This window comes from Leptidea sinapis, chromosome 1, assembly GCF_905404315.1.
Source record: "Leptidea sinapis chromosome 1, ilLepSina1.1, whole genome shotgun sequence".
Taxonomy (NCBI): Eukaryota; Metazoa; Arthropoda; class Insecta; order Lepidoptera; family Pieridae; genus Leptidea; species Leptidea sinapis.
The window spans coordinates 421933-566111 of record NC_066265.1 but is presented as its reverse complement, the minus strand read 5'-3'; the positions used below and the strand labels follow the sequence as shown (position 1 = coordinate 566111).

General features: G+C 35.8%; 4 protein-coding genes and 2 non-coding genes across 12 annotated transcripts; 2 read left to right on the top strand and 4 right to left on the bottom strand.

The window, feature by feature from the left end:
* Positions 1 to 26700: 26700 nt before the first annotated feature.
* Positions 26701 to 28541, bottom strand: LOC126979968 (ribose-phosphate pyrophosphokinase 1). The gene has a single exon (XM_050829578.1). The coding sequence runs from the start codon at positions 28289 to 28291 to the stop codon at positions 27263 to 27265; it is 1029 nt and encodes a 342-aa protein (XP_050685535.1). The 5' UTR covers positions 28292 to 28541; the 3' UTR covers positions 26701 to 27262.
* A 6547-nt stretch (positions 28542 to 35088) lies between these two features.
* On the top strand, positions 35089 to 65512 carry LOC126979759 (histone H4 transcription factor). The gene is made up of 7 exons (XM_050829283.1): positions 35089 to 35483; positions 44716 to 44860; positions 46568 to 46812; positions 48315 to 48518; positions 53594 to 53811; positions 60263 to 60505; positions 63568 to 65512. The coding sequence occupies exons 1-7, from the start codon at positions 35262 to 35264 to the stop codon at positions 63917 to 63919; spliced, it is 1629 nt and encodes a 542-aa protein (XP_050685240.1). The 5' UTR covers positions 35089 to 35261; the 3' UTR covers positions 63920 to 65512.
* LOC126979797 (spermine oxidase-like) lies at positions 65502 to 126253 on the bottom strand. Of its 7 annotated transcripts, none has more exons than XM_050829359.1 (8): positions 126110 to 126216; positions 89681 to 89766; positions 81978 to 82148; positions 77012 to 77224; positions 70509 to 70716; positions 69275 to 69468; positions 67275 to 67646; positions 65502 to 66271 (listed from the first exon to the last, which is right to left on the bottom strand). In XM_050829359.1, exons 3-8 carry the CDS (start codon positions 82139 to 82141, stop codon positions 66022 to 66024), a joined length of 1401 nt encoding a protein of 466 aa, XP_050685316.1. In that variant the 5' UTR covers positions 82142 to 82148; positions 89681 to 89766; positions 126110 to 126216; the 3' UTR covers positions 65502 to 66021. The 7 variants fall into 7 exon arrangements, with proteins under 7 accessions (XP_050685316.1, XP_050685335.1, XP_050685343.1 ...); XM_050829378.1 differs by lacking the exon at positions 126110 to 126216 and adding an exon at positions 117460 to 117474; XM_050829386.1 differs by lacking the exon at positions 126110 to 126216 and adding an exon at positions 110824 to 110838.
* On the top strand, positions 97362 to 141322 carry LOC126979965 (uncharacterized). The gene is made up of 4 exons (XM_050829563.1): positions 97362 to 98031; positions 136919 to 137004; positions 137341 to 137644; positions 139256 to 141322. Exons 1-4 carry the CDS (start codon positions 97481 to 97483, stop codon positions 139365 to 139367), a joined length of 1053 nt encoding a protein of 350 aa, XP_050685520.1. The 5' UTR covers positions 97362 to 97480; the 3' UTR covers positions 139368 to 141322.
* Positions 112998 to 113117, bottom strand: LOC126970966 (5S ribosomal RNA). The gene has a single exon (XR_007730750.1). It is a non-coding gene; the product is annotated as a 5S ribosomal RNA (ribosomal RNA).
* On the bottom strand, positions 113201 to 113319 carry LOC126970951 (5S ribosomal RNA). Its single transcript, XR_007730746.1, has one exon. It is a non-coding gene; the product is annotated as a 5S ribosomal RNA (ribosomal RNA).
* Positions 141323 to 144179: the final 2857 nt, after the last annotated feature.

Here is a 144179-nt window from a genome sequence, read left to right as displayed (position 1 = left end):
GTAGGGCGAGGGATATCAGGAGGAAGGTGATAATAAAGAGAAGAAGACAGTCGAGGGCAACTGAAAAAGATGTGATCAGGAGTTCCTTCATCAAGTCCACACTCACAAAGAGAGCTGTCTCTTATATGCAGCTTAACCAGATGGACGGGGTACACGCATGGCCTAGCTTTAATCTACAGATTGAACTTGTAACGCGTTTATGAGTATCTTTAAAATTACAGAACCAAGGACGAGTAGGAATTGAGGATTGAACATCAGCGTAGAATTTACCTTTAAAAGAACTAGTCTTTTGCCAATACATTTTCCAGGATGATAAAAGGCGTTGTCGTGCGACCTGAAGTAAATCATTGGGATAGACTCTGTAGTGGTCCATGCTTCCAGAATTTGTTGCATCTTTGGCACAAAGGTCGACCACCTCATTACCTTGATTTTTTACCATTGTGGTAAATGGCCAGGATTCCAACTTGAATTTTTTTAGAGTGACAGCGGAAGAGGGTGTCTTTAATTTTTAATATGTAGGGAAATTTATGTTTGGATTTAAACTGATTAGTTGCAATAGCCTTAGACAGCTAATAGAATCAGTCAGAATAACAGATTTATTTAGCTTATGGGACTCAATAAAAAACAAAGCTTCCAGGACTGCTATAGCTTCACCAGAGAATAGTACTGCCGTCAATAGCATAACAGTATGGTATCTATACTGCTAATATGTAATGTCACTTACTATTAATAAATTGGATATGAGCCTAGCAAATAAGCAGTAAGGAGATATACTGTTTTTATGCTTAGCAGTATTTGAATATTTATAAATTGATTAATTAGTCTTAAAAGCAGTATATCGCGATACTGTAATCTTGTTTAGTAGATGTTATAAGCATTTGCTTTAGGTTCCTTATTATACTGTAAGCATGTAGCTATACTGTATTCATGTTAAGACAACAGTTAATAGCGACAATGATCAGTGTTCTTTACCATGAAAGCAGTAAAGTAGCTATACTGTGCTTATGCTTAGGAAGAAAATACACATAAAGAGCTCTAATCTTATTATAAGAACAATAGGTATGTCATTCTTACTACAAATTTTAGTTGCTGCGAGAATATAATGCTACGTCTTAATTACAATTCCCACATAATGACGTACAACCCTGCTATATCTCACTACCGTCGTGAACATGCCCCACGTCGTTTGTATTTACCCAGTGATATAACTATTACAATGATGCATACTGATTTTAACAAATTATATCCAGACCTTGCTTGCTCTTACGAAGTTTACCGAAGAGTCGTAAAGAACCTTAACATTTCCTTCGCCGTGCTGGGAATGAAGAGAAGAACTTTGTGCTGTGTACAACGTACATTCTTGCGAATTTAACAAAGCTTCTAATACAACTTGTGCTACATGAACCAATCATGTCCAACATCGCCAACGCTATACAAACAGTAGGAAGGCATACAAATTAGACAAGAAAAATGTAAAAGAAGATAAAGATGACATAATTTACGCATATGTAGATTTCCAAAAGGTGGTAATGCTACCTCGCATGGACAGTTACAAAGTAGGAATTTTCTGCCTTATTGCATTTAATGAGACTTTTGCCCCTTTAGGTAAATTTACAAAACAAAATTCTCCTTTCGCTGTTTATGGCACGAAGCCATTTCAGGGCGAAATGTCCATGACATTGTTTCAACATTTAGAGTTTTTTTTCTACACAATCGGATCAAAAATGATTTTGTGATTTGGGCGGACAACTGTTCGTCACAGAATAAGAACTGGTAAAGTAAGAAGTAAATAGTGTCATTTACTTTTCTTGTCAATGTTGCCAACAGTTATTTAATTGAAACACGTTCTATTACTTCCAAGTATCTAGAACCAGGACATACTTTTAATTCAGCTGACAGCTTCCATCACCAAGTTGAGCAATCACTTACAAAAATGAAAAATGTTTGCGACTTTATGACTATATTGAAGCCGTTCGATCCTCTAACTCGGGAATTAATATCCCAAAGTTACTATATTTCCGTGATTTTACAAATTTTGTGACTATCATTCAGAGCAAAAAATGCGTGCCATGAAAGACCGGGAGTATATTAAGAATTTCACTGTTGTTAAAGTTATCCGTGGAGAGTATAACTTGTTTTATAAAAAATCTCACGCTGATGAGGAATTCAGAAGTTTAGTTCAGAACTTTTTACAATACAAAATTTTAAAAAGCAAACCGTTTCCTTGTGCTGAACAGAAAAGTTCACCAAGAGGTATCGCCTCTACACGAAAAGAGGAAATAGTCAAAGATCTCGTTCCCTTGATGTTACCCAGCCGACGGCAATTCTGGTTCGACTTGCCATTTGACGATGCATCCTTAGTCCTTTCCGAAGAATTTGAAGATTAGTTCTCATCGTTTTGTTTCCGTTGATCCTTAATTAATAATATGTTGAAATTCGTTGTTAAAGAAGACAGTAACTGTCTTACGTTTTAAGTTTTACTGTAATGTTAACTATTTTATGTTTTATACCAAAATAATTACTTATATAAGTTATAAAATTTTCTTTTCATAGCTAGTATTAGCGGATATCTTTGAGAAACGTAAGTGTTACTTAACTTTTACACTGTTACAGAAGAAACTTTTATGTCGTAGGCTAAATGGTTATAGCTTTTATTATTTGCAGATTTTATAAAAATGTGGATATAGATTATAGAAGAAAAAAATTACAGTTAGTTTACAACTATAATAAAAGTCATAGTCTACGTTATGTATCTCATTTTTCCTTATAAGAAAAATCTGTGATTTAAAGCACTTAATTAATATTGAGGAGACGGAGACAAATTAAGTTAACTTAATTCATATTCACGGTTGTGACAATGTGTAACGCTTAAGGCGAGGTTTTCCCAACACTTTAGGCAAAAACGCTCGAACGTATATCTATAAATATTATATTTATATACGCATCGACGACGGCATGGCTCACGCAAACCGAGCGATGCGGGTCAACGACCCTCAATCCGGAAGAACCGCGTAATATTTTTTTTAAAACTTATAGTTGCGCAAGAGTACGAAATATTGTGATATTTTTTATGCAATTTTTAATAAAATGTCATGTAAAATGTTTAGAGTCCAGTGAAATAATTAGAAAATGTTTATTATTATCAATTAATAATATTAAACATAATATATGTACCTATGTGTAGACTACAGTTTAGTTTAGTTTAGTAGACAATTTCAATATTATTTATTTACTAGAAAACCACCACAAAACCAGCTATATATCCAACTATTTGCTATATATATCCACAAGCTTGGTCATGATCTAGTAAATGAGACATTATGCCTCCATTTTCTTCTAAATTATCTATAATATAACCGTCACTTTCATTCTCATTTGCATCATCAGTCAGTGAAGATGGAGCAGTTGTATTAATATTATACATAGAAAAAAATAAATCAAAATACTGACGTTTTCTAGTGTTTCGTGTTCGTTAGCACACAGTTTCCTGATTTCAACGATTTTAGTTCCATGTGGCACAACAATTTCCGGAAGATGACTTTTAGTTGTTTGGCATTAGGGTTATCATTATAACCACCACGCATACGTATAGCTCCAAAAATAATATTGCGCGGCGGCCATCTTGGATTTGAAAAATGATCCCAAATTCGTTCTCTGCACCCTTGGATAGTATATCCATATTGTTGAAATCATAACTTGGCGCGGCGGCGAAACTAATAATTTTATAAATAATAGCTGGCAACAGAGCCTCTATCGTCTCGCTTTTTCGTTTTATCGAGTTTAAAATCACAAAGACTCTAAAGAAGTTTCACTTAAATTAAAATAATAAATCAATTATTTCCTTTATTTGATTTTACTTTTCTTATTTCCATCCCTCTTTTCTTTCGAGGATCTACTAGTTCGGGAAGAAGAGACTCCATGTAAAACCCTACAATTTGGAATTTCATTTTTTCTTCCCAAAATTTACGGTCCTGCATGATTTTAATAATATGCACAGGTTTTGTTTCACCTGACCAAATGCCAAATAGACAGTATTGCCGTCCAGTTACATGAAGTTGGCTTTTCTATAATGTTTTTGTAAGTGTAAACGTCGAGTCTATAAGGCTGTAAATCGAGCCTGGTTCGGCCTCGGTTTTCAGCCAGCTATTCGTAAAATTTCCCAAAACTACACCCATCTGTACTTGATAATCGCTTGTTTTTTTTTTATATTGTAAGTGTCTGTTTTTTTATTGTAACCTAAAATCTGAATCTTGTTATTTTTTATCGCGTTCTCTAGACCGTTTTATACGCCATTAAGGGGCATTTTATTTCAACAAGCGCATCTTTGCCCACGATCCCATCTGGTGAAGCTCCAATGAATGGATAATCCTTGTCAATGAACAGGCCACAAGACTCAATAGTAATTGATTCTTGCTCTTGCATTTGTTGTAGTGCTTGCTTTTCTTTCTCGATACCGTGAGCAATGGCAGTAATGTGTGATATTTTTTTTTATATAATATATTTTTAACTAATGAAGAAGTGTCGGTTGACTGTCTTCGTTTGCAGATAGGGCCGAAATTTGATGCTGTAACTGTTTTTTTCTTATATCTATCCATTCACTTGAATCTCTTTGCAGTACTGTAGATCTTTCAATCAGGTCTCTATTCTTAACTAGTGCTGTTAAATTATCAATAAAATGTTGTTTTGCTTTCTCTATTTGCTCTGGTGTCAAATCTGGAGCTGAACAGTTTGGTCCGTAATCATATTGCAACTTTGTTTTATCTTGAAATTTACGTATTTTTTTTTATGGGGTGCTCTTTATTGAGTTTCCTCTTTAGCGACCGTCTTTGTTGCATTTCTTTGAGTTTGCCTTTTGGGCTAACTCCTGTAAACGCTTTTTGTACACTTGAAATCGTTGATCCTTTATTAAAGGAAACCACAGCAGCAGAACATCTAGATTGATATCCATTTCTCTGAGAAAAAATTATTCGCTTTCCTCCGACGAATTTTGCGACATGGTTTGTATCAACATTCTCAATGAGACTGCGAGATTTTGCTGCTACAGTAGCAGCGACTGCATTTAACCTGAACAAAAATGTGGAATTCCGTATGATTATCATCTCATTTTTTTCATTTTGTCTTATAGAACAATAATAATCTTTACAAAAGCTGTGATCCCCGTAGGCATGATTTACTGCATTGTTAATATCACTGTGTAGCAGAGAAATGGAGGTGCTTTTAGGTTTATTTTCGAATTTACTGTGGTATTCTATGGATTTGACTATTGTTTTTCTCATAATCATAATTCTTGAATTTGTTAGAGTTTTCCTGCATGCTAGAGCATATTTGGTCTCTTTGATCAAACTTCGAAGTTTTTTACAACATTCAATTTTTTCTACAGTTATCTGATAGTTTTCATATGGATTTGCGGTTAGAATTTTAGAGTATGTAGAGGAATCGCCATCCGCAATCAAGCGTGAATATATCATTCCATACATCGATAAGGAAGATTGGAACCCCTCTACGATTATATCCGAGTCCATTGCACTTGAGGCACCACTATAATTTTTATAATAATTGTGATCATTTGGAACAATTTTTCGTTTATCAGCTCGTACGCAAATGAGGTAATATTTGTTCTTTACTCCTATTTAAAGCACTTCTCCGAATTTCTTGCCAATTATTGCTGCAGCACCAGATAAAGCTTTAAAATTTGTTCCATATGACCTTGCAGACCAACACCCGTCGACAAAAACGTCAATTATTGGCACCCCATTTATTGTTCTTCCCTCAGAAATCGCTGCATCTTTTTCACGCATTGCTGCAGCTTCCATCGATTCAACTGCAACATCTTCCCACTTCTCATACACCTGGTTCTGAATTTTGTCGAAAAGATTGGTATATTCAACGCAGAGAACACTTCCTGGAACTGAGAGTAACCGATGCCCGATGCTATAATTCCGCTAGCAGCTGCCATATTTGCATTTAAGCACTTTTCGTCGTTGTTCTCTTCGGATTTAATCACCACCAATTCATGGCATATATTACATTCAAATTTAAAAATTGATATCAGCCCTGATCTTTTCTCCCCTACCAATCTAAAATTTTCACTCTTACAATCGAAAAGACCATTATGGCGTGCTTTATTTTGTAGCTGAGCAAGAAAATAATTTATATCGACCAATCTTCTTCCAGTGACGGGAAGAAAATCATCTAAATCACTAACCGTCTCAATAGTCAATTCGGTTAGTTGGTTTTCAACACTGTAACGAAAAATGAAACTTATATGTAAAAACAAACATTAAAAAAAATGTTACTTGTATATTTAAATACTGCCTACTCATTTTCTGCATGGATGTTCAAATCATTGGTAGCTTCAAATTTGTCTGAATTAATGTCTACATCTCTTTCTTGTAATGCTCCTTCTGTATGTCTAAAAAAATTAACAATTTATATATAATAGTTATCTTCATTTATAAAAATACGTACCATATATATATATTATATACAGTGCTAACTCTTTTTAACGAATCATAAGCGACCGAGATTCTTTATAAAGAGCTTTAGTAATATGCAGGGGAGGAATAAATATTTTTGCAATGACAGGCTTTTTTCATTAGAACAAACGACGAGAAAAAGAGTTTAAAGTGTAAGTTGTAACTTGCAGGCTATTGGCTAGCACTCACCTAACGCCAGACACCAATGTCATTTCGACGTTCGATAATGTGGCAAAAATTTTATCACATGACTTTTCCTGGATGTCACTGGTTGTAGGGTGCACTTTGTATATTTCCCTGAAAATGACCTTACTTGATGACACTAAATTTAAATTATACCATCATCATATTAAAAGAAATGTGTACACTTACTAGACTAATGAGAATAAATTATCTGACTGTTTTTTTTTCATACAGTTGAATGTGTACAAAAAATAATCGACGACTATTATAATTTTTTTATGATAATAAGGGACGAGTCGAGACAAAGACATTCACCTGATGGCAAGTTATACGCCCTGCCCATTACAATGCAGTGCAATTCAGGATTATTGAAAAACAAAAAATTCTGAGCGACCGCGGCACCACAATTGCGCTCGTCATCTTGAGATTTTAAGCCAGAGAGTACTAGCATACTGATACTTACACATCATTATTTGATTTGGAAATGCGTATATTTGTCGAATATCCTGTGTTCTGTGTGTGTCCAGTATAACTAATAGGCGAGAAGGCAGAAAGCGAAGTTGATTTAACTGTTTGCTCTGTTAGTGATGTTGAGCTTTCATTTGATATTTTTTCTGTATTCTAAAATTTTAAACAAACATAACGTAACACTCGAATTCATTGCATTATTGGAATCATGAAATCAGGTACTTACGCAAAAATAAACAAATTATAAGATAAAATTAGATACGTATACGATACGATAGAAATAGGTACGAATACTACGAATTGAAAACCGTACTATAAAATAAGTATGCTAAAATACTCTATTTACATAAAAAAAAATGGCGTGCGTACAAAGTACAAATGTCAGAAGTGAAATTTCTTTTGTGTAACTTTAAATCCCGTTTATATCAATTAAGGATAGATTAGATTAGATTAGGATAAATCTGTTGTTTAACCAAATATTTTTTGTCAATATTAGAAATTATTAGATGTTCAACTGTTCAAATTTGCGCGGCGGCCATCTTGGATTTCAAAAATGATCCCAAATTCGTTCTCTCCACCCTCGAGAATCTCGGATTCGATATCCATATTGTTGAATTCATAAATTTGCGCAGCGGCCATCTTGGATTTCAAAAATGATCCCAAATTCGTTCTCTGCACCCTCGAGAACTTCGGATTCGATATCCATATTGTTGAAATCATAAATTTGCGCGGCGGCCATCTTGGATTTCAAAAATAATCCCAAATTCGTTCTCTGCACCCTCGAGAAACTCGGATTCGATATCCATATTGTTGAAATCATAAATTTGCGCGGCAGCCATCTTGGATTTCAAAAATGATCCCAAAATCGTTCTCTGCACCCTTGAGAACCTCGGATTCGATATCCATATTGTTGAAATCATAAGTTGGCGTGGCGGCCATCTTGGATTAAAAAAAAAAATTGCAAGACACAAGGCTATAAGGCCGACCGTTTATGTGTTTAGTGAAATGAGCGATTACAAAAATTCGCCCGCCACCCGCACCTGTCTCAGTCCCCTTTGTCGTCATACCCCCGCGCCCCTGTACCGCGCAGGCGAGGACTCAGATAAACGGTCGGCCTATAGTAGGGAAGATGTTCTACTTACTAGCGGCCGCGCGCTAAGCCTGCACGATACAAGGCTAGTAGGGGAGCCCGTGAATAAGAAATACTCTTCCTCAATCGGTGTCAATCGCTCTCTCCCTTGAACAAAAACCTCCTCCTCTTCTTGAACAAAAACGTCAAATTTTCGTGACGCTCTATTGCGTTTCATTCGTAAAAATTTTACCCTCATGCGCCTAAAGAAGTTTCACATCAAAAAAGCATTACAATATTATATAGGTAACTCGTAAATAAAAATATAAGCTTAGGTGGCCCAACAGTATATACATCCGCTGAGTCTCACCACAAAGCACCCGGATCGCGCCTCGCGTGTTTGTTTTCGAATTCATAATATTATGTACCTACGTTAATTCGAGGCTTTATAAGATCTGCAACGTTCTTGTGATTCCTCTGGTGTTACAAGAGAGTAAGGGCCGTGATGATCATAACATCACTTGACCCGCCAGTCGCCAAGATATATCACGACTGGTCACGACAAAATAATATAATGTCAATGTGATTTATTAGGTACTGTAGGAATATAAATTTTCGATATACTCTACGTAATTTTTTAGAAAAAGTTTGCAACTCTATAGTATTCATACAAAACTCCCGTGTAGCTTATTCAAAATAATAATAATATGTATATTTTATTATTATATAAGTATATTTTATTTTAGTACTTACCGATTTCCATTTATATTTAGCATAATATGCTGCCTCAGCTGACGTAAGCTTCTCTTTACTTTTTTTAAACTATGATTCCCCATTTGTACTTGTTTGGTCTGATCTACTGAAACTACGCGCGTGTATCGCGAGAGAAACGAACACAGTACCGTTCTTGACAGTGGTCACGGGCGTACTGCTGGTATGAGCGAGCATGCAATCAAAGCGTCGCGCTAGGTTTATTTTGAAAAAAAAAATTCTATAAAATAATTCACTAAATGTATTAAAAAACCAACAGAGAGAATTTAGAAATAGTAATAAACTATCGAATAAAATTAGTTTTGTGTTGATATCTATCATAGTTTTAACATGAATAAATCAATCATCATAATTCATTTCACATGAATCATCAAAATAAATTTAACATAAAAAAGACTATTTTTTAAAAAATAAATTTATCGAGAGTTTTTTTCGTAATCGTGTTTTCGAAACTGCAATAATTTAGTTAAAGAAATGAAGATAAACATGTCAAAAAGCTGGAACGTTAGTATTTGTAGAAGTATTTTAAGTAGATTTTTAAAAATGTTAATTTCTGGGACTTTAGCGCCTTAAAGACTAAGTTAATTAAGTAAAGTGAAACTTTATTTTTCATTTGTTAAATGAGCATAAGAGCTGCTTAATAATCGTAAAAACAAATGTGATAAAAACAAAAATATATGTTGATTTTCTTAACTAATTTCAACTTTCTGCAATTTGAAAACAAGATAGCTTTTAAAATACATACATTAAAAAAAAATTGTTTTATTGTAACAATTACAGCTTGATTAAATAAAACTTATAACCCATATAAATTTAAAAATTTGTATGGATACTTAGCTTATACCCAGTAAAATTCACTCTTACTGTATTTATGCTAAGTGACCTCTACCACAGATCTACAGCAGATACATAGCATAATATTATTTATATATTCTGCGTCTATATATTGCGGATTTGATTTACAAAAAAATTAGATAGGCGCTGAGATTATCTTTCATTTAAGGTATCAACAATCATGATCTGACCACAAATAAAAAAATTATTGATGATTTTCGCAAACAAACTTTAACCGCGTTTTTCTCGAAACCGCCTAAACCTGACTTACTGTGTTTATGCTATTGACGGCAGAGTAGTATCTAGTGGGTATTAGAAATAACATCAAAAAAAATTCTAAATGAATCAATTTTGAGAAAATAAATGCCTTTTATTAATTTTAATTAATGCTTGGGGGGATCTAGATCGAGAAAAAACAACCACAGTGCTTTTAGTGATAGATAAGGACAATCCATGCTTTACTTAGAACAATCTAATTATATATTTAATGAAAACGAAAGGATTTTGGACCTAGTCCTGACCACTCTTCAAAATTCTACCGAATCCTCTGTTGATCCCTTGCTGAACGTTGTTCCCCATCACCCGGCCTTGGAAATATTTTGCCATATACAGAAATTAAATCCAATGCCCCATATTCGTACTCGCAAAAGAAATTTCTTTAAGGCAGGCTATCAAACTATAAATGCTGTAGTCAAACAAGTTGAATGGAAGTCACTCTTAACACCACTGCCATGTGATGAGGCTGTAAGTGTGTTTTACACGGAAATAAACAATATCGTTGATACATACGTGCCCTTGATGAAGCCTAAATCACATAAATACCCCATTTGGTTCAGTAGAGGGTTAATACGCACTCTCAGACGAAAACAAAAGCTGTGGGGTCGTTGGAAAACCTATAAAAATCCTCGTGATTATCAAGAGTTTTCTCTGTTAAGAGCGCGAGTGAAAATGCTTCTTAAGATATGTCATAATCGGTATATTGAATGTGTTGAAGATTCCCTAAAAAGCAACATTAAACATTTTTGGAAATATACTTCCTCGCTAAAGCAATCTAACTCAGGGTATCCACATATCATGAAGTACGGAAATACTTTGTCTAGTGACCCAAACGCCATTGTTGAAATGTTTTCGCAGTACTTTCAATCAGTTTTCGAGCCTACAGCAAACGAGGTTCTCTCTGATTCCAGTGCTGTTGGTGAGAGTATCGTCAATGACTCGCATGTTCTAATTAGTCACGTATGCATCTCCCAGGCGGAAATAAGCAGAGAACTGCGTACACTCGACCGCAATAAAGGCCCTGGACCAGATAATATCAGTCCAATATTTCTTAAACACACACACGAGTCAATTTGTGTGCCACTAGAAATTATTTTTAACAAGTGCCTGTCAACAGGCTGTTTCCCCAGACTCTGGAAATCGGCCTACATTACACCCATTTTTAAATCTGGAGCAAGAAATGACATAGAAAACTATCGTCCCATTTCTATCCTCTCTACAATTCCCAAAGTACTAGAAAGGCTATTGCACCGTCATGTCCTCTCCAGCTTAAAAAATGTTATTATTGATCAACAACACGGTTTTGTTGCCGGCAGATCAACTCTCACCAATCTTCTCGTATTTACCAACTTCATTTTCACCGGCTTAGATTGTAAAACACAAATAGACACTATATACACAGGCTTCCAGAAGGCTTTCGACAAGGTTGACCATGTATTACTCTTACAGAAGCTTTCTTTCAATGGCATTAAAGGTAACCTCTTGAGGTGGTTTGCGGCCTATCTGCAGGACCGCATTCAGTCGGTAATTGTTAATGGATATCGTTCCTCTCCAGTTCGCGTGACATCCGGTGTACCGCAGGGCTCTATTCTTGGACCCTTGCTCTTCACTATTTTTATCAATGACATATCTCTTCTTTTTGCTTTTCACATTGTCATTATTTACTTTACGCTGATGATTTAAAGCTGTACAAAACAGTTACTTGTCCATCTGACGCTGTCCGTATTCAGGAGGATCTTAACAGACTTGATGCATACTGCACACGTAATAAACTATACTTGGCATACAAAAAGTGTAAACATATCGTGTTCACCAGAAATAAAAATATTATTACGACTCATTTTCAGCTCGGCAATCAACAGCTGACGTCAGTTTCTACCATCAAAGATCTGGGTATTCATTTAGACCGCACACTAACCCTCGGCACCCATATAGGCCATATTCTAAATAGCTCTCTTCGCATGCTAGGCTTTATTACACGTGTGTCCAAGCAATTTAAGGACAAGTGTACTTACACATATCTTTATAAGTCCCTCGTGTGACCCCAACTAGAATATGCAAGCCCAATATGGAATCCTTTTTACTCGATCCACGAAAAAAGAGTCGAGACTGTTCAAAAAAAGTTCTTACGCACATTAAATTATCGTGTAAAAGGAAATCGAGCCCACTATAATGATTTGTTGCGTGAATACAACTTTCTTCAGCTATGTCAGCGCCGCACTATAACAGACTGTGTAACTTTAAAGAAAATATGTACTGGTGAGCTGACATCTTCTGAGCTCCTCAGTCTCGTAGGCTTTCACGTCCCAGCCAGGTCTCTCCGCACATGCATTACTTTTCGTGCTCCCCTGCTGTGTTCAGACACAGTTTAGAATTAAAATTAAAATCGTTCTTATCGTTGCCCCAAGTTTAGTTTTAATTAATTTCATTTGTCTACATCTTTTAAATTAGTTACTTCTGTGAATGTTTGCGTTTGTGACTGTATACCTTTGATTTTTCTTTTTGTTATTATTGTATTTGTGAAACATGTGTTAGGACGCATCTACATTTATATTTTGTATCTCTTTCCTATATTGTTCAGTTCTTGTGTTGTGTTTGTTATGTTTCCTTGTAATAATAAATAAATAAATAATAAATAAATAATAATCATTGAGATAGCTAATAGCTGAATTAAAGCGAAAAGCAGCCTCCTCAATTTTATTAACAGACACATAGAGGGCCAAGTCATCGGCATATTGGAGTATTTCACAAAAGGAATTGACTGAGTGTTCTAAATCATATATGTAGATACTGTAGAGTACAATTTATTCCGGCATCTGGTTGAGCACAGATGAAGCAACGTTCTTTTAAACGGTATTGCGAAGAAATATGACCAAATCTGCAGCATTTGTTGCATTGGATGGTAGGTAGAATAAATGTCTGTACTGGTAATGAGGTGCAAAAACAATACACTCTATCTGGGAGCTTTTATCTGGGAGCCCTATGAATGTTAGTACCACCGTTGGAGTTGGAATCCAAATAGTATAATTGTTGTCAGTTGACTTTCTATTGAGCCCGCGTGCCCTAATAACACGTCCAAACCCCTCAGGAACCTCAATAGAAGAGACTAGATCCTCTAAAGTCCACTCCACTGGGATATCTCTTATAATATCCATGCGGGTCACATTATATGATGGTATAATGGCGTCATATTTAGCTGCTATGATACTGTTGTGTTCCAGAAATGCATTCGCGGCATCAGCTGTTTTAAATTCAACAGACATTCAGTTGCGACCTATGCGTTTAACACCATCCTTGACAACACCCCTAATCTCATTGTGGTGTAAAAAGTGTCGAATCTTAATTGGTCGAAGTATCGTGTTTGATGAAGGTTCACAGTCTTTACTCACGTACCAAAAAAGGAGCAACATCTTGATTCGAATAACGTTTTCTATTTCCTTCATATTCTGGCACGGTATATATTGACTGTATGGATCCTATTGTTTGTGAAATAGAATTTTTCTTTGTCAGTTGAGAAGAAGCAGGAACTACTTCACTTTGTCGTTTACTGGAAGAGTACGGGTCGAGTCCATAGCCAGGGGGGATGGGATATTATTGGAATTTTGATCAGAAACGTAACCTCCCCCGGGATCGGGGGGAGGGACTCCACCAATCATGCTTATACAAATGCAATACTTACAATAATTATTCAGATAACACACTTATAAATAAACACTCAAATTACTACTTACTACGGATGCAGGTGTTGAACTTGAATGCACAAAATGCACTTGGTATCTTCTGTCATTTATCTAAGGCTTTTGATTGTGTCCAGCATTCAACACTGGTCAGGAAGCTATGCCACTATGGTATAAGAGGATCTGCACTCGATCTTCTGATCTCATATTTAAATAATAGGATTCAGAGGGTCGAGGTGAATGGCAGGAGATCTCCTGGGACTCCTCTCGGTATGGGGGTACCACAAGGGTTTATTCTTGGACCCTTCCTCTTCCTAATTTATATAAATGATCTAACTAACCTTGTAGAAAAAAAACACAAGGTGGTATTGTTTGCGGATGACACTTCACTTATATTCAAAGTGAAACGAAGCCAAGTTTTGTATGACGAAGTAAACAATGCTCTATCTGACATCGTGTACTGGTTTAGCGCCTATAACTTATTGTTAAATAATCATAAAAGCGAATATATTAAATTCACCGCGCCAAATGTCAAAAATGTAGATGCGAATATTTTATTAAATGGAGAGGTGGTAAAACCAGTGGAATCTGCTATATTTCTTGGCATTACTCTTGATTCCAAATTGCAGTGGGGCCCCATATTGAAGGATTGGCGAATAGGCTTAGTTCTGCAGCATATGCGGTTGAGAAAATTAGACTTTATATATATAGACTTTATATATAGAAATTAACTGACATAGATACGGCGAGATTAGTATACTTTAGTTATTTTCATAGTATTATGTCCTATGGTATATTGTTATGGGGCAGTGCGGCCGATATTAATACTATCTTTGTGCTGCAGAAGAGGGCTATTCGCGCGATTTATAACCTAGGTCCTAAAGAATCATTAAGAGAAAAATTTAAAGAAATAAACATTTTGACTGTTGCTTCTCAATACATTTTCGATAATGTTTTGTATGTTCATAAGCACATTGAGGAATTTTCTAGAAACTGTGACATTTATAATGTTACCACGAGGAACAAACATAAACTTGTTATGCCTACTACTCGGTTGGGTCGAGTTAGTAAGTCTTTTGTTGGGCGATGTATATGCTTCTACAATATGATCCCAGAAAATGTACAAAACAAATGTGTTACGAAATTTAAAAGAATTGTTAAAAAACGTTTGTGGGAAAGGTTATTATAGCATAAACGATTTTCTTAATGACACCACGGACTGGGATTAAAGCGTACACCCTCAGGCTCTTTACTTATTAATGTTTATTGTACGATATTTACATTGTAATCCATATTTTATATTAAAAAAAAAGCCCGCTGAGTTTCTTGCGCCCATTCTTCTCAGGTCTGAGGCAGTCTCTTTTGAATGGGTGGTAGATTTTGACGTTCAATAAGTGATTTTAAATCCTATTTTGAATAAAAATATTTGAATTTGAATTTAATCAACAGAAATTAAAATGCAGCAAACATACACGATAACTAATAATAAGAAATTGCTTTAAACAAATTCACTTCCCGCTCAAATTTTTTGGATATCCGTCATAGATTGACAACCGACAGACTTCAAATCTTTATTATTTATTTATTTATTGTTAACAAGAACGGTCTATAACCAATTACACTTATTAACACAGAATATACTTAATACTGTTTACAAATAAAATTAAAAAAATAACATAAAATTCAATTAACAATAAAATTTAAACAACGTCAAAACAATAAGAAAAATTTAAATATACAGAGATGTTGATACAATACACGAATTCTGAAGATTTTGATTTTTGAAATTATTTTGACACCGACTTTTGACAACTGACAAACCACTGACATTGATAAAATGTCTTCTTCTATTGAGAGTTCCTCATTAAATTAGTTAAAATCATGATTGTCGTTGTGTTGGCTTTGGTTCAGGGGAAGAGTCGAACATTGTCCAAACTAGAAGTCAACGACAACACGCGCAACAACAATCTACCACCACTGCAGATTAACCTGATGAGCGTGTCAATCTCACAAATGAGCCACTCTTTCCTGCAATTCCTGTTCCCATGGAGGTTCAAGAAGCTGTTGCATCTACCTCTGCGACGCTATTTGCAGAACCAACAATTGCTGCTCCAAAAACAAGGGCACAAATACAACGTGAGTACAGACAGCGGATTGCTGCATCCAAAACTCCGGCACAGGCAGCAGCTGCAAGAGAAGCACGTAATGTAAGAGATCGAAACAACAGATTACGCCAAGCTGCTAACTTGGTTATTGCCAGTGGTTCTCTAGAAGCGACAACTTCATTCTCATCTCGTTCAGGGCAAAGGTTAAACACCGTCCATATTGATACTCGACGACAATTATTTACCGACCAACAACGTCAAACTTTAGCAACAGAACCAGCAGAAACTAGATTAGAAGTATCATCTAATCAACTAAACATCAGTGAACGATTGATTTCGCCTCGTCTACCATTTATGCAAGTGCGTCGTCTGCGCCATGATTTCTCTTATGGAATCATAGGACAAGTGATAAACGTACCAGTCAACGTTCAAGAAATGGTAAAATGTACAACTGTCTCGCACATGATATTATGCTTGGTTATTCAAGTGAACAAGAGAAGAGACAATACTAAGGTAAACTACACAAGATGACAGTGGCAGAAACCGATGGATTACCGTACCTGCTGCCATTGGCAGAAGGATATCCCTACATGATAACTTCTAACATAGATGTCGCTGATGGGTTAGTAAATGGATCTATTGGTGTCTTGCGACATATCGAACGTCAGCAGTCAAATGTAGATGAAAATTCTGGAGAAGCAGGACCATCGACCAGTACAACTTCGCCAGCAGCTAGAGAAGAAATTGTTACTTTATGGTTCGAGTTTCCAGAAGAAACAACAGGAACCACAGCCAAAGTTAAATGTCGACATCACGTGCAAAGCAAGCCAAATACTTTGTCTACAAACTGGGTACCAGTTTATAAGAAAATAGTAAACATTACACTAACAAAAACTATAAAATGCAAACGAAAACAGTTTCCTGGCGTTCCTGCTTGTGCCATCACTATTCACAAGTCTAAAGGTGGGACGTTTGCTGTCATTGTTTATAAATACTCATCCAAGCAACCGCAACAGTTGGTGTACGTGGCGCTGAGTCGGGTAACAAGTTTAGAAGGCTTGCATATTATCACCGAAAAAGATGCTCCATTTCGGTTTAAACACGGACGGGAGGGAAACGATTCACAGACAACAAGAGATATCCGTAACGAATACATTCGACTTCGTGGACACACACTTCGAACAATTACTGATAATGCTTTACTGCATTATCAGTAATTATTCGGTAATGACTCAAACAATGCAGGACAAACTTTAATAATGAACCTTAATTCACAGAGTTTGCGTGCTCACTTTGCAGATATTGAAAAAGACACAGTGATTCCAAGGTCTGAATATTTCATTCTGACTGAAACGTGGATGCGTGACAATTGTGATCCAATTTCAATTGAAAATTTTGAATGTGTAACCCGGCAGAATAATCGATCAGATTCTGAAACAAATGCAGCAGATGGAGTGGCAATTTATAGAAACTTATCATCGACATCCACAGCCAAAATTCTCAACGTTGAACTTTCGGATACAACCCGCCTTATTAGAAACACTGGTGACGTTTGCTTAGCAGAAGTTACATGCTTCACCGCTGATACCACGTGCAAAATGGTTCTTGGCGCAGTTTATATTCATCCTGGAGCAAGTATTTCTAACATCAGTGTTCTGCTACATCAAGCACTATTTCCGTATGTTTATAACAGCCAGTATGTACATCCCATCATGGAAGTTGATACCGATATACCAATTCTTCTTTGTGACGACTTCAACACAAATGTGAAAAATGACGAAACATTCATCAAATTCATGAAGGACATGTTTAATGTCGATTGTGCATCAGACGTTAATAACTCAACAACACTAGGAGGCACCACCATCGATTTGACTTTTTCAAGACACATTAAAGTCGAAACATTCCCTACTTTTCCTACCATCGTCCTATTCTCAACAGAATAACACAGATTGTAAGAAATTAAATATTACACATGTTTAAAAGTTGTAAAACAATTGCTCAACGCACATTTATACCTGTAAAAACTATTAAATTGTAAAAAAAATTGACATAATTGTATTAATGCGTACAAATAAATCTAACTTGATCAATTTCATTGTGATTTCCAATTACCTCCTTCTCTATATACATACAAATCTATTAAACAAATGAAATTAAAATTTTCTTTTGAAAAATGCTACCATTCCATCAGTATTTTCTTAAGACGTTGTCACGTTCATCTATCATCAGTAAACCGACTTTACAGACAACCAATTTTTTTGTTGAAAAGTGGCCGGTTTTTGTGTTTTACCTATTGTTTATTGGTGGTGGTGTAATTTAGTGTGTTGGGAATGGAGGTGGAACCCCCTCCGGTTCCATCAGACCCTGATGGGTCTAGAAATACGTCTCGACAGGCTGCCTCCTCTCGGAAGCGGCATGTCAAATCCGATGAGCCCGCTACAGAAAGCGGGAAAAAATCAGGTTTAAATCCCCCCCAAGCGTCCCTACAAACTATGTACACGCATCCTTCGTTCGCTGAAGGCCCTAAAGGTTACAGTAGGGATGACAAAGGTCCGTTTATAAACTATAGTTCACGTTTACAGGGAGGTCTCGGACCCATCTGCAGGCATCTATCCGTGCATTGAAGTTTGGACTGTTCCTACACCAAAATAAATTCACACACATTGTTAAGGACGGTGTTAAAAGTGTTGGCCGCAACAGAGTAAGTGTCGAATTTTCAAACGCTCAAGCAGCTAATGACTTTCTAAGTAACCAAATTCTGACTTTGACAAAATATAAAGCAGCAATTCCGACTTTTAACATTACTCGGATGGGCCTAGTCCGAGGTGTCCCTATAGACTGGTCTGTGGAGGACTTTGTTGAATCCTTGGAACTGCCGACTGGCTGTGGCGAGGTTTTGAAAGCCCGCCGCTTAAACCGCAAGAACATCATTAAAGGTATTACCGAGTGGGTGCCCACTCAATCGGTTGTTTTTACTTTTAGAGGCCAGATGCTTCCCTCAAACAATTTTTCATTTTATACGTCCCTCCCGGTAGAAATCTATAAATTCCCGACTATTCAGTGCCTGAATTGCTGTCGTTTTGGCCACGTTAAAGCACAGTGTAGGTCTAAGCCCAGGTGTTACAGATGTGCCCAGCTCCACACAGGCGAGTCCTGCGATGTTCCAAAAGAAAAAGCTTCCTGCTTATATTGCTCAGGCACTCATTTTGCGTCGGATAAGAACTGTCCAGAGTTTTTACGCCAAGAAAACATAAAGTTTGTTATGTCTCAGGATAATATATCGTATTTAGATGCATCGGCTCGTTTCCCCCCAGTCCGCAGGTCATATTCGGAGATAACAAGGGAGTTCTTCTCCTCTCCTACATTCTCCCCTCTGCCCGTTAACTCTTCCCAACCTACCAACTCATCTCAACCCAGCTCCAACCCTAAAAGATCCTATCGGGAGACAATTATTCGTTCTCCTCGCCTCCGTACCCCCTTAGCAAAGGGGTTACAATAAGCAGGCCCATGACGCTATTATCAATCTCCCACCCTCCTCTCTTCCCAATGGCTGTGCTCTTGGCAACAGCCAACCCGACTTCCTTCAATCCCAAGGAAAAATGTTAGAAGACCTCTCGTCATTACTCCTCAGCATCGTTGCTCCATGCAGCGAACTTCCATTACCGTCCACCGTTGCCCAAAATCTATCCCGTCCTTTTAAGATCTTGAACAATGGCCCCAACAGTTCTTCTGCAATGGAACTGTAAAAGTATCCGTGCTAAGAAACAAGATCTTATATCATTAATTAACCTTCATAGCCCTGTTATAATTGCCATCTCGGAGACATGGCTGAGACCTGGAGCCCGATTTTGAGTCCCTGGTATCTTCTGTTTGCGGGATGACAGAGATGGCGGCTATGCGGGTAGTGCAATTTTCATTCGGCAAAACATTTCTTTTTCTTCTATTCCTATCCCCCCTCACAGTAATCAGATTAATGCTGTTGCTGTGAGAGTTGTAAATATTCCCTTCCTCTCTTTGTATATTCCACATCCAAGCCCCTCCTTATTCCAGAAATTGAAACTATTCTAACTTCTCTCCGCAGTCCCACTGTGATTATGGGTGATTTTAACGCCCACCACACTTTGTGGGGGAGTTACAACTATGACGGGTTTGCTCCGTTGTTGGTTGACATCTTTGAGGATATGAATCTTTGTATCCTGAATGTTGGCTCCCCGACCCGTAGAGTTTACCCCAATCAGAACCAAAAATCGGCAGTAGATCTATCCCTTTCTTCAACTTCCCTTGCATCTCAGCTATCCTGGCAAACTCTTCCTACTACCTACGGTAGCGACCACTTTCCTATTATCCTTACTCTAAATAATAGGTCACTTCCTCTTCCCAATCCTAACCCCTTACTAAAATATAAATTGCGGAACGCAGATTGGTCTCGCTATGCTCAAACCGTGGATGATTTGTTGGACTCCCTTCCTGATCTTCAGTGTGATGGTAACCTCTCGACTTACTATGAACAGTTTGTCAAATCTCTTATTTCTTCGGCCGATTCCAATATTCCCCGTAAAAATCTTTCTGTCTCATATAATTTGCCTTCGCCTCCCTGGTGAGATGGGGAATGCAAAGACTTGTTCAATGAGAGAGCAGCAGAGAAAGAGTACGCAGCCCAAATGACACAAGAGAACTTCATAAAATATAAACGTATTGATGCTAAAACTAAAAGGGTGGTATCAAAAAAGAAAAAGCTTGGCTGGACTAAGTTCTGTGAATCACTTAACCCCAGATCGCCTTCTTCTATTGTTTGGCTAAACATAAGAAGATTCCGCAGAACCCTTAACTACTTCGATCCAAACTCCAACAATCCATCTGAGTGGCTTAGTACTTTTGCTGACAAACTTGCTCCACCGTATGTTCCCCATCCGGACGATTTCCCTATTTCTACGCCAGCACCCATAATGTGCGAAATGGATGCTCCCTTTTCTTTTTCAGAGCTTCAGATTGCTCTTGGAGGTCTAAAAGATTCATCCCCTTGAGAAGATGGTGTACCCTACTCTTTTTTGGTAAATTGAAATAACAAATCTAAATATTCCTTTCTAAATTTGATTAATGTTTTTTTTGAAAAAGGAATAATTCCAGATTCCTGGAAGTCTCAAATAGTGATCCCTCTTCTCAAGCCTGGGAAAAAAGCATCAGATCACAATGCAAACAGACTTATTGCACTATCGTCCACCTAAGCAAAAGTTACGGAGATCCTTCTTAAGAACCGATTTGAGTGGATCATGGAAGGCAGAGGACTGCTGGCCCCTTCGCAGTTCGGTTTCCGCAAGGGCCTCAGTACTGCAGACAGCCTCAGTATACTGACTACAGACATTCGAACTGCCTTTGGTAAGGGTGAATACCTTGTGGGTGTTTTTATCGATGTAGCCTCTGCATATGATAATGTACTTCTTCCGTTGCTCAGGCAAAAACTGCACCAGCTGAGTGTACCGCCGAGGATAACACATTTCATTTGTAACCTGCTTTCTGGCAGGTCAGCTATAGTAAAACACTAGTCCTCCAGTATCCCACCCAGATTAGTGTGGAAAGGTCTTCCTCAAGGCCACGTTCTCAGTCCTTTGCTATACAGCATATATACTCAGGATCTAGAATTGTCCGTTAATAATTTTTGTAACATCTTGCAGTATGCTGATGATATTGTCCTTTATCATAGCTCAGGCTCTGTAGAGGAAATATCCCAATGCTGCCAATGCCAAACTCTGATTTGTACTATTTAGGGCAATGGCTCTCCGACCACGGCCTATCTTTGTCAGTGACTAAATGCCAGGCAGTTGTGTTTACAAGGAAGAGATCTATCCCTACCTTTAGCTTTTACTATGAGGACCAACTCATCAACTTGGTAGATAAGGCAAAGTTCCTTGGAGTTATCCTTGATTACAGACTGAACGGATTGGCTCATACCGAATATGTAATTAATAAATGTGAAAAGGGCATCAATGTTCTACGCGCAGTAGCGGGAGTCTGGTGGGGTGCTCATGCCTACTCCCTCAAACTCTTATATAATGCTTTAGTTCGTAGCTATATTGATTACTGTTCATTTGTTTTAGAACCCTTAAAAAAAACAGTGTCTGAGAAGCTAAATAAAATTAAATATCGTTGCCTCAGAATTATTCTGGGTGCAATGAAGTCTTCCCCCACTAACGCTCTACAAGTCGAATGTGTTGATCCTCCTTTTCATCTCCGACGGCAATACCTATGTGACCGGTTTGTCAGCAAAATGTTACAGCTTTCCTTCCACCCATTGTGGCCCAAATTGTACCAGCTATCTCAAGTCCTTAGCACACGCAATCCCTCCTCTTATCTATTGGATAGGTTCCGTAAGTTTACCAATCTTCCTCATCCCTTGTTATCTTTATCAATGAGTCCTCTATTCTCCACATCATATAAAGCCCTGGTTTTCAATCCTTCCGTCGTTACTGATCTTGGTTTGGTCAAAGGAGCTCCCGATACTAATTCGAAATTTCAATGCTTAGTTTATCAGAATTGGTCAAATCACCTTCTTATCTACACTGATGCTTCAAAGTTGTCTCAGCAAAGTTGTGTTGGCGCAGCCTGCTGGGTCCCCAGCTTTAAAGTAATTTTACAATTCAAATGTCCTCCTGAGTCTTCATTTACAGGGGAGGCCGTTGCCTTATTAGAAGCAATCCTGTTTACCCGCTCCCATAACCTGAATCGAACTGTTATTTTTACTGACTCCCTTGGTTGTTTATCATCCATCAAGGAAAACCCATTCCGGAGTAAGTCAAGACATCCAATTATTCTTCAGATTAGGGAGGCTTTATTTTCCTGTCATCAAAATGGAATAGACATAACACTGGTCTGGATTCCAGGTCAATCTCGCATTGCAGGCAATGAAACAGCAGACTCTTGTGCTAAATCTGCTATACAAATGGGTTCTTATGAACATTTTAAAAATAGTTTCCAAGATCTGAGTGCACTTTCTAAAACTTATCTCGACAAGTCCTGGAATACATACTGGAATGAATCAAAATTGGTTAAAGGTAAATTCTATGCCTCGGTCCACCCAGATATACCAAGGCGTCCATGGTTTTTTTGGTTTGGCTTGGACGACGGTACTGTATATCATATAGTATTTTCCTGTCCTAAACTTCTTCATCCCCTTTGTGACGTTCTTCCACCGAAATTTCCCCGTCTAGTAAACGTTGAATGTTTGTTAACGTCTGTGTTTAGTCCATATTGTATTTTTTTATGTAAATATAATAATATTAAGCTGTAAATATGTAATGTAGAGTGTATTTTGTATAATAATGTGTTGTTCCAGGCTAGAAACTAACCATATAAAATATCGCTATACTCAAAAAACCTGCCACTTATAAATTATCCAAATTAAATTCATAAAAAATTTCCATTCAGAACGGGTCTCTCCAATTCCACTCGACATTGGCGAAATAATTCGCGCCCGACTGGGTGCAGCCACACGCCATATCTCAAAAATTGAATTAAAATCATGTTTTTTGTACGTTATGGCAACATTGCGTACCTACTATAGAGACGTATTAGATAAGAGAGATTTATCTAACGAATATGAATAAGGGATTTTATCGAACGTTCGATAGGCATTCACGCGTTTTAAATAATATAGCTTTATATATTCGAAAAGCGTTTTATTATGATTATGGCAGTTAGAAATTTAAAACTATAGACCGTACCTACATATCTTGGATGCAGCACCTTACAGACTAATTTATTAAATATATTACAGGCATTGTAAAATACTCTAATTGATTTAAAAGAGTGGTTTGAGTTTCTTGTAAGTTTTTTCACGTGCTTTACGTTTTTCCAACGTTATATGATAGGTACCTACATTCAGTAAGTTTATTTGACTTTGAAAAATAGTATAGGTTTATAATCCCAGAGCTGGACGATTTTCTGTTGGTTAGTGAAAAGCCCTGTCCATATCCTATTGATGCTCCTTTAATTGGAATATGCTTTAAATAAATTACAAAAATGTTTCGAGGACCTATTATTAGGCCGTCGTCTTTAAAGCTATTATCTTTCCATTCTATACGTCAACCGGTCAAGATCATGTCGGACAATTAACGGTCTCATATATCTAACAATAATAGCACTAAGTAGGTGCTATCAAACATGTACCTATTATGACGTAATTTGCTATCTTGATTCTAGTTGGTAAAGCGACAATAATATACCCTTTGTCCAAATTTCACCTACCAACCTAGCTAATAGCAGACATAATATTATTAGTATCTAATAGAGCTACTGCTGCACGCTACGGCACGCTGACAGACAATCAAATAGTGGAGTCTTCGTAACTAATAATAATTATGATATGTCTCTTTTCGATTAGGTATTCAAAAAAGCCCGTATGCCTTTCTTAAAGCCCAGCAACGCTCCTGTAATTCCTCTGGTGTTGCATGAGAAAGGCGGCGGTGATCACTTAAGGTGATCCGCATGCTCGTTTGTCCTTTTCCTCCATATACTTAGCTATACACATACCTACCTATAATAATGCTGTAGATAAGTAATTAGAAATATTAACATTACAATAATCAACACATGAATATAATATAAACTCAATTCTGTTATCTTTTGGCATTATATTAAATGAGATATTCATTATAAGATTTAGCTTATACAATAGTACCTTGACCTTGTAAATATTAAACCTACCTATTATGTAATAATTCAAGGTCGATCACCTATTCGTATATAATAATATTACCAATATAATTCCGGAAGAGAAATAGAATTATCGAACGCAGGTGTCACGAATTTAATTTAAATATTATTTATTGCCAAATATTATTGGTTTAATAATTTATATTATTAGATTTAGTGACCTGCCTCAGTTAATAATAGTGTATTGCACTATGTACCTTAAAATTCAGACTATTATTTCTCTTCATGTGTTCTAGCTGGCTTTTTGTTATAATACCTACACCTCAGACTGGCAATGCTTCTGTAATTCTTCAGGTGTTGCAGGGGAATGTGGGCGGCAGTGGTCACTTGGGCCCGATATCCACCATAAGGTAGAGGAGTGGTCATATTGTATTATAATAACCAAACAGATTTAGTTATTTCCACATCTCTCCGCTTAGCTTCGGTGGAAAGAGATCAAGTGGAGATGAGAGAAGATATCTGACATTTTAACTGACTTTAAAAAAGGAGTAGGTTCTCAATTCATTGGTATTTTTTTTATCTTTGTTACCTTAGAAATTCAACTGTGTGATCCGAATGTGACTTTTTTAGTTGAAAGCTGGTGCTTCCCATGTAATCCCATTGCAATTTGGTCAGACGATGGCATCCATGGGAAAACCATAAAAGTCTTAAATTTGCTATAAGTATCGCAAACAAACAACAATGATGGCATTGATGTGTATTAAAATGGAACCTAATTGTAGTCTATTAAAGTTTAATTTTGACTAGTGTGTAATAGCTTAGGACTTGATGCTCCACAATTCTGACAGAGAGGTGGAATTGATCTTCTATATATTTTCACAATTACTTGACTTGATATCTATTGAGCCATTAAACAATGATAACAAATAGAAATAAAGCCAATAATGAAAATAATAAGCAATAATATGTTACTATGTTATGATTAGTGGGAGTGTCCACAAACAGTTTACATCATTTGATTGACCTCGGGTCAATTCAGCTGATATAGCTATGATGAAACTGATTCGTTTATATTAACAACACAGATGAACTATCATTGATGTTATGTTTTATATGTATAAAGAATCACTACAAATATGTAGTTTATATGATGATAAATCAAAGTCCTTCCCTGCTTCTGTCTGTCTATTTGCAATAAACTCAAAAACTACTGCTCCGATTTCCATGCTGTCTTCACCAATAGATAGCATGGTTCTCAAAAGAAGGTTTTAGTATAATTTGTTAAGTTTTTGCATACATTTATGTATAGATCATAGATATTTGTTAGAGGTGTTGGAAAAAATTAAGCAGTCTGGGTCAGCTTTCAACTAAAGTCAAAAAATGTGTTAGAGATACAAAATAATGTATGGTGGAATTGTGTATCTTATATAGGTCTACAGAATAGTCCCCGGGGCATATGTCTTTCTCTTAAGGATAAGTATACGATATATATATAATAAGGATACTATACTCATCTTAATACATAAAAAAATAAAAAATTGTATTAATTATAAAGTGGTGATGTAAATGCTGTTTACACAAATGCAATATAAATCCTTAGCAGTTTACATAAATTAATGATGTATTCATTTACTCTTTATACCATATTATAATCTTTGATGTGATGCAACACCCCCCCCCCCCCCCCCCCCCTTCGCACCATCTCGGAAGGGTATCATTCAGAAATACATTCTTGTTTAAATTTTATCTAAATAAATAAGATTACCCATTTCTGAAGGCTTTAGACTACTTTATTCCCGTATAGGTACTTCAATCATATTTTATTCTATTTACAAAACAGCATCTCTCAAGTCCGCTAGTAAGGATATAATGGAATGAAGCCTATTTTATTATCTCAATGACAAATAAGTCCTTATGCAAGTAGTCTTTAGTACTGGAAAACTTTGAATTTAAGCAGAGAAGTATGTACTCTATCTAACATTATTAATCCTTGCACTTCAGAAAAAATTGGGTTTTAATGGTCTTTCCATCGCACTTGTTTAATAAGTGACCTAAATTGATACAACACAAGATAACAGAAATTATTAAGTTAGTGACATCCAGTGACAGAGTGCTAACTAACACAATATAGTGGTGGTCAGAATATGTCCCACAATGGCCAATGTTTTTACTTAAATGAAACAAAAGAACCTTATTAGTAATATGAAAACACTTTTATTTTCAATTTTGAGTTCATGGATCAAATATACAAATTTGATTGTTTGAAAAATCTCACAACTTACAATTTTAAGCATTTATCTAATAAACAATAAAAAAAAACATTATACTTATGTATTAACCATGGGATATACAAAAAGACCTATATTGGAATTCTTATAATACACTACATGGAACAAATTCATGTTAAAAATAACAAAATATACTAAATTGCTAGAAAAAGATACAGACTGAATTGTCTTTTTAAACCTTAATCAAAGGCCTAACTTCTTTTTTCATTACATATCAATTCATGTATCCAAAAATCAAATTAAAATACCTATTTTACTGAGAGTAATAAAAAACTCATAATCTGCATAAAAGCAATAATTGCTCTTCATTCATCCATCCCCATCTTACTCTTATTTTCTAATTGAGATTATGGCTACACCAAATCATTGGGCTGCATATGATTATAACCAATCTGCACATAATATTATCTAAGCAACAAAATTAAGATGTCATACTTAATCTAATTGCTTGGGAAATGCAAAATTAATAAGGAACATTAGAAAACAGATATGAAACAGATTCACCATTGTGTGTACGTCGCACGGCCTCAGCCAACATCATGGATACATCAATACATTGTATTTTTGGACATTCTTGCATGTGCCTTTCTTGTGGAATAGTATTTGTCACGACTACAGCTTCTAAGCAAGCATTGTTAATCCGTGATATTGCGGGTCCAGAGAAAATACCATGAGTAAGAATTGCATAAACTTTAACTGCTCCTGCTTCAATTAACTTTTCAGCAGCATGGCATATAGTACCACATGTGTCAGCCATATCATCAACCAATATAGCAGTTCGATCCTTAACATCACCAACCAACACCATTGAGGCTACTTCATTAGCCTTTTTTCTTTCCTTGTGAATCAAAGCAAAGTCAACATTTAATCTATCAGCTATTGAGGTGACTCTCTTTGCTCCGCCCGCATCAGGGGACACCACAATACTAGTCTTCCAGTCAACAATATTCTCCTTGATCCATTTAAGCACGGCAGGTTCAGCAAAAAGGTTATCTACAGGGATGTCAAAGAAACCTTGAATTTGAGATGCATGCAAATCCATTGTGATGATATGATCAGCTCCAGACACTGATAGAATATTGGCAACAAGCTTTGCGGTAATCGGAGCGCGGCTTTTATCTTTCTTGTCTTGTCTTGCATAAGGGAAACAAGGAATGACGGCCGTAACACGCGATGCCGAAGCAATCTTACAAGCATTTATCATAATCAGTAACTCCATTAGATTATCGTTAATTTCTCCACTTCCACTTTGAACAATATAAACATCTTCACCACGCACCGATTCTCCGATTTCTACACATGTTTCCATATTACTAAATTTTTTGGTTACAACTTTACCTAAATCAATTCCGAGTCTATCGACGATTTTTTGAGCTAAGTCCGGGTGGGAGCTTCCGCAGAAAATTTTGATATTAGGCATCCTTGTAATTAACGGTGAAGGGATGTTATCTAATTTATTTACTACTTCTTCCAGACAAACAGTTGATTTCATCAGCACCGGAGAAGTGGCCTCCGGTCCGTCGCTGTAAGTTAAAAGCGACGGGTCTCTACTTGCGAACTATATATTAAGCGTATCTAAATAATGATAAGAAAACATTAATAATTATAATTACGTCGCAGTTTCAAGCTGTGTCGTAAATATCACTCACACGCGCTCGTTTCCTCGTAGAACAAGTTAAATTTAATGAAATGAACGAAAAAAACAATAAACTCAACTTCAATTCGATTGCCTGATTCAAAAAATTAAAAAATTGAAACTTGAACTCAACTCATGAACTGAATCACAGATTACAGAAAACAAAATAAAATAAGGGATTGAAAAATGTTTTTTTGGCCGGGAGCCACAAAAAACACGGTATAGCAAAAGTTTTAAATTTTAATTTTATTGTATTTATTCATTTTTTCTTACTGTTTAAGTATTATAAAGTACAAACTAATTTTGTTAATCAGTGTGTAACTACTGATATTGAGGGAAATGAGGGGGTGATGTCGGGATCGTCTGAGATTATCAAAAGTATTCCAAAACAATATAATATTAACTAATAGGTTAAAAAATTATTGCACAATCTTCTAATACTTAATAATGTTATTTTTGGAATCGGTGTCGCGCGTGCGACACAAGCACATAACACTATTATAACTATGTATGTTGGTAGTTACCAACCTACCTTGGCTGACAAACAAGAATTAAAGTATGTGTTAGTGTATGCAGAATGTAATATTCTCAGAATAATTTAAATTAGAAATGAATAATTATAATTTTTTTTTATTTTTTATTTAACGCTTATCTACTATCAGTAATCGGTCATTGACTTCAGAGCTGGGGTAAGCTGGGATTGTATTTTGTGTATAGGTCCAGGATATGTACCCTATTCTAACGTTTTGGTGGATTGCTATAGAGTAAGAGAGTAGAGTAGCCTTTGAGCTAACACGTTCAGGTTGGATCGAGCTGGTATTTATAATCTGGTTACAGGTTACCTGGAGAAAAATTTTATGTTACGAGAGACACAATCAGGTTTTAGGAAATGCCGGAGTACAGTGACCGCATTGCTTGATGTCTCTGACAGTATACTAAGTTTGCAAGACAGTGGTCATTGTATTCTTCTTGTTCTTTTGGATTTTTATAATATAGATATAGATTTAATGCTATCAAAATTAAATTATTATGGATTTGATTTTGCCGCATTGAAATGGTTAAATAGCTACCTATGTGAGCGTCACCAATGTGTACAGCTGTCCCATAACAGCTCTTCCACCTTGACATCTGACACTTTACCGGTTGTAGAAGGAGTACCACAAGGTTCTATTTTGGGGTCCATATTATTTATTTAATACACAGCAGACATCAAAAGCCATATCAGGCATTGCAAATACCACTTTTATGCTGATGACACCCAAATATATATCTTGTAAGCCAAGTGAAATAGATAATGCGGTCAAGTTGCTTAATGATGACCTTAATAGTATTATATTGTGGGCCCAGAAAACAGTCTATGTCTTAATCCGGTGAAATAAAACATAAGGCACCAACAAACAGTTGAGCCGTTTGAAGTCTTCACGTGACGTTACCTTGATGGGTGAACCAATTGAACGTACATATGTAGCACGTAATCTTGGTCTTCTTCTCGACAGCAACCTGAGATTCCATGATCATAGCACTAGCCTAGTCAGTAACTCCTTTTACAGGCTGAAAGTATTATACAGGATGAGACCTTATCTATCGAAGGAGATGCGTATCCGTCTTGTTGAAATTGTAGTTCTCTCAAAGCTGAATTATACAGATGTTGTCTTTGGCCAACGTTTAGTTTCTGTAACTAAAAAACTGATTCGGAGAGTCCAGAATGCATGTGCCCGTTTTTGTTTCAATATACAACATAGAGACCATGTCACCCCTTTCTTGAATGAGCATTCAATGTTAAAAATGAAACATCGGCAACAACTTTATTTAGCTTGTCTCCTATTTGGTGTGTTCGAGAAGCCAAAATACCTTTATGACTATCAAGAACGGCTAGTCTAAGGTCCTGTGGGTCACTGAAGTATTCTGTTCAGATGGTTATTGAGAAGCATCGATCGGTGTCATTTAGAGGGAGCTTTCGTTACTCGGCATCCAAATGTTGGAAAACATCCCGCCGCCCATTAGAAATTTAAAAAGTCTATCCTTATTTAAAACGAAATTAAGACTATTTCTTTTACAGCAGCAAAGAGCACAAGAAACCTTGGCTCAAGATATGAGTGTAATATAGGTTAGATTCAGATTGATCTTGTCTCTTTAGTACTACCGTCTTCCCTCTTAAATAAATAGGTGAATCGATGGGCAACCGAACTAATTATCTATTTTCGGCTATTTCTAATCATAGTTAATTTTAATAATATATTTATCTAGTTGGTATTCTTTCTACGGTGCTGGTATTTTTTATTATCATTTTGTTTTTGATTGTATTACTAAAATAATGTCTAAGGTATTTTTAGTTCAAAAGTGTAAGCCTAATGCACAATATAATTTGAATAACTTAAATATTAGTTGACAATAATTGTTATTATGAGCAACATAATTATTAGTTGACAATAAATATTGTTTGTTCATGTGGCTCTAGAAGTCCTTAATTATTTTGACAGTTGACAGTGTATAGGTGACAGTTGGTTGACGCTTGAGGACGCTTGAGTACCACAGAGCGAGCAACCTTCGGATGCGACGTTGTGTCACAGAGATATTGGTTACACTGAGAAAGTCGCAAACCAATACATCTTCACAAAAAATTCTTCAAACAAATCATAGCGTATATATGTATTGGGACAGCTACAAGGTCACAGAATGGCTCAAGCGGAAGATCGGCGCTGGACGTACATGATATGTGTGTCAGCATATGCCGAGCTTGTACCTATTTGCGGCTGATGTTTGAGCTAGTTTTATTATATTATATTATGTTTAAGTTTTTATTTAAGTTTCATTTTAATTTCAATTTTGAGTTTTACTATATTTTATACTAATAAGTTTACTGTTGTTAATTATAAGTTTTATTATATATTTTTTTTTTATGGAATAGGAGGACAAACGAGCGTACGGGTCACCTGATGGGCTTTATAACCACCTTGTATGCAATCAACTTCTTGTCCACCAAATGCTAAATTATTGTCTCTCGATTTAGATAGTTTATTTACCAATGTATGGAACATTGGTAAACCTAAATAGGTTGTCTGGCCACGTGTGTCTGTCCGCTTGGTTCAAGACGAAGCTATCCCGCTCAAAGTCACATGTGGCGAGTGTAGGTTTACTTTAGGTTAAACTCCTATTACATTTGGCTTGGCACCGACAACAAAGCTATCAATATGTAGCACATACATATAATAGTATTTTATTAATATTAAAGGTAAAGGTTTGCATAAGAGGTGTATTAAATAAAATTTTTAGTTATTTGATACTTTTCTGTCGGTTTTTTAAAATGTAATTTATTTTTTACGTTTTAATGTCAGTTAATAATAATATATAATCAACCAGAATGAAAACTCCAAAAAAAGCCGTACACAGAAAACAATTATGTCGTCCAGGTAGACAAAAATTTTCATATAAATGTTCACAATGTGAAAACTAATGGGCTAAACTATATAAAAATTTTATGAGACCAAATGACATCTATTTCGCATCGAAAAAATTAGAATTACGTAAATCAGATCATAAATCTCAGAGTAAAAATACCGATCGATTTTTTTTTTTTTTTTATTTGGAAAACAAACAGCTATATATTATACATAGTTTTAGCCTTAATTTAGAAAAATAGAATAAGCCAGCAAAGTTTTCACAAACGTGTAGATTCATAATTGCTAGATTAATTACTCGATCGGGTACAACTAGGTTCGCATACAACACTAAAGTTATAGATAAAAGTAAGGGTTGCAGCTGCAATCAGGGAACGAGTTAGACACATTTCCTGATCTCAGATACAAACCTACCGTACTTATGAAAGAAAATATCAATTTGTTGGTATTTATTGTTATACCTATGACCTTTGGAGAAATTTATTTCTGCAGTAGTTACTATTAACTCGTGGAAGATGAAATGTGTACTGCTGCCGACAATTTCGCTTTAAAGGTTTTCGTGCTATATATTTGATTTTATTCAATAAATAAGGACTATCGATCAACCCATTGACTAATTTATATAAAAAAAATTGATCCTTATGTTCTCGTCTTAATTCTAAGGAAGTTAAACCATTAGCCGAGAAACCAAATCTTTTATAGATGCACTTATGAAACTTACGCTGGATTCCCTCAATCATATCTACGTGACAGGCATACTGTGGGTTCCAAGCGGTGGAAGCGTATTCCAACTGGGATCTCACCAGGGAGTTATAAAGTAAAATAAGAGATTTTGGGTTTTTAAAATCAGTTGTTTGGCGAAGGACAAATCCAAGCATCTTGTAGGCTTTGTTTTTAATTTTATTAATGTGTGATTTAAAATATAGTTGTTTGTCCAACATTATACCAAGGTCTCTCACCTCGTCAACTCTGCGGAGTTTATTACCCAATAAATAATAATTTTGCGTTGACACTGTCTTCTTTCTTGTAAATGATATGGTGCAACATTTGTCAACGTTCAAGTGTAAACCATTATTTGAGCAATAGTCAGTGAGACGATCTAAATCTTCCTGCAAACTGTTACAATCTAACTCCGTTTTAATAACTTTTAATAATTTAGTATCATCAGCATACATTAATAACTGAGATTTTTTTATACAGTTGACCACATCGTTGATGAATATATTAAAGAGTAATGGTCCGAGGTGGGAGCCTTGTGGTACGCCAGATTATGGGTACAAATGATGTAGTGTACCCCTTGACAGTTACAGCTTGGGTCCTATCACGGAGATACGATGTGAGGTCACCGTGCACTAGCGGAATTGAAAACCTCCTCCTTTTTGAAGTCGGTTAAAAAGGATTTCACTTGAGCGTGTTAGAGCAATTAGAAATAATAAAAAACAAAAATAATATGTTCACATTATTGAATTAAAAAACAAATTTGGTCCCTTCACCATTGTTACGTATCTCTTCCGGGGGTAATACGTCACAACAGCCAACCAATCACAGCGCGTCATTTCATGGGACGAGGGTATAAAACAGTGGTTTCACACTAATTTAACACTAAATAAAACTGAAATCATTTGGAAGCAACTTGTTTTCTACTAAGAGTTTGGATGCTCTTTCCAGAAGCCAATACAGATCTCAGAATCTGAAGTCATCCCGTTTTGCTTTTCTTTTTTAGTCTCAGATCCAAATGGAGACCTAGGTATTTGATACAACCCACATGTGGCAATGTTTCATGAGTATACAGACGGGCAGTTACTTTGGCGGAGAGTGAAAATAATTTGAGCAGATTTGGAGGTGCTGGCCTTGACTCTCCACTTACTTAGCCACTGGTCTATTTTGTTGAGCTGTATTGGTAGGGTGGCTGAAGCAACCTCAGGTTTAATGTGGCTTTTTAGGATAGCAGTATTGTCAGCGAGGCAGTTGTGACATTGTGAGTTTGAGCAAGGTCTAAGGTCAAGAAGAGGGTGTAAGGATATAACTATCGAGCCATAAAACCACATACCACAGAACCTCAAAATATGGGAACGTGTGATGAACCTGAGGCTACGCTAGATAATGAGCGTTACAAAAAACCAGTGACGGTTCGTCACAGGAAAGTCATAGCCTACGGATGCAATCTACACTTTTAGATTAACAAATAATAATGAAAGCGTGAGCGAACACCCTACTTGGGCTCAAAGTCGGGCAGGTATAGCCAGTATCTAACCAATACAGAGCTTATAACGTGACTATTTAATTATAATGTGTTGTGTGGTGTGGTGTTGACTAGAGGTGTTCGCAACGGCTATATATTAAAATCGCGTTATAACGATACGCTACTTTTAAAACGCCTATTATTTTTACGCTATAATATATTAGTTCGCTTCGTACAACGACGCGTTTTGATTATCCTTGCAAAATGAAGTTGTGTCGTGCGCTGTTAAAATAAATATTATTCTACACATTATTGCTTTGTAATCGTAATTGTAATTACTCAATTAGAAAAATTTAATTTTCTTTCATACCTACATTTTACACGTTTAGGATTGACTAAAATTATTATTTCTCTTAATATTTTACCTATAGATTTTATTTATGCAATATTGTCCAGTTTATGAACTTTTTTTTAAACTTAAATTCATTTCAGTAAACTATTATAAAATAACTTTTATTTACAAAAAATCAATTACAAATTCAAAATCACTCATAAACGCACGATAATATATCAAATACTACTAATACCTAATCAATAATCAAAATACGTCATACTAAGTCAAGCGAGCCGTAAGCGGCAACCAAATATAAATATATTCTTTCGTTATAACCGCACTGATATATTCGAACAAAAATAATCTAACGCGTTGCATAGCGGAACAAAATATATTCGATTGCCTACAATATTTCCTATTAAAACTGGACTTCGATCGAATTCAAATGAATTTAGTTCTAATGCAGTCCTTTTAGAGCAAAATTTGGCATGTGACAAAAATCACGTTTCAAATAAATATTAAATGACTTTCATTTGAATTTAGTTCTTATGCAGTTCTCTTAGAGAATAATTTTGCAGGCGGCAAAAATGGCATATCGAATAAATATTAAATAACGCTTGCCAGTTTTAATAAATAATAGATTATATGATTATAAATAAATAATACGTTATTTTATCAGCTATCTAATATAACGAACACCTCTAGTGTTGACCCTCTAAAAAAAATCGCACCTAACCCGCGCCAACCGTGAACTGTCAATCGAAATTCGAATACCGAATACCGATTTCGACCTAATAAATATTTGGTAATTGAATCATAAATATGTAATATCATTGACTTTCTGTGTATTAAAATATTATTATAATGTGAAATAAAAAAAAAGATTAACTAGAAAATAATTTGAATACAACCATGGCCCAACAGAAAAGCACAGTTAAAGAACGTATAAATCGGTGTCAGGATTGGTTACAAAAACAAAACAATCCAAAAAAATTATCGCTGCAGAACAAAAATGATATTCAATTCATTATCGAGACAAATGCACATAGAAAAAAGTTCTTCTTGTCTGTTCCTGAAGATGATGCATCTGTTCCCGTCGGTGTTGGTGAAGTGGAAATGGTCCCTAAACCAGTGGTAGGTGATAATATTCTTTTGAGATCAAAAATATCATCTGAGATGCATGTGTTAAAAATCATTTGTGTCATCAATTGTGTCGAATAATACAAATTACAATTTTGAAATAGTATGTGATACAATAAGTTAATAATAAAAACACAACTAAGTCAACAAAAACTTTGTACTAGACTTCAATTTACAGTGTTTACAGAATCCACAGTAGAAAGAATAGAATAGAATCGACATTGTTAATTTTTATGGACCCTTCTATGTCATCCTAACTTCAGTTTTTTAATTTTGCATTTGTATTTCCTTTTTATGATAATTACACTTAATACCATAGAAAGTATTCAGTAATCTATAAGTTCAGCAACACTATTCTACTAAAAAAGTGTATCTACTAAATTGATCAAATTTTGACCACATAATTTAAATTAGTAGTCTAGTCTTGTTGCAGTTATTTTTCAGAAATGCTTTTGTTAAGGAATAGATACTCCACTAATAAAACTTTACTACAACTACTACAAGATATTACACTAGCACACAGCACTTAAATCAACTAATGGTATCATTAATGTAGTCACCTAAACAAGCACCTCAGAGTGGTCAGAATAAAAAATGAAAGAACTTCCAGATTTTGCTTTGAGGCAGATGAAGTACCTCTAAATCTCCTCTGGGATTGGGCATAAGTGTAACACCATCATTGGCGACTACACCCTGCTCCCAAGTGTTGTTTGTAATACTAGCATCAAGAAGATAGTGTGGCAGGGCTTGATGACAAGCTATAGGTATGAGTGGTGAACACAATAGTTCAATTCTGGAAGGGGTCTTACTAGCACTCAGTAGGACTAGACAAATAGCCATCCTCTCCAAATAAATAATCATTAAAGTATCAGCTAGTATTTTGTAAAATGTACTTTTCAGATAAAAAGAGAAATAGAACTTCAATTAGAAAATTATTTGAATTTTTACATTTCAACAATAGCACCACAATTTGACAAATTTGTGAAAATTAAACAAGTCCATAATTTATTACATATTTAAATTATAAGAAAAGTCTTAGCCTGTTATTAAGAGGAAAAGACTATGTACTTGTATTCTAGCATTATATTCAATACTAATAATAAAAAAAATACAATTTTTACAAACACTATTCATACTATTCTTGAGGTTCACTTCTTTGCCGTCTGCTTACTATGGTAGAAAAGTTGGATAGCCTCAAGGTCTAAATGATGTTGGGGTCTATGCTAATGAATTTCTGCACATTTTTTTATTGATATGCACCACATCAGACTACCATACCATAGGTACTTATAATGTTAGTTTAAATAATATTTTGTTGTTGGCTAGAGAAAATTGTTTTCCAAGCAGTTCAAAAAGTATCCTTTTATAATAGTTCATATAAAACCGATGGTCAGACAAAAAAAATTATCTCTTTTTTTCCATGCTAATCTATTGTTGAATATAGCTGATTATAATTGTTAATGGGTTATAAGGTGATGCCAAGTATTGGTGGTGCATATCTTCCTAGACAATGTGCATCTTTGAAAAGCCAATCATGCCGGTAGTGTACATGCAGGCATGACACTGGACTATAGACGCGCATCGCGGGGGTTGTCTATCCTGGGTAATATTGTAGTCCACAACAAGTGTCGCATTTTGTTTTCCTCGGGACTGTAAGAGCAGAATATGTAGGGCGCAGACGTACAATCGGTGCCTGAAAACCGAAAAAACCAGTGTGCATCCCGCTAGGGCTGCCCCAGACCGTAACCCTACCATCACCCAGGCACCTTCTAAGTAGTCCGGAGTGATTGACCAGGCTTCGGATTCGGGAAACAACTTGTACAACAAGCCTTTCACAAGAGCATTTTTGTGAGCAGTATGTGATACTAATCCAGGATAGCAAAGAGTTCCAACCCAAAGGTAACATAAGAGGCGTAGAACTTGCTGCTCTCCTAAGGAGGAAGGTCCCTTCACACGCAACCGCTATAATATTCTTCTGGTATATACTACAGAAACAATGGTTCGTCTTCAAGCCCAAAATAAACCTCCCCCACTTATTCTCTCGGAATTGAAGACATCACTAAGTTAACTGAAACCATTGAATCTGTCCTGAACCCAGTTTAATGTTATAACATAGAATTAAGAGTTAATTGCAAAACAACTGAGCCTTACAAGAAACTAATGGCTTTGGTAAGAGAAAAGAGACTAATTGGCCACACATTCACGCAAAAAGAGAAATTGTATTGTAGTGCTGCAGAATTGTAATTCGTAACCTGCATCACATGAAGAGATAATTGAAGAAATTGCAACCATGGGAAATAAAGTTGTGAGGGAAATAATTAATGCTCGCATTGGCCATGAAAACAGACCCTCCTCCACATTCTTTGTTAATTTAGAACCGAGTCCTAATAACAAAAAGGTTAAAGCCATCAAGTACATCTTCCACACATCAGTTATCATCGAAGACCCAAAGAAATGAACCACAATCCCTCAATATACTAGGTGCCAGCAATATGGTGGACACACGAAGAACAGTTGTACCAGGCCTTTCCGATGTGTATAATGTGCACTTTCCCATAAGACAAGCGAATGCCCCAAGTAATACTGGAACACTCCTGCAAAATGTGCTCTTTGCTTTGTTAGCCATTCAGCAAACTTTAAGGGATTTCAAGTTTACAAAGACATCTATGACAGAAAATTAATAAGGAAAAAGAGCAAATGTGTATACCAGTTGAAGAGAAAGTAATAATACAAAAAACTCAGGCCATTCCGCCTACCTCCCACAACACTCAAAATACAAATAATGGAGTCTCATATGCAGAAGTCACAAAAGCTAATCAACAGCAATCAACCTGCACTAAGTCAGTTGAAGAACTACTAATCAAACAATTGAAGCCCTCCTACAACAAATAAGCTCTATGATGAGTATATTCTATTCTTCCTACTGTGGCTTCTGTGGAAGACACACCACAGATTTGCCAGTATCATGTTAAAGTAGACTACCAAGCTTTGAGTATGTGTCTCCTAACTTTAATGGTAATGATCAGTGTTAAGATTACATAAAGTTTTATCTAATATTAATAAAAGTCTTGTGGCATGGTGTTAAACTTTGAACTCCTCTGAAACGGCTTGACCGATTCTCATGAAATTTTGAATGCATATTGGGTAGGTCTGAGATTCGGACAACATCTATTTTTCATCCCACTAAATGTTAAGGGTGGTCCACACGTTTTTTTTTTTAATTTTTTTGACAGATTTTTTTTAAATTTGTTTGATTATGAGTCAGCATTACAAAATACATACAACTTCAAATTTTCACCCATCTACGATCAACAGTTACTTTTGTATCGCGATTTTAATATCGGCAATACAATGTTTGCTGGGTCAGCTAGTTTTCTTATAATATCTGAAACAAATAATATACATGCTATTAGACTATAAAGGACATACACAGATAGAATTACTTAAATTATAAATTAATATAAGTACTTAATGATAGAGTCTTATAGTCAAACTAGTTGATAGATTGTCACCTTGATAGACCTTGATAGGTTGGCAACCTGGAATATAAATCGTTTACCGCCTAATAAACGTGAACTCAAACTACTCATACAATTACACAAACTAGATATCGTCCCGATTTCTGAATCCAGATAAGATTTCCAGGCTTTGTCATTTACTTCACCAATCTCCCTAATAGAACTGCCCATGGCGGCACTGCAATTTTAATAAAGGAGTCTATAAAACACCATTAGCTATCTGCCTATGAAACGGACTACATAGTATCCATGGAGGATAAGAGGGGTAGATTCACAGTGTTGGCGGTGTATTGCCCACCAAAACATAAAGTAATAGAAGATTCCTTTTCAAAGTACTTCCTAACATTAGGTCATCACTTTATTGCTGGTGGGGACTGGAACACCAAGCATACCCACTGGGGCTCCAGGCTTATATGTACTAGAGGTAGGGAGCTAAAAAAGAGTCTTGATAGTAACTCATTGGCGTCAATGTCTACAGGCTAACCAACATATTGGCCAACCTGTCCTGTCTTGGCAGCACCTCAGATCATTCACCAGTACTACTTACTGTCTCTACACTAATCCTCAACAGACAAAAACACGAGTCACTTTACAATCATAATACCGATTGGCCCTCTTTTAGGGATTTTCTAGAAGAGAATATTAACCTTAGGATCCCACTTAAAACCCCAGAAGATGTCGAGCAAGTCACAAAATATCTAACATTTCTCATTCAGGAGGCTGCTTGGAGGAATACACCCGAATCTAGTGGTTTTTCCTGTGCGTTGATAGTGTCATCTATTTTGAAAACCCAAATCGAGGAAAAAAGATTTGAGACGCGTCTGGCATTCAAGTAGGCACACAGCTGATAAAAGAAACTTCAACAGAGCATGCCTTAGCTATCAAAGACTTCCATAATAACAAATTCGAGCAGTTTCTAGAGTCCTTGAGCGCGGAAAAGACTTCTAATTATTCTCCCTGGAAGGCTACTAAACACCTTAATAAGCCACAAAATCCCAAATCTCCTTTACGAACTGCGAATAACGGCTGGGCCAGATGTAGTGAAGCTAAAGCTGATACGTTCGCCAGGCAGTTGGACAAAGTATTAACTCCTAATGATGTGGCTCTAGACACTGACGAAGACCCCATTAATCAGATTCATAGCCAGGTCTTTCACCTAGATGTTTCAATAAAACCTATCTCCCCAAAAGAAGTAAGAAGAATAATCAGATCACTTCAAGACAAGTCAGCACCTAGATATGACCTAATAACTCTACGTATCCTTAAAGAGCTTCCAAAAAAGATAGTGTGCATTACAATATTAACTAATGCTATTCTTTGAACTTCGTATTTCCCTGAGCTTTGGAAGGTTTCCCAGATAATAATGATCTATAAGAACGGTAAACCACCAAATGAAGCTTCTTATTGCTCTATCAGCTTACTCTCGGTTCTCTCAAAGGTTTTTTGAAAAAATTTTGCTGAAGAAATTGTCTGTATCACTAACAGAACACGAGATCATCCCAGACCACCAATTCGGATTCCGCCAACACCATTCTACTGTCGCGTAGCAACGCTTCGACGTATATGGCGGGAGTTGTCAAACTTCATATCGTGGAGCAACGTACATGACGAGAGTTGTCAAAATTTAAATCAAATCAAAATCACTTTATTCATGTAGGTCACGGAAATGACACTTATGAATGTCAAAATATATTTTTCTTATTGAATCTACCGCTACTTTGTAAAGGGTTGAGCTAATGAGAAGAAGTAGCAAGAAACTCATTGCCACTCTTTTATATCAAGATTTACATTTCCGTCGATTCACAAATCATTTCAATTACGATATAATATGTAATATGATGCAACAAACATACCCTTTTTTTATGGAATAGGAGGACAAACGAGCGTACGGGTCAAACTCAAATTCAAGATACTGATAATTTCAACAGCTCCATCAGCAATACTCGTAGCTTAGCGAAAAAGTGTTAACTTTAGACACTGTAGACCCGGGTTTCTATACACCTACCACCAGTGTATGGATTTTTTTGGGTTTTGTGAAGTTAATGAAAATTTCTAGTAAGTTCTAGATCAAATCGAACAGAGTAAAGAAGATGGAAAATGTGTAAGCAGGATAAAAATAATTAAAATAAATTTCAAGTACAATTAAAATGTAAAGATGGAGTGGGAGAATCATTTTGAAAAAAAAAAACAAACCCGGGGGTATATAACCCGTACTAAGCGTGGCCTACGGCAGTTCTAGTTCTGACTCGAAAGTGTAAAGAAGAAGTAGTAAAAAGTGGAAAGTGATATAAGAAGAAGAAGTTAGAGACTTTTGTTCAGTGCGGTGTAACGCGTTAAAGGCACCGCCGCCGACAAAAGGAACAGCGGCAGACCGGCGAAGTGCATGTCCAAAAAAGTGGAGCCAAATAAGCAGAATATTCCAAGTAAATGAAGAGGATGCCCACTCTGAATTCTACGACTGAAATTCCAAATCCTCGCAAATCACCTTCTCCCTATGACAAAGCAACTGTCCTCCAGTTACCCTAGCCTGTGAACCTCTTGTACAAGTAGAATCAGTTAAATACTTGGATATTCACCTGGATCATCGACTAACTTGGAGAAAGCACATCACAGCTAAGCGAGACGAAATGAATTTCAAATTTTGAAGCTTGTACTGGCTTTTTAAGCAATTCCCCAGTATCTCTTGAGAACAAACTTATAGTATACAAAGTAGCCATCAAGCCTATCTGGACTTATGGAATCCAGCAGGTACAGTATGCCACTCCAATATTGAGATACTCCAAAGGTCTCAAAACGCATTCATGAAAAGTATCGTAAAAGCGCCATGGTTCATTACCAACCGAACCAACCAGGTCCACCAGTACACAAAGATTCCTCTAGTCAAGCAAGAATTTGTGGCAACTCGAGAAAAACATAGAACTCGTTTGGCAAGTCCACCTGAACAAGCTTGTTTAAGATACTTAGTATCTAACCGGCCAAAACGACTTAAACATGTTCTTTGAACTAGACAAATAAAGAAATCTAAATGAAAGTTTCCTTCTCACTGGAAAAAACCTATGGATGTCTCATTCCCTTATAACATCTGCTTATAGTATGATCTACTGATCGCAAATAGTTACATTATATATAATAAGAATAAAAAAATATTTAGTTGTGATTGACTAGAGAAGATTGTCTTCCAAGCAGTTCAAAGAGTATCCTTTTATCATAGTTCCTACTCATATATATTATTGTTGATACAGTAGCAGTTGGCCATGACTGTACTCAATAACTCTTGTTTCTACATATTAATTTACATTTTTTTTGAGTATTTGTAGTTTGGGTATTATTCCTTCATCACTTTACATATTATATTGTAACTGAAATTATTTGTGAGTGAATTATTGTCACACTGAGTTTCTTGCCACTTCTTCTTATTAAAGCTCAACCCTCATAGGCCGTGGATATAAAAAACAAAAGTCATCTCCTTGACCTGCATGAATAAAGTGATTGTGGTTTGATTACCCTAAAGGATTGAGCTTTTGATTACTATTAGTAAAAATATAATATTAATTAAAAGTTTAAGCAGAATTGTCAAATTGTAAATACTCACCAAATACCTCTAGAATTTGGTGAGTGTTGCATGATATGTAGATTAGGATTCTATTATTGTTGTTTGCTTGAGTTCTCGTAACAGGTTTCGTCATGCTCGCTTGAATGTCACTTGGCTTGTAGCGGCGACATGGCACGGGTCGTCCCCTTCCCTAAAATATGGGTGAGATAGGGGATGGCTGGCTCATTCGTGATGCTAGTGAACGGGCGCTGCTTGTGGTGGCAGGATGATCCTGTTGCCGGACTCGGTTTCAGATTCTTAAAATTTATTATATATATATTTCTTATTCAATCTACCGCTTCTTCGTAAGACTTGAGCTAATGAGAAGAAGTAGCAAGAAACTCATTGCCACTCTTTTATATCAAGATTTACAAATAATTTAAATAACAATATACAATGTAAAATGATGCAACAAACATACTCAAACGTCAAATAGTCAATGCCTTACACGAGTAAGTCAAAAAAGTAAATGTATATTATTACAAAAGTTTTTGAGTACAGTAGCTGCATCATCCCACACCGTAAATAAATAAAGGTATTCCGTGAGAATTTTATGAGCGATTATAATTACAATATATATATAAATATATATATATATATTGACACGGGAGTGGGTCAGGGATTGGAAATAATACTCCGCTTATAGGAACGAGTCTTTATTTGCGTTCACTTTTTCTGAACTTGCGCTTCTGCCGCTGTCCCTCTTGTGGGCGGCGGTACCTTCAACGCGTCACACCGCACCGAACACTAAGTCTCTTCTATTTTCTTCCTCTTGGAACACTTCCACTTTTCACTACTTCTTCTTTTCTTCTTCTTCTTTCGAGTCAGAACTAGAACTGCCGTAGGCCTTTTTTTTTTTTTTTTTTTTGCGCCTAAGCAAGGAAATGGGCTACCCTCCGGGATAACGACGGGAGGGAGGTGGTGAATGCTCATGCATACCAACGCAGCCTAAGTCTGCGTTGGTTATGTGGGACTCACGTGAAAACCTAGGTGCCTACCCACTAAACACCACCTGCAGTTGGCTTTGGGTAGGTGCCCTCTAAGCCTACATCGAAGGCGACCTTCTCATGGGGAGAGAGAGGCGCAAGCGGCACTCCGTATGGAGTTTCCGCTGGGATGCCGTAGGCCACGCTTAGTACGGCTTATATACCCCGGGATCCGTTCTAATTTCAAAATGATTCTCCCATTCCATCTTTAAATTTAAATTGTACTAGAAAATTCTTTTAACTGTTTTTATCCTGCTTACACATTTTCCATCCCTTTTTTTTTGTTCGATTTGATCCTGAACTTACTAGAAATTTCCTTTAACTTTACAAAACCCAAAAAAATCCATACACTAGTAGGTGTATCGAACCCGGGTCTACAGCGTCTAAAGTAAACACTTCCGCTGAGCTACGAGTATTGCTGACGGAGCTGTTAAAATTAACAATCTCTTGAAGTCTGACAACTCTCGACATATACTTCGAAGGGTTGCTACGCAACAATATATTACTATGTAATATATATATTATTATTATATAATATATTACAATATATATTTTTTACACAATATTTTTTGACATTCATAAGTGTCATTTCCGTGACCTACATGAATAAAGTGATTTTGATTTGATTTCATTTATAGATTTTGTAAACAGATGCATATAAAACCGATGGTCAGACAAAAAATTATCATTAATATCTCTTTTTTTTCCATGCTAATCTATTGTTGAATATAGCTTATTATAATTAAATTGTTATTTAGGTTTTAACTGTATTAAATTTGACAGTACTATTTTAATATGTATAAGGATTTTACAGGAGGAATTTGTTGAGTTTCAGTTGACATATTATTATGTAGGGGTATAATTTTGAATATTAATTAATACATACAAACAAATTGTTAAATGTTTGCCACTGCAGATTACTTAAAATAATAATCAACAATAATTGTTTGTTATGTGGAACACAAACAAGAAACATGCTTAGTATTACGAACAGAAAGGATTGAAATATCTTTTGGAAATTGTAAATTTTCATTATTTTCATATAAATAATTTTTAGATAGAGTTAAACAGCTGGTTAATGTGTAACAAGAGTAATATTTAATGTATGCAATAAAATTTGTGACTTTTAGCCTGTATTACGACTACGTCGTGATAGATTGAATATGGAGTGTGGATGGTCATCTTGCAATCGCTTCTTTTCCAACTATGAAGAGTTTCAGATACATGTAGCGAATCATGTGCCTGACTTACAAGTAGTAGAGAATGAAGATGGTGGTAAGTGATACTAATTAAGAGTAAATTTTGAAGCTTTCTTCGTTTCAAAAAAATACTTGCATATTGACTTATATATTATGTTAGTATAGTAACAACAGGACATACAAACCAGTACATAAAAAAAACTTGGTGTACTTAGTAAGGCGAGACAATACTTCACTATAAGCCACCGCCCGCAACTATATAATGCGCAAATTCGGCCTCACATCGAGTACTGTTCTCAACTCTGGGCGGGTGTCCAGTACCAGCTTCTTCCATTGGAACGCATACAACGAAGAGCGGCTCGAATCATCGACGATGAAGTTCACTCCGCTCGGCTTGATTCTATGGCGTTGCGTAGAAATGTGGATTCTCGCTGCATCTTCTATCGCATTTATCACGGGGAGTGCTCAGAGGAGATGTTCGGGTTGATTCCAGCGGCTGAATTCCCCAGCATCACGTTGACGTCTGGCATTCCACAATCGCGCGTTTTCAAGAAATTTCTTGCCTCGCACAGCCACTTTCTGGAATCAATTACCGGCTGCGGTTTTCCTGAACCGATACGACTTAGGAGCCTTCAAGAAAAGAGCATACTACCACCTTAAAGGCCGGCAACGCATCTCTTGACATATTATAATGCGGATGTCCATGGGCGGTTGCTTCATCTCTCCCGTGATCCTCTTGCCCATTTGCCCCCTCTTATATAAAAAAACAGTGTGGCTTTCATGGAATTATATTCCAAGTACAACCAAACTATGGAATGAACTTTCTTGCATGGTGGTTCCACGACAATACGACAGTGGTACCATCAGGAAAAACTCAAACACCTATCTAAAAAGCCGGCAACATTCCTGAGGTGATCAATAATCATCAAATTCAAATATTTTTATTCAAAATAGGGGATGAAATCACTTATTGAAAGTCAAAAAAAAAACTACCACCCATTGCAAAAGGTATGCCTCAGATCTGAGGTTAACGGGCGCAACAAACTCAGCAGGCTTCTTTTTTTATATACAAAAATATGGTTACAATGTAAAACCGTAAAATAAAATTTACTATTTAATAGCCTGTGGGCTATTCCTATTCCAGTGGGCGGTCGCTGTATTCCCAATCATTAAGAAAGTCATTTATGTTATAGTAACCTATACCACACAAACGTTTTTGACAATTCTTTTGAAGTTTGTAATACTTTTGTTTTGAACATTATCTTGGATCTTGTAAAAGCATATACAATGCCCCACAAAAGCCTTACATAACATTATCAAGAATATATTGAGAGGCAACATTCAAGTTGTTTATTTCGTTGTTGGTTATAGCAGTTGAATGTTGAACACAATCAAAGGCCTTAGATAAATCACAGAAGATACCAAGTGCATTCTGTTATTCCTCCCAGGCATCAAAAACATTCTTGATTAGTTCAACCCTTCGATCCGTTGTTGAACGTCCCCAGTAAAGCCAAATTGTTTCGTATAAAGTTACTTATGAGAGGTGAAGTAAGTAAGCATTTGGCTTAAAATTACTTTTTCAAAAATTTTACTAAGGGGCGGCAAAACAGACACAGGAAGATATAAGAATTCGGGTCAAAAGTGCATCTCGACTTAAATATTGGTGTAATTGTACATCTGGTCACCTTTAGGCTTTGTTCTTCTATTTCTTTTTAAATATCATTGCTAATCTAATTAAGACTACAGTGATAAATACTTAATATTGACAACTTCTTTCTTGCAGTGAACAACTATGCATGCTTATGGGATGCATGCGGCCATATGAGTCCAAATTCAAGAGAAATGGTGCGGCACGTAAACTATCATGCCTATCACGCTAAACTATTAGCTATTGGGTTTAATGGAAGAGCTACTCTGAAGTTGGAACGGTGCAAGAAGGATTCAAGCAAAAGGAACAAACTGCCTCCTTTGATTTCTGATCACCACTGTTTGTGGGTGGACTGTGAAGAGAAATTTTTTTCTATGCAGGTTTGTGATGATGTAACCTTCTGTTTTGATAGCCATTGATGGAAAAGTTTCTAAAACCTTCATAGTGTTTAAGTGTAGAAAAATAGTTTTAGTTTATAATCCCAGTGTTTTTTGAGTACAAGATGATGCAGTAACAGATATTGAGATTGATTGTTTTGGTAACTTGGCCACTCAGACAAAATGGACGAAAGTAGAGTGAATGTGCATACAATAAATGATCAGGTCAGGACTAAAGTATCTGTAAAGGAACCTGGAGCTGATACAAGCGTTCTGTAGAAAAACGTTGTCGCTTAAAGTGCATAACCTTTATAACTGCTCTTTGGGCTCTTTCCACTTTCAGTAATCTTGACTTAACAGCACCACCCCAAAATGCGATACAATAAACAGTAACAGACTGAACTAGAGCTGTATATATATGTCACGCAATAAATATTACTGGGGACCTTTATTTTTTGGTGAATTCTTGGGAGCTGTATACCTAAGATACTTAAATATCCAGAATTTGTTTCTAATCCTGGCGCTACCATATTGTGAACCGGCAAAAGCCGCTGGTCGACCATAACACCTAGGTATTTCGTGTCACCACTCTGATAATCTTGGGACAATTACAGTTAGTACTTGCAGTGTCTTCACAATTGTGTATTTTAATCTTAATATTATTCGTGGGCTTACTCTTTTTGTACGACGCATTTTGATTCTTACCAGGTGTCTCCGGCGAAGACAATCGCCGTATCATCGGCATACGAGAAAATTTTGGCGTTGTTAATTTGTAAATTACAGAGATCATTGATGTAAATTAAAAATAAAGTAGGACCTAACACGCTTCCTTGAGGTACGCCACATGATACGTTGACATCCCGACTTGACTTGTTGTGTGCCTCTAATCCCAATAGATTCCAGTTTTTGCACAAGGATGGGGAGAGATACAGTATCAAATGCCTTTTTCACATATTTTATATATTTGGTTGAAATATTGTCCCACCCTGCGCACTGTCGGATTTTAAATTGGTTATGGTATTGTTCACTTCATCACTATCAGTGTTAAGTAACATTACAGCCCAGAAATAGTGTTTACACACTAGTGCTTGATTTTTTTATGAAAATAAGGGACGACAAGAGCAGGACGTTCAGCTGATGGTAATTGATATGCCCTGCTAATTATAATGCAGTGCTGCTACACTATTTCTGGGCTGGAACATAAGATGTTAAATCTCATTTGCAGTAATTTCACTAGCTATGTCGCCCTTCAGACTGAAACACAATAATGATTACTACATAATCACATAATCCAACCGGCATCCTGTGCAAAGAGTAAGAGTGGTAAATGTCCTTAGTCGCCCCTTACGACACCCTTGGGCCCGGGACCTCCCTATTCTTTTTATGCCCCGGGGAAGCACAGGGTAAAAATGCTGGCAGAAATCGGCGCCGCTGTGATGCTGTGCAAACAAGCCTCCCACTGGTAAAATGTATAAAAAGACTTATCACAGTATTTTTAATGGCAGAAATTTCTAGACCATGTGAATACACATGTTGAGGACTCTGAAGACTTTCTATGTTCGTGGGCGGGATGTGGCAACAAGTGCAGCCGCAAGATCTTGCTGACCGCGCACGTGAGGTCCCATACCGGAGAACGAGTCATCGCTTGCTACCATTGCGGAAGACACTTCAACATGAACAGGAAACTGAGTGACCATCTCTTGAGACAGGTAGGTGTAGGTGACTACTGATACTAACCCATAGACACTAAGGCGAACACGTTTTTACTTACATTATTAAAACTTTCGTGAGACAACATTATGAACTTGTGTAGTGTAGTAAAGTGTAATGTAGTCTAAGATATATTATCTGTATATGTATCAACACGAACTCACTATACTCACTCTGATGGAGGACCTCCGAATGGTCAAAGTCAAAGTAAAAATATCTTTATTCATTGAAATCATATTTGATCATTTTGAATCGTCAATTTTTGGTTACTTATAATAATAAGAGCTACATAATGTTCTTAAAAATTATAATGTTTTGTTTTATTAAAACAGAGTTAGAGCAAGTTCATTCTTTTTCAGTTCTTTTTTATCATCTAAAGCAGGGATCCTCAAACTATTTTGGACAATTGTTTTCCAAAATGAACTGTTACCTCAGACCCCCATGGCCAATTTTAAGATTAACCCCCTTATTCATAATGGTCCGCTAACTTAAAAAAGCTGCTATAGAGTGTTATTTTTCATTCTGACTTAGGTCAATAGAAGAAGACAGAGTGAGAATTAGCAATGCTTAAGTTAGCCGACTATTATGAATAAGGGGGCCTATCTTTAGTTTTTTCCTATTGATACAAAATACCTAGGTACTAAGGTACCAATTGGAAAACTTTGCACTTGGTTAAGTGAGTAAAGTAGACTTTATTTTCTCATCAAAATTTAACAAAATAAAAAGACATACAATTCAGTAAATATCAAGTTTAATTTATAATGATTATTGCAAATTAAGTACTTAAAGAGTTTTAAGTAGGTAGGAAATTATATTAAAAAAGTATTAATTCGCAAAGAGAAAATAAAACATTCAGTGTGATGGATGAACCTGGTGACTATCTACCAATCTAGCTACATCCGGTTCAATATTGGTGAGGTGCAGCCTTAAATCTCCACATATGTTGATTTTCAAACGGTTTCTTTGTTTCGTCAAAATGTTTGTTACCACACTGAAGCTTTTTTCAACTAGGTATGATGATGGAAAAGCGATAAAGTATTTTTCAGCAATGTTCCACAATGTAGGATACTGTATCAATGTTGTGTTGCAACCAGAACTTTTGCTTAAGCTCTTCGTCTGTGCTGATGGTAATTAACTCTTCTTGCATTATCACATTGGCTTCTTCTATGGCTGTGGTATTGTACGGATTTATTATCCATTGAGGAATTTGTAAATTTAAAAGATCCTCAAACCTCCCGTAAAATCCCTGTGTAATGCGTCCAAGTGAGTGACATATAATAAAATGATGCATTTCTGGTAATTTTGAGAAATGCAGTAACTGCGAATATTCTTTTCTGCCTAAATTTTGTTTATAAAGGATTAGTTTACCCACGAAGGCCGATATTATAGTTTTATTTTGATAATATATTTTGTTTTAATCAAGTTAAGATCGTCACCCTGCAGCTGCAAATTAACTTTGTTGAACAACCCAAAGATATCAGTAAAGTAATAAATATCTGTTTTACAATTGTTCAGATCTTTTTAAAAATTCGTACTTTACACACTTTAATACATTTACAAATATAAACTTATTAACTTTAACATTATTTACAATTCTAATATGTACACCTATAAGAGAAATGCACAGCATTGACTAATAATAATAATTTAAAGTAAGTGTTTTATAACTAAGAACAAATGAAAGTAAATGTGAAAATTAATTTATGTTTCTAGGTTTATAGTTAATTTATAGTATGACTTAAAAGTATGTTAGTATTTTATTCTTAAGTGTTCCCTGAGAGTCATTGAATATATTTACATTTGGGTGTTTTCTAATAAGCATGTTATATTGTTCACCAGCTCTGATAACTGGGGAGATAGGTCCTAAATTTGATTTTATAAGAGGTCTGCTAAATATATTATGAATACTTTTACGCGGATACCCCGAAGGTAGGGTGAATGATATTTTATCGAGCTCCGTATTATTGACATAACTATCAAAACCATAATGAAGTCATAAGATAATAATAATAATAAAATATTTTATTTGCAGCTAAAAATGTGTAATTAACAAAAGTAAACTTATTAAAACAAAATATATTACAGCTTAAAATTTAAATGAAACTTAAACATAATAGAAATAAAAGAAGCTCAAACATCAGCTGCAAATAGGCACAAGCTCGGCATATGCTGACACACATCATGTATGTCCAGCGCCGATCTTCCGCTTGAGCCATTCTGTGACCTGAAGCTGTCCCAATACGTATGTACGCTATGATTTTTATAATCTTTAAATTTTTTGTGAATTATACGTTTTGATTTGCGACTTTCTCGGTGTAATCAGTATCGAACCGATGGTTGCTTGCTTTGTGGTACTCAAGCGTCAACCAACTGTCACCTATACACTGTCAACTGTCAAAATAATTACAGGACTTCTAGAGCCACATTATATCAACAAACATATAGTCAAGAAAGCTTCAAGCGCCCTGGGATTTGTACAACGCACATGTGCTTCGTTCAAAAACATCAAAACATTTAAAATTCTTTACTGCACATTCGTACGCAGTATACTCGAATATGCTTCCCAGGTGTGGAACCCACAATACGAGACATACATTAGACGAATTGAGAGGATACAATTAAAAATTATTAAGTATTTATGTTTTCGACTCAAAATTTCTTTTAAATCAGATAACTATTATAATCTTTTTCAAACGATTTCACATATTCCCTCTCTCCATGAGAAGAGAAATAGCAGATATATCTTTCCTCTTGAAAATTACTTCCAATTTAATTGACTGTCCCGAATTATTAACTTTGATAAATTTTAATACCCCTGTTAGTCTTTTGCGTTTCAATCCTCTTATACATACACCATTAGTTAAAACCAAATACAGGAAAAATTCCTACTTGTGGTGAGTGAGCAGTAACTTTAATAAACTCGATAAGCGAGTAGGCTTAGACCTATTCTGCACAAGCGTAGCATCGGCTAGATACATGTTGAGTAACGAATTCTTTCATTGAATTGTTAGAGCATAAGTATAAGTATGTAATTTATTATATAAGTATATCTATCACTATCGTTGACAATATTAACTGAAGTGTTCGAAACTATTCTAAACTAATATGTCGCTATCCGTGAGGACCTTTAATTGGCTTTTTTTCACTATTAGATTTTATTTAAAACTTTTGTACGCTGTTGGTCTTCCTATATGAAATAAATAAATAAATGATAGAGTCCAAAGAGTTGACGTGGAATGGAAAGCGTTCCCCAGGGTCAGCGGTTACTTTGGGTGTGCCACAAGGCTCATTGCTTGGACCATTTTTATTCTTAGTGTACAGTGATCTACCCCATTTTGTGAGGGGCGATCACGAGGTTGTGTTGTTTGCTGATGACACGTCACTTTTATTTAAACTTAATAGACAACAAAACGTTTTCGACGATGTAAACAATGCAATCTCGAAGTTAGTAAAATGGTTTAATATTTAATAATCTTCTACTTAATGAGAAGAAAACAAAGTGTATTAGATATTATACTACCAAATGTGAAAGCTAAGGTAAAAGCTAATATTATAATTAAAAACGAAGAGTTAGCTCTCGTGGACACCACACCACTATTTCTAGGTATAACCCTTGATAATGAGCTTCAATGGGGCCCTCACATTGAAACAATATCGAAGAAGTTCTGCAGCATAAGCAGTCAAAAAGATCCGCCTATATACAGATGTAGCCACAGCTAGGTTAGTCTATTTCAGCTACTTTCACAGCATTATGTCTTATGGTATACTCTTGTGGGGAAGTGCTGCAGATATTACCACCATCTTCGTGCTGCAGAAGTCGCTTTAAGTGAGCTGTAAAACCACGATGACGACCAACCATAGACGGTGCACCATCAGTCGCAACAGAAACAATGTTCTTCCATGGAATAGCTTTGTCAATAAAAAAATGTTCCACGGCCTGAAAAATCGATTCAGATGGTATCAGTCTGTAAATATGCAGCAAAAAGCAGTTCTTGGCACATATTTTCATCTTTGATATATCGAACATATCCTAACAACTGAGCTTCATTGCCGGGTAATGTAGACTCGTCCAACTGGAGAGAGAACTGTTGGTCTGTAAGAACTTGAATTCGTTGGGGTAGTTTATGTGGAATTATCACTTGTACCTTTTATGATACAGTCCTTTTGAATAGTTAGTTCGTTGTCTTTGTATCCTGATGCTCTAAGTGACGTCCCTGATTGGAGGGATTTAAGTATACTTTGTAGCTCTGGGTCTTCTTTCGTTTCTTTGGCAATTATATCCGGTGAAATATTCAAAGTGTTTATTTGATTTATTTTATTTTATTTTATTTTATTTTTATTTTACATTTTTTGGAAAACTTACAGCTAGGTTAAAAAATATAACTTACATACATAAATTTAGCTGGAATATGTAATGTTGATCGCATTTGTTCTCATCATCCACGGGAAAACGCGAGAGGTAATCGGCGTTAGAGTGCTTTGAGGAACTCCCATATTAAATGTTGTAGTCGAATCCTGATAGAAAATGTGCGGATAGGGTACGCCTAAGGATTGCCCCAAGACCTGTAGGTAAAGCGTCTGTTGCTAGAATTAGTGGTTTGTGTTGATCGAAGTGTATAAGGACTCTTGCGCTAATTATTTCATCCTTTATGTTCTTCAAGCTTTCTTGACATTTTGCGGACCTATTAAATTTTGCACCCTTCTTCAACAGTTCATTTAATGGGGCCTTCATCGATGCTAGATTATGTATGAATTTATTGAAATAATTTGCCATGCCTCGTAACGGTCTCAGTTCTTTTACATTTGTTATACTGCGTGGTGGCCATCTTTTATGTCTCAAAATATGTCCTCAACTTCTTTCTAAGCTACTCTTTATCAAGTGGAAGTAAAATAAGGCGCTTCTGGCATTCTGTCGTGTTATATGATTCAATCATTCATATCTGGTCCCTCCACTGCTCGAGAAGTTGACCAAAGTTGAGGAAAGTTTTTAATGTGTTCCAAAAGATGTGGACCAGGATTCGAGCTGAAGCCCACTAGTGTATATTATGTAAGAATCAATAGTTTCGTGTTCCAGAACGTGGACCCGTCGAGCGGGCACTCGTGCGCGGTGTGCGGCGTGGCGTGCGCGTCCGCCTACCTGCTGCGGGAGCACGTGCGGCAACACGTGTCGTGCTACGCGTGCTCGCTGTGTGACATGAGTGCGCCCACGCCGGCTGCGCTCGCGCTGCACGTGCGCTACCGGCACATGGCCAAGGACGTGCGCGCGCACCACTGCTCCATGTGCAGCTACAGGTAACACAACATGCTAGCACCGCGTTCCGTACGTGCTCGCTGTGCGACATGAGCGACATGAGCGCGCCCACGCCGGCCGCGCTCGCGCTGCACGTGCGCTACCGGCACATGGCCAAGGACGTGCGCGCGCACCACTGCTCCATGTGCAGCTACAGGTAATACAACATGCTAGCACCGCGTTCCGTACGTGCTCGCTGTGCGACATGAGCGACATGAGCGCGCCCACGCCGGCCGCGCTCGCGCTGCACGTGCGCTACCGGCACATGGCCAAGGACGTGCGCGCGCACCACTGCTCCATGTGCAGCTACAGGTAACACAACATGCTAGCACCGCGTTCCGTACGTGCTCGCTGTGCGACATGAGCGACATGAGCGCGCCCACGCCGGCCGCGCTCGCGCTGCACGTGCGCTGCCGGCACATGGCCAAGGACGTGCGCGCGCACCACTGCTCCATGTGCAGCTACAGGTAACACAACATGCTAGCACCGCGTTCCGTACGTGCTCGCTGTGCGACATGAGCGACATGAGCGCGCCCACGCCGGCCGCGCTTGCGCTGCACGTGCGCTACCGGCACATGGCCAAGGACGTGCGCGCGCACCACTGCTCCATGTGCAGCTACAGGTAACACAACATGCTAGCACCGCGTTCCGTACGTGCTCGCTGTGCGACATGAGCGACATGAGCGCGCCCACGCCGGCCGCGCTCGCGCTGCACGTGCGCTGCCGGCACATGGCCAAGGACGTGCGCGCGCACCACTGCTCCATGTGCAGCTACAGGTAACACAACATGCTAGCACCGCGTTCCGTACGTGCTCGCTGTGCGACATGAGCGACATGAGCGCGCCCACGCCGGCCGCGCTTGCGCTGCACGTGCGCTACCGGCACATGGCCAAGGACGTGCGCGCGCACCACTGCTCCATGTGCAGCTACAGGTAACACAACATGCTAGCACCGCGTTCCGTACGTGCTCGCTGTGCGACATGAGCGACATGAACTGACAGTCACGACTGCAGGAAGACAACTAAAAAATTACTTATTTTGGTATATAGTGACACGAGAGTGGGTCAGGGATTGGAAATAATACTCCGCTTATTGTAATGAGTCTTTATTTGCGTTCACTTTTTCTGAACTTGCACTTCGCCGGTCTGCCGCTATTCCTCTTGTGGGCGGCGGTATCTTCAACGCGTCACACCGCACCGAACACCAAGTCTCTTCTATCTTCTTCTTGGAACACTTTTCACCGCTTCTTCTTTTCTTCTTCTTCTTCTATACACTTTCGAGTTAGAACTAGAACTGCCGTAGGCCACGCGTAGTACGGCTTATATACCCCGGGATCCGTTCTATTTTCAAAATGATTCTCCCATTCCATCTTTAAATTTAAATTGTACTAGAAAATTCTTTTAACTGATTTTATCCTGCTTACACATTTTCCATCCCTTTTTTTCTGTTCGATTTGATCCTGAACATACTAGAAATTTCCATTAACTTTATAAAACTCAAAAAATTCCATACACTGGTAGATGTATCGAACCCGGGTCTACAGCGTCTAAAATAAACACTTTTACGCCAAAGCTACGAGTATTGCTGACGGAGCTGTTGAAATTATCAATGTCTTGGAGTTTGACAACTCTCGTCATATACGTCGAAGCGTTGCTACGCGACAATAGGTAAATATCCCATGGAATTGGGATTATGATTAAGGTGCATGCGCACTAGATCGAACCACACAACAGCGAATAATACATAGGCATGCACGTGGCTTGCATTTATGTATTTTAAATACAATTACAATAACTTACTTCATATTATTGCGTAACAAATAAAAAAATAAGGAACTACTTAACATTACAAAGTTAAATGCCTGTATTCCTGAAGGGTTGCACAGGTGTATTATTTCCACCCACGGTTCGCCCACTTTGTTTAATTCCCACGTATTAGGGGGTGAGCCTCCACTTTTTTAAAGTCCTGGAAAACCCAATAACTGTTTTTGCCCGCCCCATGTCAATAATAAACCAATTTACAGCGCACCCGTGTTTGTAATTTAGAGGTGCAGTGTGTCCCATAGACTGAGAACCTGAAAGCCGTAGTTCAGCAACTATTAAATGCTATCGGCTGTGACCTGTCATCCCACGACCTTGTGAACTTCCATCGTGTTGCAAAGAGAAACCAGGAGTCCAACCGACCTCGTTCCATTATCGTGAAGTTGGCGACTTGTACGTGACTCAGTATTAGCTGCAGTGAAAACTCAATACAAATCACCTGGGACTTGTTGGAAGTAAAAAACCAGTGTACGTGTGCGAGCATCTTTCTCCAGACAACAGAATTCTTCACGCGGCTGCCCGTAGAATTGCAAAAGATAAGTACTACAAGTTTGTGTGGGTTCGAGGTGGAAAGATTTTTATCAGAAAGGACGTTAATTCCAAAAGTTTCGTAGTCAGAGACTCGGACTTCTTAAACTCATTGATGTGGGAGACTACTAATGAGAACCTATGGATTACGATTATGTTTGGCCAGGGTTACTCAAAAGTGGAATTATGTATTTGTACTTTATACCTTCCTCCCCCCGTTAAGTATGATTCTTTAGAAAATTTAATGAATAATGTAACAAATGTTATACAACAATGTCAAAAGAAGCTATACTTCTTTTAGTAGTTGATTTTAATAGGCCGTACCTCCACTGGTCTCACTGTACAGACCTAAACTTATGTTCTCTGATTCCTAGCTCTCCTACAGATAACACAGACGCCTTGCTTATCGATTCTCTTTCTTTCAACGATCTCCACCAAATGTGTGCAATACCAAACTTAAATGGCAGATTCTTAGATCTAGTTATTTCAAACTCACCGAAACTAGTATCAGTGACCCAGGGTGTCCCACTAGTGGATTTGGAGACGCATCACCCGGTACTAGGTATTTCCGTTAATATTGTATCATCGTAGATTTAAAATGTATGGCAATCCCATGGATCAGTTTACATATAGGTTACTCCGCGAGAGATGTGACAAAATCCTAACGACTGATATAAATAGGTTCAAATCAGAAGCCAAAAATTTAATCGAGAAGGATCCTAAATACTTTTGGTCTTTCATAAAATCTCTACGATCCAATAGCAGCGACATACCGGATGAAATTACTTGCTTAGATCAAAGCGTTCAAGGTGGCTAGCAGATTGCCAATCTTTTTTCAGAATACTTTCACTCAACCTATCAGCATGACCCAAACCCTTGGGTTTAAACACAACAAAATCGTAGAATGTCACACGTCACTTAGTTAATGTCGTTTCACAGACTCAGATGTCATATCAGCGCTCAAAAGCCTAGATACAAATAAAGGTCCTGGTCCAAATTCTATACCTCCTGGTTTCTTAAAGGCCTGTGGCACGAAATTGGCTGAGCCGCTGCGAATAATTTTCAATAAGTCTTTACTATGTGGAACTTTCCCCTCAAGATGGAAGGTTGCGCACATCAGTCCAATTCACAAGAAGGGAGATCCTGGAGATATTACTAACTACCGGCCCATCTCAATTTTGTCTGCTATCAGTAAGCTGTTTGAAATACTCGTTCAGAAAAATATTTTTTTCCACCTTAAATCCTTGCTCATATCCCAACTGCATGGGTTTCTACCTGGTAGATCAACTACATCGAATCTTGTGGATTTTGTTAGTGACATTTCTCAAGCTTTCACAGATGGTCACGAATTGCATGCTATTTACACTGATTTATCAAAAGCCTTCGATGTGGTTGACCACGTACTGCTCAGAGAACTTGGTCACGCAGGAACATGTGGCTCTCTACTGCGGTGGTGCGAATCCTATTTGCAGAACCGTTCCCAGATTGTAAAGATCCGTGGCTTTAAGTCAATTTCAAGAGCCGTGCCATCAGCGGTTCTACAGGGCTGACCTTTAGGGCCCTTTTTTTCTTGGTCTTTGTGAACGATCAAGCGACTAATATAAAATCCAAATTTCAAATGTTTGCAGACGACTTAAAAATGTGTCGTGAAATTAAATCTACAGAAGATACGATCATATTATAAAGTAATCTTGATACGATCTGCGATTGGTGTGTTTTTAATAGGATGATTTTAAATTCCTCAGGTTTTGTGATTAGACAAACTAAATTTTTCAAAGACCCTGATGTGTCGAAGATAATTTTTAACAGCTACGTGCGTAGTCTTTTAGAGTATTGCAGTCTGGTGTGAAGCCCTTCTTACAAAGTTCATATTAAGAGGTAAGAACAAGTGCAGTCAAAATTTTTATATCATCTCTCATATTCAAGTAATCTTTGTCGTCGGTTAGACTGCTACGGCACGTCCTGTACCACGGCATTGCAGCCGTATTATTAATAGGAAAACGTTTAGTCTACCCTCAACACGCACAAATTATGGTCAACATTCTAGTTTATATCGAATTTGTTCTCTGTATAATGAAGTCTGTCAGAAGGTAGACAGTCTGTCAGAAGACTTCTGCTAAAAAAAAGCAGATTAATGGCTAGGGGACTGCGGGGTCGAATTGTGTTCATCTAGCTTTAGTTATTGTTTTAGTTTTATATAAAATCTAGAACACATTTAAAAGCATGCTGTGTTCACTTCCAGAAGGAGGCACTTGCCCCAACATGTTAACGTATTTTTCTGTTTTATACAATATTATGAGTGTATCCCGTTTAGTTAACCTAATAAAAAAAATCTTGATCGATATTTGTTTTTCAATAACTTCATCTTTGAGAAAGATGTTTCTTATAGCTACGTATGTCGAGCGAAACAAAGTGGCTAAGTTGATAGCTAGTATTTTGCAATTTTCATAGTTTTCTTTATCATAATTAGTTTTAAAATATTAAATAAAGGTATAATATACCATATCTATAGTCTATTCTCCTTACTTGTCTTAAATAGAAAACAAATATGGCGTACAGAGAACCAGCTCGTACCAAGAGATAATTCATAGAGATGGGGATCATCGAACGAATGGACGACTGAACTTAATGCTTTATATATTCATGTATGTAATTGGCGCGATCTTGACGCGCGTGCAGCGGCCTGTCAATGTGTATTATTTTACGTGTGTTAATAGTTTGTTTATAATTAGGATAATATCAGAAAATGTGTAAGAAAGCTAATGAAAAAGCTATAATATATAGATAAAACCAACTAAAATAAACTATCTTATAAACAAAAAAATAGGGGTAAGAAGTTGGTTAGGTCGTAGTGTGCCGTACGGCACTTTCGATTTTGGTGTATATGAAAGATCTAGTGCCAAAGGGCACTTCCCGATTTCGGAAGGCTAGTACTACATTCCAACTTAGACTCTCCCGCTTTGCTATCTCAGATGAACATAAATATTTGACAAATGGGCCGAAGATCAAAACCCACTAGACATTTGTTCAAATAACACCTCGTATTTTAACCTAATCATAAGAATGTGTCGCTCATATAATGAAATAGCCAAATTAGACGATTCGAGACATTCGTTATTTTTTTATAAAGTAAGTGAAATAATTAAGTAGATTATGAATTTTGTAGTTGATTTTATTTTAAAATCTTATTCAAGCTGTGGTGCGACCCTTTAGGATTGTGAAAAGATTTAAATATAATTTAATTAAGACTTTAGGTTAGACATTATTGAAATTTGGTTGGATTGCCTAAATAAATAAATAAAGTAAAAAATACAAAAAAACTACTTTAAAAAACAGACCGCCGACAAATCTAAAATGTGTGATTGTCTGTAAATAAGTGAATTTCATTCAAAGACGTCTTTGTTTACTATTTAAGACAAGTAAGTACAAAATAGAGTATACGTATTAATTAGTACATGGTGTATATGGCATAACATATTTGGAGGTCCGAGGTCCGACCTATAAATGATCTAATATATACTGCTTTCAGTGTTTTTGATTACTTTTAATATTACTTTTAATTTCTCATAAGAATTAACAATTCACTTACTGAGATATCTTAAACTATCTTAAAAGTAAAAAGTAAATAATTTACGTACAAAGCAAACGATTAGGAAAATTAACATAAGAAAAGTTCACTAATATCTAATAGGTGGACATTTACTATTAGCAGCTCCTTTATAATATAACAACATAATAATAATAATATGAGAATAAGTGTGTAGTCACAAATATCGTAAACATAACCGGATCGCGCGTCACACAATGAGAACTGAATATGGCTACACCTTGGGAATTACAAGTTTGGAAATATTGTACTTTAAAATGATTATGTAGTATATTGAATTACTTACTAGGCATGTTTTATGATTTTATTTATTTACACTTTTAACACTTTCATTTTCACATCAATACTTGTACAGTTTGTAGACAGAGAGTTGTCGCAGGGCAGTTTGAACAGTCAGACTTAAATTGATATAATAATACTTTTGTGTACGTTAAGCTTAAGAAACAAGTAGTTACACATCAGTAGGACAAGTATTTAAATTATAATGATCGCTTGCAGCGCAGTGACCGCGTCCGACCTGCGCAAACATATCAACAGACACAACAAGAGACTGAAGCGGAAAAATCAGTCAGACGGCGAGAACTGTGAGGGTGAGGTGAAGAAGCAGCAGCTCAAGAAGAAGTACATCTGTCACATCTGTCCGGAGAGAGACGCCGTGATATTCACGAGGGGGACCTTCTTGACCACGCACTTGGTGAAGGTGCACGGGGCGCAGTGGCCGTGTGGACACAGTCGGTTCAGGTGAGTGACGGATACTACATTATGTACGAAGGGCAGAGAGTTAGGGATTACTGAAGAGGGGCAATTTGTAGGCAGGGGGTGAGGTCAATGGCGTCGATATACCACAATAGTGGAGTGGCACTTTCTCCGAGTGATTTATAATTGCTTTATACAACACCTTTGAATAAAATCTTTAATAAAACAGATTCTTTTAATTTTTGTACAGAAAATTTTAGTACTGTCTGGTCTGAACGGTAGGTTTTTGAATAATATCTGGCCTATATCGTGTTTGGTGAAAATATTCAATATATGAGATGACAAGGAGAAAAAAAAAAACAAAAACATCAAGCTACTGAAGGAAATGGACCCTGACGTGCAACCGACCTTCGTCGCACGAGACTTGAATAAATTAACACCGGCATCCTTTGACCATGTCGATGTGACATGATAAGTATGAAGACCGAGCTTGCCGACTTAAGACGAGATTGGGTACAGAACTCATTGAGTTGCGCAATGTGCTAGACCAACACAAGACTAGAAGTACTGATGTTAGCATGATGGCCGTAACTATAAAGGATTATATTAAAGAAAGGGGTGAATTGTGTGGTGATGTGGAGTTGCTTCCCTAGTACAAGAAAACTTACCGGCGAGTTAAATAGACATCTTTATCGACACCAACTTCTGGCCCGCCAGGATAGTTTACTGCCGGGTCCGTGAACGTACAAATACATCCGCCTCTAACAAGACAACTAATGGACATTAAAAAACAACTAGTTATAGGGGTTTAAAGAAATCGTTCGGCGAGTATTGTAGCGTTACAGGAGATATGGCTGTGGCCCACGATCTTAGTTTTGTGAATGAATTTAACGATAATTTCGGTTGTTTTGTTAAATCCTCGGTTGACGACTTAAAAGTTGAAAGCGGGCGCCCGTACCTGCCAATTCTGTGGTACCTATACGGTATAATAAAATCGGTATTCTCAAACGTAACTGTGACAGACTGCGAGCGAGAGATTTTGCTCGTCAAATTCTGATCCTATGCGTTTATCTACCGACGGACTCGGAAGAGAATATGGCTGGTATGAGGTTAGAGCTAACTTCTAGCCTGCTTGCTTCTTGAGTGCACTGAAGAGGCCTCAGAAACTCTTTGGTTGGAACTATCACGTCAAAGATAACTAAAACGTATTATGATTTTTGAGTGGTGGAGCTGTAGTGGTAAGCCATTTGACAACATGATAAGCTATATGACAACTTGGTGTAAAGTGGTAAGATCTTAAAGAACAAACTGAAGTGGAGTTAAAATAATGAGGATAGAATAAAACTAGACGTATTATCAATGCACACGTCCGATAACAACTTTGTTAAGTTCTGGCGATCGACAAACTCTTTAAACTACAATCAATACCACAAATCTATACTTGTTAACTTTAGGCGAAGTACACCAGGCGTGCCATCAACAACATCAGGGTGCGATACAATGATGCATGTCATATCAGACGTTATTCAAAAGAATTGTTAAAAAACGTTTGTGTGGTAAAGGTTACTATAACATAAATGACTTTCTTAATGATACCAAAGATTGGGAATGGAGCGACCGCCCTCAGGCTATTAAATAAAAAGTTTAATTGTACAATGTTTACTTTGTTACTTTGTAAATGTTACTTCAATTGTAAAACATATTTTTGATGAAAAAAAAGCCCGCTGAGTTTGTTGCGCCCATTCTTCTCAGGACTGAGGCATTCATTTTGGAATGGGTGGTAGTTTTTGGACTTTCAATAAGTGATGTCACATCCTATTTTGAATAAAAATATTTGAATTTGAATTTGCGTTCATAAGATCGCATATCACAACATTCTGGAGCCGGTTACGGGAATCATTGGCATCGTTCAGTGCACCAGCAGGCTGATACAAAAAATAGACCTGAACACAGAATTGTATTTTATTTTTATTTTTAAATTTAATTGTTTTATATTATTGTACTTTATTCATATACTAGCTGACCCGACAGACGTTGTTCTGTATGTAATAAATAAAATAATGTTTTTATATGAATTTGTCAATAATATATCATAACATCAAAAATTACTTCGTAAAATATGCACCCTGCTGTCGTAATGAAATTGTTTCACAGCAAAACTGTCAAACCGTGCGTCAATAAATTCTCTCATAGAAATTATGTATGGACACATCAAAGTAAAAACAAATTTGTTGTTTTTATTTAATTTAGCAGCATTTTCCTATTTATTCACCTTTTAAACCTTCTCTGGACTTCCACAAATAATTCAAGACCAAAATTAGCCAAATCGGTCCAGCCGTTCTCGAGTTTTAGCAAGACTAACGAACAGCAATTCATTTTTATATAGATAGATATTATTGTTATTTTAACTCGGTGCATACCTTTTTATTAATAAATATATTATTAATGGATTTCCAAACACATTTCTGCCCGCATTACGAAATAAATGAACCACTTTCGCCCCAGTTGTCACATCAATTCCGAGCAGTTGTACATAAATTACATTTACCATGGACCTGACAAACCAGGCTTCTCAGGAATTCATTATTTCGTAGGAATGTACAAAAATAAGCCGACAAATATTTGATATTGCAAAATATAATATGTAGTAGGTAGTGTGTAGTTTTATAAAAGACAGTAATCTTTTAATTGGTATTTAGTTGCAGGTTGTGGAACATTTAAAGCCGTTAGGTATACCTACTGAATAACACCATATTTACGCGTTGCTCAATGTCCGTTGTTCTCATTAATACTAAATCACTACTTACTTGCTGGCACTCTATAAGACAGACAATAAGGGACGAGACGAGCGGGACGTTCAGCTGATGGTAATTGATACGCCCTGATAATAAAATGCGTGCCGCCCAGGATTTTTAAAAAACCCAAAAATTCTGAGCGGCACTACAATTGCACTCGTCATTAAATAGGCGCCGTTGTGGTAGCCATAATGTAGCCGGCATCCATATATAACACAAGACATAATACCACTCTATATATTTAAAAACATTGTTTCGTTCTTATTATTTTGCGGCCAACTCCGATCTACATTTAGACATGTTAATTTCCAGGTATCAAAAGAGTGAAGATGGAATGTACCGTCTCACAACGACGCGATTTGAAGTTCTAGAAGTTTCTAAGAAAATAGTTGACGGCTACAGCGGCCAGAAAGATACACTCACTAACAAATATGAGTTTGACGTGAAAAATGTCGCCGAAGCAACCGCGACCACACCGAAGAGATACGAGGTAGTGCTTAAAGATGGTGAGAGAAGTGGAAGTGAAGCGACGAGGGAGTTGATACCGAGTGAAGTGGAGATTAACAGTGAGAGTGTGGGCAAGTTGGAGATAGAAGTGTGTGACGTGGATGATGAAGGTAACGTTATTAGTAAAGAAGTGTTCTACGGAGTGCAATGTGTGTGAGTATTGTACATCTACCCTCAATGTACACATTATCATATTGTGTTTAGTTCTCTAGTTAATAAGGTTACTATTATAATTTTTTTTTTTTTTTGTGTGATTACTATAGTTGATCCTTGGACATGAATATTGTGATAGCATTGACAAAATATGTATGACTTGTATTTTGAAATGTTGTGTATTTGAAATAGATATAAAGGTGACATGAAACTGTTTAGTTTAATTAATTAATTATGTTGTTTATACAATTGACACAATACGTAGTATATTTTTTTAAATAATTATCACTCAAAGTTTAATAAGCGATACATTGACTGATCTAAACTGTGATTGTCAGCACATTTGATCCGAACATGATGCAATTACTGTACTCTAATTAGCTGTTATTTTTAAACTGAATATGTAAAGATGAAGTACAATATACTTGTACTTATTTGTACAACTCTACGTACACATATTAATACCTACCATAATATTATATGATGGTATGTGTTAACAGTAAATGACATAATATATGTTTAATAAAACAATACATGTGCTGTCACGTACAGTACAAGTGTGGATAGACACGCCACGTGACTTTGAAACGTTTGTGATTGATGTAACACAGTTATATTGGACCATTCTAGTTAAGTAGAAGTGAAAAAAAAACAAAATAAATAATCAATATTTTCTTTATTAAAATAAAGGTCAAAATAAATATTGTTTTTATTATGACAGTGAGGGACGAGACGAGCAGGACGTTCAGCTGATGGTAATTGATACGCCCTGCCCATAACAATGCAGTGCGGCTCGGGATTCTTGAAAAACCCAATAATTCTGAGTGGCACTACAATTGCGCTCGTCACCTTGAGACATAAGATGTTTAGTCTCATTTGCCCAGAAATTTCACTAGCTACGGCGCCCTTCAGACGGAAACGCAGTAATGCTTATATATTACTGCTTCACCGCAGAAATAGGCGCCGTTGTGGTACCCATAATCTAGCCGGTATCCTGTGCAAAGGATGCCTCCCATTGTTTCTTATAATTAAATTTAATTATATTTTTTTAGTCAAATATTAGTTCTGAACTGTCGTCTGTGAGGTGATATGAATATTTTATAATTATAATGTGTTACATGTTACAACAATATTGTTGTTACAGATATTATGTATTTCTACATCGACATATTTCACAAAAGCGTAGATATTATTTTCCTTATGTTTGAAAATCATTTTAAAGCTGAATTAACACACACACTGTGCAGTGCCAGGAAAGTAATGGTAACTAATAGATATAATATTTTATATTACTACTGTTTGTACTTATCATTATCAAAATGGCGGTTTACAGGATGTTACCCATGCCTTGTAGATTGATTGACAAATGACAATATGTACATGCGGTACTGATATATGAATGTGAGTAATGTAGCTTAGTATTTACAAATATATAATTTGAATAAATGTTGATTGATTCCATCAAATACTTAGATATAACCAAACATTATTAATAGTATGTCAGATCAAGTAAACTTACGGGGCTCAATAATTTTTCTTAATATTATGTTAAGTATATAGTTGATTGTGTAACGAAATAAAAATAATTCAAAAATAATATGTTTTTATTTGCAATAAAATAACACCTTTACCACATTTATAAAATATAATGATAAACATAATAGTTATGTATATATAACTATATAATATGATTGTTTAAACATTTGTGTCCTGACAGTTCCATATAGCACCCTTGGGAGAGATGTCTCGTCTCAACACATTGTACAATAAACTATAATAAAGAAATCTAAATTTAAATATCCAAGTAGTAGTAGTAAGTACTTTATTTAAGAACGGTTGTTACATGACATCAATTTTTAAACTAAACACCAATTACATTGAAATATATAATGATTTAAAAAATCATTGGCTTGCTAAATACAAATTTAGTAAAGTAATACCTAATTACAAATCAGATAGATATTTCATCGATACGAAGTTAGTTAGGAAAGAAAATTATACTTAAGTAAGGAGGGCAAATATTGTTCGTAGAGTAATTCGTACAATTATTATTCAAGTTAAATAAAAAGCCAAGCATATTCGATTGTAGCGCGGGTTGATAATTAATTATAAATAAGTTTTATTGTTAAAAGTATCGATCAATCGTGCCGCTTCCCTAAATCCGGCTTCAACTGCTCCGTGAACGGACGCGTGTCTGTGGTGGGACGAGGCTTCCCCGGCGAAACAAACTACCGGGAAATTATTTCCGTGGTATAATGGCTTGCCAAGAATTGTTGCGCTGGCGCCATTTTGTTCAGTGGCAACACTGCGGTATGAATACGATCCTCTTGCAAGCGGGTTGGATGCCCATTGTGTTCTGAAAACGATTAATAGAAGCTTAGAATTCAGATGATTTAAATACTAGGTAGGTAATATAGGACATGATTACGGTATTATAATACTGCAATATTTTAAGCCTACATGCGGAACACTCAGCCATTCTCACCAACTATAATGATGGTTGAGAAACTCATAAAATTTATGAACAAGAATCGGACTTTGTGACATGATATCGTCCACGACGGTACTGTTATCCCGTTGTAATATGCTACCTAAACCTACTACGGATACTTATTAAAGGATTTGGTAAAAAAGTACTTTGCACGTACCTACACATACAATGTAAATGAATTAATACTCTGAAAATGTTAACTAAGATTAAGTATAATAGTGGACGTTGTTCGTCTCTCGTAACTCATATAATTATAGAAACTACAGCAGACATGTGATTTAAATGACGAATGTTTATTTTAGTTGATGTAATTATCTTTTCAAATCTTGTTGCACAAAAGTTTTGTTTTACTTCACCCAACATTAATAGTTTTTATATCGCACAGCGTATACCTATATGACACCTTAGTGACACGTGGGCTTCTAGTCTGTTGTAATGACATTAATTAAAACAACATAAAACACTTAAAATCATTCGTGTACAATCAATTCGATAAATATGCCGACGTCTATAGAGACCATGTCATACTTTAAACGCGGTGATCTTCTATCAGGATCTCATTACACACAAGTTACAGAACTGTTGACCATAGGTGCTGAGATTGGGACTGAAACGAAAGTCGTTACATTACAATTCACAGACGTGTAAATACTAGCAATATTACCAGCTACGTTAGAGCCCGCAACATACTCGCTTGAAAAATCATCTGAGTCAGTTTAGGAAATTTATGATTACAACGAAAACAATCAGCAAATTATATAGAGTAGCAATGAAGTATAAATTTGGTTTGCACTGAGGAAAGCTAAATAAGAAAGATAATATTATAAAAATGATACCCAAGTAGGACTCGGTATTAAATGTTGTTTACCTTGTGATACATTTGATGGGGGTGACTTTGAACTGCTTCTTAAACATTTCAAGGAGCTTATGCAAACCAGCTTTCACTTCATCCACGCTGAGTTTCTCCATTTTCTCGGCAGCCGTTCCATAGATCCAAGCTAGCAGCAAGTTGGGATGGTACTCCACCGTGTTAAAGCCTGATATCTCTGTGATCCATTCATCAGCACCAGAAAACTTGCCCTTGTCTTCTTCGCGCCACAGGATGGTGAAACATCCGGGGAATTCAGGCCACCACGCTTTGGTGAACTCGATGTAGATTTTATCGAGAACGCACAGCTGAAGACTGTTTATTGTGTTGATCTTTTCCTCGGGAAGTCGTGGGTTGAATAGGTGGTGGTGTCTGTGGAATAAAAAGTATTTTGGCAGATTAAAAAGCCCATTTTTTTTCTAAATTTGCAGAAAGAAATTTGAATTGAAATACACAATTATTTTTGTAAATTTGCAGATGGAAAGATTGTTTAGAAAGCCCACACTTTGAAGAAATATTTAAGTTCATTGATAAATTGGGGTACGAGTCCATTGCCAATTCCTGTTTGGTTGTACATGATAGAAAGATTTACGAGCTGAGTCCGCAACATACCATCATTCATACAGGTCCGGCAGGTATTTTGAGCGATGGATTCACTTGAATGGGTAGGTCTCTGGCGGAAAGTGCGAGAAATATACCATTATATACTATAGTCATAGGTATATAAAATAATCAATTTGGAAGCAAAAATTAAGACAATATATATGTAAGATTCCTCTGAGGCATTCAGTAGCTGTTAGCTCATCTAACAAAAGACCTTTCGCACAAGACATGGGAACCTTTTAAACTCTCTACGGGTTGCAATTCTCTTGTGATTCCTAGATGCAAGATGGTGAAGTGATCATCACAATCAGGCTCTTGTGAGAACTACTCTTGACCGTTTTGTTATACAATTTTATAATCTGCTATAAGTATAATACCCAGGGTCTACAATCTTAGAACATAGATTTTAATTACCATTTTTACCTAATTTTATTCCCACTTACGAATAGAGATGGCGGTTACATACTATAAACCCTTATTGTTGTAACATGCTAGTTTTATTTAATGTAATGTATTCCAATTATAAAAATGAAATTTAATCGAAAGAAAATTATTTGCGGGTGCGGTGAGAGAAGACCACGACGGTAATCGAATTAAAATATTTTTGACGTGTGAAGATTAATAGGTTTGAATCAGTGAACGCATAAAGAACATGGAAGCGTTTCTGACACTTTGAATTAAAAAAACAGACAAAACAAGGATTTAACATACATTCATGTGTTATAAAGTTAAAAAAAAATGAATACTCAAAAATTATTAAATGGAACCATCGCCGGCCATATTCTCGTGTAGCACCTGATAAATCACAGAAGCGTTGCCGGCCTTTTAGAAAAGGAAACGTCTTTTTTTGAAGTATATATTAATCTAACTTATATGACGTATACTTTGTTCAAAAATTCATTTCTTTTATTATGACTGATCCCCTCATACATAACGCATACATCATCCACATATCTGACAAACATTGACAATACGTCAAGCACGCGAACCAATAACCCTTGGTTACCGTAATCATGTCATGCCGAGAACAAATCACGTAAATCAAACTGGGCGCATGACAAATTAACTGACCAGGCACATCCTAACATCGACCTAGGTTCAACATCAATAACACTTATAGTTTACTGTATTGTGACTTAACTTTTGGCGCTAATAATCAACGGTTGATAGCATGACGTATGAGTTTTATATGCGTTCACTGGTTTTGATAACTTGAGTAACTTAAAAAGATTAATCCAGGTTCCGGAGATACTGGCGGCTAGGCCTTCCCGAGTTACATTAATGGTATAAGTATCGATATACCTAGGTTTCTATAGCTATTTAAAGTATCCAGATTGACGATACAGATTGATCTATATTTCCTAAACACAAACCTTACTGTAAACGTGTGATATTACCTCTCTTTCAACACTCCCAAGGACACGGTCACAATCACACTCCTTGCCGTATACAAGCTTCCATCTGTACACTTCACCTGCACGAGTGGACTTCCCGCCTCCGTTCCTTGCGTCGACCTCCATTTTATTGTTTCTACCTCTTTCTTGAAATGGATTTGAATCGGGATCTCTTTCGATGGGTCGGGATATTTATTCTGGTCATAATACGTAAGCTATTATTATTAATAAACTATTGTACTTAGATCATTCATACGTCACATATAGATAGTGACAGCTGTGAAAACGTCGAAAAAAATTGAGATGACAGTTAACCTCTATTTTGTGCAATGTACGCACACTTACACAAAGTGACATACAAATTGCGAGTGTGAGACGTAGCTTGTCACGCACACTAAAGTAATAAACCTGGCCTATTTTCATCGGTTGTCTAGCAGTAAGAGGCTCTTTCTAGTAGGTACGTATACATTATTTAAGTTATTTTCTTTAGTATTGTAACGAGACATTTATATGTATGTATTTATTAAAAAGAATTTGAAGTAGGTACGGTTCAAAACGTCTCAAAAGTAACGTTCGTCAAATTCAGAGTTTCAACTTTTAACTGATTGGTAATGGCTTGCTGAAATTGCTCTTCAATAGAGAATTATACTTTACAATCTATATCACAGAGTCCCTACGCTAAAATACTCTTTTTACATATTACAATAAAACATCACAAATAAAGTCTTTCTATTTTCTAATCTTAAAATATATTGGTTGGTGTATAGAAATCGAAATCGTTTTAAGATTGCTATGGGTTGACGGATGGTACCTAAGATCTTGGCGTTTCTGAACGCAGCCACAATCAGTTGAGTAATTTGAAAGGTACAAATTGTTGACAAAATATATTTTTTTAAATTTTAATACACGAGCTATTGTTTATTAATGTGTACTCTTTATTTAACTCACCTTCCAGAAAAAATTGGCAAACCTAGGTTGTAAAAAGTAATCAAAGAAGAAATAATAATAAGAAATCAAAAAGTACCCCACTGGACTAAGGTCTAAAAAAAACCACGTAGCAAATTATGTTTTATTTATACATCGATGGAACAAATGTTGAACTAATTATTAATCATACTTGGCCAGCGACGGGGGCGCCGCTGTTTTATTATTTAGCTGAAGGATGGGGAAGCAGATCAAAAGTTGGCTTAATGTTAATTAAATATTAAATAAATAAGTGGGTATATCACTTGCTTACCAATAAGATATCGAATATTGTTTTATACCCCTTTCCTTTCCAGTTAAGCATGAACTCTCCTTCACAACCCCAGTTCTCTACCAGACCCCGCAGTGACTTGGCAGTGCAGGGTTCTCTCTGACCCCCTAAGTGGTTGTTCTTCTCAAACCATTCAACGAAACTTTGGGTCAATTTTGAGTCTCTCTTCAAAGCAGGATTTCTTTTTGCTCTGGAATTGTGGACTGTGTTATTGTAGTGACGCTATGAGAAATGAAAATCGAGAGAACAAACTCTACATTGTCTGTGTGGCGGAATTGAAAAATAAATGTTTCTTTTACTGTTATGTCACATATTAAAAAAAAACTGTACGATGGTACGGAATCATTAACTTACTTCTCTTGAATAAACTAATCGAAACCTATTTGTAAGCAGTAAATTGTGGCAAACGTTTGGGTGCCACAATTAATAATATTTTACTGTACAAATGAACAACGTTCGTTACAAAAAAAATCATTCCCTCAAAATACCGCTTCAACAACTATTAATGAAACGGGAATGGCGATACTCTTATCCGTAAAAGATTATTTATATATTACGCTTTTTTGACACCACATTAACAAAATATAACTTAATTACTAACATACATAATTACATGATATGGTGCAAATGGCGGCCTTATCACTATATAGTGATCTCTTCCAGGCAACCATTTGTAATACAATAAAAGAGAAAGGCAGTACATTAAAAGGGTAAGAAGTGTCAAAAATATAGACACACATAATATATACTATACTAAAATATAGATAAATTTATAAGAAAGTAAAATATGTAAAAAGTAGGAACAATAATTAACATTTCAGAATTGTTGAATTATGTTGGTGGATACATACAGATAGATTCTATCAAATAGAGGACAGATAATGTTTTTTAGTTGATTTTTAAAGGATGCTAATGATTGTGCTTGACGGATAGTAAGCGGCAGTTGATTCCAAAGAGTGATGGCATTAATGGTGAAAGAAGAGTGATAGCTATCAGATTTATGGAAAGGAACATTTAGTATTTGTTTCGCAGCAGAGCGCAACGAAAGCTCATGCTGAGACCCTAGTAGCTCAAATCTGTCTTTAAGGTAAAGAGGAGTGTTTTGGTGAAAAATTATGGGGTAAAGAAGGTGTAGAATGTGGGAATTGCGACGTAGACGTATAGGAAGCCAGTTGAGTTTTTTTCGGTAGGAGGAGACATGATCGTATTTACGTAGGTTAAAAATGAAGCGAATACATAAATTTTGTAGGCGTTCGAGTTTATCCAGCTGAGCCTCGGTAAGGTCGGGATAGCAAATGTCTGCATAATCAAGAATGGAGAGCAGGCAAGTCTGCGCAAGACATATTTTACTAGGTACTAACGTAACCGGCGCAGGGATCCATGTGCGGAGAAAACTTTTTTACTTAATTCATTCAGTTGCGTCTGCCAAGAAAAATTTGAATCTATATGTAAGCCTAGATTTTTGACATTACTACTAAAAGGGATTAAAACATCATTGACACGAGGTCTAGGCAGTAAATCCCAGTCAATTTTAGAGATCAGATGTTGCCTGCCTATGATAATTGCCTGCGTTTTTCCTGGATTTATCATTACACCATAATTTTTACACCACTCGCATATGGTAGCGAGATCCTTATTAAGACTATGAACTGTAGATTGTAAATCAGATAACGTGGAGTGCCTATAAATTTGAACATCATCAGCATATAAGTGGAAAGAAGAATTTAGATTGCTAGTGATGGAGTTTATAAATATTGAAAAAAGCAAGGGAGAAAGGACACCTCCCTGTGGAACACCGGCAGAAACATGAACCCAGGATGATTGTATATCCGCAACTTTAATACGCTGTCGTCGCCCTATCAAATAGCTATGGAACCAACTCTCGGCATCTGCTGATAAATTTAAAGAAGATAATGATTTCACTAAGATGTCGAAATCGACAGAACCAAATGCGTTACTAAAATCAAGTAAGGTTAAGATAGTAAGCTGTTGGTTATCCATAGCGAGACGAATATCGTCCGTAACTTTGACCAAAGCGGTCTCGGTGCTGTGTCCAGGACGAAAACCTGACTGCACGGAGCTTAGAAGACAGTATTTATTAAGGAAATAACTAAGTTGTTTATAAACTAACCGTTCCAGTATTTTAAAAAGGAAAGGAAGTATAGATATTGGGCGATAGTCGCGAAAAGTCAGAGGGTTTGAAATTTTTGGTAAAGGAATTAAGTGAGCTTCTTTCCATGTTTCTGGGAAAGTATTAGATTTAATCGAAAAATTAAGGATGTGGGTTATTATAGGAAGAAGAATGTCAATAATTGGAATAATCATGTTTCGGCCTACACAGTCGCTTCCTATGGCTCTTGAGGAAATAGATAGTAGGTTATTCCTGACATTACTTTCAGTAAAAGGTACGAAAGAGAAAGGTTCAGGAGCTTGTTTCATGTAATTAGATAGAGTATTTAGTGTAGTTTGCTTTGTATTGTGATCAAGAACAGGAGACCTTGAAAAGTGCCTATTAAGAGAATCGACGTTAAGTGAAGCAGGAAGAACTGTTTGTTGCTGTTTCCCAACACCAAGTGATCTTAAAAATTTCCAAACTTTAGCAGGATCGGGATTATCGACTGATTTAAATATGTGACGTTGTTGAGCATCCCTACATATTCTGTTGCATCGGTTTCGGATACTTTTATATTTAACTCGATCGGAACTAGAATTGCTAATTTTGTACTTTGTTTATGCCCGAGTTTTTGCATTTATTAATGTTCTAATTTCATCTGTGAGCCAAGGAGCGGGGAGATGTTTCTTTTTAACAGGTCTAAGAGGCGCATGCATGTCATAAAGCTGTAAAATTAGAGAGTTGAAAATACTGATTTTGGTATCAATTGAGTCAGTATTATATACTACAGTCCAATCGATATTGCTAGCATCATAGTTGAGACGATCCATGTTAAGATTGTTGAAGTTACGTAGCCAGACTGTTTGAGGTTTTAATTTAGGTAAACGAACTTTATATGACAAGAATACCAGATCGTGATATGAAAAAGGCACTGAGGTGAACTGACCATGCTTATGTACAAGGTTATTTTTTGATACAATTATTAGATCAAGTAACGATGATTCACAATTACGTAGGTTATGAGTAGGCATTAAAGGAAGTAACTGCAAGTTGAAGGAGTCAATTATTGATTGGAGCTTTCTGCTGCGATGATTAACTTTGCACATGCAGGTATTGAAATCTCCCATTATGATCACATGCTCGTATAGTGGAGTAAGACAGTCAAGAATGGATTCAAATGAACTAAAATAATCAACGCCTAACGAAGGACTGTAAAACACACCCAATAGTACTTTGGAGTGTGATATGCTGACTTCAAGTACAAGATGTTCCGCAGAGTCACCGGGGGGTGGCTGAGGAGATACACTTATTATAGAATATGAGAATCGTTCACGAATATATATTGCAACACCGCCGCCGACTCGGCCGGTTCGGTCATTGCGGACAAGCTGAAAACCCGGTAAGGAGTAGGAAGTGGAAGGAAGACAAGGTTTGAGCCAGCTCTCAGACACTAGAATTGCATGAATATTATTACAATCAAATGAAGCAAGCATATCAGTGTAGCTAGAAGGCACACTCTGAGCATTTATATGTAAAACATTGAAATTATTAACACAATCTATAAAAGCTTTCTCAAGTTCACTACGAAGAGAGAAGGTAGGTGAGATGCTGTAGTAGCTTTCATCAGCGGAGCTTTGGCTGCTTGAGGAATTCAAGGACAAAAAATCAACTTCACTGCTATCACTAGTATCTGCCATTACCAGCTACAATTTATCAAGATTAAAAAGTACAGAACAAATAAATAATAATTAATAAGTAGGTATGTTACAATAATACTTAGATCAATTATAACTAAACTAACTAACTAAACAATAATACTTAGATTAATTATAACTAATGTTATGTATCTAAATCCAACGAAAAATATATGTATATATTATATTGCGTTTTCAAGTTATATAAATGTGTTTGAAATTAATATAATATTAGTGGTTTTATTCAAAAAACTGTATCCTGTTAACGCCAGTCTCACATGAATTAATTGAACAGAAATTATTAGCGCAAATTATTACAACTAATCAAATTAACAATAACATTATAAAATTTATAGATTATGTTGCTATATAATGATATGCAATGTTACACCAAGAGTATTTTGAATATCAAATTGATATTATTTTACAATGAAATGTATAGTAAAATGATGATACAGTTACAGAAGCGACTTACAAACATTGTCAATTTATGTATTACTAATACGTTTTATTATGTTTTATTATTACAATGTTACACCAAGAGTATTAGAATATCAAATTTATATTATTTTACAATGAAATGTATAGTAAATATAAATGAAGATACTTACAGAACAGACTTACAAACATTGTCAATTTATGCATATGTTTTATGAATAAAAAAAAAAGAGAAGTTATTAAATTGGATTAACTGATATATTATATTATGAACCAAACAATTAGAAACTATAAATAAAGTTTAAATGCAGTTTATTGTTCACCAAAAAGTAGTATAAAGTAAGTATATAGTTTAACTCTAAACTTAATATTTGATTTTAAGTTTATTAAATATATAGTTAATTAAATTTCTTGTAGGTAAATAGTGACACAAAAATGTAAACAATATTACCTAATATTATATTATGTTGACTAGGCACATATAATCAAGTAATGCTTACATATTGTACAACATTTATCATATATGATAGTAGTATGGTACTACTTTAAAGTACAAACTTATTTCAAGATTCACAGTTTCAGTTTCAGTTCTATCAAATAAGTGAAGTCTAAGTTAGAAATTAGATATCAATTTAACATTGAATAAATTGAGATTAGTATTATAAACAAGAGTCCAGTGTTTAATAATAACAAATAATTTGTTACAAAATGTTACTAGTCTTATAAAGTAGACATACAAGTTGAGGAGTAGGGAGACATTAAACAAAATAGAATTAGATGGAGATTAATACTTAGATTTAATAAATTCCTAGCCATACATACTGCAAATCATTATAGAAACACTAGATCAAGGAGTTTAATTCAAGTAATTTAAATGAAAAAGAACTTAGGATTTGATTTGTGTAATTATTACTTAAGTTTAGTTTATGCTTATTTACTTATTCCTGTTAGTTCTCTTTGGCCTGGTGTTACCTGCAGCCTCCTGCCTCTGATCAGCACCACACTCTCCAGCTCTCAATTGTTCGTGCGTTGTGTCGGTGGTAATAGCATTTAATTCAGCGACAGAATTCACACTGTGTTTCGATCCCTTTGAATCAAGTATGAAAATAGACCCATTACTTGTCCAGGTTTTGTTCACCCCAAATTTTCGACGGGCAGTCATAAAAGTCTCATGTCTAGATTTGGTAAGAAACTCAGACAGAGTAATTCCAGACCCTTTTAGGGCAGTTTTACTAAACCATATTGATTTTTTTAAATCCACGTCTTCAAATTTTACAAGTATGGGCCGAGGCTTATCACTTTTATTTTTACCAACACGGTGTGACCTACTAATGGAAGTCACATCCAGCTTGGGAGTTTTAAGATGTTGGGTTGGGTTCTTAACGACAGCTGCCGATGTTTCCTCTTTACTATGCTCTGGTATTCCGTGCACCAGTAGCATTTTACGTCTGGACCTCATCTCCGCTTGGTCAGATATTTTCTGAAGTAATTCTACTTGCCTGTGAAGCGTCGACAGTGACGCAATTACAAATGACCGAAAAGCGTAAAAGTCCCCGGCTACGTCGTTGACGTTTGAATTATCATTTGAAGCAGCTGCTGTGTTTTTAATGTTTTGGAGGTTATTCTCGAACTGCTCGAATCTTGTGGCGAAAGCTGTGGTCATATCGACCAACGATTTTTGAAGTGAATCAATAGACATTGATACAACTACTGCACCAGCACAAACAAATTTGAGAAACACGAAAGGAATATAACTGGTCAGTTAACAGGATGTATAGCAATTATTGAAGCATTATCAGATTCCTCAACAACACTTAAAAAAAATCTAGTTTATTTAATGAGGGTAGAAAAAAAAATATTTTAAATACGTATGAACTTCTTTGCACTTTCTCTCTTTATTTTCTTTCACTATGATAATACTTGTACAAGTTAATCAATATTATAATTTTATTTAACAAACGTTATTATTGTAAATAATGAACTTTTAAAATTAAATAGACGTAAAAACTTCGGCGGCACACGCGCGCTTGTTGAGAGATTCTGACGTGTCTTTTAGTATATATATATATATATATATATATAGATTAGTGTGTGACTAACAATGATTATTGTTTTTGTTATAAAAAAATTTTTGGACAGAGAATAAAATTTTGCCACAGACCCAATTTGGTAAAATATTGCAGCCTTAAATATTTGTTCTGTAGTAAATTGTAGGGATAAATAAATGTATTCCAACTTACGCAGTTCTTACACAATCCGCAATAGATGTCGCACCATCCTTTTTAGCTGCCGCTACCTCATCATCTAATGCCTTCAGGATATTTTCACAATTATCAGCAGACAGAAGCTCTCCGTTGGACTGGACATACCACTTGTGGTCTGGCTTCGGTCTTCCCAGTAGACCCAGAGGATTTGCCATCTCGAACACTATGTTCTCCTTCTCGCCATGGCACCTTTAAATTAATAATAAGTTTGATTTCTATCAATATACTAGCAGAGCTGGCTTTGATAAAAATTTAGACTGTGGCATAAAAATTATCATCATCATCATATCAGCCTAAGGACGTCCACCGCTGGTCAAAAGATCTGCACGACGATCGGACCTGCGCTTCATTTTTTTCATTTTCATTCTTCGAATCGGATGATAGTGAGTATAATTTCTGCGTGTTAAGAAATACACAGGCCATACCATCTTAGTGACGTCAGGTGCTAACTGACACTTCAGTAACGTTGACGTCGGTGCTAACGCGTTTATTCCGGCACTCTTCTTCTAAAGGCATTGTCCCTGACTCATGGAAGTCAGCCCTTGTCCATCCGATCCAAAAAAAAGGAGATAGAACTACAGGCCTATTGCTATTACCTCCCTGCTCTCCAAAATCATGGAGAGCATAATTAGCCGTCAGCTCTTGGTATCCCTAGAGGGTCACCAGTTGATCAACGACCGACAATACGGGTTTCGCCATGGTAGGTCGGCAGGTGATCTTCTGGTATACCTAACACATAGATGGGCTGCGGCTATTGAAAGTAAGGGGGAAGGCCTGGCAGTTAGCCTGGATATAGCGAAGGCCTTTGATCGTGTATGGCACAAGGCGCTCCTCTCAAAACTTCCATCATTTGGGCTTCCCGAGAGCTTGTGCAAGTGGACCTCCAGCTTCCTTACTGGGCGCAGCATACAGGTCGTTGTCAACGGATATTGCTCGAACCCGAAGCCCGTGAATGCTGGAGTGCCCCAAGGCTGTGTGCTATCTTCCACGCTGTTTCTTCTGCATATCAATGATAACATATCATCCAACCTCCAATCAGGAAACCTCCAACATTCATTGCTATGCAGATGACAGCACTGGTGATGCCGTATACATGGGCCATGCAGGTCTCTCTCGGGATCGTCGACCAGTGCCGGGAGAAACTTGTGTCTTCTATCGAGTCCTCTCTTAAGAAGTTCGCGGAATGGGGTAAATTGAACCTTGTCCAATTTAACCCCCAGAAGACTCAAGTTTGCGCGTTTACCACTAAAAAAACCCCATTTGTCGCATCACCGCTCTTCGACAACACTTCCCTTAAAGCCTCGCCTAGTATCGGAATACTGGGTCTCGAAATCTCGAGCGATTGCCAATTTCGTGGTCATCTGGAGGGCAAAGCCAAATTGGCTACAAAGAAACTGGGCGTCATTAATAGAGCACGGCAATACTTCAAACCGGCCCACATACTGGCGCTCTACGGAGTAATGGAGTATTGCTGTCACCTTTGGTCTGGCGCACCCCAGTATCAGCTCGATCCATTTGACCGCGTGCAACGCAGAGTAGCTCGAATTGTGGGGGACCCAGTGCTCTGTGAACGGCTGGATCACTTGGCGTTGCGTAGAGAAGTCGCTTCATTGTGTGTCTTCTACCGTTTAACTTGGTTCTTGCCGCCGAATTCCACCTTCGCACGACACGCCACAAGTTAGGATATCATCCTCACCATCTGGATGTGTGGCGGTCCCCCACAGTGCGGTTTTCAAGGAGCTTTCTTCCACGTACTACAAAGCTATGGAATGAGCTTCCTTGTGCGGTGTTTCCGGGACGATACGACATGGGTACCTTCAAAAAAAGCGCGTACACCTTCCTTAAAGGCCGGCAACGCTCCTGTGATTCCTCTGGTGTTGCGGGAGACTGTGGGCGGCGGTGATCACTTAACAACAGGTGACCCGTACGCTCGTTTGTCCTCCTATTCCATAAAAAAAAGTAAACCGAATGGCGCCTGCTGTTACCTATATGTATACATACTAACTCACCCGGCAAACGTTGTTTTGCCACATAAATATTTTTTATTATTCGGCTGTTTTTTCTTAGACTTTTTTTTATTGAATTATAAATAAATTAATGTTATTAATTCATTATACTTACTTTTTAAATCCGACAACCACGAATTTTTCGGGTTAATATACCTAATATACAAATGATTTAAGTTTTCTTTAGTGTTAATTCCGCCAATATTTGTTTTTAAAACAATTCGGCACATGTTTCGCCTCTACACGAGGCATCCTCAGGACTTGAGGATGCCTCGTGGCAACAAATATTAGCGGAATTAACACTAAAGAAAACTTAAATCATTTGTATAATTATGGATTTCCGCAAAGTAACGCCTAATTCAATAAATTTTCTTATACCTAATATAACCAATTACATATTATAGACTCACAAAAATATGTTTTTCTGTTGCTAACAGAATTTTAAAAGCGGTTGATCCAGAGATTATCCTCTAGAAAATTATTGTAATAATGATGATTTTCGTCAATATTTTTATATTATTCTGCTATTCGGCACGGAGACAAATGAACATATTAAAAATCATGAGAATCCGTCCATACGTTGTCTAGTTATAAGTATTTTAAAAGCGCGTGAGCAAGCTACGCCGAGCAGGCCGTGGGAAAAACATAGCGTGCCCAAAATATGTATGCCTGATACCTTTAAGGTTTGACCCGGTGATTTGTTCATAGTAGTAGTAGTAGTTCAATCGTTCGCCACCGGACCACAACATAATATCGCGCACTCGGTTGTTCATCGGCATCATCAAACTATTCAAATATTTGTCGAAATGATGTAGTGTAAAGGACAAAGTTTATCAATTTTAAATACCAGATTCGATAAAAGAATCCTTTTTTTTATATAAGGATTCTTACTACCAAATTTGCGTAAGAAATAAATTATTAATTTTTATTGTATTTATAGTTGTATTTATTGTATTAACTGGTGTGGCGATAATGGTGATATGCTTACGCAGAAAAGATATATGCTGTCGCGGGCTTTTTTGTAGGACTATATAAGATATTTCCATTATATATTATACGTATATTTGTAACTCCTACGGTTTTCGCAGCGTACGTATGAATAGCTCGCAGACAGCATATTATTTTACGACGGTTGACGGTTAAAAAAATCGCGACACGAGAATTTCATATATTAGATAAGGCGATACCATATACCAACGACAAAACGATGTTGTAATTTATGTAATGTATAAACATCGTGTAAACTGTTCCCGATGAAGCTTGAATTACCATGTTGAACAGGCACAGAAATTAAATTATTTTGAGGAGTTGTGAAGTTTAATTAAAAGTGGATTTTATAGATACGATAATCGCAAGCGAAGATAGATATTATAGCTGACTCCAAGTCAATCGCCGCAACAATGCCCTAAAGCTTAGCCATAGAAAAGTGATGGTAACTGTTTGGTAGTCATAGTGTACTTCACTACTGTTTTCTCAGATCTGGTGAAGTAATGATGTCTATTGCAAGTTCTGATTTTTGCACAAAGATGGCCAAACTCCCTTATTTATTATAACTTCCCTTATAAACCAATTATTACTCGTCCATGATAACGCAAGAAATCGCACGGTTTCAGAAACTGTTTTAACTTTACAGGACCTGCATTTAGAAACCCTCCGAAATGGAAAAATCTATACTGGTTTTTTTCGAAGGGAACGGTTTGTGTATTTTCAGAATTTCACAATCGAAAATCATTGAAATGCTTCAAGTGGACCAGTAAAAGTCGCAATTCGAATGCAATTTTAGAAATTAGAATTTAATGAATTAAAAGTTAGGAAGGTTGAGGTTGTGTTATTGAGTGCTTGGGCTTGAAAATGAATGAGGAGGAGTTTATTGTTGATTTTTTCGTAAATTAAGTTAGAGTGATCAGATGGAGCGCGGGTAGAACGGTCCCGACGTACGCTTGCTGTATCAATAGATCCCTTTGAATTGAGCGATGCTGAATTCATAAAAAAAAATAAGATAAGATAAGATCATTTATTTATATATGTTTCAAATCACAATAAAAGTTCTCCATTCCTTGCCCGCATGCTGTGGCGTACAAATAGTAATTAATAACAAGTCAAAAAAATATATTTATACACACTGACAGTTAATTGATATACATATCAATAATTGAATATTTTGAAATAACATATAACAAGTGATTTTGGTAAAAAGAAATTAAATTAAGTAAAATGATATTTAAAAAAATGTTAATTGGGTGTTGTATCTGAAAAGAAGTCTTTTATGGAATTTGTACGATTTTGTCACTAGCACATTAAATAGTTTCTTTTTAAAACACGTCAACTTAAGTTCTGTGATAGTTGTAGGTATCTTGTTAAATATTCTCGGCGCCATTTCAAGAACACTATTGTACATCGAAGCTGTGTTGCTGCCATATAAACGTAATCTATTCTTGCTTCTTAAATTAATAATGTGGATTTCAGATGTTCTGACAAATGTATCAGGGTTAGTTTTTACAAATAATGCTATTTCATAGATATATAGTGAGGTCAAAGTAAGAATTTTAAGTTGGTTAAAGAATGGTTTACAACTATCCCTTATTTTAAGACTACACACTGGCGTAATGCAGCTCTTTTGGGCTTTAAGAATTATATCTTTTTCGCATGAGTTTCCCCAGAAAATTATGCCGTAACGTAAGTTGGATAAATCCATGATACGCTGTCTGAACAGTTTGCCTATTAGCGACTTTTGAAAGCTCATGAAGTGCGTACGAGAAGAATAGAATAATATCTTACTCTACAATAAATTCGTTCATTAGAGCCAGTGATAGAGCAGCGATCTAAGATGATATTTTAAAAACAAAGGTACATTAAACATGCCCATTGTGTTATAAAGTGTGACTTTGTTTTACCCAGCATCAAAATTGCAGCAACAAATTGATGAGTATCGTTACCAAGCAGCGCCCACGTCAAGATAGCAGTCGCCATATGGGATGCTCTTGATCCTGCCACCGATCCTGTCGTCAGCTTCGAGGCCCAGGACCTTCAACCCAGCATCATGCAGCTTCCTTAGAGCTGCCACTCCTGAAGCTCCACAGCCGATCACTAGCACGTCCATCACTGATCTGAAAATGATTACAGTGAGGTTATAAAAAAAAATTAAATTACATGTTTTACTCGTTTTTCGATATTTCTCGATGAACTAGTAAGTAGGACCGATATCTCAAGTCATTTTTCTAATATGCAATCTTTCAACTATAGATTATGGAGGGTAGAGGCAAGGACATCTCATATGGGAGAAAAGTTGAAAGTGTCCAGCTTATGCTGTAAATAACCGTTCAAAAAGCTTCCACAATGGCGCTAGTGTAGGCACAAGATTATGGTATGAAGTATGGTAAATGTAGCAATTGTAAAGGAATTGAAGTATGCCGAGTTAAGCAATCTTATATTTTTGTCGACTAATGTAGTAAATTATTGAAAATTTCAACAACTTACGCTGTACAAAATAATGTAGTAAATCTAACCTTAAAGAATTATTATAGAAAACGTCCACCTAGGGTGACTAGTATTATTTTAAATTTGCCGCTTCTTTTAAAACTTGTCCTGATTATATACAGTAGATACAGCCACAACTGGAGACTTGAACTTCGTATTGAGGCTTATACGAACATTTATGGATGTTTATTGTTTACCCACAGAATAAAGATTGTTAAGCTCATCGATTTAGGACCCCAGAGACGCCATAATCAATACCGCATCGTTCCTTATCTTTGGTATAAATTAAAGTCGTATATTTAATGCCAGAAGAAATCACTTAAAAATACTTTTTTCCGCCAGTAGGAGGCTTCTTTACAGGATGCTGGCTGTGTGGGAAACAGCGGCGCTTTTTTCTGTCGTGCAGCAAAAATGTGCAAATATTAGGTAGGTACTGTTACTGAACCAAAGAGAGTTAACATGTTATGTCTCAAAGTGACGAACGGAATTGCAATGCCGCTCCGAAGTTTGGATTCAAACTAGAATACAGAGTGGCACTACATTGTATCACTCACCATCAGGTGAAAGTGTTGGTCGTCTCGTCAATTTTTCTCATTCGTACTTTACTCGGTAAGAGGAGAATGTTGAGGTTCCTACGGGAGTGCAGTTTGTAGGCACGACGTAAAGCTACGGTCTCAATACACTCAAGTATTCTCTCATTCACATTTTCTCCTGAGTAAATCGCTCTTTACTTTACACTCACGAAGTAAATAAAATGCGAATTATTTATAATTTTAGCAAAATAAACTTCACAAATATCATTTCGCAAGAATTGAACGCAGATCTAATAACGATTCTTTGACACTCATTTTGTGTTTTATTACTGTCGTTTTCTGTTAAAATATTCAATAGACGCAATAAAAAACAACTGAAGAACCCATTACAAATGGATTTCCGTACAATTTTTGTTCGCGCTAAACCACGTCAGCAATAGGTTTCTACAACAAAATCCGAACCAATGGTCAGATTTCCTCGTAAATGATATTCTTACTGACAAAGTCGCGGGCACGCGTTATTTTTTTAATATTAGCGGTGCAGTGTCAATGTAAGTTAACATCATATCGTATAATATTATGTTTACAGAAATATTGATCGGCCCTATAAGAAGCGATATCTGCAAATAATTAATACGATCGACCTCTGCAAGTTTCATGTTATTGAGGTGACAATTGGGTGGAAACTGCATCGAAAAGTTGATGCAAACCTATTTCTAATATAGTTAAGCTGGCAGAAACGATGATCGACTATCCCGTGATTTGTTTTTTTTTGTTTGGCTATGAATTAATCAATTCAAATCAATTAATGAATTAATGTCGTAACGATACCACACAATAAAGAGTAGTTATGTATAACTGGCTAGCTTACAATATCTGTGTGTATCCATATTTTTTTTAAATATGTGTCCCTGCTATCTGCATCCTGGTTAGAATACGTAATATCTCCTGTTGATTAACAATGTAGGTACTTTCATGTTATATCGTGCAAATTCTCTTTAAAAGCTCAAAATACTTACGCACTCATATTAATTATTTATTCAGACACTATATTATCACCAACGCGGCACATTGTGGAACTGAGCACACTGCCAGTTGCCACTATTAAAAATATTTAAACAACTTATCGGTGACCTTTGATGTTACGTAATCGATTTAAATTCTATTTTATCAGGAATGTTCAAACGTTGATCACAAAGACACAAACTCGGACGGCTGAGAACACAGATAATTTAAATGTGTTAATTTTAACAGAAATAAATAATAATAAATAATTTATCTACATTAAGAAAACAACAATAATACAGTTTGTTAATGTATACAATTTAAATAAACACAATATAACTTACTATTATTCAAAGTTAACTTTCATTATTATAGATAACTAAGAGACTGTCATTACTCCCTATCCTTTCGTATTAGTAATAATTTTTAACAATAAAACAACCTACTTCAAAAATACTATTCCAAAACAATAGATATAATGTGTACCGACTCCAAAAATTACAATAATCGTAACTAGAATTAGATTAATTAATTAGATTGTATTAAAGTACGCAATTATTTTTATACTTTTTAGTGCACATTATATCTATTGTTTTGGAATAGTATTTAGTGAATTTGAAGTACACTTACTAACAATTTGTCTAAATATGTGTAGATATACTAAATTTTTCAATACAGCAATGAACGTAAGTGCTTTGCAATTTGATTACAGACAGTTAGAAATTCTGCCCAGATCACACCCTTACTGTAAGTCGTTAAGGAGTCCCATTGACCATCATATTCAACTACGACAATTACTTGACCAAAACTATGTTATGGTAGATGGCTTAAATATCCGGATAGCATAAAAAAGATTCGGCCGAGTATCGTTAATTTGCTCCTAAGAATTGAAGAGTTCCATTACTTTGTCATGGATGCCGTAATCAGAACCTAACCAATCTGTGACCAAACTATCTTTGAAGTATATCCTTTCCAATAAAAAAAGAATCATCGAAATCGGTTGGCGCGATATTGAGCTATTCGCAAATTTAACTTTTAACAGCTTTTATGGTTTTCTCATGGATGCCATTGTCAGATCTGAGGACAATACTGGATACAATGGGACCACACGGGAAGCACCAGCTTTCAAATACAAAAGAATTATCTTAATCGGTTCACCCAGTCGATATTTTGAGGTAACAAACATAAAAAAAATACCGACGAATTGAGAACCTCCTCCTTTTTTGAAGTCGGTTAAAAATATACTCTATCATCACATATTCGTCGTCGTTAGATCAGTGATACTCTAGGTGTAACTAATAGAGGGTGGGGTTGTAATTTGGAACCCTACATTGTTTTTAGTATTTTAACAAAAGTGTTTGACTTATTTCTTATGAAACTTGTGACTTGTCTTGGAGGTTTGCTGCTGTTTTATGGAACCCGGGTTACAAATTACAAGTATAGACCATATCCATCTTTCTATTAAAAAAATCACAAATATAATACTCTGCGTCGCACCCAGAGCATTCAATGTGTGCCCAAAACCCACATGATTGGCACTGAATTCAAATTTCACCGCGATGATCGTTAGAGTAATTTTCAGAGCAAGAAATGCACCAAGCATCTCTTGGTTTGTTGCTTGGGCATTCGTGATAGCATTTTCTAATATTACAGTGTCACCTGAACAGACAGAATAGAATAGAATAATTCAGAATTAGAAAAAAGCAAAGCAAAAGCAGCTCTTTGCCCTGAAGTTGCGGATGTCCATGATCGGATGCTTCACCAAATCCCATCCAACAATAGAACCTACTTCTGCTCAATTTCCCTCTCTTATATAAAAAATTAATTATTATTAACTTTTTCTGAAGAGTCCATGTGACGTTAAATCAGCTGAACCTCTACCTGTAGTAACATCAACCAATTATATACCTAAGACAGTGTAAACGTTTGTCGTATGAAGGTGTAATTGAATGTGGTTCTGATGCGGGCTTGTTTGTGCTGTGAATGTGGTGCGGCTCAGGAACTAGCCTAGCAGCATTCTTTGATGACCCGCGGGCCGCCTGTGTAGTGTTGTGACACGGTACGACTACAGTCACCATCATTTATCTACCACCTGGGACAAAAGTGATCGTTGTCATGTCCACTGTCCACAGCTTAGTCATTTAAACAATTACCAGACTACATCTTAAACATCGTATGTACTGTCAACATGATATAAAAATTAAAAGCTGAATAAAATCTTCAAAAGTGAATGCAATAACCACAAAATAATTAAATATAACAAATATCGAGAATACATAACAAGCAATCGGCGGCCTCATCGCTTGAGAGTGATTTCTTCCAGGCACCCTGTACTAGCTAAACTGAAATAGTTTTAGTTGATACGATAACAGTAGGTGGTGCTATCGATATATAATTTAAATATACACATACAGTAAATAATTCCAAGATAAGAACTAATGAATTTGTCACAGTAATAATAATTAAGGAGCATTGTTTTGAAAAAATGGAGAGTTTGAGCCTTTCCGATTTCATTGGGAGGAGAACTCCATAGCTTGCACAGTAAATGATTTGTTAAAGAAGAAAGTTCGTCCACAGTTACATCGACATGTAACTGTGGACGAACAGTGTAGTAGGATGAAGCAACAGTGTAGTCAAAAATGGACAGCAAAAGTGATTGAGCGAGTATAGTTTTCGTAGAAATAGGAACAAAGTTTTGGAGTTTGTTTAATGAGTGAGAGGCAGTATAGAGCGCTCTCTTCTTACTGCAAGGCCGGCAACGCACCTGTAATTCCTCTGGTATTGCAGGAGAATGTGGGTGATAGTGATCACTTAATATCAAGTACGCTCGTTGGCACGAATATAGTTCGTATATGTTTCCGAGAAAACTCGCATCCTGATACTAGGTACTTTACTCCGTGTTGGCCGAATATGAACATGTGATCCATCTTGTGAGATGAACCAATCTGTAAGAGTCACTATAGGGCTTACAATAGCTACTTATACCCAATTTATGTGTTTATGACAGTGTTGATATCAAGTTGTTAATATATTGTATGTATGTAAGTAATACCAAAAATGGATTAAAATGCTGGTTGAATGAAATTTTATATAAATTTTTAAAAACAAAATAAATTGAATAGGTACTTCACAATTGAAGTACCGAAAATTGCAGATTTCTTGCAAGTGTAAACTTGAAGGGCAAATAAACGTTTGGATCACCCGAAATTAAGTTATCACTTATGATTCGTCAGCTATTTATTATATACCTTTATATATGAAGGACACTCGTGTTTTACATATTCGTACTAAAGGCTTTGAGATTTTGTATATGGTTCAATTGATACAAAAAAGTTATAAAATATTTATACCTACGAGTATGTTGCCGGAATTAGAATTACTTATTTTATTTTTGAACATAATATTATGATACATAATTTAATTTTAAAACAAAACTTATGAACGATGCGGGACTCGTACCCACGACCTCACGCGTTCCGTGCGAGCGCTCTTTCCACTGTGCCAACCGATCGAGTGACGTATCATTTGTAAAACTTGTATGTCTTGTTCAACTCTCAGGTTGTGGCTTCTTCTACAGGTTCTACTTTATATTATGATACTGTTCTTTTCCGGTATAAATAATTATCGCGTGTGTCATAGTTTACTATTATATGCAAAACTACAGTCGCTACTAAAACTAGTTTAAGATTCAACTACGCCCACTTCATACCCAAATTCCGCTTAACACATACACTTTGGTAACAAAGTTTGATTAGAAATGGAAGGAAAACTTTTTCAAACATTACATTTACAAATTCACCCATATAACTAACTTTAAAATTGTCAAATAGTAAATTAAATTTATACATTAGAAATATTGTAATTTAAAATATTATAAGATATAATTGTTTACGCTTAGAATTGAGTCATGTAATATTAACTGAATTGTTATTCACAATATGTAAGCGCACAATATTAAATATTTGCAATTATGTGTATACCTCTTAATTAGGTAATGAATAAATTAGTATTGAATATAATAAATTTGAAATTAGCCTTGTATGTAGTTGGCAAGCCTATAAATAAAATAATTGATGACTTATAATAACTAACTAACTACTGGCGCTACTTGTGGTTGGTGGACTATATAATATAATGCTCACATAATACTTAGCTTTACATATTTACTGCTCAATTGATGCACCATTTGTACTACTTATAATTACTCTTGTTTTTTCTTTGTAATTTAATTTAGAAAATTAGTATTCAAATTAGTATAAGTATTTAAAATAATTATTTAAACCATGAAGCCGTTCATTTAATAGAGTGGTAGTTGTCATAAATGGTAAAATATATAACTTCTGATATACATAATGTCATTACTTCAGAAAATTAAATAAAAATGTGTAAAATTCCTAGAGCTACCAGCTAGATACCAATCCTATTGTTAAACTAAACGATCTAAAAATACATATAAACTAAGGCTGAGATCTATACATCGTACTTACACTTTACTCAGACTCTACTTTCGTAAAAATAACCTGAATGTGATAAAACGTGAACTTGACTTTTACATTTGGCTGTCTTAGCATAAGCTTAGCATAATTTCAGCTGTCAAATGACTATAAAAAAGAAAAAAAATGTTTATGCTAAGGTTACACTCAGCTAAGTTTTACGTAAGTAAAGTCTGAGCAAAGTGTAAAGTTAGTTAGAGTTAAAGTTGAAACCGTATCTGCCATAATAATGATGGTTCACCTACATACGTTAGATTACATGATGCGCCAAAGGACAATGTCCGATCACTGACGATGATTTATTACCACTCGGTGCGAATTCGATTCCCGTTCGATAAATGAAGCAACTAACTTACGTAATTGAAAAAAAATTATATACAATACCCGTGTGACATTATTTGTATAGATTAGCTCGGCTAGTTTTGATCAGTTTTATGATTATGTTACAAGACAGTTTGACCACAGTATCAATGTGAGGATAACTTCCTGTGTTGTCTGATAATCTAACAATTATTGCCCTATTTAGAACCTAGGTGCTAACAAATCATTAAGAGAACAATTTAAACAAATAAACATTTTGACTGTTGCATCTTAATATTCTTGATAATGTTCTAGATGTTCATAAGCAACGAATTTGCTAGAAACTGTGACACAAGGAACAAACATAAACTTAGTAAGTAAGTCGAGTTAGTAAGTCTTTTTTTGCTATACGTATGTATAGCAAAGATTAAGACTTTTATGGTTTTCTCATGGATTCCACTGTCAGATCTGGACCAAATTGCAATGGGACCACTCGGAAAGCACTAGCTTTCAAATAAAAAAGAATTATCAAAATCGGTTCACCCAGTCGAAAGTTTTGAGGTAACAAACAAAAAAAAAACGACGAATTGAGACCCTCCTCCTTTTTTTGAAGTCAGTTAAAAAATATTTTTTGGACTGTCACTTTGAGACAAGATATTAAATTTGTTTAGCCCAGTAATTTTTAATTATAATAAATAAATAAAAATTTACTCAATTTCGCTGTAATTTTCCACAAGCTTACTTAAAAAAGCAAAAGTTTATGTTGTTGTGGTTTGTAATAAGATATTAATGACTATGAACGACTTGGCATCACTTGAATGTCAGGGTTACCTTGGTCACTTGGAGAACGAGCTTCAATCACTGTCAGTAAGATATCCGTGTGGAGGAATGCTTAACAGGTACCCGATGAGGCCGACCTATAAAAAATTCAACAATAGCAATCTCAACTTAAATTAATTTTAAGCCGTACTCGCCGTTTACCGAGCTGTAAGTAGCGAAACGTCGCAATAATTATGGACAATATAACCGGCAAGTGACACACAGCACTTGCAGGTGATGACTTGACAGAGGAGCGGAACAACAGCAGCGATCCCAGACGCCTACAGAAGTCTACTAAGGCTGCTAACTGTTTGGACGGCAGTACGACGTTGAGTCCCGCACACTGGCCCACTCAAGAGTCTACTGCATGCATCAGTCTAACTAATCAGGCACGCACCTCGTTTTTATTATATAAAATATATAGATATATATGACAACAGTGCCGGTGGTGCTGTATGCATGGCCCACGCAGGACTCTCCCTCTCGGGAAATTGTAGACCAGTGCCGGGAGAAACTTGTCTTCTATCGAGTCCTCTCTTGAGAAAGTCATGGAATAGGGTAAAATGAACCTTGTGCAATGTAACCCCCAGAAGCTCAAATCCCTTAAAGCCTCATCTAGTACTTATCGGAATACTCATCTCAACTCTCACTCAAGCAGATGACTGATGAATTGGCATCGCAAACGATTGTCAATTCATCGCATCATGTCAATGCACACGTGCAACGCACGAGCAGCTCGCTCGCATTATCGAGCACCCAGTGCTCTGTGAATGGCTGGATCACTTGGCGTTGCGTAGAGACGTTACTTCATTTGTGAGTCATTTATAACGGGGGGTGTTCCGAAGAGCTGTTTCACCTGATTCCTGCCCCCGAATTCCACCTTCGCGGGACACGCCACAAATTAGGATATCATCCCCACCATCTGGATGTGCAGTTTACTCCACAGTGCAGTTTTACAACAAAGCTGTGGAATGAGCTTCCTTATGCGGTGTCCGGAACGATACAAGGTGGGTACCTCCAAAAAAAGCGCGTACACCTTCCTGGAGACCGGCAACGCTCCTGTGATTCCTCTCGTATCGCAAGAGAATATGGGCGACGCTAATTACTTTACACCAGATGACCCGTAAGCTCGTTTGTCCTCGTTTTACATATATAATAAAAATAATTTTGTACACATAACGTATTTTACATGGTGGGAGCTCCACCATCAAATGGATCCTCTATCCATCCAGAGGTTATTGCACGAGCATGCACATAATTTCAGATAAACACTTAACTGAGCAAAACCACAACAGCCTTAATGCATGTTTTTGTCGTCATCTGAAACTGGTAGTATTGCCAACAACTTGATGTCTTACGTGGTCGTATCTTGTTTATATTTAAAAGCGGATAGGAGAGAGTGTTTCTCACGTACTGTGAGTTCCGTACATGATTGTTCTGGTAGAAATTATATTAAGTATACTAATATATTGTACCTACCCTAAAAGAAGGAAATTAAAAATAAGATATATTCTTTTTCATTTCTCATACTCGGAAAGTAATGTTGTTTTGATCTGAATATTGGGTGGAAAATGCTGCTTCCCTGCATAGAGAGGGAAAAACTCATACAAATTACCTAAGGGCCGGAATGAACTTTAAAAATAGAACTTGACAGCAGTTCTGTGAAGAGTTTTATGAAAAAAATACTAATTAAAAAAATTATGCAGCCATGTGACTTCCTAAACAGCCAGTGTGAACTTAGCGCAAACTTCTTTGAGCGGAATAAGCCGCAACAATTACGCGGTGAGTTCCATTGTCCTAATTTGACAGTTAAATTTAAATAGGTACTACTAATATTATTATATATTATCAATAGTTTAGATAAACAACTAGTTTTGCATGATACAGGAAGATAAGAGAGTGATCTATCAGCAGATACGGGCAAGCCTAGGCATTGGTATGAGTCAAGTTCAAAATAAATTACACGAACATTAAGGCGTCAGTAAGCTTTGAACCATATGGATTCCCCATACTTTAACTACCAGAAAAACCTTCGCATGGACTGGTGTCGCCAAATGTTAGATAAGTTCAACGGCGGTGACTCAAATGCTGTATTTGACATCGTCACAGGTGATGAAGGCTGTATATATTGCTACGAACCCGAAACCAAAAGATAATGAGCTCAGTGGGTGTTTCCTTTCGAGGATCGGCTAACTAAGGTAAAGAAAGGAAGAAGTCAAGGAAAAAAGATGATTGCGTCATTTTTTGGTCGGAAAGGTCATTTCGCGACATATGTGCTAGAAGATGGAAGGACAGTTACTCCAGAGTGCAGACTGGTATGTCAATCGCTGTTTGCCTGTTGTCTTGGAAAAAATTTGACAGCAGCGCCCTCGAAGCAGGATCCTTCGTCACCACGACAATGCTTCAGCGCACTCCGCAAAACGGACTGTTGAATATTTGCCTACGGCAGGTGTCGAGATAATGAGTCATCTGCCATACAGTCCTGACCTGGCGCCCTGCGACATTTATTTATTCCCAAGAACTAGAGATAAAATTCGAGGTATTCGCTTTACGAGCCCTGAAGATGCGGTGAAAGCGTACGAAAATGAAATAGTAGAGACCCCTCAGGAAGAATGGGCCCACTGCTTTTCTCAGTGGTTCCATCAAATGCGACGATGTGTAGAGAGGAACGGAGATTACTTCGAAAAACAATAAAAGTATTGGCAACTTTCTACATTAAGCCGTTTTTCATTTTCTAAACATTTTCAGTATTACCTAGGTACCTTTATAATAATAAAGATGTTATGAACAAAATACGACATGTATTGTTAGCACAAATGTAGTAATGCTTCCCGTCGTAACATAAATAAACTCAAAGCATAGGTATTTCATTGACTTCCTTGCGTTTTCATCATCATGGTTATCATTTTATTAGAACTCTTGGTGGCTGTGAAATAATTACATATTACTTAGTAATAATTACATTGTAGAGTTCCGGTGTTCATATGTGATCGTCTTCACCAAATGAAACATTCTGTTTGTATATTGAGACCATCAGTCTCAAATTATTGTATGATGGGACCAATCTGTAAGTTTCACCATTGGAATGAAAAACTACAAGTAGATATATTTGTGGAACTCATAATGTAAATTTAATAGAACAATAGTCTGACACATAGAAACTTATCCACTTAAATATAAAGTAAACAGGTGCGCTTGTGGTCTTGAAGACCCTCATATAATCGTCTATAATGATTTCTATGTTTATAAGAAGTGTTTTTTGTTAAATTGCAGCTGTTGGTTTACAGGTGCTTGGACAATGGACCACGAGCCTTGCTCATTAGGTGACACAATGCATCTGGTATGCGCTACTTTTAATATTATTAAATATTCACGTCAGTAATGTAAACAAGACCGTTGTTGTTTATTTTTTTATATAAATTTTTAAAGTAATTCATACTTTAAGTCGGTCGTTTCAATCCACAGTAATATTACAATGATTCGATTTTAATGACTTTTATCTACACCCATGTCTAAATCCTCTATTAAAGATTCTGAAACAGTTAGCTTATTGCCAACATTAAAACACCCAATGTTCTAATAACCATACCCAAAAGAGTGTTGTAATGTTGTACTGAATTTCATAACAACACTCCTATGTTGATTTTTTATCCCTTCATGCGCAAAGAGTTTCAACATACAGCCACATTCTTATTGCTCGATGCGTGGTATCTGTATGAATTTCAAAAAAAGGACATTTTCGTTTACGCGCGCTCCACACTCCCAGAACGTCGCGCGCCGTAAAAAAAAAGGAGTTATTCGAATCCCCGCCATTTTTCTTCGATATTTTTATTGTTTTGTCTACAAAAATGAGCGATTCATTTTAAACGCTGCAAAAGAACATTATATTCGAGTGAATTTTAATTATTGCACTATACAAAATGTAAATTACTACTAAAATAAATAATTGTTTCATTAATACTTATTTTATTTGTATATAATCATAATATCACATTAGGTTACTACTAGGACTGGTGTTTTAATGTTAGCAGTAAGCTAACTGTTCCAGAATCTTTTAGAGGATTCATATTCTGGGTGTAGATAAAGTCTTGTATGCAACTGTTGATAATTAGGTATTAAAACACTCATGTGATACTATTATCATACTCGGCTTCGCCTCGTGAGATAAATCCACATTCGTGTTTTAATACCCCTTATTACACAACAGTTGCATAAATAACTATTAATACTTCTATACATGCCAAATTTTTTAAGAATTCCCTAATTTAATTGATAGCAATTGCAATTTCTTATGTGTAAGACATACTTTTAATCAATGACGTTCTATACATATAGACAATGCACCTCATACAAAATCAAAGCTGAAATACATTTCTAATTGTGTCCTTTCATCTGTCTCATTCTGACAAGCGGGTCTTGTCTGGGGACTTGTCAATGATATTGTACCATATATAATGAAAAAATATTCGTTTTATTAAATTACCTTCGCTTTTTACATATCAATCTTATATAATAAAATAACCTTACCGATGATATGTCACACCATCTTTTTTTTGAGTCGTTAATGTATCATTCAAGCACTTTTTATAGCACACTTAGGCTTGTCGATTCACACACAGCTGACACACGACTAAGGAGAAAAGTGTGCTTACATTGTCTTTAAGCACACTTTTGCCGTTTCGTTATCAGACTGCGAATGATATGTCCATATGTATAGAACGTCATTGCTTTTAATACATATTTCCAGACGTTATTCAGAATCGAATGACGCTCATACTTTTAGGAGCTTGACGTTTGAGTATTTTTGTTGCATCTACATAATATATTGTAGGTGAAATGATTTGCAAATTGCATTAAAAATAAGAACTTGTAATACCTAATCTGTTTTGAAAAGAGCAACCTCAGAATATTTTGCTCGTTCTTCTCTAAGGAAATCTGCCTTCCGAATGAGCTGTATGAAAACAAATGACATATTTCAAGTGTAATATGATTTACCTATGAAATAAAATGTTTATGATTTGATTTGAAAAATTAATACGTTTTTGGACTTTTTGGCTAGCGTATAAACTGATTATCGAAAAGTCAAAAAACTTTTTATCGAAAACCAAAAATGGTTTAAGCTTTAAACCCAGGTTTACGATTTTAAATGGTAGAGAAAAATGTATAATTACAAGATTGTTATTGAATTATATTTCTTAGAATACGATAAGTATATATTTGTTATTAATTCTAGACTGGTATACGTTACGCAGTAATAAATAGAACGCAAAATACTTTTTTTATAACATCACTAGTGAAATTGTAATATCACGGCTTTGATAATATACCTACGACATTACCTCTAATACCAAGCGTGTGGAGAGTTTTAAAAAATTGCATTTGGCTCCAAACCTACTTTGTGTAATGCAATCACAGCGATTCTGCTCTTTTTATCACCCCACTCCATTTTAATATCGCAAAATATTGTACCATATATTGGCGCCAAGATGAGAAAACAATGAATATAAAAATGACAGATTCCAAATTCAAATGTAATATTTTGTTATATTTTCAATTGTAACAGTATTTATGGCAAGACTAGGTATATTCAAATTCAAATGTTTTTGCTCAAAATAGGATGTGACATCACTTATTGAAAGTCAAAAACCACCCATACCAAAACGAATGCCTCAGACCTGAGAAGAATGGGCGCAACAAACTCAACGGGCTTTCTTTTCATCGAAAAAATATGTTTACAATGTAATATTGTACAATTAAAGGCTATTATTATTTAATAGCCTGAGGTCGGTCGCTCCATTCCCAATTTGTGGTATCATTAAGAAAGTCATTTATGTTATAGTAATCATTACCACACAAACGTTTTTAACAATTCTTTTGAATAAAATACTTAATGCTTTTGTTTTGAAAATTTTCTGGGATCTTGTTGTAAAAGCATGTACATTGCCCCACAAAAGGCTTACTAACTTGACTTAGCCGAGTAGTAGGCATTATAAGTGTGTCTGTTCCTGGTGTTAATATTATGGTTATGACAGTTTCTAGCAAATTTACTTATGTACCTATGAACATACATTACATTATCAAGAATATATTGAGAAGCAACAGTCAAGTTGTTAATTTCTATGAATTTTGCTCTCAATGATTATTTAGGACCGAGGTTATAAATATCGCGAATAGCCCTCTTCTGCAGCACCAATATTGTATTAATACCGGCAGCGTTGCCCCATTGCAATATACCATAGGAAATAATACTATGGAAATAACTAAAGTATACTAGTCGCGCCGTTTCTATGTCAGTTAATTGTCTAATATTTAAAACCGCGTATGCTGCAGAACTAAGTCTGTTCGCCAATTCTTCAATGGGGGCATAATGCCAAGAAATATAGCAGATTACCCCGGTTCTATCACCTCTCCGTTTAACAAAACACTTGCATCTACATTTTTCTCATTTGGTACGGTAAATTTAATATATTTAGTTTTTTTTTCTATTTTAGAATAGGTTATTAGCGCTAAGTCAGTACACGATGTCAGATAGAATATCTTCACTTCGTTATACATAGCATGATTTCTTTTCACTTTGAAAATCAGTGAAGTGTCGTCCACAAACAATACCTTATGTTTTTTCTCTATAAGATTTGAAAGATCATTTATATAGATAAGGAAGAGGAACGGTCCAAGAATAGACCCTTGTGGTACCCCCATACTGAGAGGAGTACCATGAGATCTCCTGCCATTCACGTCGACCTTCTAAATTGTATTGTTTAGGTATGAAGTCAGAAGATCGAGCGCAGTTCCTTTTATGCCACAGTGACATAGCTTCCTGACCAGCGTTGAATGTTGAACACAATCAAAAGCCTTAGTTAAATCACAGAAGATGCCAAGTGCATTCTGTGATTCCTCCCTATAACATGTGTTTGTTGGTTTTTGTGCTTTACATGACATAAGTTACGTTTTATTCCGATTTTTAAGAATTCGCGAAGTTGTGCGATTACGAGTTTAATGCAGATGAAGTCATGGGCAGATTATGGTAACCATTTATCTATTACCAATATATCCATTGAACATTTGACCATTGACATGATCTAACTACACACACAGCGCCAGCCGTTCTCGAGTTATGAGAAGACACACCGACTGTCTGACATCAATATCGTTCCTGAAGCGATTGTCAGAAGTCAGAAAAGTCGAGAAGAGTTTTGCGTTACATCTTTTATATATTACTTAAAACGTAAATTACATAAATAAAGTAGTATTTTAGGGATTAGTTATAAGTTAGAGACTGTAGAAGTAACGACCAAACTTTGTTGCTTGGTAACACTAGAACACGCACACGGCCGGCCGGTGTATGTTTGAAAATAATATAATATAAGTATGTATCTATTATGTATGACCAATATAAAGTATAACGTTCTAGTTTATCTAATTATTAAATTATGCGGGTTATTGTTGTGTTACAGACATTTAATTAGAATATCAGTTTATAAATAGTGTGCAATAACAATTAAGGTTGTTTAGATGACACCAGTGTTATATTTATATCTACTGTCTATTGCAAAGACTATAATATATTATATAGGTAGGTCTATTGTTAGCGCTAGTTATCTCGAGCGGTATTCGATAGTTATTGTACAGTTGTGAATGCACCCTACGTTGATACAGGTAGAGTATTGAGGGGGGACAGTTGCTTGCCGCGAGGCCGCCGTCAGTTAAACCGCGTACGTTGCTAGGAGAGGTCGTATCGCTCGCGCGCCAAACCGGTCGGAATGTCGGGGAACCTGTCGGCGGGATGGCGGACCAGGGCGTGATAGTTGCGCCATGTTGAAGCATGCTCAGCGGCCGCCGGCGGCGAACGATGGCGACCACCGATACCAGAACATGCCGCGGCGGCCGCACCATCACATACCCTTGAACGTCTCCACCTTGGACTCCTCCAAACACTCGGTGGGCGGAACTTCTGCGAGCGTCAGCCCCGGAGCCCAGCCGCAGCCCGCTCCGGCTCCGGTGCCCGTGGTGGCGGCCGGGCCGGTCGTGGCGCCTGCCAAGCTGGCCAATGGCGTCGCAACAGGGATGGCGAGGCAGCCGCCGCCCAGGAGTCGCACCATACGAGCGGCCACCGAGGAGGCCCTGACGTCTCTCGCGTTACTGTGTCTGGTGAGCCTGCTCCTGGCGCTGCTGGCTCTGCTGTTCCTCCTCAAGATATCCGCGCCGGCGAGCAGCGCTCCCGAGGAGTTCGCGGTGGTTTACGAAGTGACGCTGGCTCTGTGTGCGTTAACATTGTCGTTAAACTTGTGCTGCCTGCTCGTGTGTGCGATTCAATTCTTGTTTGCCGTGAAGCTGGTACATTCACCACCAGCGCCAAACGGAAGGTGAGTAGCCAATTAACTACCATTAACTAGTCATTTTCATCCAAATATATATCGCACTTTTATAATGCAAATCGACAAACAGTCTCAACTTAAGCTATAAATGTGACGCTTCGGTAAACGAATCCAAAAATGTGTATATATAAGTTTAATGTTTAATTTAAGTTATAATAGTATCAGTAATTTAAGATAGATTATCTTATCTAAAACATATTTCAGTTACACATAAACCGGTTCGGTAAGTTAAAGTAACACAATATTTGCGGTTACGCGTAGTTTAAATATTTGAATTTTCATCGGTTACCGTGTTATGAAAGATTCCAATTTAGGTTATCGCTTGCCCGACGTTGCTTGAACAGCCATTTATGGCCTTAATTTAAAAGATTATTAAATATAATTATAATATTGTAGAGCTAAGGCTCTACATTATTATATTTAACGCATTTAATCGGTATTACATTATTAATTAATATTTATTATTATTATAGTAATTCTGAGATAGTAATAGAGTAGATAAACAGAGAAAAATCAGTTTTAAGTAACTTATAACTTAACTTTTATACCAACAAAAGAAAAAACTCTATGTAGGTAACTACTATTTGGCTTTATACTGCATGATATAAACGCAAATAGTAATTTTTTTAAATAGTAGAATATTTAGCTTTTAGTGATAAAAAATGATGTAGGTAGCTAATTTAATATATAGTCTAGGGTCTGATTATATTATATTTTTTTTAAAAGCGCTTAATTTAATAATAGGAGAGTTTCTGGCGCCGTTTTTTCTCTCTTAGGCTCTCTAAGATGCTGAGCTTATGCTAAGACAGCCCAGTGCAAAAATCAAGTTCGCGTTTTACCACATTCAGGTAAGTTTTACGAAAGTAGAGTCTGAGTAAAGTTTAAGTACGATCTATAGATCTCAGTCTAAGAGCATCACATAAATGGTTTTTATGTTAATGATGAATTAACTAGAATCATATATATATATAGAAACAGAACGTTATCATCAGAAGACGTCTTACTAGTCCCAACACTTAATATACTATACCTCGGTAATTATATTATTGTATGTAAACGAAGCACCCTTGCCCGGGCAGGTGTTAACGGTCCCAGACGGCGGTTATTTGCGACGCATAAAAACTACATCTAACGGCCATTATAGATTGTATGATCTCTCAATTGATTGCCTGTTATGATTTTATATGCGGAGACACAGACACTATTAAGATGTCAAGAAGAGACAACAGAAATGTCTACACATATTATATACATACTTAGTACTTACAGGTGTATAATAGACTTAGATAATTTATACGTATAGATAGAGCCTCTTGCGGCTAGACAACCGATGAAAACAGGCCAGGTTTATTACTTTAGTGTACGTGACCTCAATTTTTTCGACTTTTTCACAGCTGTCACAGTGTTTCTAGAATCTAGACGTATAATTGATCTAAGAGAATAGAAATTTATTTCTTTACCATAGGGAGTGACAATATTAAATACATTATTATAATATCATTGAATAATGAAAAAACAATTAATCTATACTAATATTATAAAGCTGCAGTGTTTGTTTGTTTGAACGCGCTAATCTCTGGTACTACTGGTCCGATTTGAATGATTCTTTCAGTGTTGGGTAGTCCATTTATCGAGGAAGGCTATAGGCTATGTTTTTTTTTTCAAAATTAGGGATCAATTATAAAATTGCTATTTTGTAACACAAGGTGTAAAATCGAAAACCTATTTTTGTGTGCGCTGCAAAAACTATTGACAATAGAACAAAATGATGTACAGGCTATAATATAGGCAATATTTTATTACTTATAAAACTATCTCGTGAATTATACTTTATATGGCAAAACAACGTTTGCCGGGTCAGCTAGTATAATATATAACACTTGATGAACGTCATGAAGCTACATCAGTTGGTAAAGACCCTTTCACATGGGGTTAATAAATGATACAAAATTCCCAGCCCATCTTTTAAATCATGTAATAACGATATTGCTTAGCCTACTTAATATATTAGTATACATGGCGCACACTAAAAGTTTTGCACTTCTAGCTAATCGGAACTATTTGAATTTCGAATGTTATATTTTTTGAAAAGTTGCAACCTTCTTAGTAAATAAAAAACAATTGGCGGAAAATCATTTGTCAATTGTTTTTTATCACACATCAAAGTCTACGTACGCAACGTAAATGCATTTTATAGCGATGATTTTTTTATGTTTATAAAAGTTCTCTCTCTCCGCAAGACTGTGCCTCTAGTCTTCAAAATGCTTTTGGGAGAGAAGCACCTTGCTTATGCACCGTGAGGCGATGGTTTGCTGAATTTGAGAGAGGTCGGGTTTCTTTACATGACGAATTTCGTGAAAGGCGGCCTTCAAACTGCCGTCAACGAAAATAATGTGGCTACTGTTAAGCGGCTAATTGAAGAAAACCCGCGGATTACCTATGAGACAATTCGACGACGATTGAGGATTGGTATGCGCCAAATTCAGAAAATTTTATACGAAGAATTGAAAGTTCGGAAACTTTGTTGTCGTTGGATCCCCCGTGACCTGACAGCGGAGCAGAAGCGGGCTCGCGTGGAATGGTGCTCACAGATGCTAATGAAGTACGACCACGGACATTCGAATACTGTTTATGATAGTGTCATAGGAGACGAAACGTGGATTTATTGTTTTGAACTCGAAAAAAAACAGCGATCTTGTGAATGGGTGTTTGAAAATGAGAATAGGCCAATAAAAGTGAGGCAGGCGAGAATCGTTGGTAAAAAAATGATCGTATTTTTTTCTCATCTACGGGTCCAAAAGAGTGTTAATGCTGAGTGGTATTCTTCCATTTGTTTACCCAGGGTGGTAAAAAAATTCGCGAAAGACGACCAAAAAGCCGCGTCTTACATCATGACAACGCTTCTTCACTCACGGCCAACAAAACTAATTACTTAGTCATTTTTAGCTTCCGAAAAATTACAACTCGTCAGTCACCCATCCTGCACATAGCCCCGACCTAGCATCCTGTGATTTAAGCAATCGCGTGGTGTTATAAATTCATATGAATAAATTCTTTTTTTCTAAGACGTAAAAAATTATTATTATTTGGAAAATTTAGTCTTAAATTTTGAAATTGTTCTTCCTTCAAATATTTGACAAGTTTGTCTAAACTGAATGGAAAAAATTTAAACGAATCAACATGTCAGTTGAATTTTACGATTATTTATTTTATATAGTTTTTGTGAATGCCTTGTATTTTTCTTACGTTTCTGGAATAATATCAATTACTTTTTCAATAGAATTTAATGCATGAACAACGGAAAAGATATTATTCAAATCATCTTACAAGTAACCTCTATAAAAATAACGTAATGCAATTATATATTACTTTAAAAAATGTCACAGTTAATGAATCAGCTTATTGTAATAGAATAACTTCATATTAAATTAAGAGTAAGTAAATCTTACAAATTAAAAATTATGATCTAAATATATGCGTAAGATGTTGCGGGAAAATGCAACTCCAAATTTTATAAGTGTTACTAAGTAAGTATATGAAAATGAATTATGCCTATTTAAAAATAAGAATGAATATTGTTCAATACATAGACTTAAGTCAATAAAGCATAATATTTTCACTCAACGAATAAATAAATCTAGTTTGTCATACCAAACGGTATATTTAAGCAAATTATATTGATACCTTAGCTTGGAGTCATCATAAAATAAAATAAATGTTATATAAGTTTTAATTATTTTTTTTGAAAAGAATGAGAGTAGATACATCTTTTATTTAGATATATAACTTGTGGAGTAAGTTATGATGTAGATACTGTATATTGTTTTACTTATAGATTGTTCTATTTAAATATAATCAATAAATGGTAGTTTAACAATAAATCATCTCATTATATTATATGAACCCTTTTTGTAGTAGAGGGTGCATTGTGTGTGAGAGTGGAAAATCAGTTTTCGTAAATAATTTTATAATATTTTTGAATGATGTCAGTGACACAAATTGTATCTAAATCACCAGATGCCTTGATGAAATGCAACCTTTATACAATCTCAACCATGTCAATTAGTTTCAAGATATAACTACCTGATCTCTATAATATGATTGGCGGAAGAAAAATCTTAAACTAATACTAAAAATAATTAATGACCCGATGAGGAAATCTGATGCTCGAATTGTTGATATATTCGCGAAAGGAAGTAATCACAGAAACTAAAGTGTATTTTATTTATCTCAAAATTTGTTACATTAAGAAAATGACAAAGAGCTTTATCACTTAACTCAAGTTACATATTTCATAAATCAAAGTTCGTTTTGAATAAGCTCTTGTACAATAAAATTAATAAAAATCATAATATTTCAGTAGATTACCGCAGTTGTGTTTATGTTTGATCGTTTGTAAGGGTGTGTATTAGTTTTAGTTAAACTTACTACTATATTGTCTTATAATTTTGAAATTAAATATGTACTTAAAATGAAGTTTTGTTTTATTGTAAGTTGTAATCCAATAACTTTTAAAAACATTATTCTAAGGTAATACGAATACAATCGAGATACAGAATTATTTGAAGAAAATTGATCTCAGTATTCAAAATAATGTTTACGCAGCAAACCGATTGTCGATATACGTTGTAACGCCCTGTTATATTGTCAGCAATGTAGATAGTGAAAATAAGCCAGGCTCTCACTGGGTTGCAATACACATTGGTGAGCAGGGTATTGGACAATACTTCAATTCATATGATCGTCCAGCTCAGGGATTCCAGCTGAGGTTTTTACAAAGCAATTGCAGAATGTATATCTACAATACTGCAAGAGTAAAGAATTTATTTACCGCAGCATGTGTTGCGAGTACTGTTTAATGTATTTATACTTTAAGTTTAATAAGAAGAGTTTGAATGATTTCATCAAATATTTTTAAAATGATACAATCCGCAACGATGTTTTATTATATACTTTATTTATATCATCTGTTAACTTAATAATAAACACAACACAAAACTGTCGTTTTAATCGTAGTAACGAATGTGAGAGGTAATTTACTAATCGCTCACCAATCATTAGGTTAATTACGACTGATTAGTAATGAGTATGGATCTGTTTAACATAAAAAGCTAACTTTGTAACTATAAGAGATATCGAAAAACGGATCAGCGCAATCGCTCGGAAATACATCAAAACCCCTAGTTTGACACCAAACGTTTTTTTTTATTACTAGGCATCACGAACAAGTGAGCCAGAACCGGGGAGGCAGAACCGGCGAATCCCCACTACTGTGAGCCAGAACCGGCGAATCCCTACTACTACCATTAGATGCAGCGTGTTTCCTATTCCTATTTCCAGCGAACCTATTTTTTTTTATTTAGAGATGCCTATAAATTCGCAATACGACTATTTCATTCAATGATATTTCGTTACATATTATGATGATTCATACAATGTGCGGGAGCGGGGTATTGCCGGGTCAGCATTTGTCTTGTGTAAACAAATTTGTAACAATTCTGGTGAAATGTATTAAATTTAATTACAATTTTGTGATTTATAAAATAATTAAAGCAAAAACTTACTTAAAAGTATTTGCTGGTGCCAAATAATCATCTTCAAGTACACAATCTACGACACGACAATAGCGCGTACACTTTTTCAAATGGCCGGCTACGCTTTTGCGATTCCTCTGGTATTGCAGGAGAATGTGGGCGGCAGGAGATTATGTTTAATTTCACAAATTAATGTGAGAAAGTATTAATTGAAAAAACTTAAAAATTAAATTTATTAGTACATAATTAAATTGTAGATTTCACTCTTTTAAATCCTACTAATAAGCATCATAAACGCATAATTTTGGAAGATTTTCTTATAGCCCTTTAACAAATCCACTTTCAGTCATTGTAAATAATAATTATACAGTTAAATTATATAATATTCAATAATAAAATATAATATATCGCTAACCACCGATAATAATATCAACGAACCATAGTTACCAGTGATTATATTAATTATATTAATCGAGACTTTGACGTCACACTGCGCTTCATTCATTGCGTTTCGATGTTTTATATCACCCGTAGATATTAATTGCACTTTTGTTTATTTAATATTTACTATTCAGCAAAAATTAAATTAGAAAAAAAAAATAAGAATAATATAAATAATAATAAAGATTAAAAAAAGTTTTGGAACTAAACATAAGTTACATGCATATTATTGAAACTAGGAAATTGACTCAAGTCATTAGATTTGAAATCTTTCAGATTTAAACAATTTTTGAAGTTATACTTCTTTAGGCGCTAATATGAAAAAATGACGAGAGTTAAATTTTAAGACGCTCGCGCATCACTGTAACACAAAAGTAACAGGGTGAAGTTTGTACCTAAAATTTTCTGACGTTTACGACATTCGTTATTTTTTCTTTTCTGTTTTCTTCGTCCATCGTTAGGATAGCCAAAGGGTTGAAGCCAGTACAGCCGTATTCGTTATTTAATAATTTATTGTCAAGCCTACCCATCGTTGCAAGATTTTCACAATACTGTTCTTTCTACAAACGTAGAATAGCACGAGGAATAAATAATTTTAACGATTTTTGCTTTGTTAGGCCAAAGAAGTATAACTTCTTGCGTGCATACATAGGTACACACAAACTTTTTTAAATTTTATTGTCCATAAATTTTGGTTCCAAATTTATTTTGTAAATTTAGAGTACATACTTACATTTTATATGTTTTCTGTAATAATGCGGTATATGATAAAAACGTAATTTAAATACAAAATTCAACATATGCGTAATATGTCGCGATTGAAAACCCGAAATATCATACAAGTAACGGTTTGAGAAAGGCAGTGAAAAGGATTTTATATAACACGCATGAAATGTCGAAACACATGACATTCTTGTAAACAAGTAAGCGACAATGTCTGCTGCGACACTGAATAGTTCAATACAACCAGATAATTCATTCACTTGAAGTGCAGATAATATCTCACGGATAAAGCTTCCGTCAATTATAAAATAATCAGTCAGTATCAGGAAGTGGGTCGCGACTCCACGATTTCATATCATTTAAATATTGAGGTATTAAAGACGAATAAGGTACATCAGTGCCAACGAGTTTTGTGATGTTAAGCATAAAAAATAGACTTTTTAAATATTGTTTTTCTAATAAAAAAACCTCAATAATGAAAAAGTTTGAAGACATGATATTTGCAGGGCGGATGGTTGGAATAGTAGATATTTAAATTATGTAGGTAATATCGAAGTAGTAATAGTAGTAGGTATATGGGGCTGTTTCACAATGTCCAAATTCCTGATAGGATACTTGCTACTTATCTGCCGAATAAAGACATCATTTGCGTTTCACAATGTAGGTATAGATAGTGTTATCTAGCAGGTAAGCGCCATTTATATGTAGTAGCAGATATCATCATAGGTATCTGATGGATCGCTTGACAGATTAACAAGCAAATTTCACAAACACTTTTCCAAAACAACAGACTTAAAAGTATAAAAATAATAGTGTATTTTTTAACAATCTAATTAATTAATCTAATACCAGTTACAATTATAGTTATTTTTGGAATCGGTGTCCTTCTGCCGCGGCCCGCTCTCGCCTCCTCACGTGAGATGAGTCAATTCATCAAGATGTGCTTGAGTCGCACGCGCACGTGCGTCTATCTATCATCTAACCTATAAATATGTATGTAGTTACAAACCTACCTCCAAAAATAGCAATAATCATAACTAGAATTAGCTTAATTAATTAGATTGTATAAAAATACGCAATTATTTTTATACTTTTTAGTGCATATTATATCTATTGTTTTGAAATAGTGTTATTGAAGTCGGTTGTTTTTTTGGTTTTTAGTGAATCTTGAACTACACTCACTAATAATTTGTCTAAATATGTGTAGATCTACTAAATTTTGCAATGCAGCAATCAACGTATGCGCATTGAAATTTTTTTACAGATAGTTAGAAATTCTGCCACAGATCGCACCCTTAATGTAAGTCGTTAAGGAGTTCCATTGATCATCATATTCGACAACGACAATTACTTGACCATAACAACATTACGGTAGGTGACTCAAATATCCGGATAGCATAGAAAAGATTCGGCCGAGTATCGTTAATTTCTTTCTAAGAATTGAAGAGTTCCGTTACTTTGTCATGAATTCCATAATCAGAACCTAACCAAACTACCTCTGCATTATATCCTTTCCAATAAAAGAAGAATCATTCAAATCGGTTGGTGCAATATTGAGTTATTCGTAAATTTGTCGTGCACATACTTATTGCAAATTTAAGACTTTTATTGTTTTCTCATGGATGCCATTGGCAGACCAAATTGCAATAGGACCACATGGGAATTCCAGCTTTCCAATTAAAAAATAATCATCAAAATCGATTCACCCAGTCGCAAGTTTACCTCAGAACTTGCGACAAACAAAAAAAAAAGAACATACCGACGAATTGAGAACTTCCACCTTTTTTAAAGTCGGTTAAAAAATAGTAGTAGAAGAGCTATTTAGAAATATAATATACTTACAAATAGAAAACTGTAAAATATGAAATAACATTTTAATTAGAAGCAATTAAGGTTTGTTACGTTATTTCTTATTAGAAACAGTTTTTCTAATATTTTCATTTCTTCAAACGGAACTATTTAGTGCGAGGTTGCCAGACCGATCTGTCAGATACCTAAGTCATCAAGAAGATTATATAACGCAATCTGTTATATCTGGAACTTTTATGAAGCTATTAATTTATCTAGTCTATGACAATTTGCTACTTTACTTGGACATTGTAAAACAGCCCCTAAGTGTTAAAAATAAATATTTAAATCACTCCGGCCCGTGCTGCCTGTATGACCGTCCTGCCGGAGTACACGAGAATAAAAAAGATAGTGCTTTCGAGAAGGTAGAATAATAACATGTAACAAAAAAATATAATTGTAATCGAATATGTTTAAATAGTAAGATATTTTTATGAAATGAATATAAAGGTACAAGATACATTTTGAATAAAATACTAAACTATATGTCAATCTTACAATAGACACATATCACGCGTTTAAAACTTTAAAATATATTTTTTATTAATGTTTTGAAGGTCACCCCCAGGGGGTCATCTGAATAGATACATCTATAAATTATACAGGTTTGTTCGCGATTCACAGCTTATTTTTTTATTTAAACTAATTCCTGCGGCCGAATTCCAAGCATCGCTATTTAAAATGCCACAAACTTTATTATTATTTCCATTCAAATGACGTGTTTCGTTTCTCCATCATGTGTGCCAAGGTCTCTTGCACATAAAGCAAATAAGTTGAAAGGATATATTTTTATAAAGAAAACCAAATGTAAGGATTTCTCTCTCAGATTCAACTGACATCAGATTTGTATATGACAATTACTGGGTTGATGAGACATAACGACTGTATAGTGAACATGCTTTGTCGCTTCACTTTTTCTCATAAAAAAAATAATAAATTTTGAGATAGTGACGTTTATGTATAGAAAAAGTCTTGGAGTAAGAGTAATACTTTTAAATACTATATTAGTACAAAACTATTTGATTTAAATGAGTTTGTTGTATGTTTTTCTTACCGGCTCTATTTCTCCGAACTATGGTAGAGTCGATAAATTATATGAAAAATATAATGACGATTAAAATAAATCTGTTTTCTATCAATCTTGTTTGAAAAAAGATTATTTGAGTTAAAACTGAAGCTTATTGAGCTTCGATGGCACAATAGGTCACCACGGTCACCGGTTTGATTCTCAGCCGCTACGAATCAATGCATTCGGTTTTCGATTTAATATGTTCGCTATATGAGGTCAGCCATGTTCCTGCGTTACAACAGAGCAGAACAGTTACAAATTCAAATACAAATATTTTATTCAAAACAGGATGTGATGTCACTTATTGAAAGTTAAAAACTACCTACTACTCATTCGAAAAAGAATGCTTCAGACCTGAGAAGAACGGGCGCAACAAACTCAGCGGGCTTCTTTTCTTTTTCATGAAAAATATGGTTACAATGTAATATCGAACAATGAAATTATTATTTAATAGCCCGAGAGCGGTCGCTCCGTTCTCAATCTGTGGTTCATTAAGAAAGTCAATTATGTTATAGTAACCTATATCACACAAACGACTTTTAACATTTCTTTCAACAACAATTTCACTATCAATTTCGAACAACACCATTTTCATAGTTATCACAGTTTCTAGCAAATTCACTTATGTGCCTATGAACATACATTACATAATCAAGAATATATTGAGAGGTAACAGTTAAGATGTTTACAGTGACAGTTACAAGGGGCCTCGATGGTCAATGATCACATACCATCCGGTGACCCCACGAACCGTAGGTTTGTCCTCATTTTCCAAAAAAAAAAATATAGAGCGAAAATATATATTATATAGTCCACCGTTGAAACTGACCCACTGCTAAAGCTCGCCACAAAAATAAAAGCAATGCCGACTAGCGTGAGAAAGTCAAGCCGAGTGTTCGCGTCGCGGCCGGACAAACAACTTTTTATAATGTTACTTCTGATGAATACAGAAATACTGTCTCGACTAAGAAAACGTAATGCGCTTATGCAATAAAGGGTTGTTGCACTTTTAAGGCTTTTTGCTAGCGTTACTTAGATCACATTATCGTGTTTATTATACTGTCTTGTGTAGTTATAAAATATATTATTCTTCCTTACTTAGCTACCAATGTTTTATTGAGAGGTGTCGAATTGCATCACCTCGAATTGTTTGCAAATATTACGATATATTACTTATGACGTAGCATTGACTTATTTCCAAGATCGTAGATAATAAATTATTTATTCGTGTTGCAGAATCGATACTCAAGGTAAAGAGTGGAGTCACTGAGTAAAAATTTTAAGAGGCCGGTATATCGAATAGTTTGACTCAATACATTGACGAAAATGTGCGTGACGAAAAAAATTGCATGTTTATTTAAAATAGTTGTATCCAACATCTTGTCTAACATTTTCACACATATTGGTTCTATACAGTTCTGCAGTAAATCAACTTTCAAACATTCTATCTGTATGACCAAATTACTTCAAACTTAAGTAAATAAATAAAGAGTTATCGACTATTTAACAAATTTCTATGGTTATGAGTATCCCCTTATTATCATTCTAAAAAATTGAGAGTAAACCAAATCCCGTAGGCTATCAAAAATTAAGAAATGTAAGTTATATTGCATGGCGTCTCCACGGCCATACACCATGGGTACTGAAAGGCTGGTAATGCCAACGCTCCAGTCATTGTTCTGGTGTTGCAGGAAATGTGAGCGGCCGCGGCGGGGATAGGTGATCACCTAGCTAACATCAGGTGACCCGTACGCTTGTTTCGTTCGTCCTCCGTAAACTAAAGTTAACTATTAATTAAAATTATAAACCTATTTAACAAGATTTTTTTACCCTGAAGATCTCTCATTCTATTGATCTAACTCCTCTTATAGTCACAGCGTGTTTGACGTGTCAGCATTCAGGACAGATTATAGATTACTGAGCGTCAGTCACGACCAAATCACCAAATAATCAACTTTCAACTAGACTCGGATCTTGTCATAAAATAATAATATACTTGCAGAAAAGAGCTACAGCTGTTCGTGCTATAAATCAGTTGCTTGCTCGAAAAATTTCAAACAAATTAATATTGTCTGTTAACATTATCTTATATGTCAAGTGTAAACATATATTATTCTGACAGACCTAGTCACCTTTTAGCTCAAATAAGTAATATTCATAGCTCTATCCACACCAACACCACGAGAAAAAAGGACTTGTGTCCCCGAGCGCCATTGTTTATAAAGAGATGGTTTCATTGACATCAAAATGAATCAATTTTGATAATGTACAAATACTTGCGTTTCAATAGTTTTTATTTCCTATGGTTAGCAATATAGTATATTGTAGTATATCATAGTATAGTAGTAAATATATTACTTTTATTACGTAAGTTTTAATAAACCATCATCGTATGATCTACATACATTATAGATCATGGTGTATATGAGGTCGTGTAAATTCGGGAAGAGCGAATGTACAACTTCCGCATAACACAAATTATAAACAGTTTAAATGTTTTGTTTACGAACGAATCCATCATTTCTATACTAAATGTATTTGGGTTATCTTGAACGGTTTCGTAATGGTGACAGGAAATCGTTAATTCGTAGATGTACATTGGGAACACATTGTCATGTCATGGTGACATAAATGAACTAGGTATTAATAGACTAGTGGCCCGCCCGGCTTTACACGGACAGTATAACATGAGAGTCGTAGCAGCCTATATTATATAGAGCAAGATTTAAATGAAACATAAATGTATGTTGACACTTATACTTGACAGCACAAACCAACAGTAACACCTTGAAATATACTTTAAAATAATTCAAACTACGTTTGAGATAGGTTCAACAACCGCAATATAAAATAAATAATAAGAAAATACGTAAAATGAAAGCAATTCTCATTCAATTACTATCACCCAATAATATTACAAACCTACTCAAAAATAAATAAATAATTAATAAATTCGAATTACGTTTTATTTTTATTAATTTGTTTATATTATTTAGTTTTGTTATTTAGAATCACTTTCCCTTAGGTATCATATATTATAATAAACAATTATCACTCTCAAATTGCGTGTTTAGATTGTTCTCACTCCGAACACCCTCCCCTTTTACATTATGATATTAATATATCATACTAATGTATATCAGTACCTAACAAAGAAATACATACCTATATAACAAACTTTGTATGAGCCATGCCGCGTGAAACCACTCCCGCTTGTTGATCACTCGTTTTAATTCTGCGATAGCTCTTATATTTATTCAAATTTTATGGTTTAAGAGCTGGCTCCCAAAAATAATTCTCCACCCATCCGCTCCCGTGCCCCGCAAGATCACGCTGCGCGAGGGGAGCGCCCGTCGCTCGCGTCGATTGAAAGACAATTAATCGTAATTCAAAATTCATAATATTACTATCACTCGACGAGCGGTCACTCGCGGGATTAGATACATTTGGCGTGCGGGTTCGATACCCGCTGGGAACATTACACGTTTTCCATGTCTCAATGTATTTATTATTACATCATGATAATTATTGTTCATCATTGTCCTTCCGCCGCGACTCGCTCTCACCTATTCACAACTCAAGCACATCTCACCTATAACTATATATGTAGTTACAAACCTATCTTGGATGATACCGACTCCAAAATATACAATAATCGTAACTAGAATTTGATTAATTAAGTACATTGTATAAAAATACGCCATTATTTTTATACTTTTGAGTGCATATTATATCTATTGTTTTGAAATAGAGTTTTTGAAGTCGGTTGCTTTCTGTTAAAAAATTTTTATTGTATGTTTTTTAGTGAATTTGAAGTACACTAACTAACTTTTTGGCTAAATATGTGTAGATATACTAAATTTCTCAATGCAGCAATTAACGAAAGTACTTCGCAATTTGATTACAGACAGTTAGAAATTCTGCTACAGATCACACGCTTACTGTAAGTCGTTAAGGAGTCCCATTGATCATCATATTCACCATAACTATGTTATGGTAGATGACTTAAATATCCGGATGCCATAAAAAAGATTCGGCTGAGTATCGTTAATTTGTTCTAAGGATTGAAATTGTAATCAGAACCTAACCAAACTATCTTTGAAGTATATCGTTTCCAATATAAAAAAAAATCATCGAAATCAGTTGGCGCGATATTGAATTATTCGTAAATTTATCATCCACTTTGCTATACGTATGTATAGCAAATTTAAGACTATTATGGTTTTCTGCCACTGTCAGATCTGGACCAAATTACAATGGGACAACACGGGAAGCATCAGTTTTCAAATAAAAAAAGAATTATCAAATTCGGTTCACCCAGTCGAAAGTTTTGAGGTAACAAACATAAAAAAAACATACCGACGAAAAAAGAAGGAGGTTATCAATTATAACCTAAACTAACCTAAAATCGACTCCGAAAAATGCTGTGCGAAACTCACGTTCTTGTGAGATAACGACATATCAATGTGTATAACGTCTTAACATTATCTTGTTAAATAAAGTTTCTTTAAATATCGTAACAAAATTTCTATACAAGCTAACTTCAGGGTGTCGGTGTTTTGTGACGGTGTGCGCTCATCATAACAATTTAATTAATTTACTCTCATCATTATTCCCTAACGCGCCAAAAGAAATACATAACTTCAAAAACGAGATGCAAGAATTTGCGGGATCAAAAAAACACAAAATTCCACCGTAAACGGTGTAGTCTACAATATATCATTGTGGAATTCTAGTCTATGGGTCTGAGACCGGAAATAAACGCAGCTCGCTTCGACCTTGTTCAAGGTTTGAGATACCTGTTTGTGATTTAGGAACGCAAGAAAGAGACTTTTATCTGACAAAATAAATGAAATGTAGAAGGAGACAATACAATACCTAGCAAATGATCTATAATATAAGTACCTAATTGTAAGAAAATACAATATGTGTTATGAATAAATACAGTGTAAAACTATATCCCAAAAATAATATTTAGTAAATCCTACAATTGTAATGTAAGCTATATAATACCACTAGCTGACCCAGCAAAAAATGTATTGCCAATTAAAGTAATAAAAAAATTTCAATAATTAAAATTTTGGGGTAGCTATAAAAAATATATGACTACCGATTCTTAGAACCTACCAAATAGATTGTACATAAAGTTTATCGTACTTAACATTACTAAAATAAAATAAGATGACCGCGCCCGACGTTGCTTAACTTCGGTGATCGGACGAGAACCGGTGTATTCAACGTGGTATGGACGTTGGCGATAGACCGTTCGAACATTATCAACCAATAATATTAACACCAATTAACTAAACCAAAATAAAATAAGAGTTAAATGAACAAAAAGCCTGTCATCACGCGGTGTTCCCAAGCGGTCACCCATCTAAGTACTGACCGCGCCCGACGTTGCTTAACTTCGGTGATCGGACGAGAACCGGTGTATTCAACGTGGTATGGACGTTGGCGATAGACCGTTCGAACATTATCAACCAATAATATTAACACCAATTAACTAAACCAAAATAAAATAAGAGTTAAATGAACAAAAAGCCAACATCACGCGGTGTTCCCAAGCGGTCACCCATCTAAGTACTGACCGCACCCGACGTTGCTTAACTTCGGTGATCGGACGAGAACCGGTGTATTCAACGTAGTATGGACGTTGGCGATAGACCGTTCGAACATTATCAACCAATAATATTAACACCAATTAACTAAACCAAAATAAAATAAGAGTTAAATGAACAAAAAGCCAACATCACGCGGTGTTCCCAAGTGGTCACTCATCTAAGTACTGACCGCGCCCGACGTTATTCAACAACACAACACGTGTCTTCGAAGTGATATGTACGCTATTATATTTTTTTATTTAAAATATTGAAGTAATAATGTAAAAATAGTAAGGAATTACTTACTGTATTACACAGAACAGAAAAAATAGCAATTTGTCATTTTACTAAGAGGAGAAGAAAATAACAAAAAGCCTTTTATATAAATATTAACAAGAAGCGAAGTTTTATATGACGAAGAACAATACTCTATCTAATATGGTGTAGCGCCAATAACCTATTGTTAAATAACACTCTCACTTTTAAATAACAAATTCTTTACTTTTGGAAGAGCGACATCTAATGTCAATTTCCTAATTTGCAATTATTGGGGGTTTTTTTTATGGAATAGGAGGACAAACGAGCGTACGGGTCACCTGGTGTTAAGTGATCACCGCCGCCCACACTCTCTTGCAACACCAGAGGAATCACAAGAGCGTTGCCGGCCTTTAAGGAAGGTGTACGCGCTTTTCTTGAAGGTACCCATGTCGTATCGTCCCGGAAACACCGCACAAGGAAGCTCATTCCACAGCTTCGTAGTACGAGGAAGAAAGCTCCTTGAAAACCGCACTGTGGAGGACCGCCACTCATCCAGATGGTGGGGATGATATCGTAACTTGTGGCGTGTCGTGCGAAGGTGAAATTCGGAGGCAGGAATCAGGTTGAACAGCTCTTCGGAACACTCCCCGTGATAAATGCGGTAGAAGACACACAGTCAAGCAACGTCTCTACGCAACGCCAAGTGATCCAGCCGTTCACAGAGCGCTAGGTCCCCGACAATTCGAGCTGCTCTGCGTTGCACGCGGTCAAATGGATCGAGCTGATACTGGGGTGCGCCAGACCAGAGATGACAGCAATACTCCATGTGAGGCCGGACCTGCGCTTTGTAGAGCGCTTGAATGTGGGACGGCTTGAAGTATTGCCGTGCTCTATTTATGACGCCCAGTTTCTTCGAAGCCAATTTGGCTTTGCCCTCCAGATGGCCACGGAATTTGCAATCGCTCGAGATTTCGAGACCCAGCATTCCAATACTAGGCGAGGCTTTAAGGAAAGTGTTCTCGAAGAGCGGTGATACGGCAAATGGGGTTTTTTTAGTGGTAAACGCGCAAACTTGAGTCTTCTGGGGGTTAAATTGGACAAGGTTCAACTTACCCCATTCCACGACCTTCTCGAGAGAGGACTCGATAGAAGACACAAGTTTCTCCCGGCACTGGTCGACGTTTTCCCGAGGGAGAGCTGCATGGCCCGTGTATACGGCATCACCAGTGCTGTCGTCTGCATAGCAATGCATGTTAGCGGTGTCCAACATATCATTGATATGCAGAAGAAACAGCGTGGGAGATAGCACTCAGCCTTGGGGCACTCCAGCGTTCACGGGCTTGGGATTCGAGCAATAACCGTCGACAACGACCTGTATGCTGCGCCCAGTGAGGAAGCTGGAGGTCCACTTGCATAAGCTCTCGGGAAGCCCAAATGATGGAAGTTTTGCGAGGAGCGCCTTGTGCCATACACGATCAAAGGCCTTCGCTATATCCAGGCTAACTACCAGGCCTTCCCCCTTGCTTTCAATAGCCGCCGCCCATCTATGTGTTAGGTATACCAGAAGATGGCCAGTCGACCGACCGTGGCCAAAGCCGTACTGCCGGTCGTTGATCAACTGGTGACCCTCAAGGTATACCAAGAGCTGGCGGTTAATTATGCTCTCCATGATTTTGGAGAGTAGGGAGGTAATAGCAATAGGCCTGTAGTTTGCCGGATCCGAACTGTCTCCTTTTTTTGGGATCGGATGGACAAGGGCTGACTTCCATGAATCAGGGACTACGCCTTTTGAATAAGAGTGCCGGAATAAACGCGTTAGCACCGGCGTCAACTCAGGGGCACACGTTCTAAGCACGATTGGAGAAATGCTATCCGGCCCGCTCGACTTCCTAACGTCCAACGAAAACAGAGCTCGCCTAACAGTTTTCTGTCGGAACTGTAGGCATGGAGCTCTGACACCGCAGGATGGTCGGCGGTATTTTTCTGTTGTCGTTAAGATTCGAGTTGGAGGCAAAAAGAGTGCACAGGAGATCGGCTTTCTCTTTTGCCGTATGGGCCAGGGTGTCATTCCGCAAGTGCAACGGCGGCATGGACGGCTGGTTGAAGTTACCAAGAGCAGCTTTCGACAATGACCAGAACTTGCGTGTTCCGGTCGGGTAACTGGAAAGCTGCTCGCCGATTTTGACGACGTGCTTCGATTTCGCACGGGCGATTTGCCGCTTAAAAAATCTGGAGGCACGGTTATATCCTTCCTTCCTCCGTTCCTCTTCAGAACTTTGCAGTTGGGATCCTTTGAGCCCGGCGCTGCAACCCTAGTTCGATACGCCTGTTTTTTGTAGTCAGATGCTGCTTTAACTGACGCATCGAACCAGGGCCGTGATCTGCCACCGATCGGTACTACAGAGCTTGGTATAAAAATATCCATGCCCTGCAGTATCACATCGGCTACTGCAACGGCGCAGGCACTGGGATCATCCGAAGGGAAACAAACCCTGCCCCAAGGGTAGGATGCAAAAAAGGAACGCATCCTATCCCAATCTGCTGACTTGTAGTGCCAAACGCGGCGGGTCGCTGGTGGTCTGCAACGTTGGCGTCGGATAGGCACTACAATCCTGACCAGGCAATGGTCGGACGTTCCGAGAGGGGCGTCGACAGAGACCTGGTAACCATCTGGATGTGTAGTCAGTAGAAGATCTAATAAGGACGGCATGTGGCTATCCACATCCGGGAGCCGCGTTGGCGACTCAACCAATTGGGACAGACCATAAGCCAATGCAAAATTATGCACAGATCGCCCTGCGTAGTCTGAAGTACGTGATCCAAGCCATTCGGCCTTGTGCCCGTTGAAATCACCCAAGACTACGATTTCAGCGGAGGGGATCTGAGCAAGCACGTCATCAAATGCCGCTTGAACGCAGCCCATGAGGTATTGGGGTTGAGCAGGCTATCAACTGTAAAGTAGATCCTGTAGATGGAGCCACAAACTGAGAGTTAAACAAGACACCAAGAATTATGATCGATGTGTCACTCGGACGGTTGGGTCAGTTGGTAAGAGCGCTCCGACGGAACCAGAGCACATGAGTAAATAATATCTATAATATACATTGTTATCCATATTTTTATAAAAAAAAAGAAAGCGGCCAAGAGCGAGTCAGACTCGCCCATGAAGGGTTCCCTAGCAGCAAGTAAATTATGAAATTAATTGTTTCTTTTTTATATTTGAGTTGATTGAATGAAAGGTAAATTGCGGTTTACGTTTAAAAACTACTTACTAGATCTAGTTCAAACCAATAATCGGTGGAAGTTTGCATGGTAATGTACATCATTATTTTTTTAGTTATATCATTCTCTTATTCTTGATAAAAAAAAATGAGTTTTAGTTGTAAGTATGAGGAACCCCCACTTCTTTCAATTGTTTTTTCCTATTGTTGTGTGAGAATCTTAATGCGGTTCACAGAATACATCTTCTTACCAACATTATAGTTGAAAATTTAATGAATTAGGCGTTACTTTGCGGAAATCCATAATTATACAAATTATTTAAGTTTTCTTTAGTGTTAATTCCGCCAATATTTGTTTTCTGTTTTAATTTAAATTTAATCTGGCACGACTCGTGCCAGATTTTGGCAAGACAACACGTCCTTAGGATGCCTCGTGTAGAGGCGAAACACGTGTCGAATTGTTTTTAAAACAAATATTGGCGGAATTAACACTAAAGAAAACTTAAATAATTTGTATAACATTATAGTTCTTATAGTTTCGGAAAAAATTGCTGTGACTTACGGACGGACAGACAGACAGACATGACGGATGCATAAATAAAATAATAAAAAATATAGCAATAAGTATTTAAATAGTAATTAAAAATTTGATATTGGTAAGTGAGGTCCAGATACAAAAGTATGTTCGGTTGTTCCATTGACACTTATATCTCTCCAACCTTTTCATGAACTCCCAACTTTTTCATCAGTGAAGCACTGTACAAAACGGTCTTCCTCCCTTCGATCAGCCTTCTCTCGTCCACCACACAGCATAATCTTCCTCTTGCTATGAAAGAAAATTTCGCTTAATTGATGGTATGACCAATTTAAGTGCTTACGTGCAAAGTTAAGGATCGTTCTTCGTCGGTCTACTGTCAATTTTCGGCTAATATGTGGGTTATGAGATTTCTGGCCACGATCCGGCAATTCCGATGGTAAAATCGCTTCAACTCTAACATTGAAGTTCAGGGAGCGGCTGCCGCAGCTGAGTAGAGTTAAAGTGACGATATCTTATAAAAACTGACACAATGTAGCAGTAATCTTGCTCACATTTGAATTTATATCTGACCCTGGATGTAATGTAAATATACCAGAATCCCTCTGGTAGTGATACACTCCATTGACAGCACAGAGGCTAAGATGAAATAGTGCAGACATGGTGGCTATGCTCTCAATCCAGTACACCACAACCATTATGGCTTCTTTCGACGAACCATCCCTAGTAGGATGTCACACAGCTTTGTTAATAGAGCTAGTTCTCATCTATCTACATTAATTTTTTGGATAAAAAATTTAAATTTTGAATTGTGCTTCTTCATTCTGTCACTTAAATCCCACCCGTTTCTTGGCGTATTTTTTTTTGTTAATAGCAAGTTTGAAGTACTGTTTCGATTTCTTTTCATGAGACGTTTTTTTTATATTTATAATAGAAGATAGATCATAGACTGCTTTATCAAGCCTGATTTCCAGATCTGATATTCATAAAACTCAACAACTAAATTAATGAACTTAATTCAAGTAACAAATTTTTATATTTATTGTGTTTACCGTTATTACTGCTAGGTAGCATATATAATTGATCACCATTTCTATTTTCTTCGCCGATAAAGAAACATTCTTAAATTCTTATCGCCTGCAAATAAGACCTTGTGTTGTGAAATTACGTTTGAGTACGTAGCGCTCTAAGACGAATATAATTTTTCAACTCACTTGTTCGTAAAGTGAGCCTTATTACATAAGTATTAGGGCCAAAAACAGAACTATAACACACGTGCATAATAGAATTATCCCTTTAAAGTTATATTAGTATCTAACTGCAAATTATATGGGGGTAATCAGAGCATTTTAAATTTAACCGGGTTTTACAGTTTTTTTTAAAACAAAAAGCTCTTATGCCGCTGAAAATTTTTTTTTTTTTTTTTTGATTTACCCAAAAACAACATCCGATACTGACTTAAAAGATTTAACGTAGTTAAGTTAAACAGTGAATTGGAAACAGCAGTAGGTAATTTTGCGTGGGCTAACTAGTTCCATAGCGACGATTTGTGTAAACGTATTTATACATGTTGCATGGCGACATTCTAACCATGAACCTACAACTGGATCCAGTTATACCAAAATGTACCTTCTTAAAAGCGTTACGCATATCATCATCTCGGGTTCTATCTGGTCAGACCAGCTGGTTGGTCGTCTTTCCATAGGCCTGTTGTCGTCAATTTTTCCATCACCATAAGCCTCTCTGAGTTGGTATAACATCTGAGAGCTACCTATTATGTAACAAAAGTCCTGCAGCATATGTTGGAAGTAGTTTTTTTTATAAGAGGGGGCAAACGGGTAAGAGTTTCACGTGATGAAAAATGTTAAGACACCCGCACGCTGCACAGCACCAGGGATCAAAAGATGCGTAGCAGAGCCTTTAAAGTGGCTGTACGAAGCAAGAAGTACAGTCCAGCTTAAGCTGAGTTCTTGGAGACCTTGCCATTACGATGCCACTGAGAATTTTTCAAGAAACCTGAGCGGCACTACATCGTAGTGGGCTTTGGGCAGGGCGTATGTGGTATGACTTACCATCAGGGGAATGTGCTGCTGGTCTCGATACATGTTCGTAAATACGAGTATGTCAAAAATGTTAAATAAACATTTGAGCCGTCTATTTATTTAAGTATTACCACGCGTACAATATAGTTGAAAGATTATTATTTGTACTTGTCATGTGAATACTTCTTTAGCCACCTTTAATACTTTATTTTTTGCGTATTGAATGATACTGAGCAGTCACGCTTGGTTATGTGTTACGCTCGTTCTGGTAAAGGCTCAAGTGGAAAAAGGGAGCGCGAGCCCTCAATGATTTATACATAGTTATAATTATATATAAGTTATGTAAATGTTAAAACTGTTCAATAAATGAAACTGGCGGGCGGGAATCAAGCACATTGGTACGTGGCAACCGGGAATCAAACACATTGGCACGTGGCGAGCGGGAATCAAACACATTGGTACGTGGCGAGCGGAAATCAAACACATTGGTACGTGGCGAGCGGGAATCAAACACATTGGTACGTGGCAGGCGGGAATCAAACACATTGGTACGTGGCGGGCGGATAGATAGATTAGTTTTTTGAAAACTATACTATTGTCTTCTTCTTTTTCCTTTTTATTTGATTATCTTATTAAATTATTGCAGTGTCGTTACAAGTCGAACATAATAATTAATGTGATACGTAATTCCACCAGTGACATAATTACACCCAGCCTAAGTGATAAATATAATATGCAGCACGCTTCGCTATGTTTAAAGTTTGTCATTTGATAGTCGGTTGCTCCGGAATTCCGCTAGGAAGCCTACAAATGAGTCTCTAACCCGTTTCCTGTGTCGACGTTATTTGATATCAAGTAACGGAATATACAACAACTTGTATGATATTTAACTCAAATTGTCTTGCCACGTGTCGTGATCCATTCATTATCAACTGATCGCTTTCAGTCTATTCCAGGAAATAGATTAACTTTTTCTTCAATCTCATCCGAGATCTGAAGCAATTCTCTTCCGAATGGGCAAACTATATCATTCTATTTGTGATTTTAAAATCAAATGGAATAAAAAGACTAAGGTTTGAATTCGTTTTTTTTAATATAATTATGTATACGAGCGACCGACCGCCCGCTACGTCGTCAGCTTGTATATTATCTAATATAGATTAGATTATTAATATTATAGATATGTGAATTTGAATTATTGAAGCAAATTTAGTTAGAACAGGATAGAAAATACTTTATTATAACACCTTCAATTTACAATATTAATTTTAAACTTAAAATACTAAATTATTATTGTGTTACCTAGCATGATGCATTGCGTAGACTTTTTTTTAAATATAATATTTTATTTACTAACAACAACGAGAAAGTATAATGTGTATTAAATATATCTATACATATATAGATGAGTAAACCGTCCATGTACATCGCATATCCACAAAACCAGAGATCAAGAAAACCGTGGCCACCGTGAGCCAGGCCAGAGCTCTAATAATAATAACATGTTTCTTTACATAAAACATGGTATACAATGGTGCTCTATTACAATAATGAGCTTACATATTTTGCTAGCACTATACCTAGCAAGCAAATATTTAACTAAGTACAACTAACATTACAATTTCTTGTCCGTAAATTCCTTAACACTATAGAAATTATTGAAGATGGAGCGTGAATATGCAGTAACTGTCCTTTGGTTTTCAAGCGTTACTTACGGAAGGGTTACTTATGAGAAAATAATTAACGAGGTACGACTTTTCCTTACTTTTGTGGAAATATAATCAAAAGGCCATTTCCGAGTAAATCCATGATACGCAATAAAATATGAATTTGCTGACATTTGTCATACAATCAATAATTATTCTCGTATGGTGTCAACTATCATTATCGTCACACAGGAATTTATATTGCTAGGATATGAAGCTTTATCACAAAATTACAATTGAAGTATCTGGCAAGTTTATTGTGACATTAAGCCACAGCTAAAATAATTTTTTTTTTAATTCTTATTTTTCCTGCAATCTGTTATAATAACTTTAGCTGGACTTTAGGTATTTGTATGAAGGGTCGTGTTTGCAGCAGAATCCAGTGATTTGCCCAAATATTATTCATAATCTTCTCGTCCATCAGATCTTGTGGCGCTAGTCTTTTCAATATTATAAATGTGTTAAAAAAGGCGGGTATCTTAAGTTGGTTTGGATGGTTTTGCATGCGCTTCTGATAAGTGAGTCGTAGTGAGTTTACTACTTCTTTCTTTATAGTTTTTATATTTAAAAGGCATAAAAGGCATTTATTTTCTCAAAATTGATTCCTTTAGAATTCTTTTTGATGTCATTTCTAATATACTGGATACTACTACCGCTTCAGAAACAAATGAAGAGAGAGAAGAAGCGCCGCAAGAAACTCTCCCAGCATTCTTTTTTTTTGCGCTCTTTTCAATAAAAATATACAATATTGTACAGTCATTTCTATCGCTATAAAATAATCACAATCTAGTCCCAGGCTGTCCGATCATTTAGATATTCAGCAGTGGAGTAATAAGATTTACGACAGAGCCATTTTTTTATAAAACATTTAAATTTATTTATAGATAATGCCTGAACAGTGGCTGGGACTTTATTATAGAAGTGTATACATTTACCCTTAAAGCTATTATGTATCTTATGAAGCCTACTAGAATTAGGGCAAGCAATCCCTTATTTCTAGTGTTATAATAATGAAAATAACTATTAAGAGCAAAAAGGTGATGATTTTTGTGAACGTTTATTAAATTTTCATAAATGTACAATGAACAGTCATAATATTTATTTCTTTAAAATTTTTTTTGATATACTGTCTATAACCAAGCTGATTTATAGCACGAACAGCTCTCTTTTGCAGAGCAAACACTATATCAATGTTAGCAGCATGACCCCATAGTAAAATACCGTACGTCATGATGCTGTGAAAATAACTGAAGTACACCAATCTAGCGGTCGCAACATTCGTGTACTCTCTAATCTTTCTAACGGCATATGCCGCAGAGCTGAGTCTATCTGCTAGATGGGATATGTGGACCCCACTGAAGCTTTTTATCTAACGTGATACCCAAGAAGACCGTAGTGTCCACAAGTTCCAATCTCTGGTCATTTATAATTACGTTGGTTTGTACCTCCGCTGTGTTTGGTGTAATAAACCGTAAACACTTTGTTTGTTTACTGTTTAATTGCAGATTATTCGTCTCCAACCAACGCACTATCTTTGAGAGTGCATTGTTTACCTCGTCATCAATATCTGCACGACGCTTCACCTTAAAAATAAGTGAAGTATCATCGACAAACAAAACAATCTCATGGCTATCATCTACCACAAACGGTAGATCGTTAATATACATAAGAAACAAGAAAGGACCGAGAATAGAACCCTGTGGAACACCTATTCCACATTAATAACAGGTTTACCCGAAGACCGTTTGCTATTTACATCGACTATCTGAACTCTTTCGCTTAAATATGATTTTAACAGATTTAGGGCTCTATTTTTCACTCCATAATGCTTTAGTTTTAGGAGTAAAGTTTCATGGTGGACGCAGTCAAATGCTTTGGACAAATCACAAAAAATGCCCAATGCATCCTGTGACTCTTCCCAGGCGCCAAAGATGTGCTCAATGAGTCTAGTACCCGCATTAATTGTTGATAAGCTAGGGGCTTATCAACAAATGAAACCAAATTGATAATTTACAAAATATTGCATTTATAGCTGTTGAAGCAAAAGTTTTTCAAAAATTTTACCAAAAACAGGCAGCACTGAAATAAGTCTGAAATCAGCAGGGTCAAAAGCCCGAACTGCCCGATTGAAATAAAGGTATAACTTTGCTGTATTTCATAAGGTCAGGGAACACACCCTCATCTATGCATTCATTAAATATTATTGCTAATTCAGGTGCTATAATGTCAAGTATGTATTTTACAATATTAGTTGAATGGCCCCATAGGTCTTTTGTATTTTTTAGGTTAATTAATTTGAAGATTTTATTATATCGCTACCTGTAACATACTTAAATTTCAAATCAATGGAAGATACTGGTACGTGTAATTTAAGCATATCATGTGCTGCTTTTGGTGAAGAGTCTAAGGTCGAGAGGTATTTGGTTGTGATAATCGGGATTTCGGAGTAGTACGAGTATTAATCAAATTCATTTGCAATTTCTATTTCCGAATTTATAATATATAACTTATAACGCGATTATTAATATTTTAACATATAAAGGTGTTACGGCAATTCGATCTACCAGTTTCTTTGGATATTACACCTCAAGTCGCTTTTACTTTATTATTACTGTTTTTAATTTTATCTGCGATGAAACGTGTTTTCGCTTCATGACAAACTACTGTAAAGAGCTTGGAGTGTTTTTTTACATTGTCCAATCTTGTATTTACTTTCTAAAAGTTGCCCACTATGGTCGGACTGAAGATTATGAATTATAAGTTTACTAGTAATAGTAACATTTGTAAAAATATTATCTAAACAGGTTGCTGTCGTAGAAGTGATTCTAGTAGGTTCCCAAACATATATCGAACAAATTAAAACTTTGAAACAACTTTTTAAGGCTAGTTTTCTTTTCTTTTTTAAAGCTAGACAATTGGCCGAAGGTTAAGCAAGTTTATATTAAAATCTTCACACACTATAATTGACTTGCTGCTGGTTTTGCTAATATTTGATAGTACCTCCTCCATTCTATGTTGGAATTGTTCATATGATGCAGTGTGGGGTCGGTATACACTTTACGTCGGTATACTACTTCTATAATTCTACGAAGGTATTACGTTAAAGGTTCGATGTTAGACATTCATATTAATTGATGTTATTTGTTGTAGAAAGACACTTACAATAATAAATTGGTCTAGTTCTATACAAGCTATCTCAATTAGTTGTTCTTTATAGATATTAACAATATCTCTTCTATTTTTAACCGACTTCAAAAAAGGAGGAGGTTCTCAATTCGTCGGTATGTTCTTTTTTATGTTTGTTACCTTAAAACTTGCGACTGGGTGAACCGATTTTGATAATTCTTTTTTATTTGAAAGCTGGTGCTTCCAGCCTTCCTGGTGATTCTAGTAACGATTATTGTAAGTTTTGGAGTCGGTGTCATCCAAGATAGGTTTGTTACTACATACATAGTTATAGCCTATAGGTGAGATGTGTTTGGGTCGTGAGCAGGCGAGAGGCGAGAGCGGGTAGCGGCGGAAGGACACCGATTCCAAAAATAACAATATCGTAACTAGAATTAGATTAATTAATTAGATTGTATAAAATTACGCAATTATTTTTATACTTATTAGTGCACATTATATCTATTGTTTTGGAATAGTGTTTTTGAAGTCGGTTGTTTTTTTTGTAATATTTTTTTTACCTTTCAAATTATTATTAATAATAATTAGGGAACCTCCATGTATTGCCCTACTTCTACAAAACGAACTGACTACTTTATGTTCTCTAAAAGTAAACTAGAGCTGATGACTTTTACGCCATTTAATTCTCCATGTAGACGTTCGTTTTTAATGTACTATGGTACATTAAAAGATATAACGCGAATATTTTCTTAAGTAAAATTCATTGGATTGCCGCCACACAATTTTCAAAACTACCCCACAAAATCAAATGAAAATCGCACCAACTAAAATGTAACCCACTCTCGGAGTGTACGATTCATATAGCATAATTTTGTTAGAAATAGCCACTCTAGAAACTTCAGAATGGCCCACGTATTTGAGTAATAAAATATATTTAAGTAATTATGTGTTTTGAAAGTTAATTTAGTTACGGCCAGTTAATTTTTAGAACAGGCATAGAGATTGCCACGAATTATGTAAAAATAATAAAGTTTTATTGATATTTTGTTGCTCAAGAGTTGTGCGTATAGATTATTAATTATTATTGTAATATAGATTAAAACTAACAAAAAGCAAAAAAATTATGTTTAGGTAATAACAATTCAAACTAAAAAGTATAAAATGAATTTTCCATGGATGTTCCATGTTCGTTGTATAGTGAAAACATCCACTGGTTTATAACTAAATTCTCAGTCGAGTTAGAATGCTTTACAAATTTAAAGTATTTATTTCATTATGTACAGTTCTACGTTTTGCACATCATTACTGAACAGGTCCCTCAATATCCGAAGCGTCGAAGGGCTTATTATATTTTTATTAGCTGCTTAGTTAGATTTCTACGATTGAGCCGCAAACTGCAAGTATCGAAGACGCTAGATGCAACCAGGTAACATCTAGAACCGGTAACGCAGGGTCTAACATAAGGACCATCAATTACATAAGGACCTGTGTGATCGAGGCGTTTAGTGGCTTTATTGCTAAATAAAGAAGGGTGACTCAAACCAGTGAAGTACGTGTCCTTCATGTGAGTGTAAGTAAAGATTGAGAGACAGGATACCTGTAGGACGGCGCCGTGAAAACTCGGTAAAACGAGTTTTCCCAGAGATAAGATGGGTTGGTACTTACATATACCTACCTATCGCCACTATCAAAATATTTATAAAATATTTTGAAACTAAATATTATATTGTTATAATTTATATTTCTTCCAATAAAACTTCATACATTTTCTGTGATAACGTGAGTGCGTTAAAGAAAATCCTTGAAAAGCAACACGGCGAATGGCGGCAAAATTCCCGCCATTTCATCTTGACATTAGGCGCTCGGAAAACTATATAAAAAAAATGTGTCGGGCTAAAGCCGGCGAGGAATGCTCAGTTCACAATATAACAGTCTGTGCTTTAGTGTAAGTTGTACGTACCTGTTGCTTGGAATTTCTTGTAGATATTTAGATTAAAACTGGTTTCGTCAGCTGTCAGCTGAATCACAATATGGCAGCCGCCGGAGTGCGCCAACACTGCTCTGATAAGATATCCTCTGTCGCGGTTTATTTAAATAACATTCGGAACGATAATGACACATTAAATTGTGTTTGCTTGATTAAATATTGCTATAATAGATAATCTTATTATCTCTAAATCTTATATTAATATTACTATACTGAGATGAACACGCGACTATTTCTATTTAACTATTTTGAAGCCGTCAAAATTTTTACTATTTTCAAAATCTTATAACAATTATTATTCTTGGTTTTCTAATAATATTTTGGATATTATAATACAAATCATATTATGTTAATCTAATTATATTAATTATATTAGGGACATACACTACCTTAATTTTAGATTGGAACTCGAAAAAAAAATTAAAGTCATATCAGATAGGTATATCAGATATCCTTGAAATAAGTACTCCTTTCACCACATTATGTCACGGATCCAACTCGCCTGACCGCTTATTTTGAATACTGTTCTTCCATTCAGTCAAACCATTCATCAAATTAGTATGTTTCGGTTAGTTTATAATTATTGTTATTCATATCAGCTATATTAGGCCGTATTTAAAAATCGAATGACATGTCGAATTACTCTATTTATGTACTCAAAATTCGTATATGTTTGACACTGACATATCCAGCTTGCAATAACCATAATGGATTAAGATGTTTTAGAAATGAACTAATCTCAGTGCTCTGCGCTTGTCTCCTACAGCCCGCTATCCGAGAGGACTGTGTAGGTATAAACTATACATAAAGTGATGACGGTGTGCTGACTGCTGACGTCTGCAGCGTTATAAAGAAGGTCAAGGTCAAGACAACAGTAGACCAGTACCTATACCACCAGTACTCCCGATAGCGACCGAAACGATACGATATGAGGGCCAGCGAGGGCTAGAGATGGTCAGCTGACAGCGATGATCACATTACCATCAATGAACTGTAAGGTTGTTTGTCCTCTTACGGCGAATAAATATTGGCACTGGTTATTCCGTATGAAGGAATTGAAAACAGAATAGAATATGTAGGTATATATATAAAGTAATGGTGAATTAAATAATATTCGGTAGGTACTTTATTCATAATTTCGCTTTTGATACTTTAAAAGCACTGCACAGGTCTTGAAGATGATAGATATTTTTGGGCGATAATGACAACTTATTAATTCGTGCTAAATATTTTAATTTTAATATGTATGTAAGCCAAGTAAGTGTGGTCCCGTGGCGAACAATGTGGGACGTTGGCGTGTCACAATGTACATGACATTGTGACACGTCAACGTATGTCAAACTATTAATTACCTGCAGTCAAACTGCGTAAGCAGTTTTGCGGGGCATGGTAAAAAATAAATTGTAACTTACATGAAAAAAAAAATTTTCAATGTAAAATAAAATGAACCGTATGATACAAAATTTGAAAGATGCCATTAAGTGTTAAGATATAACGCACACAAGCATCTAATAGGAGCCGCAATAAAAAGCTATTATTCATAGGTAGTACGGTATCTAGTTGGAGCGCAGCGGACACCAATCCTTAATCTAAGTCCGCAAAGTTGTCATATTTTGGTATCATGTTTCCCTTGCATAAAATACAGAACAGATGTCGGGATAACATTTTCACAGATATTGTGACATGAACCAAGGTAAGTAATAAATATTGTAATATTTAGGTCTACCTAAGAATTAATTAGTATTATTAGTTAAAATTACTAAAAGAACTTCATTGCCTACATGTTTGTTTCGTGTCGTTAATGACGGAATGATCCTAGAATAATTCCTGTAAAAATATGTCTACAGATTTTAGTTTAATCTGTGATAAATCAGTCTGACATAAACATAAGTTACATAGAATAATTATTATGAATCTATTGTTCCTTAATCTGTTTGCATTTGCATTATATGTTATTATCTATCGCAGTAATATTATGTTCTAACAATAATGTAACAATGTTATAAAGAGGGTTAACTTGAACGTAGAAATAAGTCTTAGACTTAGTTCATATCGTCAACATGCCCACAAATCTAGGTATAATAGTTAACAAGTGCGTATGCTGTCGTAATCAAATAAATGAAATATTATTAGTAAAATACGGAAGAATCCAAATGTTGTGAGTTTTCTTGAGTGTATATTTTAAAATTATAATTTAAAAACATTTATCTTTAATCAACTTGACACGTGTCTCGACAATCTCAAGACTCAATCTCAAGAAACGTCGCAAAATTAGGATAATTTTGGATTTCCGCAAAAAACTCCTAATTTATTCCCTAAACCCTCCAAAACTTTGCAATGGAACCAGACTTCAGGTCAAGGCCTTGCATAAATATGTGATCGAAGCCAACAGGCAACGTCTGTCTGAAGTCACCAGACAATAGTACCGTGACTCCGCCCATAAGTCGGTTACTATTCCTTATATCTTGGAGAGTCCTATTTAGAGCTTCAATGCCTTTCTGATGGACCATAGTTCACTCATCCCATACAATTATTATGGCTCCTCGAAGCACTTGTGTCATGTCCAGGTTCAAAGGTAATTTGAAAGCAGAATTAGCCGTCTTGCCTCCATCAAGCAATCCCTCTTCTAAATGACTAAGTATAACAATTTTCTTATTTAATAATTTTATCATCGAAAGGCGTAGGTTTCAAAGGTATTTGAAATATAGGTACCTATACAAAAAATACCACTACGACTAACTTCATAAGACTTTCATTCAACCTTCCAACCCCCATTTCACCCCGTTTGGGGTGGGGGATTTTCATAGCATCATTTTTTCTTGCATTTGCCCTCTATAAAGAACCTACATTTCAAATTTGGAGTAGAAATAACTGTAGTTACAACTTTTCTATTCTAACTTTATCCCCCTATTTTACCACCCTTAAAAAGGGGTTTTCCAATATGACTTACACATATTTTTATTGTTTTAAGTTAATAACCTAAATCTCGATTTTCACGTCTCTTACTTCAAAAACATAGGACTTTCTTACAAACTTGGACCCCCCTTTCACCCCCTTAGGGGAGGAGTTTCTCAAATCCGTTTCTTGGCTGACACCTATCCTAGAAAGAACCTACTTTCCAAATTCCAAGTTTGTAGGCTTTGTAGTTTCTGAGATTTCTTGATGAGTCAATAACCGGTGGAAATCTCTTATAGTAGCTGACCCGACAGACGTTGTTCTGTTCATATTAAAAAAAACTCTTGCGGGTGGAATTTCGTAAAATCCGTTCTAAGCTGACCTCTACTCGGCGAAAGGAATATTCCTACCAAATTTCATATCTCTACGCATTATGGTTCCCAAGATATCGTGATGAGTGACTATATACGTGGAAATCTCTTATATATAAATAATAGAATATGTATATAGATATAGAATGTTATTACTATTAGCTGCCGGACAGATTTTTTTCTATCACAATTTTATAGTAAAAATTAATTAAATGTAACGGTTTTCAATTTTGTAGGCAGCAATTCTTCATAAATACCAGTGGGTGGCTCCTTTGCACCCGATGCCGGCTAGATTATGGGTACCACAACGGCGCCTATTTCTGCCGTGAAGCAGTAATGTGTAAGCATTACTGTGTTTCGGTCTGAAGGGCGCCGTAGCTAGTGAAATTACTGGGCAAATGAGACTTAACATCTTAGTCTCAAGGTGACGAGCGCAATTGTGGTGCCGCTCAGAATTTTTGAGTTTTTCAAGAATCCTGAGCGGCACTGCATTGTAATGGGCAGGGCGTATCAATTACCATCAGCTGAACGTCCTGCTCGTCTCGTCCCTTATTATCATAAAAAAAAATTGTTAATACTCATTGTAATGCTTTGTGGTATGCAATATTTTTTGTTTGGTTACTTGGCACGTAAACAAATAAAACTGACGAGTTTCCCAACGCGGGAGCAGGCAACATACAACTGTCCATGATAGCAGCATGGGTATTTCAGATTTACTTATGGTCATTGATCATTGGGATACGAGGTTGGTATCAACACTTGTTCGCCCTTACATTTTCCTTTTATAATTGTTGCTTCGACTATATTATTAAGTAAATTGACCTGTGTGGGTCGTAGCTGACTCCTGGTCAGGTAAGGTTTATGCCAAGCTTTGCCCGTCTCCGACCTGGTTACGTAAGAGCAGCTTAGTCTACCTGCGTGTCCTTAATGTTCAATACTTTGAGGCCTAAGGCTATATGTTGTACCGGCCTCTTGTTAATTCATGCAAATTATGAATTAAATCTATTCAGTAGTTTTTTATAGTTTTCGATAATCATATATAGAAAAACAACACTTTGAATTTTAATATTTTAAACCTTGACCTACAAAAACGAGAATGTTTAGAAGAGCCATAATGATATCAAATACCAAAAATAACACCCACCGAGGCTCGTATTTGGCAATACGATGTGTAATACTCTTAATTTGTATTACGTAACAGCTGGTAATGACCGTTAGGAATACTTTACGGTTGGATGACTTTATGCAACAAGTTGGTTTGCATAAACGGCCAACGTAACCTGTACGGAGTATAATTTCCAATCGCAACAGGTGTTATTTTGATGACCTATACATTCGATCAAATTGTGTTATTAAAGAAAAATATGACCTCAAAAAACGTTGTGGCGAAAGTGTATCTTGGGTGATTATATTTTATAGATAAATTTTTATTTCCAGGCAAAATATACATCCTGTGTTATTTTGCAGATTAAAACTATAGCAATTATAGGGCGATCGCTTATCGCTTGGTCCATTTGAAGACCACCTAATGATGTTTTTAGTTATGAGAGTATTAATGTAGGTAAAATTGTAGAAAGCTAACGCTGTTAAAAGGTGAAATTTTGACAGAGTATGTAAAATTACTGCCCGTGTAACAATCATTTAAAATCAAGATGGCGATTTCCAACAATAATAATAATATAATAATATCTTTATTAAAAGGTATGCACCTAGTTAAAATTACAATAATATATGTATAAAGTAAAATTATATAATACAATTAAATTAAATTAATTAAAATACAATACAATATGGCGGCTTTGTATAAAAGTAGGTATTTAAAATATAATGTGTTGGCAGTTGGTGTCATATTATGTTGTGGCAGGGAACAAAATGTTTTCCTTTAATTGCGTTATAAACCATAGTACATGGGGCACACTAAAAGTTTTGCACTTTTAGCTAATCAGAGCTATTTGAATTTCAAATGTTATATTTTTTGAAACGTTGCAACCTTTTTAGTAATAAAAAAAACAATTGGCGGGAAATCATTTGTCAACACACATCAAAGTTCTACGTACGCAAAGAAAATGGAATTAAGTCGAAAAGATTTTAGTGCGATGGGATTTTGGTTTTAGAAGTTCTCTCTCTCCGCAACACTGTGCCGCTCGTCTTCAAAATGCTTTTGGGAGAGAAGCACCTTGCTTGAGCACCGTGAGGCGATGGTTTGCTGAATTTGAGAGAGGTCGGGTTTCTTAACATGATGAATTTCTTGAAGGGCGGCCTTCAACTGCCGTCAACGAAAATAATGTGGCTACTGTTAAGCGGCTAATTGAAGAAAACCCGCGGATTACCTTTGAGACAGTTCGAGGACTATTGGGGATTGGTATGAGCCAAATTCAGAAAACTTTACACGAAGAATTGAAAGTTCGGAAAATTTGTTGTCGTTGGATCCCTCATGAACTGACAGCGGAGCAGAAGCGGGCTCGCGTGGAATGGTGCTCACAGATGCTAATGAAGTACGACCACGGACATTATAATGCTGTTTATGACATTGTCACAGAAGACGAAACGTGGATTTATTGTTTTGAACCCGAAAAAAACAGCAATTTTGTGAATGGGTGTTTGAAAATGAGAACAGTGAACAGAACAAAAGTGAGGCAGGTGAGAAACGTTGGTAAAAAATGATGGCATTTTTTTTCAGCTACGGGTTCCACATCCACAATTCCACTTGAAGATCAAAAGAGTGTTAATGACGAGTGGTATTCTACCATTTGTTTACCCAGAGTGTTAAAAAAAGTTTGCGAAAGACGACCAAAAACCGTTCTCCTACATCATGACATGGCTTCTTCACACACGGCCAAAAAAATTAATTCATTTTTAGCTTCTGAAAAAGTACAACTCGTCACCCATCCTGCACATAGCCCCGACATAGCACCGTATGATTTCTTTATTTTCCCCAAAATCAAAGATTTGATGAGAGGGTTCACTTTTACCAATTCCGAAGTGGCAGTGATAGCGTTCAATCAGCACGTAGAAAACATGCCTTTAGATCTGTGTTCCTCCTGTTTTAAAAAATGGTTCGATCGCATAAAAAAAATGTTTAAAATGTAAAAGAGAGTATTTTGAAAAGCAATAACCATAATATTTTGGTTATAACATGTTGTTTTTTTAAGTTACGCAAAACTTTTAGTGTGACCTACGTATAACAACTAAGTACATACCTATTACTGATAGGCTTGGAGAGTTCTTTATCAATAAAAAATCAGTTAATATTTTCAATAAAAAAAATTATATGCATTTGAGATTAGAACTTTTGTGAGTAATTCTCTTGCAATTTGTATTCTCAGTACAAATTTAATTTCGCAAAATCTAATTAGTTCATTTTTATGTATAACAGGAGTATTATTATGAGGGTAAAATTATTGTATAGGCATATTAAATATTATAGATACCTACTGTAGATTGTACAAACATATAAACCTATTTAATATTTCACGTTTTTCATTCTTAAGCCAGCTGATGAACAGAGAAGGTACTTATATCTTCGGATAACGGCTATATGTCCTAGTATCTTCTTCATAGGCTTTTTAAATCACAGTCATTAATACTTACTGAGATAAAAATAATAAAACCTTCGTATACTTCTTAAAAAAACAAGTAGTTATAAAATCCAATGAGGATTCCATCCACAGAGCATATTTTAGCATTACTTCGACGTAAAAGGGCATGTTACAAAATATTGCGGAATCGAACCCGTTCCGAAGTTATTAAATTATCTTCCGAGCAAGAATGTCACTGACTCTACAAGACAAGTATAACTCGCTTGAATTAAATACTCATCTTATACTTACGAAGCTCTTGATAACAGGAGCCATTTAATTTAGTCATGTTATTCGCAGGGTTGACAATCAAATAAAAACGAGAATAGTTTTATCATAAAATTACTTTAGTTGTATCCAGTTATGGCAATATAAAGTTAATGGCTTTTCCATTTTATAACTATGACGTTATTTATTTGCCATTAAGAAAACGAACTTTAGTTTAGTAGACTTAAGTGATTGTCGTTAAACTCACCTTGTACTCATTTTCTATTCTAAATTAATATAATTAAAGATGATTATTGCTTGTTTTTTCTCACTTGTAAAATTACTTTAATAAAATTCATATATTTAATGTATGTAGGTACATTAAAGTTGAGATATAGGTACATATGATTTCCTTAAAAAGAATCAAGTTAAGCAAGGGACATTAAAAATATATTTTAAATGGTTACCAAGTACTGTTGTATGCACTACATCTGCTTTTAGCATAAAATATAATTAGAAACGGAAAAATATACTCTAATTATATTTTATGATTCTACGATAATATGAACTAGTCAATTCCGGTAATCTTGTATGGCAATATTAGTTCTTCGCGCACTTTTTATGTATTAGTGGGCGTTAAATAAAGATCTCTCGGGTAAGATTGTATGTACAAGTTCGAAAAAAACTTGTCAAGTTTGACCCACACAATGTCTGTGCCCAAAAACTGTTGGTTTTGAAGTAGCCACCATGTATAAAGTAGAACCTATGTCGTTTGATTCAGATTTGTTTAATTGTTTCCATGTGATAAATAAAATAAAAAACAAAGACTTAAGACTTGATTTAAACAACGTATTACAGAAAAACGAGTTTAGCAATGTAAACTTTAGATTTGCCATCTAAATTATTTCAGGAAGTAAAAAACCATCACAATATAAGAGGTAATTCAAAATGAATCAAGGAAAGCGTTTCTGCCATTTATATAGAAATGACATTTCAGACTGTGGTGGAAGATAAAAGATTTCAATGACTGTTTCGCAAAGAGGTCGATTTGAAAGCCATCCTCGCGCGAGCCTTTCAAATATATAGCTTCAAGAACCACATCTATCCAGTGCTTAAAGTTGAACACAGTTTGTACGAAGCGTCCCGTTTTAAAAGCGCTGATATAAAATATAAGAGTGTCGATTAGATTCAATCCAAACACTTTTTAACGGACTGCGAAAAAGTACTATTAAAATAGATATGAACAGCAACCAAGACACAATTGTTTGTTTATCTATTTATTAGCCACTAGCTGACCTGGCAAACGTTGTTTTGCCATATAAATTATATATGTAAACCTTCCTTGAGCACCAACGAATCTATTACAAAAGGTTTCATTGAGATTGGTCGAATAGTTTAGAAGTTATTAGGGAACATACAAACATACATTCTCTTTTATATATATAGATTAGGGTAACTAACAAAATACACTCTATACTTGCACACATTGTTTAAATGGTAAGCCCAATACGAGTTGGTCAATTTCACAGGCAACGTTGAATAATATCAGCGCAGGTTTGTGTAGGTTTTCTACGATGTTTTTCTTCACCATCAGAGCGTCAAGCGTACATAATTATTATTATGAATTCAAATTATCGAAAACACGTATTTGGCGGGTCGCTTGGAAATAAAGGCAGCTGGAACTGTTCACAAAACAGCTGGATCGATTTGATGCAATTTCATGCAATCGTCAAGTTCTGAAAGATAACAAAGCGTTATTAACTATGATATTTTATTACAACGTGTTCGTAACACATTTGAATTATTTTATTAATTTTAGCAATAGTTATTTTCTGTAAAAACTTTTAATTAAAGTCAAACTCTCATAAGTAGGTACAGAATGAACGGAAGACTATTCATTCAGGCTGAGATAAAGCGTACTTATACTTTGCTCAGACTTTACTTACGTAAAACTTAGTTGAGTGTAAATTTAACATAAACTTTCGTTTCGTTTTTATAGTAATTTGTCAGCTGATATTATGCTTAGCTTAATCTGAGACAGCTCAATGCAAAAGTCAAGTTCACGTTTTATCACATTCAGGTAAGTTTTACACAAGTTGAGTCTAAGTAAAGTTTAAGTACGCTGTATAGATCTCAAAATCGGAGTGCTTTAAAAAATAATGAACGCATTGTTCGCATATTAGGTAAACCATAGTAAACATTAATTTAACTGTTGTATGAACAGAAAAATTATTTCGTGGAATAGTGAATATTAAGTTAAGTCAGTGTTGGCAGCCCTAGAAGGTCGGCACTCGACAGGTGTGGAGTCCGTTAGTGTGCAACGAGTTCCGAAATGTTTCAACTGGTTTACTACGGCTACGTAGACGACGAGCGTTCATAAATTATTACAATCATACCTCCGCTGAATTATTTTACATTTTTATCAAATATTAATACAAAGTAACTTTCACATCGTTATTCCAGTTAAGATATTCTAGCATTGATGTTTAGTGCACATAATATGTTTAATTAATAAAAAATAGACCCCGAAGGCAATTGACACCAGTTACTTAATCTATGAAATAATATATCTCTGTTGTTTTTCGTGAACTCTTAAGCTTTGAACACATGACCGGATTTGATCCGGCCGAACCGTCGCAGGTTGACCAATAGTCTACTATTTCAATAATAACATTATTACCTACTACTGGTAGGTAATAATTGTCGTTCTGTTTCATATTCCCTTGAAAAGTAATGTGCAGTAGGTACCACCTTCGCTACGTGGTTTAAGAAGCTGATAGTGGTACCTACAGACTGGTGTCCAATATTCTACTTTTGCTTCGATAACTGTTGTCGAATCAGTAAGATTCACGATGTATATATATGTTTGGTTCCACGTTTGAACAAGCTTAGAATTTAATAAAATACCTCATACCATTAAAAATATGTACTTATTAAATTAAAACACTGAGGCTGGGTTGGATCATATTAACATTAACGTTAACATTAACGCTGGCTTGAACATAGACTGCGGAATGTGTTGATCGTATTTCTTGGCATTGCCAAAGTTAAAAAGTGAAATATCAAGTGAATATCAAATATTCCTTTGAAACTTTTGAAAGGTTTCTTGGAACATTAGCTTTAGCCGGCGACAATTGGACGGTTACGGTTAACAGTTAAAGTTATGACGTCATCTAAAATTGTCAAATGGTAGAACACATTTTTTGCTTAACCCGTAGATTAACATGTTTTTATTGGTAGAGTTAGTGGTGCAAGCCAGCCTAAGATGGAAAAGCATTTTAAACGTGGAAAAATTAAAAAGGTACTTATTCATCTAATTCCCCAAAAACTAAGATAATTTATACGTCTAGATAGACTGTGACAGCTGTTGATAAAACGTTAAAATAATAGCGGTGGACTGTTAACCTCTATTTCCAGCAACGCACGCACAATACGAAGTGACATATATATCGCGAGTGTAAGACGTAGCTTTTCGTGAACACAAAAGTAATAAACCTGGCCTGTTTTCATGCGTTGCCTAACAGCAAGAGTCTCTATCTGGACGTATAAATTATCTAAGCCCGAAATTTTACACAAGCATAAATTACATTTAATGACAACTCCACCAAATTACAATGTGTGTCCGTAAACTGCCAACGCCAGCGTGTACAGATGATCGATCATAACTGTCACCACTAAAGTACTTACATTTGACCCTTCATTGACTGACATTGACATTTCTATATTTTCAGATCCAACAAATACTTGCAGAAGTCTGCGATTACAAGAGTATGTGCCGTTGGAGGCTTTTTCATTTCCATACCAGTTTTTCTAACGGGTAAGTTTAAATTGTTATAAATTTTAAATATAAAAGTTAATATAATCTTTAATTTAGGAATCTGCAAAGATAACGCCCGCCTTTTATTATGTTGAGTTACCGTTTAAATATTCAACGGTATTTTGCTCTTTGCTGCTGGCGGTTTAAAGTTATATATGGGAGTGATATTATGTTTTGTTTTAAGAAAAAAATATGACACCTATCCTGTTTCTACATAAGCTAACGGCTAGATCAAATTTTAATAAAATTTACACAAGTGATGCCTACTCTCCGCCTCAAATAGTTATCTGTTACTTAATGTATGTATAATGATCTCACCTTCTACTATTGTTTCAGGAATCATTCTCTACACCTTCATCCAATTCCACTCGACACCAGCAATAGTCACCTCAGTCTTCATCGGCGTAGGGATTATTTTCTGTGGCTGTGCGATGGTCCACAACGTATTCGTGTGGCAAAAAGAGAAGACGAACCTGGTAAAGGCGTTCCGGAGTGCAGAGATAACGAGTATGAACACTTCGAATGGTGTTATCATGAACGGCCACTTGAACAACACGGGGAATGTTAGCTTTCATAGCATGAACTCTCCGTATACGCATCCCATAACGCTACTGCAGCAAGGTGGTCCGTATATTATTAGGTAAGTAAATAAATGCAATTCGTTTTTTTATTAAGAGAAGGCAATTGCCCATGGATATACGCATCACCAAGGACCAAGAGATGTCTATTAGCGCGTGCCTAGGAAAACATATGATTTTAAAAATGAAAATAAGTTATAGCGAAACAAAAGACAGACATACCTAAGATTCTTAGAAAGAGATGGTCTGCAGCTGGAAGCCCCAGCTAATCCTCTAGGAACTCCTAGTGCTAAAGTTGGTGTGTTACCGTCCTCTCGGTGTTTGTAGAATGAAATATGATTTGCGTTACACCGAGAACTTTGATGCGATGCGAGTAGGTCGTTGACTACTGATGAAATATATAAATTAATATGCGTATTGCGTGCGACAATTTTTGGTTACGGGACGAGAGTCTATTGGCATTTCTACAGGTCATCCGTCTGCACTATACATAGTTTTCCATAACAAAAAAATACTACAAAGAGAATAAGCAATTGCGGCGCAACCAAGATGTGTTGCCAACCTTTGGTTCAGAAAAATTTCAGCCAGAAATTGATTCCAAGGTGGCTGTGCGAGGCAAGAAATTTCTCGCTAATCGCGCCGTTGTAAACATGACGCAGGTGGAATTTCGCATTTGGAAATGGTGGAATTCGGCTGCTAGTGTCAACTGAACAACTCGTATGAGCAATCAACTTAGTTAATATAACTGTATACCTGAATAAATAAGAATATGGGTTGCAGCACAAACAAGGCGCTAGAGCTTTTTGTGCGTAAGGCTGCCCAGGCAAACTAAATACCTATATATGTAGGGCGACGATCATATCAATTCTTGGAGACCAAGGTTTTGGTCCTGCTTCAAAAATCACCAATCAAAAGTACCGTTTGCAAACTGAGACTGTCTGCTTGTGTTCCAAGCGTCTAAGAAAAGACAGATTGAATACATTTCATTGGTCGACCCTTTGTGGTGTAAGGTCAAATAGGAATTTCTCATCTAAATTGAAAATATACCTTAGTAAAAACTGCTTATATTCATTAGACGAATATTTTCAACTAAAAACTTGACTATATATTATATAATACTGCTAATAATCTTTTGTTAAATTGATATTATTGTTACTAATGATTTAGAAATGTATTTTATAAAATTTGCGTAACATCAATCTAACATGTTTATGCAAATAAAAACTTTTTATTTAGTTATACCTTTATCCACATGGAAAACTAGCTTAATCAATTTTATAGAATAGAAGGATTTACATCCTGATTATATATAATATCAGTCACTCGCTCACTTCCGCCTCGGCCATGTTTATATATCAGTCAGGATATGTGGTGCTTCTCTTGTTATTTATTTGTGCACTATAATCTATTTACTCAGTGAAAAAACAAGTGCAGTTAATTTAGAGTTAAGACAAGTTCACCCTCTCAGTGACAAAAGTAACAAATAAACTGATCACCGCCGTCCATAGACTTTTTGATCACCAGAGGAGCGGAATTTATAAGGTTGTCATATCGAGCTGGTACCAACTGACAGGGAAGATCCAAGTGCTTTCACTACCTGCTTTGATAACCGATCTGTGGATGAATGCACGAGTGATGGTAAAGGTATTTTTAATTTCGTGTTGTACTTCCAGACCGCCAACGAGTACACCGCCGGGTGAAGGGGCAACCACGCCGGGCGGGGGCATGCCGCCGGCGACCGTCGACTTGAGCCACGATACTCACGAGCTCAGCACACTGGTGTGAGTCGTGGTGTGTCGTGGCTCGAGCGTGGAGCGTGGAGCGAACTCACTGCCGACAAGCCAGAGTTCTAGTCAACATTTGTACTTGAGGCCAGAGAGCCTAGTTTTAACTGCCATGTCTACTCAGGAAGCGACCATTGATTTTGTGTAATGTTTTTTCTTTCAGTACAGTACTGGATATATAAGCGCTTAGCCACAAGTTGACGTGAGATTTTCAGTAATTCCCGTTCTATTATGATAGATTTTTTTTTAATGTTCGATAATTTGATAATAAAAACATTAATGCGCAGCGCCTCATTTCAAGTTCATGAATGTATGCCTTATTTTATAAACTCATGACCTTTACCGACACGCATTTCGTACAACTATTACTACTAACAATAATAGTGGGCTATGGTAAGTAGGTATGTGTTTTTTTGTACGAGTACGGAATTGTTTCAATTGTTGAGAAGTGAGAACACCTGCTCTGAATTTCGTCATCATTATAATTATTCCTTCATGAGGTTGTTTCATTAAAAACAAGAAATTACAATTAAACAAAGATAAAATAAAAAATAAATGTGTGTAGTTAAGAGCGCCCTTAAGAAGTTATTTTTTTTTCGACACAGAGAAAAACAAATTAAATATCATTTTGTACATTTCTCAAAAGATCATAAAATAAAGATTAAAATATACAATCAATCAATTCACATCAATTATAAAAAGAAATACTTCGAATAAGTTATAATAATTACTTTTAGTTTTATTTATTATATCTATTAACTACTCAATTAAAATTGGGGTAATAGCTCTTATTATAATCGTTATAAAATACGTGTTCTGTAATAATAAAGTAATATTTAACAACAAACTTCATGTTGCATTTACTACACCTATAATAATTATATGGCTGTGTGTGCAACAATACATACTTACATATTATTGTGAGGACCAAGTTTTTATTAGTTTTGTTAATGTGACTGTAAATAATAGTTGTAATAAGTGTTTTGCCAATAATAATTTATATTTAGTAAGTTATGAGTGCAGTGCCTACTTTATTATTAAGAAATACAATATTTATGTATATCTGGAATGAAATATGAATATATTTTATAATTCTATTGTATAAGATGTAAATAATTAATTAATAAGTATTGATTGTTTATTTGTATTATATACATACATACAAACATTTAACTGGATATTTTTATTATCTGTGGCGGTAAATATGTAGATGTTTATTTTCTACTTTGATCGTCGGCATCTTATATGATAATATATACGTCTACAAACACTGACACAGCCCGCTGTCAACACGTCAAAAATAATAGTAGCCAACTGTTAAGCTCGATTCTCAGCAACACACACACACTAAAACAAAGTAACATACGTATGGCGAGTGTAACACATATATCATGACACGCGCACTAAAGTAAATAAACCTGGCCCGTTATCATGCGTGGCCTAACAGCAAGAGGCTCTATGTAGACATATAAATGATGTAAGGTCGGTAGTGTAGCAATCATTTAGTGCCGGCCAGTTTATATTGTAGTTCTTTGCATCAAAATAAAAATTGCACAGTGTAGAGCTACAATGGTAATTATAAATAAGGCACGGGTCTCGAGCCCCTCAGTAGGAAACACTCAAAGCTTGATGGAAGAGAAGACTTTTAAGGCATCATCTGTATTTGAGACATGTCAGTTTAAATAATTTATGTTTTTATAAGTTACACAAGAACTAAAAATCACGGAAATTGTTATGAAGACACACTAAGTTAATTCGATGTTATGTACGGCCATGTTTAAAATCAAATCACGTGTATACTATGTATAAGTTACATCCCACCTGTGCGTTATTAATAAACACAATAATAGGCCAATGTATATTTGTACATAGCTACATTCAAATTATGTATGTAATTAATTTATTTTTAATTTATGACATACGCTATTTTAGTGACAATAAAAAATTATTTGAAAATAGTTTCTTTTATTTGTCGACTCTGCCCTTGTACTGGGCTTATATTATTAACTATGCTCACTTGTAACACCGAAAGTTTACTAATAATAGCTTATTTTTAAAGGTTCTTACTCATAAGAGCGTTATGTACTAGCGTTACCGCCGTGGCGGTCGACCGCAATAAAACCGCGTGGAGCTGTGGGACACATCAAACCACAAATTTAAAATGATAAAAATACATCGCAAGTTGTCTGAAAACTATCTGTCAAGTATTTATTTATTTATTAGAAAAGGCTTACCAACCAGACATACAATTAATAATATGACTACTTTAAATGTAACATTTCTTATATTTAATACTTATATATCTAACTTATAGGTATGCACAGCGTTGCCTTCATTTATTAATGTAAGTTAAGTAATACTACTACAATATGTATGTTTACTATTTCTAAAAACTATAATTTTATACATCCAAATTATAAGGGTTCAAAAGCGTATTTTTTAAAATTGCCAAATGTATTAAAATTTACATCTATACTACTATAACTATGGAATTTACTGTCATATAATTTTGAAATAAGTTGGATAGGTGAATTTGAGCCATAATTGTTTCTGAAGAATCGTACATGTACTGGCAGATATGTACTAATACGACAAGGATAAGGTGGTACAATATCCAATCTTAGATAGAAGTAATGGACAGTCTAATTGATTATTTAATAATTTATATAAGAAAAGAATTTGTAACGCATTTGTTCGCAATTCTAAGGTTTTCATATTGAATAATTTTAATTTGTCTTTGTAACTATAATATATAATAGTGTAATTATTAGTGACATAACTCAATTTGGATATAATTTTTTTGAACCGACTCAATCCTAGTGATGTACTTTTTGTAATAGGGGCACCAGACTACCGAATTGTATTCAACCTGAGATCTTACAAGGGAATAGTATAGTATTTTAAGCGTAGGAATTGATGTAAAAGCCTTGGTGTTACGTAAGAAAAACCCAAGCATTGTAAAACTTTTGTGAGCTATTTTGTCAACATGTCTATCAAATCTCCCCACCAAATCATTGATATAGTTTATTTGATTTATTTGTATGCCATCAATATGATATTTACTCTCCAATTTCTTTCGTTTCCTAGAAAATTTTATAAAATGACATTTGGACGCATTCAGTTCCATCAAATTATTTTTACACCATAACATTACACGATGGATATCATTCTGTAGTTTCGTTTGATCCTCTGAACAAGTAACCGTACGATATATTTTTAAGTCATCTGCATATAACTCGTAATTTGATTCTTGAATACTTTTGGAAATATCGTTTATAAACAGTGTAAACAATAATGGTCCCAAATTAGAGCCTTGAGGAACGCCAGATGTTTGTTGAAATTATCTAGATTGATACCCACTTATTTTAACTACTTGTGGTCGATGAGCTAAATATGATTCTAACCATACTAATACACTTTCTGAGAAGCAGTATGCATCTCTCAGCTTCTTTATTAGCAGGGTGTGGTCGACTTTGTCAAAAGCCTTACTAAAATCTGTTTACACAGCGTCAACCTCCTTATCATTGCTCATTTATTACAGAATCAGTAAAACACAACAAATTTGTAAGGGTTGATCGTTTTTTAACGAAACCATGTTGTTTTTCACTTATTAAATGTTTAGTTTCCCATGAGATATGGGAACAGACAAAAGATTCAAATATTTTGGCAGGAGTACTTAGTACAGTAATTGGTCTATAATTTTTTATTTCCGATTTATTACCCTTCTTGAATATAGGTACCACCTTCCCTTTTTTCCATTCACTTGGAAATATACCATCCCTTACAGATTTATTATATATTATTGTTAAAGGTATCGATAATTCCGCAGCACAATTTTTATAGAATACGGGAGGTATACCATCAGTTCCCGCACTTTTATTAATGACAAGAGACATTAACTTATTTTTAACTTCTGTTTCGCTTACCTGTAGGTGATTTGTACTATTTTTATAAAATCTTGATGTAATGTAAACCTTTTGTGGTGATACAATTTTTGATGTGTTATTATAATATATAGATGAAAAGAACTCAGCAAAAAAGTTAGCAATCTCAGTGCCATCGTTCGATGAACTATCGTTTAATTTCATTAAAGATGGAATTACACTAATTGTATTACCTCTTTTAGATTTTATGTAAGACCAGAACATTTTTGGGTTTAATTTTATATTATCTTCTATTTTTTTTATATATTTTTCATAAGAACTATTTATAAGCACACGAGATCTTTCTTTTAATAAGATAACTATATTGTAGTTTGACCATTTCATTCATATATTTTTTGTAGCGTTTTCGTATCTTTTCTTTCTCATTCAATACTTGAGTAAGGTTATGTGTGAACCAGGGAGCGTATTTATAATTTCGTTTGAATTGTTTAGGAACATGTAGTTTTATAAATTTATGTAAAATGGAATAAAATTTCGTTACCATAGCATCTATATCCATACAGCTACTTAATTCTGACAACCAGTTTATCGATGAAATTTCACTTTTTATTAATTTATATGCACCCTTGAAGAAATTAAGAGAATTTTCACGGATATTATTTTTTTCTTTTAAATAACTCATTGGAAGCAGGTCTAATGATACATTTAATGGTGGATGATGATAATCTGTTCTTGAGATAGCATCTAATGTCTCCACTACCGTCACACTCTTTATGTCTGACAGCACCAAATCTAAAACTCTACCATTTTTATTTAACACAGAATTAAATTGTTTACTATTACAAAAAGCCATGTGGTCAATCAAAGAGGTACCTATTAGAGTTTGAAAATTAATGGGTTCCAGAAATTTATTATCGCCCTCTCTGGTC

Excerpts from the sequence above, each read along its gene's own strand:
- LOC126979968 (XM_050829578.1), bottom strand. The coding sequence starts at position 28,291 with ATGAAATCAACTGTTTGTCTGGAAGAAGTAGTAAATAAATTAGATAAC.
- LOC126979759 (XM_050829283.1), top strand. The coding sequence starts at position 35,262 with ATGGCCCAACAGAAAAGCACAGTTAAAGAACGTATAAATCGGTGTCAG. Across the intron at positions 46,813-48,314 it reads AGAAATTTTTTTCTATGCAG|AAATTTCTAGACCATGTGAA; the intron begins GTTTGTGATGAT and ends TTTTAATGGCAG. Across the intron at positions 48,519-53,593 it reads GTGACCATCTCTTGAGACAG|AACGTGGACCCGTCGAGCGG; the intron begins GTAGGTGTAGGT and ends TTCGTGTTCCAG.
- LOC126979797 (XM_050829343.1), bottom strand. Across the intron at positions 67,647-69,274 it reads TTGGGAGTGTTGAAAGAGAG|ACACCACCACCTATTCAACC; the intron begins GTAATATCACAC and ends TTTATTCCACAG. Across the intron at positions 66,272-67,274 it reads CCCATCAAATGTATCACAAG|AACACAATGGGCATCCAACC; the intron begins GTAAACAACATT and ends AATCGTTTTCAG.
- LOC126979965 (XM_050829563.1), top strand. The coding sequence starts at position 97,481 with ATGTTGAAGCATGCTCAGCGGCCGCCGGCGGCGAACGATGGCGACCAC. Across the intron at positions 98,032-136,918 it reads CCACCAGCGCCAAACGGAAG|ATCCAACAAATACTTGCAGA; the intron begins GTGAGTAGCCAA and ends CTATATTTTCAG. Across the intron at positions 137,645-139,255 it reads GGTGGTCCGTATATTATTAG|ACCGCCAACGAGTACACCGC; the intron begins GTAAGTAAATAA and ends TTGTACTTCCAG.